Below are 142,262 nucleotides of genomic sequence, written 5' to 3' on the forward strand. Positions count from 1 at the left end.
AAGTAAAAACTACTCCTTTAATCATGTTGCCATAAATTAAAAAGTGGGAAGTGCCAGACGTGAGAACTGTAACGCAAGTGAATGAACACAGAAGATTCAGAAGAAGGAATAATGTTGCCTTGCTCCTTGACTTCCTTCTTGGTGACCAAGCTGTTATTTGTATGCAAGTATTTTCGTTTAGTGGTCATTGCTCCCTAAGGAGCAGAGCCAACGGCAGTGCAGTCTGTCGAGTGTTTTTTAAAGTTAATTTTTGGAAGGCTAAGAAGATACAGCATTAATATTCTGGTATTAAACGTAAATGTGATTTTGTGGTCTAAAAGGAAGAATTTATGGGAGCTGTAATTTTTTTTTTGAAGGTATGCTGGATTGCATGCGGAACACTAACAGAATTATGGCAGCTGCTGTACCAGAGAGGGCAATAATGATGAAATGACAGTCTATCTGTTCCATCCAGAGACTATTCAAGTCTTTATAGAGAGCACTGGGTAGAAATAACTGCAGCATACCGGGGTCATACCTACATACAGACACAGGCTCTCCCCCTCCATTTCAAACTCAGTGTTGTAGCCCAATTTCTGACTACCAGGATCATCCTGCTGTCCCACTTGTGCTGTGGGATTTGGGGTGTTGGACACCTGTGGGTCTCGGGGGAGCAAACACAGTGTGCAGACTGTGCTGTGTTTCAGAGGTTGACCTTAGGACACCAGTGTGGCTCAAAGGCCTGAGTGGGGAAAGGAGGCAGCGACTCCTCTCACTTGCAGCAGCCTGGCCTTGCTGTCCAGGTGCGTGGGGTCTGTGATACCCATGAGGCTGAGAAGTGGGGCTGATGTTCATCCTGGCAGCATCTCTTTTCATAAGGATGAGTCCAGCTTTTCTGCTGCATTAAGCACAATGTGCTTTTCTTCGTTGCTGACACTGGCTGCTGTGTATTCCCATGTTCCAGGAATGCACTGGCAGCATTGTAGCCATTGTAAGGAAAATCCATGTACATGCACTCTGCTATGTCCCTGCTGCTGGGTTCCAGGGTGCCTGGTAAAAGCTGCCAACATTTGTGTTATTTCATACCAGAGCAAAACTGTGATCGTGGTATTTAGCAACATACAGCAAAATTCTCAGTGCTTTGGCACTCAGCTGGCTTTCTGAATCTTGGCACACTGAAAGGTAAAGAACGTGCCTCAGGAACTGTTTTATTTGCATGGACCCGTTAAGCATTTTAACATATGGATCATCTCCTGTAAAATACACGAGGAAAATGCACAAGATAAACAGACCAGAGCTTTGCACTGCCACAGGGAGACCCACCTGCCTTTGTGCTTCCGTGGTGCGTTGCCTCTGCCTGGGCTGTGTGATGCTTCCCTTCCTTCAGAGGGGTTTGGCTCTGCTCTGCCCCATGGCTGGAAGGTCCTTGGGTGCACCCTAAACCTGCTGGGCAGGGGAGCAGCCCTTGGATAGCTGGGGCTTTCAGTGGAAAAGGGATGAACCGTTACAGCCTGGAGATGGAGGAGGGAAAGGAACACTGGTGTGTTTTATTTGATACAGGGGGAAAGCCAAGCCGTGGCTTAATTTCCATTTGTTAGGTAACAGTATAGCTTGAAATGAGCGGATTTCTAGGTTACTGGAAAGTAAACAGACCGCTTGATGTAGCCATATGAATTCCAGATAATGGCAAGTGCATATGCTTGTGCTGGAAAGCAGGGCTAACAAACAGTATGAGAACACAAACAAGCCTCAGTGCAGCCGCTTGAACGGCCAAGTGCTCACAGACAGGCAGTGTCACAGAGCGAGCAGAGATGGGGACAATCTACACTTGCTTTTTGTGGCTGGTGTAGGGTACCAGCTCACCTTGTTCAGGTACACCGAGCTAGAATGTGTTACAGAGAGATGGAAAATAGATTCCTGCATTGAGGACACTGTGCACACTGCTGACAGCCCTCTGGGAGCACAGAGGACGAGAGGTGAGCGATGCCGTGCCTGGACTGAGCTGTGGATGCAGACAGAAAGCAGCCTTCTGCTCGGCTCTTGGAGCCCAGCCCTGTGCTGCAAGGGCTGCCACGGGGATGGATTCAATTATGCTGCAAGCTTGATTGCTAAATGTTCAGCTGGGAAACCATACAAACTATTCAGACTTGATTCCCAAAGTTCTGCAAAAGGAGCTTGCAAGTGTTTAATTGTCATTGTTACTGAATATATACGATCATTAAAGCACGTCGTTTAAGTGGGATGGAGGAGCTTGTAGTAGAATGGCTGTGATTGGAAGGGACCTCAAAGACCGTTCGGTTCCAACTCTGATAACGTTACCAGCCGGTAAATCAACCGCTGGATCGGGCTGCCCAGGGCACCTCCAGGGCCGCGGCTCTCTGGGCTGCAGGAAGGGAGGCGGCAGGCGGCGGTGTGAGCGGGCTCTTCCCCCGGGTGCCGGCAGGAGGCGCTCTCGGCCGCCCGATGGAGCCGCCGGCTCCGTGCACGCGTCCCGAGCGCCCCGCGCAGTGCCCGTGCCCGCGGGGTTCGGGGTGGCGGCGGGGCGGCGCTCCTTTCCGGGCGATCCGCGGGCGACTGCGGGGAAGCGGAGCCCGGGCGCGGGGGTCGGCGGTGCCGTCCCGGGGGCGGCTGCGGGGCAGCGCCGGGGGGCGGCGGGCGCGGAGCTCCGCAGGTGCGGGCCGGGCCCTGCCTCCGCGCCGGCCCCGCTCAGGAAGTGACAAGCGCATTTCCTCCCTCCTCCTCCTCCTCCTCTTCTCCTCCTCCTCCGCCCTCCCCGCCCGCAGCACGGCGGCGGCGGCGGCAGGAGGGAGGGAGGAAGCGCGGCTCGGAGCGGTGCCCACAGCTGGCCCCGGCCGGGCCGCGCCGCCGCTCCGCCACCACGGTAAGAGCCGGGACCGCGCCGGGCGGGGCTGAGCCGCGCTGTCAGCCCGGGGGGGAGCCGCGACGTCGTCCCGGGGGCGGCGGACAAAGGGCGGCGGTGGCGGCGGGGAGCGGCCCCGGGGCGGGGGGTGTGCGGGAGCTCAGCCCGTGGGGAGGGGGGGGGGCGGCTCGTTGTCGCAAGTTTCGCGTCCCCCGAGCCAGCAGCGTTCGCCACCGCCGCGGCTCCCGGACACGTGCTGCGCTCCGTGCGGCCCGGGGCGATGCTCGGCGCGGTGTCAGCGCGGGGGGTGCCGCCCCCCGGTCCCGCCGCCGGGCTGAATGCGGGGTGCCGGGCCTCGGGGTGGGAGCCGTGCGTGCACCGCCGGCGCTTGGCAGCGCGGCCACCCCCGAGGAAATGCGCCGAGTCCAAACTGAGCGTAATTGGTTATGAAACAGGCGGACCGAGCTGCGGTTCGTAACCGCTAGCAGATGAGCCCGCTTTCCTTATCCGTCCCCGAAGCGCCTTCGGACAGGTTGAAACTACCTGCGGGCTGCCCGGGTAACCTCGAGCCGGGAGCGTCCCAACATCCCGACCCCCGGCACCGCCGGCAGCGACGCGCTGAGCCCCGGCACCGCTCCGCCGCACCGAACCCCGTCTGAGTCGGGCTGGGGAAGTCGCGTCCAGGCTGCCTTCCCTCCGCAGTGGATGCAGAGCGGGGAGGGTCGGGTCGGAGCAACGAGCTGCAGCGGGGGCTCAGCCTGCCCCGTCCGAAGCGTTGCTTTGCACGTAAACCTGGGGCGAATCCATGAAGTGCATCTGTGGGTGAGATCGGGGCTGTACGCGGCACTCGTGCAGACTGTGGCACGGATCCAGCCCTGACTGAGGCTGATTTTCAAGTGTGGATACGTGGGCAAGTAACTGTGTGTGTGTAAATGTGCAGATAGGTAATCGTAGTGATGGGATTCATGTTCCTCCTCGTTTTTCTTTCTAGTAGTATTGGGTTTGGCTTTTTTTTTTTTCTTGCTCGTTGATGTGATTTCTTCTTTCCTTGCAAAATCTCAGCTGAAGGAGGGGACGTCCCAGGCTGAGAAGTGCGGGGTTGGTGTGTTCCTTCTCCCCACCCCCCCCCAAATTGCAGGGCTGGCAGGAGCTGGAGGCGCTCCTAATGAGTGCTAATTGGCAGCAGAGCAGGGATGCTTGAAGCCTTGGGAAAGCCCGGCCCACCAGAGGAGGGGATTTTCCACCGCGATGGTCTAGGAGCTCCTTTGGTGGGGTCTGACAGCCCATGGAACCCTCCTCAGCACCCAGCCGTGCAGGCAGGAGGGAATCCCTGCCCAATCTCCCCACATTCAGGTGAATTTCAGCTTAGGCAGTAAGTGGTGATTGCAAACTGTGCTTATTAGCAGGGGTACGAAGTGACCTGTGCATTACAAGTACTGCAGGTGGAGAGATGCTATCAGGTGTTGCAAGGTGACACCTAATTCCCTCCTCTGGTGCCATTTTTCACCCTTTTCTCCATCCCCCGATGCTCTCCGTGTTCCCAAACCCATGGTGTTCTGCTGGTGGTGATGGGGTGCAGCCCTGTGCCTGCACTGCCTTATTGGGGTTTGTGCTGCTTGACCCCAGAGCTCTGGCTCTGTGCTCTGTCTGTGTGCTGTGTTTATGAGAAGGGACTTTGCTTTTCCAAGGTCACTCTCCAAGCCTGCAGTCTGCTGGTGCCTGGCCGTTTGCTCAGCCAGCAGTGCAGAACGTGGCTCTGGGGCAGTGACCAGAGGTCCCCAGGCTGTTTTGTTTCTCCACATCTGATGGGTTGGCTGCCTTTGGAGAGACCCGCTTCCCCAGCCAAGGCTTGTTCTGCTGGTGCAGGCTCTGATAACACAGGCTGGGAACACATAAACCTTCCCTTTTCAACCTGTATTGAAAACTGAAGAGTGGTGGCATGTATTAATTGAATTGGAATTGCTCTTTGCTTTGGGGAGCTGATCCATGACTTGTGGAGCTTCTAATATTTGATAGGCTGGATTCACGTGGTGCCATATAGAATCATTAAGGTTGGAAAAGCCTTCAGAGATCCCCAAGCCCAACCCATGCCACCATGCCCACTGCCCACATCACTCAGTGCCACGTGCCCACAGTTCTGGAGCACCTCCACGAATGGATATGCAAAATGAGTAAGATTTGGTGTGTTGGGAGTTTTCATTGAAACTTGGTGAAGGAAGGCACTGAATGGCACTGAACTTCTATGAGAGCCCCCAGACCTGTGCAGGTCCCTGGGCAACAAGGTGTGCTGGTACCTGTGCCTGTTTGATTCCGTAACTGAATGTTAGTTTAAGAAATGGATGAGTGAGTGCAAAAAATGTGTTCTGGGAGAGGGTTTGGGTTGAGGTTTCCACACCTCCAACTCTGTGAAATACTAAAAGGAATAACCTCATGGGAGACTTGATCGTGGGTTTTGCTTTTGGAGGATTAAATGTAGCAGCATCAGTGCCATTGCTCCTCTGTAGCCTGTGAGGCATTCCCTGGGCTGCATCGTTCCCTGGGCTGCATCATTCCCTGGGCTGCATCATTCCCTGGGCTGCATCATTCCCTGGGCTCATGGGATTTTGTGTTTAGCAGCCAAAGCTCAGGGCTTGGCCATGCAGTAGGAGTGGGACCAGAGGGTTTGGCTCTGTGGCTGTTGCTCCTGCATCCCTCCAGCTTCCAGGGTGTGTAGCATGTGCAAACTGACAAACTGTGCTCCGGCAGCTGGAAAACCTGCTGTGAGCCAGCTCCAGAATGGAGGCAAAAGTCCTAAGTGGGAAGGCGACGTTAGAGGTGGATGTGATGGGGTTGGTGTTTGTCTGCTAACTTTCGTGTCGCTGCAAACAGCCTGGTGGTGTGCTGGGGAATAGTTGTACACGCCATGAGATCACTTCAGGAATGTGTTCCTGATCTTATTATGGCGTGCTTTTCATGTCCCAGCCATTACAAATGAATATCATGTAATATTTTTGAAAGGACGAGATTTAATTCTATTAAATAGATGCTGAAAGCTATTATCATATATGGAATATCCATTACAATTATGAAGATACAGAAAGCATTACAAGTATCCACATTTGGCTTTTTTAGCTTCTCTGCTAGTTCAGAGAAAAGATTATCTCTTTATTGGCCCATCAGTTGTGTTATGATTGAAGTTCAGTGCTGCTGCTGGTGCTTCTCAGGGTGAAAGCATCGTGGTTAATGAAGATTTGCAGCTCCCAATGGCTTCATTTGGGCTCCGAGGCACCCAAGCTTCCACTTCCACGTGGGTTGTGCTGTTGGTAGAAAGCTGCCTTTCTCCTGCAGGTCTTACATGAATCGTTGGCTTTGGGAAGGGGTTGGGAAGGGCCGCTTTGTTCCTCCCCACTGTTCCTCCCCACTGTTGGTATGAGTCAAACACTGCAAGCATTGCTGGAAGTCCCCGGCTCTTTGTGGGGCTGCTGACGCCGTGGGAGCTGTGGTGTGGCCCCATGGAGGCTGGAGGTGTAAATTATTTGGAGCCAGTGTTTAAGAAAGCTCTATATTTAGTGCCTGCTGCTTAACATCAGCCTGGCTTACTGCTGGCAACAGGCGCAGCCATCGCTCTGCTCTCTCCTGCATACAGCACTAAAATATCCATTGATTGTCCCTTTTCTGCATCATTACTGATGTCCCTCCTGCTGTGAGGGAGACATTTTATTATTCCCATTGTCTAAACCTCCTGTCTCTTGTTTTCTACCTCTCTGCTAACCACTGATTTGTTTCTTTGTGCGCTTCTGCTCCCGTTTCTGTTTCTCCAACTGCCGATGCCAGAAGGAGCATCTTCCCAAAAATGGAGAGCAGAGGAAGGGGTGAGGAAGAGGGGTTACCACGGAAAGTTTGAAAGTGTGAAAAAGCATCACCCAAAAGACAGAACTTAATGTTGAATTGCAGTCCCATGCGTTTGAAGGTGGTGTTGTGATGCTGGGGACTGTGCCACGGTTTCCATCTTCCATGTTAGTCCCTTTGCTCAGGAGTGTAGCAGTGTACATTTCTCCATGAGATGCTCCATTTGTACCAGGCTACCATTGCCTGGCCCAGTGCCTTCCCACCAGCCAGGGAGCCAATATGGGATGCTGTCGGTCCCCAGCATGGCATCTGGGGAGGGGGCTGTGCGGTCCCTGCAGCCTCCGGTCCTTGGGGCACAGGGGCATTGCCTTTACCTCTGATTTATGCCTGCAGGATGGGAGGAAAGGGGATGTGTGGAGAGTGTCCAGCTGCTGGAGACTCTGGGAGGAAAAATGAATGTATGTTTTTTCCCTTTGCTGCACATTCACGCTGTCGTCAATGACTTGGCACCTGGTGGGAAGGGAGTTGCACCCGTCCCGTTGGCTGGCGTCGGTGCCAGCTCAAACACCGCCAGTCGTGGCTTTCGTTTCCATTTGCTGCTGGGCCATTTTTCCTATTTGCTCAGAGACAGACAGAGGGATTGGGGTTTCAGTAGTGCCAGCAGTAGTGGGGAGCATCCCACCCCACGCCCCCAGGCTCACAGCATCCCGCCCCATCCAGCAGGACTGTGCAGAGCCGGAGCTGCGCCAGGTTTGGGCTATACGTGTTACTGACACCTTACGGGAACTGAACGTGTGTTGGAGTAACAGATGGGTATTATTCCAGCTTTGTGAATGTCTCCCTGAGACATTAAAAACACCAGCTCTCATGAATGGTTCCCTGGAAGTGCTGTTGGGAGCATTCAGGTGCTGCTTGGCTTTGATGAAACGAGTAAATGCCACGAGCGGCTGTTTGCTTTGCCTCCTTCCTCCTACAGAAAGGCTCCCTTTGAGGGATGGCAAAGCATCCAGCCCCCATTCCCTATCAAAAAATGTCACTGTCCTGCCTTTACATTGGTGCTTCTGGGGCTCTGTGATGAGCACTCAACGTCCCACATTGGATGGGATGTCCCACATCCCACTGATGCTTTGTGCCCATGGGGATGGCTGACCCCAGGGGAGCCCAGTCCTGCCCACAGAGTTTGTGGGTGCCCCATCCCTTTTGAGGCCAGCTTGGATTGGACCCTGGGCAACATGATCTAATACCTGATTTAGTGGTTGGCAGCTGTGCCCACAGTGAGGGGTTGAAGCTGGATGATCTTTGAGGTCCCTTCCAACCCAAGCCATCCTATGATTCTCCCTTCTGGACACAGCATTCAGAGGCTGCCATGGGATGTGCTCCCCAGATCAGCTCCTTGGCAGCCCGCGCACGTAGGAGCCGTCTTCTGCTAACAGATTGTGGTGTATTTAATGAACCTGAGGAAAAACAAGGAATCCGAAGGCTGCGGGGCGATGCAAGTTTGCTGTTCAGTCTGCCAAATTCATGCTAATTCAGACAACTCACAGATGTTTGGCTCCCCGTGTGTTAAGGAGATTTATGTAAGATGCAGGGCTGGGAAATTCATTCCCAGCGTGCCGGAGAGCCGAGCTGGCAGCGGCTGCACACGGGCAAAGGTTTCCTGTCCATTTCCTTTGTCCACTCCTTGCCACCAACTTTTCACTGCAACATGTCCATTGGTTGCTGGGAGGATGGGTAAAGGTTCGTCTTCCAGAGCCAGCGAGCTCTGTGAAGGCTTTTTCCCAGCTGAGGAATGATTCCCCTGAGATAGGGATGTTGATCCAGTGGGGACCACAGTGAGGTGTGACCACAGCAGTGGCATTGCTGGCCCTGTGGTTCTTTCTGCTTTGTGGGTTGGCCACAGGTGATGCACACTGTAGGCATAGACTGCCAGCTGAAAGCATTCCAAACCCCGAGAATATTGTCTGCCTAATTGAATTTTTTGGAATATCCTGAGCGATTGTTTTTCTGCTGGAGGCTCTGCAGTCTTACAGCTTTTACTGGTAAGAACGGAGCGGGAGGAGAAGATCTCACAAAGTCTGGTTGTTCTCCCTCCATCATTGCGTGTACATCCAGTATCCCTGCTTTAAATCCAGACACTTCCGTCACCCTGGTTATTCAGGGACCACCAGCCTCAATCAGATCTCCAGCTCAGCCTTGGAAAAGGGAGAAATCTGCCTTGCTAACGGTACCCAAGTCTGACAATGATGCTGGAGTTCCAAGTTTCCCTGCAAGATGCCCAAGCTGTCGCTGGCACTTGGCCATACTGTGGTTCCCTGGTTGCCACCAACGCATTGCTGTTGATGTTGATGTTGAAACCTGGGGGCTCTGGAGCAAGCAAGGCAGGGCTGGCTGAGAGCATTGGAGGTTTGTCACCTTGGAGCTTTGTCATCTGGCTGTAAGTAGGTGGACGTCGTGCTGCAGAGGTAGGTACTGAGATGGGTTTAAAATGGCCTGAAATCATTGAAAGTGGGTCTGTAAAAATGGCATGGTGAGGCCCTGCTTACCATCTCCGACCCAGAGGTTTCAGGTCGGATATGGGAAAATGGTGTGAGAAAGAAACATGAAGTGGTTTATTTGTTTCTATTTACTAAAGCAGAGTTCTCCAAGCAGTAATTAAAAGTAAACCTAGGCTCTGCTGCCTTGTTCAGCACCCCTGGTTGTTAAGGTTAACAGCTGAGGCAATTCTCAGTTCAGCAATTCCTCGACTTTTGGGAGCGTGGCCAACACTCACAGTATCTCACAGACCATTGCAAATTCTTGTCATAAATCTCACAATTGGAAAAATACAGACATCGAAAGGTGAGCTGGTTCTTCAGACTGGCAGGCTGGGCTGTGGTGCTGCTTCAGCTGCTCTTCTCCAGAGACCATCGTTGCTCCAGCTCCCTGGGCACGCCTGGAAATATGCTCAGAATGAGAAGCAGACCCCTGATAAGCAATTAGGCAATGGTAGGAAGTTTTTCCTCAAAGAGAACGTGCCATTTTTACAGTCCTTTTTTCTGATGAAAATCATCTTAGAATACAGTCAAAGAACCGTAGGATGGCTTGGGTTGGAAGGGCCCTCAGATATCATCCCATTTCAGCCCTCTGCCTTGGGCAGGGTTGCCAGCCCCTAAATCAGACACAGCTCAGGCTGCTCAGAGTCCCATCCAGCCTGGCCTGGGGCACCTCCAGAGTTGGAGCATCCTTTAAGAGGGTATGTCTGAATGGCCCGTGGCACCATGCAGAATTATTGGTGGTATTTCCTGCCAAGGTGGCTGGGACCTGGAGATGGCTCCTCTTGCCATTACTTGCTGTCATGCATGAGATCCACGCAGCAGACTGGTCAGTGCGCAGTCACTGTGTGCATCCAGTTACCCCTCTGTGCCAGCAGTCCCCTGTTTTGCACTTCATGTTTGCTCTTTGCAATGACTAATTTTGCTCTCTTCTCTTCCTTTTCAGTTGCCAGGGAGGAAAAGGCAAAGTCACAGCCAGCGCTGCTTTCTTCAAGCTGAGATGTTGAGACAAAGCACCTCTGACCCTGTCCTGTCCTTTCTCTCCATCCCTTTCCGCCGTTTGTTTGTGAGGGAGTCCTTCCCCTGCCACTCCTATTCCGTAAGAGCAAGGGGGCAATAAAACCAATGTTTCTTTACTGAATTAGATGGTGTGCCATTTTCCTTGATCGCTGATTTTTTGGGGTGAGCAATTGCATTTTGGGCTCTCCCTGACGGATGCGTGGCTTTGGGCTGGAGACACCAGGACTTGGTGTCACCTTATGGCAGGATCCTTCGTGGAGCACTTGGAGGCAAGGGTTGGATGGAAGGAGGCTTTTTTAATATGCTGAGCAATGTGTTTATGGTTTTGGTCAGCACCTTGGTACGTGTGGAGCTCCTGGTTGGGAGGGTTCACCATGGGCCATGCTGATGGACCAAGCTGTGCATGGCCATGGCCAGGAGTTGGACTGGGTGGTCATTATGGGTCACCTCCAGCTTGGGATATCCTACAGTCCTCAGATTTACCATGGTGGCTCACAGTCAGGCTTTGTGTTCCTAATGTGGCTCCTCAAGGTGGGCACTGCCATAGTGAGCCTCCTGGTTGTGACTTTTCTTTCTTTTTGAGGGGTTGCATTGCAGACAGGGGTATTTATTCACGATTTTTGGAAGTTTTAATCTTGTAAATAAAGTCAGTTTTGACTAATGGTATGGAGCAGCGAGCACCGTGCAGCCTGGCTGCGAGAGTCCAGTGAGGAAGTGAGCCCTTGCCTGGCTTTGTACAAATATTAACCTGTAGGGACCTCTTCCAAACTTGTAACACAATAAATCAACAGGTTGAAAACGCAACTCTTGGTATTATTTATAGTGTGGTGAGGCAGATGTGGAGCCCTGACATACCTGAATGGTGTTCTGCGGACAGGCAGCTCCAGCACACACAGACTGGTTGTTCCTTGGATACCATCCGACGACAGGGCAGCTTTTTTGTATGCTGTTTAGTGCTTTCATTTTGCTTTTTAAAAACATTGGTTGTCCCATCGAAACTTTTGGGAAGATTTTTGGTTGTCCCCCCCCCTTTAAGTCATTTGTAGATGTTGGGTGAGCTGTGTTGTGCTGGGCCCAAGTTTTGCTGGGGCTGTGCATGAAGAAATCAGGATCTGGATACCAGGAGGAGAGTGTGCATGGGGATCCTTAGTTTCCCCTTGAACTTGTAATAGGACAAGGGGAAATGGTTTCAAACTAAGGGAGGGGAGGTTCAGATTAGCTATAAGGAAGAAGGATTTTATGATAAGGGTAGTGAAGCTCTGCTCAGGCTGCCCAGAGAGGTGGTGGTGCCCATCCCTGCAGGCACACAAGGTCAAAGGAGAGACTCTGAGCACCTGATGGAGCTGTGGGTGTCCCTGTGCACTGTAGGGGATGGGACCAGATGGCCTTTAAATGTCCTTTCCAACTCAAATGGTTCTATGGTTGTGGCCATAGCACTGGTGTTGGCATTGCTTTTTCAGTCCGTGGATAACAGTTCAATCCTCTGACTGTAGTGTGTTATAATTTGGGCTGAGAAGAGTCTTGCCCTCTTCTTTCTGGCACTGAGGGTGTGGTAATGATAGGAGGCTTTGAGGGTGAGAAACAGAGATTCATGGTTAGAACTCTACAAACAGAAAGGAAGCAAATTACTGTTGCGACTGTAGTCACAATAGTAGAATAGTAATACAGTGAAATGGTAAAAATGTAGGGGTTTCATTCCTTCCAGCTGGTAGCAAATGTAAGGCCCAAATAGTAATAGCAGCTCTCCGTTCACAGAGCAAGTGGGGACATGGCTGGGGGGTTTTGGGTGTGCAATGCAGTGCCCAGAGAAAAGTATAAGTGGGCAATGGAGGAATGATGTGTGCAACAAGAATTGTTTGATGGTAATTTGATGGTAGCAATAGCAATTTAACCTTACTTTGCAGAATAAGCCATAGGAAATTCTCAGTCTGCTTTAACATCTCTTCTGTGGCTGAGCTGCTAGTTGAAATCAGTGACGCCTGTAGAAGCACATATGTGTGCTCGTTGGGCAGAGGTCTTTAGGTGGGGTGGTTGGAGATGCTCTTGCTGCAGTCCTGGCTGCAGAAGGAGATTCCAAGGCAACCTGTAAACCCAAGGGGTTCTTGAAAGATTGAGTTTTCAGCCTTTTGGGGAGTTAAAAAGCTCCTGGATTATCTCACAGCATGGCTGTGGCCCAAGTCTAAACTTAACCTTGACTGAAGGATGAAGATAGTTCCTTTATCTGATTGCAAATGAGGAAATACATTCCTTAAAATAATTAATGGTCCCTGAAGAGCATCTTTTTATTAGCATCTGTATGCGTGGAAAGCTCCGGTCCATAAATACCCAGCAGTTTCCTGCTCATGGCATGGCTTTCATGGGAAGGCCAGTGTGAATGGGTGCTGCCCTACAGCACCAGCGGGGCGTCGTGGGGCAGGGCATTGCAGTGGGAAGTTTTGGCCGTGGCACAGTGATGTGGTCGTCCCCAGGGGGATGCAGTGGTCAGGGCACTGTCACCCAAATGGGGCAGAGAGCTGCTGCCCGGGCTCAACTCCGTGCCTGGCTGCGCGTAGTGCTCTGCTGCAGCAGTATTAATCATTACCTTAGGGAAAGATAATTATTGGTGGAGAAATTGTAGCCTGTTAATGAGAAAACGTGCTTAACTGCTTCCCGACTGCTGGGACTGCTTGTTTGATCTGGATTTCCACTGGTGAGTGGCTGCTCACCAGCAGTGGCCTCGGTGCCCTCGGAAGCACCACAGATGTGGTGTGGGTGAGCATCCCTGCCCCATGTCCCAAGCAGGGAGCAGTGATGGAGGTGGCTAGAAATGGTGCAGAGTTGGTACGGTGTGACCCAGAGGGCTCGTGGCAGGGGGAGAGGGCTCGCTGCTCCCTGCTCTGGGCCCCACGTAGGGCTCATGTAGCAGATGGTGTTTCCTTGAGCAATATCAGCTCTGTTTTGGCAGATGTAGGCTTGGATGTCCTCAAGGGCAGCCCTGCCCCGTCCGTGGCTCAGCCACGGTCGCTGATAGAGCTGAAATTGCAGGAAGAACATTCCTGATGTCTATTCCTGGTGGCATTCCCCAGTGAAGCCAAGGAAGAGGAGCATGCAGGACTTGGGGTGCTGCGTGGTGCCACGTGCGTGTCACTGGGGCACTACAAAGGCTTTGGAGATCCCACTGTGTATCACTGGAGGTTTTGGCAGTGCTTGTGCCATGGGGTGATCGTTGGGCTGCCCGGGGGTTTGTGGTGAAGCTGTAGTAAATTGTACATCATAAGGCATCCAATGGCCCAGAAGAAGCTGGAGTCTGTACCACGTGCCTTTTGGAGCAGTAAATCTTTGAAAAATGTATTGATTCCCGATCCTGGCTTTGCACTCTGGCTGAACTTTGTCCTCACAAGACACAGTAGGTGATTTCTCTACCAGCCAGCTGGCCTCTAAATGAGCTACTCATAACTCCATCCCGACCTCTAATCCAAATAAACATGAAAAAGATTATTTGCAAGCTGGAAAGAGAATCCTTATCAGTTTGTAATGAGGTTTAATACTTAGCAGCGTGTTCTCAAATATTGTCCTTAAGTACTGCAATTTGGTTTTGACTGCGTGTTACAAGATAAGTGTTTCATGCTCTTCGGATCATGCAAATGATGTTTTTGTTTGTTTGGTTAACAGCAAGGCAACAAAATAGTGAAACAGGATTAGAGGGGCGGTTTGGGAAAAACACTGATTTCTATAATCAGATTTGAATTGCAATCTGTCTGCTTTTGCGTGGGGGTGGGTGCATGGGAGGGAATGCCAGGAGGTGAAGTAGGGTTGGGTGAGTGCTTGCAGCCTCTTCGTGCAGCACTAACGCAGCATTTACTGCCTCAAACCCCCAAGGAAATAAGTAGGGATCAAGAGGCATGGAGGGAGGCTTTGGGTTAGTGGGCAGGGAGCCCTCTCCTTGCTTGCAGGAAGTTCTTTGCCTCGTTTCTTGTCCAAAGGGCTCCTTGTGGTTCTTCCAGGAACCAGGGAGTTACCAGGATGGCATGGGGCAGGAATCAGGGAGTTATTGGACTGACATGGGGCATCCAGAGGGTTTCATAGGGGAAATAATGCTGAAATGGCTTTGTCTGCAGGAAATCTGTTCCTGGTTGATCTGCAGGCAAGGGGGTTGCCTCTGGGGCCGTGCTTCCAAGCCTCAGGATCTCCATAAGGAGATGGGCTGATGGGTTCCCTTTTTCACAAAGCAGAATTAGGAGGGCTGTGCGTTTATCTGCCTGCAACACTCCTGTTCCTCCAGCACGCCTCGTGCGCACTGTGTGCTCCCACCAGCTCCTGCAAGTGCTGCTGCACGAAATGCCTCTGAGCTAATCGGTGCCCAGGAACGCCAGCAATGCTTAAGAGCCTAAAATAAATACTCCTTGCCTAGCTCCTAGGGCAACCCTTTCCCCGTGCTGCCCGTTGCACTCCAGCCAGGGATTGCTCCTCAAACCTCACCTGACTCTTCATCCTCTTCCTTGTGCCCACAGGGAGCCGCCGGCCGCAGCCCCCGCTGCTCTCAGCCCTTCTGGGGGAAAATGCACTGAGATGGGAGCTTGGCCAGAGCATGGCTGACAGCGACCTTTGCCTGGACTCCGATGGACTCCAACGCAGGACTGCATTACCATGGTGATGATCTTAACCAAAACTCGGGAAAACAAAGGTGCTGACTCTGTAACATGCAGGACTGAGCTGGTAAGCATCGCGGCGGTGCTCTTCACAACTCTGCTGCTGTTGCCATCGCTTTGCTGTGGCTTTAGGATGCTTTTTCACACTGCAGGGTTGGATCTTGAGGTGGTTTTCTTGCTAGTGCTGCACTGGTTTCTGCTGGGCTTGTTAATATCCAAAATGCGGGCAATGAGTAAATGATTGGAGTGCTGTGGCTGTTGCATATGTGCATTTCGGTGAGCACACAATAGAATAAACTGTGAATAACACGGGTTAGAAGTTGCTTTGCCCAGAGTGAACAGATGCTCATGATTATTAGGAGGATGAGCAAGTGGGGAGCAGGATTAAGTGGGAGATGGAGAGGACTGTTACCTAACAGTCCTGCTGGCAGCACAGAGGGATGCAAACCCAAACGCACCCAATGAGCAGGTAATGGAAAAATTAGGGCAACAAACAGGAAATGATGCTGAAAGAGGCAGAATTATGGTGGGGTAGAGGGTGACACAGAGCTGTCTGGTAACACCCAGGGGGGATGTTGGGGTTTTCACCCCTGTTCTGCAGGATGAATGGTCACAGTCTGGAAAGGAAGGAGGCAGAAAACTGTGCGATGCAGGGCGACACAGATAAGGATGCTCAGGAAGCATCTGGCAGGATCAGCCATACATGGGCATTTGGAGCATAAAAGTGATGGTAATGCCCGAGTTCTCTGAGGATGGAGCACTCTGTGAGCTGGTTTCCTGGGCTGGTAGTGCAGGCTGCTGAGCACCCCAGGGTGTGGGTGGAGGGGTTCAGCTGCAGGAAGGAGAAGAGCAGAAGCTCTCATGTTGTGCGGGATGGGCTGCATAGCCACACCACCAAACTTTGCCCTCCCTTGTTTGCTGAGTGCCTGCCATGGTGCTCGTGCTGTGTCAACAGGGAGTAACTGTTCTGGTTATACAGTTTGCATTGCCAGGTTGTCCGGGCAGTTAAATTGAGGCAGATGTTCAGAAGAAGTCTGATCCAGCAAAGAGAGCAGCAGTTTTTATGTTGGCAGAGAGGGCAGAGAGTAAAACTCAAAGGCAATAAACGTCTGAGCAGCAGGCACCATCACCTGCTGGAGGGTGGTGGGCTTGCTGGCTGGTTTGTATCCCAACATGGTTAGGCTGAGCATTGTAAAATAGCAGTTGCACTCAATATGGGATGTGTGTTATTTGGAGATGTTCCTCTTCCTTCCTCGTTTGCAGGCATTCACTTTGGTCTCTGAACAAAGCCTGCTTTGTGGTAGGAACAGTGATGGGAGGATGGTTAGACTGGATGATCTTTTTGATCCTTTCCAACCTTGTGATTCTATGATTCTATGCTGCTCTGGGGGCTGGCATGCAGATGTGTGCTGCTGTTCCTAGGGTCGTCCCATGTCTGTGTTTGTTCCACTTTGGCCACTCTTCAGAGACAGCTGCATGCCATCCTTGTCTCCTGATTCATTTTGCCTTCATCTTAATAAGATGGGGCCTGGCAGAAAGAGATCTCTTCATTTCACCTAAAAAGGTGGTCCAAAAAATGTAACCTACTGTTATTTCCCATCTCCTCACCTGCACAAATCCCTGCTTTCTGCCTCTGCATCCCTCTACGCTCAGTATTGGCAGCACACAAAGTGATTTCATCGGTTTGTCGGCAGTTGGTACAATCTTGTTTTCATTATTATTATTTGCAATGTATTAAAGAGGAATCAGGAGGGAAGGTGCAAATGCAGTGGCCTAACGGTGGATAAAACACAACTATGGTGGTGCAGATGGATGTGGAGCTCAGATGAAGTAAGGCCTCGTTCAGATGGGATGGAATTGCCAGGACAGACACTTCAGAAGCAGAATGTGGATGTTTTGTGGGATAACAAAAGGACGATCAGTATGAAAGTGTGTTTTTGCAGACATAGCTGAAATGGCATGTGGCTCCAGATGACATATTGATTTATTGTATATAAAACTGTCCATGCCCATTTTTAGAAGTCTGATGATTTGTCGCACACAGTCAAGAGGAAAATTCCTGGGGAAAAAAAAAAAAAAAAAAAGAGCATAAAAAGCCAACTGGGCTTATTTAGTGCCCATATAATGGCATTTTCCCCTATTTTTAGTGCATGTTGGCACCATCCAAGTGCAGAATCCTCAGAAAAAGTGCTGGGGTGCCTTAGAAACACACTGTATGTTTAGGCAAAACACAAAGCAGCCCTGTGTCTAGATGGGAGGCCTGCATGAGCGTGGAAGGGCTTCAGCCTCTGCTGATTCACTACTGCCCAGCTCCCAGTTTGTGTTCTGCAGAGCTTCGGGTCCTGCCAGCAGGGACAGCTGCAGGACTGATCATTTGCAAGTTCAGGCCGTGACAGCAACTCTCCACATCGTGCAGTTAACCTCAGTTTGTCTGAGGGAGGATGGAAGGTGGATGATGTGCAGGCTGGGAGATGAGGCCGCACGCTTGGGGTCTGGCTGTGGATGCCCAAGCTGAGGATGCGGGCTGGGTGTTTTCTCTCACATAGATTGAGCCTGCTGGAAGTGAATAGTTTCTCTGGTTGTTTTCAGCACTCTCCAAAGATGAGTCAAGGACCTACCCTCTTCTCTTGTGGCATTATGGGTAAGTAGCAAAAACTTCTGCCCGTATTTCTTTCATCTGCGCTCCTGGGTCCTTGGCAATGCGTGGGAAGACGTCCTCATCTACTGCACCTCTCCTAAAAGTGCTGCCCTGCAAAGCCTGGGATGCAGCCCACCCATGCCCTGTGCCTTGGGGTTCAGTATTGCCCATCCCACTGCCCCTAGTATGGGAAGCCCCTGCCCAGGGGTGGTTTGCTGCCCCGCAGTGCTGAGCGCATTGCTTGTCTCCTTCCCCACTGCTTTGTGTGCATCTTTGAAGTTATTCATGCAGTTGGGATCATAAGCATTTTGGCTCTTAGACTGTGTGTCTCGTGTGTTCGAGCATCCATCCCTCAACTACAGCTCTTGACTGTTTGCATGATAAGTTTTCCTGGTTGTTTTCAGCACACTCCAAAGTGTGCTGAAATGATAAATACCAGTATTATAACTAAAAATATTCTTCCTTTTGGCACAGTGTGTATGGACAGACCTCAGGCAACAACAAAAGTATCTTTTTTGCCTTTCACAATAACATAAGCTGTTATATATGATGTTTAACACCATTTTTTGGTGTAGCTTGCTACCAACTATCTTGCTGAATGGCTACTGAAATTGATCGGGTTTTGGTGCATCAGCCCAGGATCTTGAAAAACAGTAATGCAGGAGGATGTGTCACTATACAGTGCTCTTTGGGTTTTGAAATGGGGAGCCAGTCCCTAGGCGAAGTCTCAAATGCCAATTAAAATTGTAGGTCAAATTTGAGCCAAGCTACTTGGTATGAAAGCCAATGCTTTGCAGACAAAGCAACTGCCCCTTTTCTTCGTGGACACAACTCTCATTAGCGTTAATGGGAGCTGAGCACATGCATTGAGAGGAGATATTTCCCAAGCTCTCCGATACTTGAGTTGTTTGGAGGAGGGGGGAAAAGATGGAAAATGTTTTGATATTTTTTTTTCAGATGAAAGTCACATGCTTCAAAGTCAAGAGTGGGCAGAAACAGTCCGTCCCCTTTCTCCTGTCTGTCAAAAACGAGTAAGGAACAAAGAAATCCAATCAGATGGTTTTGTTTTGTGCCGTGGCACTGGCAGGCTCTTCCACAAATATGAAGAGTCTAAGCCTAATTGAAAATCAGCTTGGTGTTAATAGCTTTTACAAAGCCGTTTGCGTCTTCCTAGCGCTGCGTTGCTCTTCCTTGGCTGCCAAATTATCCTGTTTCCAAGGGAACCTAATCTCACCTCCTTGACCGACAGCTTACCATGTAATTGTCTTTGTCATGCCCAGTCAAGAGGACTGAGTCTCTGGGGTGCGAGAGAGCCCTGTTTGGTTTGTGCTTAATTTTAGGCATCTTTCCCAAACGCTCTTCTTGATGTCTTCAAACTTGGGCCACGACCACAAACCAACTCCGTGCTGAAACTTGCTGATGCATTTTGAAAGAGTTGCAGGGTTATGATGGCGCTGAATGCGCAGTGGGTGAATATTTCAGGCTGAGAGCAAAAGCGTGGAAATGAATGAATCTGGGAAGGTTGGAGTGGTCCCCAGCCAGCATCAGCTTGGTCACGTAGCATATCCTGAGCAGAGCAAGGCCCGGGCACTGGGGGTTCTCACCACATCTCACCACATGTGGTGAGATATCCAGGGATGCATATCTATGGGAGGGGTAGGAAGAAGCTGGCCAAGGCCCCAGCTGTGCACCCCATAACCAAGAAACCCAGCTAGCCTGGGCTGGCACATGCTTGTGTGCAGCGTAAGGTTGGTTTGAGTGTCACTTGCTACCTCTCCAATGTGACTGCCAGAGCACTGGGGCTGGCAATAGCAGAGGGGATGCCAGGTACGGGGGTTGCCCCCATTGCCCAAGCATGTATTTGTGTCCTCGGGCCAAACATGAAGAAGGCAAAACATGAGCATGGCAAATGCCTCAGTATGGCACGCCAGCAGCAGCACAAGGCACTCTGCTGATACCAGTGCAGGCAAAATATCCTGAGAACCACTTTGAATGGGAAAGGAGTACACTGACACCCACACCTTTTACATGTAAGCCTCTCATAAGGTACTGAAGTCTGAGAAGATCCGAAAATCAATTGTAACTTTTAAAAAACTGAATACATTAGTAAGCTTTATTAAAGACTTGGTGTGTCAGATCCAGTATTTGCAATATTTGCTCCACTTCTCAAGGTGAGCTAAATGTTTAGATTTATGTGTGGGATGATAGCAGTATTACTAAGACCGTTGAATTTGTAGTTTCAGGCATTTCATCGTAATTCTTTTTCCCAGCAAAGGGCTATTTAGAGAAACAAAACCGATTTCCTCTTTCCCTTCTCCTTGATGTGCCCTTAAAACACCTGGGAGTAAAGGAATTGTCCTGTTACCAGATGGAGATCTGTTTCCTTTTCTTGCCGTGCGTTCTCCACTGTGCACCCCTGTGAAGGTATCAGTGGCTGCGCTAGAGAAGGCAGCCAGCATTTTAGGAAGTTTGGGTATTATTTTTGGCTTGCTGCATTGAGAATTTTCTGTCTGTGGGTGGATGGTCGTGGAAGATTTACACTATTTTAACAATGCCCTGGTGATATTGCCTGATTGCTCTCTAAGCAGGTATGTAAGAAGCACTTGGCGTCTCAATCAGTAGCAGCAAGCAGTACTCTTTTGCACCCCTCTGCAAGAAGCTTAGTGGATTTGTAACAATAGCCACAGCCTCACATCCTCTGAGAACAAGAAGTAATTTTTGACCTGGCATCCCAACTGTTTAGTGAGCCAGGTGACTGCTGGTGAGAGAGAGGTGATGAGGGATGTTTTATTTTGACTGAAACTGTGTGGATTTTGCCCTTGTCATATGGCTATTGACACCAAGCACGCGCCACCTGGGCACATTCTCAGGCAGTAAGTATGGGCCTGTTGTTTGCATTTCCCATTGAAGCACAGCTCCACACATCTTTTTTTAATCTTAGTTGTGCCATGGGAAAGCAGGAGGGCTGTCAGGCTCCGTGGCGCTGCCATCAGCTAATTACAGCCATTGAATTTGTTCCACGTTTAGGAATCATTTCTTGAACGTAAACAGGGGGCAGTGGAAAATACAAACTCCCTTTCCATGCTGCACAGAGGGTGGGAGACCAACGTTCGACGCAAAGAACATGTGAAAAAGGGAACTGGATGCACACCCAAAGGAAGAGAAATGTTTGGGTTGGGATCCAAATGGAGTTTATCTGCCAAAAAGGAGGGGGAAGAAAAATTGATTGAAGCCCGTAATCACTTTACAAGTTTGCTGCAATAAATTATGTATGAATGTAAATTATTTCACAGGAGAAGAACGGAGAGGAAACTTGAGCAGAAGGATCATGCATTATGTATAGAAAGCAGCCGTAAAAATATTGCAGCAGCACATTTGTGTCGTGGTAGTTAACGTTGTGTCAGCGTTTTGATTTGATGCCTTTCTCTGTGGTGAGGAGCCCGGGTGGTCAGGTTTTGGTGCCCAGATCTCGCTGTAAGGGCTGTGGTGGTTGCTTCAGGGCTTACTGAAGCTAAAGCATAGAGCGAGGGCATTGTCCAAACACCTCTTGAGCACTCACACACTTGGGAATCGGCAGAGAACAGCCAGCTCTCCTCTCAGCCTCCTCTTCTGCACACTGGACAACCGAAATGCCTTCAGCTTCTCACAGAAGTGCCCTCCAGGTGTTACGTGCCTTTCTGGAGCTCATGGACAAGGGAGCTGGCAAGTTCTTGTGTGGCCAGTGCAAAATGTGGAGCTCAACGCATGGAAATGTGCCTACGGTGACCTGGATGCCTTCATCTGATGAGAGCTGCTTGTGCAGAGATCTTAGGGATGCTTTGAGGATGGTACCAGTCCCCATGGGTGTGGAACAAAGCTTCTGAGAGCCTCGTGACCTGGACCTGTGTGCTTGTTTGATGTGATAGAGGTTACCCAGGGAAAAAGATGGATGTTCGAGGCTGTGTGCCAGACATGTATGCTTGAGAGAGGAAACACCAGGATTTTGCCCCAGAGGAAGTTCAGAAGTAGATGGCAGTGTTTTAAACCTGATGCCTGATAAATTCATCCTTGTTTCATCGATGGGCATGTTCAGCAAGGGCCTGGAAGCATTTAGTTCTGCAGTTTCAAGTTAAAATCCATAAGTAAGAGGCCCAGGCTATTTTGTCTGAGGACACTGACCACCAAGAAGGACCCATTTAAGCAGGGAAGTGCCCCCACATGCTCTATCTACATCATGCCTTGGTTGTGAATGCCTTCCCATCGTTTTCTGGTGGGCAAAGAGTGCTCTCCAGCAAAGCCGTTTATTTCTGAACTGAGGAGTTCTCATGATGGATTTTGCCCTGGAACAAATTGCTGCCTCTGGGTAAACCAAGCTGAGGTTTGTAATTTAAGAAACTTAATACATGCGTAACCGCAGCAGTATTAATGATTCCACTGCAATTATTGTTATCAGTGCTCTCAGGATGTGAATCTTAGTCTTAAAAAGTTGAGCAAAAAGACAGACTTTTTTTCCTCATAAGTGGCTCCCAAGTCTTTTAATTACACCCTCAATGCTTAGATGATCCCTGTTTTCAATTTGTTACTCTGTTAGCGTCACTTTGCTTCGGAAAAAGACCACATTCTAGGTTATTGTGGGGCTTTGCATGGGTGGTTTGTCCTGGGGGGCGACAGGGGAATGGAGCACCCCATGCATGAGCATCTCCTGGATGGCAGCTGCCCTGCCGGAGCCCCAGTTTCCTTCAGCACAAGCTGAGCACAAAGGAGGAAAGCAAACAATAACCCAAAGTTGTCGGTCGGGATAACAGTATGCATGCAATTTTCTTTGTGATTTGTTTTTTGGGTTTTTTTTTTTTTTTGAAGTTTTACAGCTGTTTGTGCAGAAGTAATGTCGAAAGAGGAAGGTATCCTGTATCCTCTTGAACAAGCTTACCAAGGCCCTTTTGTAAAACGTGACGTCTGGGCATGGGGGTCGTGGCAGCTTGCCATAAAAAATTAGCTTCTATTTCTGTTTCTTTTGTCTGGTGACCTGACCCGAGAAATCTCTTTGCTGGCAGCATAATAAGGAGGGAAAATAATAAAGATCTAAACATAGATGTAATTGTTTAGCACGGATTTCTCACTTCTCATCGTGCTTTTTGAAATGAGGACAGCAGCGGTTAAGGCACGGCGCAGTGCAGCGCAGGGCTGCTGGGGGATGGTGGTGTCCAGGCAGCTGCTGGCAAGGGGAAATGGGGAAAGGAGCCAAAAGGGGTTTATGGGGTATCAGCTTGCAGGGCCCCAGGTCTGACCTCCCAACTGGAAGCGGGCCCTGGTAGGAAGCGGTCTGTGCTGTGGCATCTTTCCTGCCATCAGGCTGTACCTGCAGCTGCAGGCTGGGCACAGCTTTGAGTTGATTGATCTAAATGGAAAAAAAAAAAAAACAACAACCCAAAAAAACGCAAAAACAACCCTAAAAAATACTGTACCATTTAGATATGATCACATGAAACTTTGCAGCGACGGTTAGCTAGCACGGTTTGCCTCCCGACAACAATAACAGTTACCAGAGAAGGTCTGTTGGGTGATGACTTTTTTCCATTGCAGCAGCCAGTGGTGCAGCCCTACCATGGTTTTCCTGTTGAGCATCAGCGGCGTGTTTGTACAGAGCCCTGCTGGCCCCAGCAGCCTGCGACAAGGAGCCCGGCCCTGATGGTCCTCCTTTCTTCTTTTATAGTCAGGGAACCATGTGTGTGAATGAGATCATCGTGCTTAATCCTCTTTTCACGTGGTCATCGCTGGGATCTCTGCATGCAGCTGCAGCCTGCTTTGCAGTTTCCCCGTGTCCCCGTGGATATTAGGAAAAATTTCTCAGAAAGAGTGGTTATGCATTGCCACAGGCTGTCCAAGGAGGAGTGGGGTCACTGTCCATGGAGATGTTTCAGCCGTGGGGATGTGGCACTGAAGGATGTGGTCATTGGGCACCATGGGGGTAGGATGGGGTTGGGCTTAGGAATCCTAAAGGTCTTTTCCAACCATCATGATTCTCTGGTTCTATGAAGTGGCTTTTGACCCATTACTGTACACATTTTGAATGCAGTTAGAACCCATTGACTTCGGAGCCACAAGTTTCTCAGAGCTTTGCGCAGATCCCCAAAGCCCATCTCATAAAATGAATGCCTTCAAGCCATCCCCTGAAACCTGCAGGTTTGAACGATCAGTGCAAAATGTGCAAAACTGGTGGGCACAGCAGCACAGGTGACTCGGGAGATTAGCATCTGGGCCAAAGCAGCAGGAAACCCCAGGTTGGGGGGAAGGATGGGAGGTGGGCATCTAACACAGTATCAGCCAGCATAGAGATTGTTACGTGCTCTAATTTCGGTTAGACATGGTGTCTTTGGGTAGCTGTAGGATATCAGGGGGAAGTTCTTTACTATGAGAGTGCTGAGGTGCTGGCACAGGCTGCCCAGAGAGGCTGTGGATGATGCCCCTTCTCTGGAGTTGTTCAAGGCCAGGTTGGATGGGGCCCTGGGCAGCCTGGGCTGGTATTAAATGTGGAGGTTGGTGGCCTTATCTGTGACAGGGAGGTTGGAGCTTCATGATCCTTGAGGTCCCTTCCAACCCAAGCCATTCTATGATTCTATGGCTGTGGGAGAGGTGCTCAGAGCCTTAATGGGGATGAAGTTTTATTGACTTCACTGGAGCAATGCTGTTTCAGCAGTCAGCAAGCAGGACAGCCCAGTGTGCATACGGCTTTGACATCCTGTAGGCTCTGATGTCCTGTCTGCATTTCTGTGCCCACAGTGGTGGCCATAACCTCTGCTGTGGGGAAGCCCCCAGGTCCATCTCAGCCCGGTGTTGCAGCAGCTTTGGGTTTGCAGCCCCGACTTTGGGTTTTTTGTGCACCTCTCAGGCAACCATTGCTTGTGGAGTCTGAGGAAAGCATCCAAGGCATGATCTACCCCAGAGATATGACAACGAAGTGTCATTTCATAATGCTGGATGCCCCTTAGCCAGTGCAGTCTGGATATTCAAAGGCAAATTCCTATCATCTTCTAGCAGTTTTGCTCCTGCTGCAATTATCGCTTTGTCTCTCTCTCTCCATCTATGCCACAGCAACCATTGTGCAGGCGGTTCAGAAAACCATATTCCGAGCGTTAATTAATTTGTACTGCAAAACGTCCCATATGCTACTCTTTGTTTATGCACGTGGAAAGCGAATCGCAGAATTAATTAACGCTAATGCCTGTGGCTGTGTGTGTGTTCTTATCATTTCTGAACCAGAAAATGACAGATGGGGAGACCTCAGCAGGAAATGTCCACTGCAGATCGAGCAGCCGGGCACCAGCATCTGGGACTGCCTGGCTGACAAGGGTGAGGAGGGCGCGCTGTGGCCACGGGAAGCCACCAGCACCTGCTCAGTGACCAACCTCATCAAAGAGCTCAGCCTCAGCGATCCTCACAGCAACCCATCGGCGCCGCCCAGCAAGCGCCAGTGCCGCTCGCTGTCTTTCTCGGATGAAATGTCCAGCTGCAGGACATCGTGGAGACCTTTGGGCTCCAAGGTCTGGACGCCGGTTGAGAAGAGGCGGTGTTACAGCGGGGGGAGCGTCCAACGCTACTCCAACGGCTCGGCCACCATGCAGAGGAGCTCCAGCTTCAGCCTGCCGTCCCGCTCCCATCCTCTGGCTTCGTCCTGCGACCACCGTCCGGGCTGCCTGCCGAGGAGATCGGGGGCTGGAGGTGACGCCTGGAGCCCCGAGGGCGGCCGGGTGGACATGCAGCGCTCCCTGTCCTGCTCTCACGACCGCTTCTCCTCCTCGGAGCCCGGCCCGCCCTCGGCCAGCAGCACGCCGGCCTCCACACCGCAGCTGGGCCGCCGTGCCGGTGGGCTGTGCCGCAGCCGCTCGCAGCCCTGTGTCCTCAATGACAAGAAGGTGGGCGTCAAGCGGCGCCGGCCCCAGGATGCACAGGAGCCGCGGCCCTCGCTGGACCTGGCCAAGATGACCCAGGTAAGGCTGGGAGCTGGGCACGGCCTCCCTCTTCCTGTGCCACGTGCGGTGGCGGGGATCTGGCTCACGCTGCGCCCCAGCAGCAGGCTCAGAGCTTTGTACCTATAGCAGCTGCACTTTTGTTCCAAGCAGTGGTTTGCTCCGTCTGTGCAACACTGGTGTCCCAGTGTTGTTCGTAACACTGCATCAGGTGAGGCTTAGAAACATCCTGGTGTTTTCACTCCTCATCATATAAACGCGTTTGTTCCCCCCTCAGGGATGTGATACTTGATGGCATTTCATGCCTGGCAGCTCAACGGGTGTTCAAATGAGCTCATTTGTGCTGGAGGATGTGATTAGTTTTTCCTCCTCCAGAAGAGCTTAACAGATAAAAGGAGTCAGAGAATGACGTGTTGGGGTGATTGCGGAGGACAATGCATGGCACTGCAATCATCTTTTGATAAACCATGCCAGTAACATTTAATATGCTGAGCTTATTTCATTAGCTAATAAGCTGGACGGGCAGAGAAAACAACTGACACTTGTTACTGCCTTTTACTAGCTACAATTGGCATGACTGAAGGCCCTCTCATTTCCTTGCGTTGGTGGAAACATTTCTAAAACACACCCAGCACAGCGCTGTGGTTGGCAGCAGGCTGGCTCTGAACGCTTTGTTCTATCCATCAAGTTCTCACCGTGGACGAGGAGATGGAATGCAGTTTAGCCATCTACTTTTTGTCGTGCCTCCCCCGCTCTAGTTCTCTCCCAGTGAGCAGCCACTTGTTGCTTCACCTGTAGTGCAGGGCAGAATCTCCTACAGGCCTGGGTGGGAGTTTGTGCAGCGCTGAACATGTTCGAGGTATCTTGCCATTGGAGCTGCTCACCTTCAAGGGGAGCTGACAGCGCTTGTTAGTGGAGGGATGTTCACAAGACCTTTCAGGATTAGACCAAAGTGTTGAATGAGTTGTGCAGGCCAATGAGCTGATGGATTACTGCACGTGTGCCCCATCTGCATTTGCTGGAGTAGTTGGTGGTGAACAAAGGGAAGAGATAAAAGACACTGTACTATTTTTATTCCCAGAGCTATTTTGAGAGCCCACACGGTGGTTACCGTCACAGTGATGCTTGTGCTGCAGTGAGATGAGTGAGAAATCGTTTCGGCAGTGCAAAGGAGAACCAACTGCAGGTTCAGGTATTGGTAGGAGGAATACAGACAAGAAGGGAGCAGAACTCATGGAACGTACCAGTCCTGTTGCAGTTTCCCTGGGGATGAGTGCTTTGGGCTGTTGAAGTCAATGCAGAACAGGCTGTGCTGAATAGTGTGGACCATCCTCTTCAGGTCACAGCCATGGTGGGCTTCAATCTCTCCTTAAAGCAACAAATGAGTTTATTTTCATAGAATACACCACGTTGGCATGAACCCACAAGGACCATCATGTCCAACCCCCAGCTCCACACAGGGCCACCCAAACCCAATGTCTGAGAGCGGTGTCCCATCACTCCCTTTTCCCGATATCCAACCTGAACCTCTCCTGACAGTTGATAAATAACCTGAAACTGAACCTCCCCTGAAATCTTTGAAAATGCCTATGATGCAATTATTATTTTTCCCAAAGGCTCTTGGTGATTTTCTGCTCTTTAATTGCCAACATTTGCAAATAAACGGCTGGGAAAGGGAGAGTGGCAGGTGGAGAGGCACTCCCAAAAACATCCATCCTGCCCTCCTACTGGCAGACCAACCAAGGGCTCAGGGCATCATCTGCAGGTCTTGGTGGTGCCAGCCCTGCCCAGGTTTTAAAAGAAGTCCTAAGGCATCTAACAAATCCCAGCCTGTCAGCTATGCTTGTGAGCCACACCAGGGTAAATGCCCAAATTAGGACCCACAAGAATCTAAGATGCACTCTTGGAGGATGGCAGACCTTGGTGCCTGCTGGCTGCAGTTCTAAGGCTGCATGAAAGATTTGGAGCCCACTGCAACCCTCTCCAGACCACGGGGAGCTGGGCCACCGGCTCCCACAGGCTGTGGTTGCATTTGCTCATCCTGCAAGCGTGGCTGCAAAAGTGAAACAAAAAAAGAGAAATGGGGACTGCATGGACAAAGGGTTGTGGTTATGAAATAATACAGATGCTAAAAGCAGCCATATGTCACCATACTGAATGTGTTTGGTAATGGAATTGCCACAGAAAGGATGCTGATAGTGCCACAGCAGCTGTTTGGTAAGTGAGGGGCTGTGAGAGGAGCAGAGGGGGAGCAGCTGTTCCCTTCCTGCAGGAAAAACCACGGGAAATGCCCCTATGTGGTCCCAACACATAGACCAGTGGGAGCTGGGATGCTTGGAGTGAAGCTGAAGAGCAGTCTGAGCTCTGAGCAGAGGATGTCAGGGGTGTCCCTGGATGCTGAATGGTGCTCGTAGGCCTTTGCCCAAAGGTGTCACATGTGCGTGTCACATTTCCCTTGCACTGGATGTGCCTGAAGTTGCTGGACCCCAAATGCAGAGTTAACTCATCAAATTGTTCTGGGAGGCCTTAGGGCAGAGCGAGCTTCTCTGTTGGCTTAACCAAGGCGGATGTTTGTCAGCTGGGAAGCAAAGCAGTGGAAGTCTTGTGCAGGGAGACTCCGGCTGAGCCTGCGGAGCTTCCCTTTCCCTCTGGACACCAAGCCTGGGTGCACGTATAATTTGTGTAGCCTTGGCTTTGGACTCAAGTAAGGGCCCAAAGAATGACAAAAATCAGATCACTCACATGGCTCAGTGCAGCTCGGTTCCTTGAAAACCTCAACCATAAGGAGTAGCTGTATTTTCTCTGGCTCCTGTACTCTACCTCAAAACATCCTCCAAGCCTGAAAAGCACTGCCTGCATGACCTGCATTACCCGGCTGCCCTCCGGCACCAGAGCAGAGGAGTGCTGCTGCCAGGACGGCTCACGCTGCTCAAGCAGCGATGCCATCAAGGAAGGAAGCCCCTGTGCTGGTGGCACCTCCTCCCCACCCGTCGGTGCCAGCTCTGTGGCCAGGCTGCTGCTGGCTGCCTCCCATGCGTTGCTAGCACAAACAAACAACGTGGCCATCACCACAGAGCCCAAGGAGCTGGCCCTGTGCCTGTCCTCATGGAGCAGGTCTGACCCACGCAGGGCTGGCTGCTGAGTTGGAGGAAGCGGGGCTGCAGCTCTGCATCGGTTGCAAAAGCAGACTTAGGAAAAAGCAGTTCTGGGGGCTGTGCAAAGGATGGGGTTTTCCTCATTGCTTAGTTGGGGTATGGAAAGTTTTTCACCCGAAAGCTGTCTCCACGTGGGAGGACTGGCAGGGAGCAAGATGAGGCAGGTTATGGTGAGCATTCTTGCTTTTGGTGGGGCCGGATTTTGGGGTGTGAGGCACTGTGTTGGAGCCCTCCTCAAGAAGGGAATGTCACAAAAACCAGCTGCTTCCTCTTGGGAGACACTGTGGTCAGTGTGCTTGAGAAAGCCACGCAGATTTGGGTGTTGGGATCAGTGTTCCCTTAGGCAGCTTTTAATGACTGTCAGGCAATGGAAGTGGTTGGGTGATTTGAGATGAAGAGCGGAAAAAATGGCAAGGGTCCACATTGCTGCACGTTTTCTCTTCTCTGGCCTTAGGGGAGGTAGAAATGGCTTATAGGCATTCATTTCACAGCTGGGGAAACTGAGTCCCACCAGCAGAGTCAGGGACCGAGCCCGGCTCCCAAATCAGCATCTGGCTCTGGCAGCACATCAGTTAATTCTTTGCTCATGCTGGTAACCACATGTGTTTACAGGCCATAAACCCGGCACCATAATCAAAATAAGAATAATTTGACCTGAAATAAATGCTTTCTTCATACCAAGAAGGATACCTGGGCCAGGCAGGAGGCTTTGAGGCAGGAGGGTTTGAGGCAGGAGGGGAGTGAGCTGCTCCTGGAAGCAATTACATGGCCACATAGCTGGGCTAATTAAGAAAGGGATCTAAATGTTAAAGTTCTTCTGGGAGGGAAAATACTTGGAAAAAACATTGCCTTTAATTCCTCAAAGCCCTCATTGCCTGTTTTTGTCTATTTTTTCTGCATTTTCCTTAGAGAGGTGGACTCACGCTGCTCATGTACTGGTACAGCACCAAATCAGAAAGGCATCAGCGTTGGGCAGATACCAAACCCTGAAAATCACTGTCCTTGAAATACCCTTTTTGATACAAAATGGTCACAATCATATTTTTCCGTGGGCGGCGTGGTTTCTCCAGCACCTTTTCTCAAAGCCTTGGGTGGGTGCAATAGAAGATGCAGGAGAGGGGTGACGTTGCAGGGTCTTGTGGGCTGGCGGATGGGCAGGATTTGGGGCAGCACTGCAGAGCTTCACTGCAGCGCAGACGTTGATTCATGCTGTGCCATTTGACTCATCCACAGAGCGCCGAGCCAGGGGCCGGCCCTGGTGTTGCCGTATGTGCTGAGCAGATTGCTTCCCTTCACACAGGCTCTGGAGAGCGGCAAGGGAGACGAAACACGTCTGTCGCAGCGATCGCGGCGGCCCTGGATCAGAATCTGAAATCATCCTCAGTCATGGCAGAATGGGTCCTTGCTGTCTCTTGCCCGTTCTGCTTCCTGCTTTGTAAGATGTTGATACGGCTGTTGGTACGAGATGTGAATTTGTGTTAGCACGTTTCCAAACGCAGCTATCCTTTTTAAAACTGTTGGTGGTTGGTTTTTTTTTCCAAGTGGCACGTGTATATATGTATTTGTTTAGCTCTCCCTGCAGCATGCAGCCCTGACCTGAAGGCAGGGATGGCCACGTGTCCAGGGCAATATGCATGGGAAGATGGACATCTTCCTGGTATGTGCCTTGACACCTCTGTGACAACAGCAGTCAGATGCAGTAACAGAGAGCTGTTCTTGGGAACAGGGGAAACCTTATTGCTCTCTACAACTCCCTGAAAGGAGGTTGGGGTGAGGAGGGCGTTGGAAGGACCTTGTTCCCGAAGCTGCTTGCCCTGGAGGGGTGCTGGTGTGCTTGTGCCACGTACAATGGGGCTATTCACAGCGCTTGCTGGCTCTACAGACACATTGTGCCATTCATGGGGTGACTTCACCCTTCTCCAAAGACCACGTGCTCTCGTAGGATGGAGATGTTGGCACCCGTACTCACGAGAGGGTCCTCTTGAAATGTGGTCATGTGGTTCTTAGCAGTTTTCAGTATTAAAATCAGCTTCAGCTGGAAGTTCATGTTGGTGATAGGTGGGAGTCAGGCTGTCCCGTTTCCTCTCCAAATCAAAGAGTAAGAGCACGTATCCATGAGGGTCAATAGATGAAGGAGCTCATGGGCTCCCAAAGATGAAGTTAACAGCTTAGAAATATTTTATGCTGGTCTTTATATTGAACGGGGAAAAGTTTTTAAACTGTAGGATAGAGGAAACTGCTCCATCCTCCCCTCTCCGGCCACCCGCCTCTTTCCTGGAGTGGTAAAACTCTCTATACTACCATGTAAGGCTTTCTGTTTGAGTTGTGGCAGCTTTTTTTTTGGATGGGATGGGCAGCACCTCAGGCCGCCTCAGCACCTACTCTGAGGAGTAGCAAATATTGCCCGAAGGTAGGATGAAGGGTGAAAAACTGGAGGTTTGGGATTCCAGTCGTGTCCCAGGAAATAGTTTGATGTTGATGTAACTTCTTGAGAGAAGTTCCAGCTTCCAAGTCCCAGTGTTTTTTAAGTAAACATGAACGAGAGACTGGAAAGGTCAGTTTGTGGCTTGGTGGAAAAATGCATTGGAACTGAGCTTCGGTTTGGGATCAAATGCAAGTGAGGTGGCTTGGAGGGGCAGAGACTTTGGAGGCCAGCTGGGTTTGGCTTTGGTCAGACTGTTGTACATGCAGCATGGATGTTTTTGAAGTTATGGTGTTGGACTGGACCCCATATGCATCAGTGCTATCCCTGTCTCCTCTGTGAATGCCCTTATAGTTTCATGCCATAAAAACATGGAGATGTGGCACTGAGGGATGTGGTTGGTGGGCATGGTGAGGGAGGGTTGGGGATATCAGAGGTCTTTTCCAATCTTAACCATTCTGTGACATTCCTAACATAAGAAGTAATGGTAGTGACCATTTTGGGCAGTACGCTGGTCTGCTCAGAAGATGCCTATAGGAGGTGGTTTGTTGTGACAGGCTCTGTTTTAGGGGCACAGCAGAGGTTTCAGTAATAGTAATGTGTAATTCCATATGCTGTTTTGATTTTACAGTAGAAATAATCCCATCTGCTTCAATTACGAATTTGTGACTCACCAGACAGAACTGGTGGATAGGAAATCCTGCCATGGGAGCGGGCAGTACTTGGGGACATAGGTGTCCCTGCCATCACATTGGGATTGTAGCACAGGGATCTGAGAGCACGGCCTGGCTCTTTGTGCAGCACTCTGAGCTGAGCAGGGCCCTGGGGTCCCAGCAGTGCAGGGGCTGTGCCCTCTGCTTTATGCAGCCCAGCTCTGTCCCCACTGCCAGCTCTGTCCCTGCAGGGCCAGGCATTGCACCCATTTGCTCTCACATGAGAGGATGGGGCTGGAAACACAAACAGAGCTTTGCAGTGTCTGTCTGGAGCAGACACAAAATCCAATTGTGTCCCAAATGCCCACATCTGATGCGTCACATGCCTGGTTTAACCCCTGCTATCCAGGCTTGTGCTGTGCTCGGTCCTAACAAACAGCTTTCATGCAACACAGTGCCCGATCCCCAGCCCACCCTGGGCCTCTTGAATCTTTCTAGAGACCTCCACGTTCGTGATAGGAACCTCGCAGCACCCACAGAGGCTGGTGCTGACCTCAAGTCCCTTCGCTTTGCTGAGCCCAACCTGGTGTGTAATCCTGTAGCTCTATAATGTGATGGAAAGTGTAGTGATAATAGCAGGTGGTAAAGTCTTTGGCTACAGCAAATGAAGACAAGCCCAAATACAGCAGTTGTGGACACAGAAACAAAGGGGAAAAAAAGCTACTTACTACCTTTGGAAGGCCTCAGGTAGGCAGGGATCTCTTGCAAGAGATGCCCTCCTTTTCACTGCCAACCCTTAAATGAGATCTGGGAAAGGGTGGATCCTGGCTCCAGCCCTTCTGGTCACTCAGCTGTATTGCATGCACCTGAGCTGACCTGGGTTGGCCCTGCCTTCCCACCAGGTGCTCTATGACTGCTTTAGGCTGTGACTTTGCATTTCCACCACAGGTTCTGAGCTCCTATTTGCTGAAGTCTTTGCAGCAGAGAGAGGATTGCAGAAAAAAACAACCACTCTGGCAATGGAATCTGCAAAGGTGCAAAAGCCAAGGAAGGTCCCACAGCTGGAGAGGTCATCATCTCCATGCTTATTTGATGCTGTGTCTGCTCCTTGCTGCCTTGGTACAAGGGCCAGGGCACTGCCTGATGCTCTGACAAGCTCTGTGCTGGTGGCCAAAAGCAGTTGCTTGTGCTGTTTGCAAAGAAAAAAAACAAAAAAACCCGGCTTGCCCATCCTTTCCTCATTTCTGATGAATGATGCGGTGATGGGATTTGCAAACAGCAGCCAGGTTCCTCTCCCGTGTCCCTCTGAGAAGCTTCATTCATCACATCTCGTAGCAGGGGCTGCTGACAGTGCTCAGGGAGGAGGTGGGGCTGGTAGAGCAGGGCAGCACGTGGCAGGGCATGAAAGAGGAGCTGGAGCTGTGGCCAAGCCCAGCACAGCTGTCACAACGGCTCCTCCAGGCATGAGGAAGCGTGGCGGTGGCCTCCTGGGCAACGGGTGTTATTGTAAAAAATATTTATTCACTGCAGAGTTTTAGAAGTGATGGTCAGAACAGTTCTGAGGGAATTTCTTTCCTGCAAAACTCTCCAGAAGCACTGCAGGAAAGAGAGCTGAGTAAAACAGGAGAGCAGCTCGCTTTTCTTTTCAAAGGAAAGATGCTCAGAACTCACCCGAAATAGGGACTGTGTCCACAAAGCAGTGCCTGCTTCATCTGCAGGGCCTCCCATCGTGGTGCTGAGACAGCTGGCACTGACAGTAAGTTACCACCTGCTACTGGTGTGCAGCACATGGCGTGGTGTCAAACCCCTGTGCAGCCAGGTATCATTGTAGGACCTGTCCCAGTGAGGGCATCCCTGGGTCCCAGCTGGGCAGGGAATGGGCCGTGCTTTGTGATGGTCTCGATGGCTCTGGCTCAGGGCCATGTGGGGAACAGAAATGAGCCCATCACCCTCCTCTTCAGTTTTGCTCCACTGCGCTGATTTTTTGGCAGACGCTGCCTCTACAGTACGTGACTGTGCAAAATATAGTATTGGACATAGCCATGTTGACTCACTTGGAAAATGTTCTGCTTTCTCAAGCCATTTTCCACAGCTTCCTTTTATACAAGCAAGGGCCAAGGAAGCTCTTTTTTCTCTGGTGCTCACATTTGCCCTCGTGCAAGCATTGCCCTGCAGCCAAAGGACCCCGTTGGTCCATCTTGACCCTCACCCACTCCGATGCTGAGGCATCAACAAGAGCTGGCAGAGCCAGGAAGGTAATGAGGAAATGGAAGCTGGTTTTAAAGAGGAGGGGAAGCCAGATGATACTTTGATATTAGCAATCACCTGCCTTCCTGTGGCTTTGAGGGTATGGATTGAAGCACAGCACAGCCTCGGGGTTCCTGCCAAGCAGAGGAGAAGCTGGAGGGGCTGCATGGGAAAGCCACCACTTCCAAACTGTGTGTAGCTGTGTACATTTCAGCTCTGCTCTGCCATATGTGGGATGGAGCCATGGGCACGGTGAGCGACTGGGAATAAAGACACACATCTTTATTACCAGCTCATGGCTGGTAGGGTTGCACAATGACCCAAGTGAGTGGATCTCTCCAGCTCATACTGAAGCGTTCAGTGTCTGCTAGGGAAAATATTTGTTCTTGGCAGGAAGTGAAGATTTCCTCCAATTATTGTTATGAATGGATATGAAGCTGGGAGGCTTCGCTGAGGCTGCTGTGCATGAGGTGGGTGATCCCTGGGCAGCAGCACCGCTCCGATCCCAGGCATAGCTGTGCTCATCCCTCCTGGATTTTGGGATTGCACCTCTCTAGCACTTCCTAGGGGCTCTGTAGCAGCAGAGCATTCCCACTGACAGCTCCTACAGCAGCATCTCATAGAGTCAAGGAATCACAGAATGGTTGGATTGGAAGAGATCTTGAAGCCCACCCAGTTCCATGCCATGGGCTCAGGTTGCCATTTGTGAAAACCCATTACAAACCCACACTATGGCTGGGGCAGTTACAGAGCTCCAACGTGAGAGTAAAGCTACCAGTGAAACCACTCTCAAAGGCAGTGTTAATATTCAAGGCTTAATCAAACTCCCCTTTTTTTCTTTATTTTTGGTCTAGTAATGTGGTGTGAAGCAACCTGGTAGGATAATAGATATTTCTCAGCATGCTTGTGAAAGCTGTTTTACACACCAAGCAGAATAAAAGCAAAATTAAATGCTAAAGCTGTGGAATTTCAGTGCAGCATTCGCACAAACACTGAAATGCTGGTGTCTGTCATAAAATGAGAGGTTGGGAAGCAAACTGTGACATCCTGCACTCATCCCTGCCAGGTGTGTTGTCACAGCTGCCTGGATGCTGACAAAATACATGCAGGGTTTTGCAATGGAGGTAAGGGGGCAAGTAGCTGGGTGGAAAACAAAGGCAGACAATCAGCCATCCAGAGCCATCCCTACCAGGAAGAACCTCTCTCAGAGGGCAGTTCCAACATGCATGCAGCATCTGATTGTTTAATATTATCCTGTGTTGTGGAAGTGGGAGCACCCCGAGCCCCCAGAAGCTGCCGTGGGTGGGGGTGGGCTCACAGAGTTTTGGTGCTGCCTGCGGTGCAGCTGGAATTTCAGCACCCTCAAGGACGGCTGTTGGTTCTTCTTGTAGGTTTGTTTTCCAGCATCTCCTTGTCTCCAATCCAGATAAGTATCTGGCCAGAGGGGCTTGAGGGATAAACAAGGTTATAATAGAGCAGCAGAGCTGTGCAGGCTGCCTTTGCATTTTGTACCGGTTTGCTTTGAAGCTGGCATACATGATTGCTTGTGGTTTTGGTAATGAGCACTGAACGCCCTCCTACTGGCTCTCCTGGGCCTGTTTGAGCACACGAAGAGCTGGGTGCCTCCAAACAGACTCATTGCTGGGGAACGAAGCAAATCTCACAGCTCAGCAATGTCTGAGGGATGGCCAGCTCCTTGGAATGGAAACTTGCTTCCGCTTCTTTCCCTTGCCCTGCTGGCCATCCCATGCCTGCAACACGGCACAGCTGGAGCTCTGCCCACCACCATCTCAATGCCTCGATAGATGCATCGCAAAAAAAAAAATAGTGGATGGGTTTGAGCTCCCTGACACACAACTGCCTATAGCCCAGCTCCGGATGTACAGAGCTGTTTGCATTTCATCTACCTATAACTGCCCGCTGTGTTTTTTTTCCTCCGGTATTTTGGCCGTTTCTCCCCTGACACTTCATCCATCACCAGGAGCTCTCTCTGGCACAGGCGGCGCTGGTGATGGCTTAGCAGCCCCAATGGCAGTGTTGGTTTTGAAGGCTGGGCTTGGCATGGCTCAGCCCCTTGGGGAGGCAGGTGGCAGCTCTCCATAAAGTCAGCCCTGGGGAGATCAGCTTAGGGATGGAGTCGGAGAAGAACTGGTCGAGTATTGAATCTGAGTGTTGTGTATATTCCTGATCTGAATCGTGGCAGGAAACCCATTTCTCAGTCTGAAGCAATGGATGTTCTCTTTGGCAGCACAAGCATGGGACGTGCAGGATGCGGGTGCCACGTCGCACTTTGCCATCCTACAAGAGATCGAAGCAGCAGATAGATAGCCACCAAGGCTGTGGGTGAAGGTACCCCACAGCAACAGGCTCAGAGAGTGGCTTAAAACAGAGCAGGGCAGCGAGGTGCCCGTAGCTTTGTTCCACAAAAGCATGGCGGGGCTGAGGAGGCTGGCGCTGGTCCCCTGAGCTCCTCCACTCCCTTCTCAGCCCAGGTTGTCTGCAGCATTCTGAAGAAACTGGAGCTCAGTGTGCTAATGGGAGGTGATGACAGCTCAGTAGGTAGGGCTGGGATCGCTGACAGCTCGTAGCGTTGCACCTTCACTGGGAAAATTGCAGCAATAACCTGGCAGGGTGGAAAAGAAGGTGTTTGTGCAAAAGCCGTCCCAAGCGTTTCGCCACGGGGATCACGGTCGTGCTAATATTTATTCTAGCATATGCACCGGGATCTCCTTATTTGAGGGAGATGTGTTTCGGGGAAAAACTCACAGGCCCTTATTTTATGAGGGGAAGAGTGTTATGAAGAAATGTTCCCGAGGAATTTCTCCAGCTTTCTCGCTGCGGGGGCTGCCAGAATTCAGACTGCATCCCTGGCTGCTAGGCATGCAGGCAGCAGGAGGGGAGAGAGGGAAAACCTATGGAAACTTGCACCAAAACCTATGGAAAAGGTTAAATGTAGGAGGTGAGTCCCTTCCTGCAGCTCCTTTCCCCCCAGGTCCCCTGTAAAACCTGGAAGAGAGAATTCAAGTGACTGCAGGAGCAGGTAGGGCTGTTGCTGGTTGACCTGTTGTCCTTGGTGGCCCTGTGGAGGGCAGTCACTGTGGATGGAATTTGCTTTGGGCTCTTTCTTGGAACCTTTAGCTGTTCATCTGCTCCCTGCCTGATGGGGAGTGCTATGGAGCATCCCTACACAGTCTGAGCCATGCCATAAGGTCTTTGCTCTGGTGATTGGCTGGTGACAGTGGATTCCAGCTTTGCAGCTCATTTTAAGTTGTCAAGAACTCCTTATTTTCGTAAACAACTTTTCAGGTGCTTTCTTTAACATCTCATTTTCTTCCTCTCCCTCAGGGGTTGCTTTGAATGCTCCTCAGACCTCTGGACTGCAGCAGAAGCCTAACTTCCTCTTCTGAGCTGGTGTTAGCAGGCAACTTTGGGAGAGGCTCATAGGAGCCCTGAGGTTAGCAGGGATGGAGGAGAGGCTCTGCATGGTGCTGATGCCAGGAGGGCTTGCACCACCTTGCACTAAGCTTCTCTCTTTGGCCAGTACAGAGGACTTTGATGCTTCATTTTCACTGCATTCATGACTCTTCTCTGAATTGTGTCCAAGCTTGGAAACAAATGGAAATAAATGTTCCTTGAGTGCCAGGGCTTTGTTTGTGGAAGGGATTTGCTCTTCTGAGAGTGCTGTTGACTTTCAGGAGACTTAGGCTTTCAAGTGCCTAAATCACTTTTGGAAACACGCTTGCGAATTTTTCTGAGGTACTTAGAAAATACTTCTCATGTGTCCTCAGGCCTCCCGCAAGTTCTGTGTTAATTACATGTTGTCCATTAACCATAGCTTGCAGATCTCTGCTTGAAACTGTTGTACACTCAGCCCCTGCAAGGCAGAGCACATGGAATGACAAGGTTGTGTTAAAAACAGGGAAGGGATGAGCTCGGGCTGCGTACCTGTGATGTGCCCTGGGATGGGTGAGAGCAACAGATGGCACTGATGAGAGGGAGCAACCCTTATCTTAGAGTCACAGAATCATAGAATTCTTTGAGCTGGGAGAGACTTTCAGGGTCATCTAGTCCATCTAATCTTTGCAATGGCTTCTTGTACGCTGTGCTTCACTAGTGCAGCACCTGCTGATTATGAGGCAAGTAACTGGAGTGCAAAGTAGCTGTGATTTCAGCCTGAGCTTCTCAAGAGATACATCAAGGGATGATTTGGCTTCATTTAGAGTCTGGGGTAAGTTGTTTTGATAGTTACTCCCAGATTACCTGGATATGAAAAGTACATGAGAATTAAAAGCCTCAGGCAAGTGTGCTGCATTTTGCTGGTGTCATGGATCAGGATGTTGGGAGCAAGGCTGATCTTTGGGTAGCGGGATGTCCCCAGCAGGCAGCAGCAGCCCTCTCTGTCCTCCAGCTTTGGGTTGACCCGGGCTCTCAAACGAAAGCCTTGGAAACAGCATAGAGATTTGCCTTCTGGAAGGAGCACAGAACGCCCGAGGAGCTGACCACAGAAAGCCACAAAGTGGTTTTTGTTGATCCTTTACACCCTGCACCCATCTTAGCTCCTCTCTCCCCTTCCTTCCACAGAACCGCCAGACCTTCAACAGCCTTAGCAGCCTTAGCAACGCGGCCGAGGACAACACTCAGCGGCTCCCCACCACCCAACCATGGACCACAGCCCCCCACTCCCCGGAGGTGATGCCAGGCAGGACCCCCGCCTGCACCCCAGTGCCAGAGCCACGCACACGGGGCGAGGAGCGTGGGGCGAGCCGGGACGACCTGTCCTGTGAGGAGTCCGATGAGGGTGGTGGGAAGGAGGAGGATGGGACCCCATGGCAGGGCGGTGGGGCGGGCACCCAGAGCCCCTTCCAGCTGGATGGAGAAATAGACATCGAGCAGATTGAAAACAACTGAGGACGCGGGGCTCAGCGTGCTGGGGTCTGGGGCTCCGGTGGGGAAGGGTCCCCTGGGGGTCAGCGTGGGTTGTGCCGTGCTGCCTGCGTCCCCCTGCCAGCTGGAGGGGATGAAGCAGCTTTGCCAAAATTTCATCAGGTATTTAGAGCAATTTTGTGTGTGCGTGCGTGTGCGTGTGTAAATCTTGAAACTCTTTGTAACTACTGTAGCCAGATATCAGCTAATTTGGGAAAACCGCCTGTCAGAACTTGGAGACCAGAGGGATGGGGATCACCAAACAACGCTCATCCATCAGTGAGAAAACAACTTCTGCAAACGTAGGATCGCAGCTGATGGATCCAGCCATGGCTTCCATTTCACACATGTGCTTGTTTGGAAAGCAAAAGGAAAAATAAACCACCCCCGGGGAGGACTGGAAAATTGGGGGAAGAAAGAGAAGGTCAGCTGAGATTTGCCAACTGTGTGGTGGTGGGGCCGGGCTGGTGGTGGGGCAGCTGCAATGCCCAGAGCCCACGCTGATCCTCCAGCCCCTGGCAGTGCCATCAGATGGAAACCACAATTTTTGCTGCAAGTTATTGATGGTAAGAGCTGGATCATTTTTTTAATACAGATTCTTAATTTTCCTTTTCCTGATGAGGATCCAGCAGCGCTCGGCCCCTCGCCAACCATCGCGTGGCTGCCGCACTCTTTTTGCTCTGACTGTGAAGTGGATCCCTGTCCAGTGCCATAGGATTACTTGACAAAAGTAAGCTGTCAAAATGCTGAAAATTCAGGTAGCAGCACTGAAAGCTTTTCCTCTCGCTGTGCCTTGTTGAAGCACGGATAAAGCAGTGACCATGACATTTGTACGAGATACGCTCCTCCATGAAATAAGCTGTCTGCTTGCTAACTGGTTTAGAAGGACACGTCCTTATTTTTTTGTCCCCTTTTGTTTGAATCTCTTGGAAAGCCGTACGGGCGGCTTCCAGCGTCTTCTGCAGGTTCCTTGGGGTTATTTCCCAAGTTCTGCAAAAGCACAAAGGGAAAATGAAGCGATAGATCCCAATGGATCCCAACCCCTTCAGCAGGGGTCCAACACCCCATTGGGAGTCTGCAAGCCAGAAGAGGCTGAGAGCAGCCGACGCAGGTTTACCGATCCCTGCCGTTACGTTACTGCACTTTTCCTGCGGGGTTTTGGGCGTTCCCCCATCCCATCCACTCATAGCTTTACGTCTGCTCGTGGCCGCGGTCAGCTCAGCTCCCTGCAGAGCGGTGCCGGGGCCTTCTCCTGTTGGGGAATCCTCCATCTCTCTTCAAGTGTCTCTCAATGTGTTGTTGAAAACAACCCACGCTGGCTGCACACCCCTCGTGGGAGGCCCACAGCCCAGCGCCTTTGGGACGTGGCGTCTGCCGGCCCGTATCCCCAGGAGCAACGCAACCATATTTTGGCTTTGAGTCTTCCTGATGTCCCAAACCCCCATAACAGCCCCGGGCTCCCGCAGAGCTCAGGGCACGCTTGCCTATGCACACGTGGGGCTGTAACAAGGGCTCTTTTCTCCCTCCAAGGGCTGCTACCTAGGACATGCTCACCCCATGCAGTAGGACGGTGACCGAGCGGCCGCCGGCTGTACCTGACACAGACGTAGCATACAGTTTACATACAGCACAACCCGTTTGCCTTACTAAAGATGCTTCTCCAATGAGTAATGGCCTTATACCGGGCACATTAGCTTAGACACAGACTGCAGTGACGGTTTGTAGGCCACAGTGGTGTTCTGTTGGGTGTTTCTCTGTTGGTTTCGTATGATTTCATGTACTTGTTTTCAGTTTGAGAAAGCCTTACTTAAAAAAAAAAAAAAAGAAAAGAAAAAAAAATCTCTCTCTCTGTAGAGGTAAAACAGTTGTGGATTTATATATATATAAATATATATATAAATAAAAAAAAAATTAAAAATATTAAATATAATATAGTACGTGCCTCAGATCCAGGGGACATCCTGTTGATTGTAGTTAGATGCGGTGCGAGTTCCGTGAGATCCATTGCAGCCCAGGGGCTCCCAGGGCTCCACTGGTTGTTAGAGGACCTCCCTGGGGACCCCTGCAGCAAAGCCCTGCCAGAACGTGGTACTGCAGTGCAGGTGGAGGCCTTTGCTTGCAGCTCGCAGGCTTGTGGTTGTGAAGATGCCCGTGGCTTGTTGAAGGCTTGACCCAATCCGACAGCTTCAGGATGACAGCAGGCCGTGGCATCAGCAATAAGATTGCAGCATTAAGGAAATGAAGGGTTTGGATAGAGAAACGCTTAGCACCGGTAACACACGCACGTGTTTCGAGCCTGTTCTAAGGAAGATTACATCTTGGACAAAAAGATGGGAAGAAGTGTTTGTAACATAGATTGTAATTTTTTCACGTTATAGCATAGCCTCCTTGGCCAATACAGTTGTGTTTTCAGTGCTTTGTTTCAAAGCTCCTGGCTGAACAGGATAACAGACTGATGTAGGATATTCTAGGATTGTAGCAGTGCTTTACGGAGTTTTATGTTTTCGATGTGGAAGAAATCAAAAGAAGAGGATGGCCAAAAAAAAAAAAAAAAAATCAACAAAAAAAAACACAACAAGAAAGAAATATGGCAACAACAACAAAAAGCCTTCTGAAGCTCTGCCCTGTCGTAGCAACGTCTCTGCACACTGCACAAGCGCAGAGGTTATGTGTGTGCCCAGGCCATTGCAGGTGGCCCCGGGGTGGGCAAGAAGACTGCTGACCTGTCCCCTCTCCATGACTTGATTGCACTAGAGCAGCTCAGTCTCAGGAAATTGCTTGTTACTTTTACTGTGTAAATAAAGCTTCCTGGTTCCATAGCCCTCGGCCCGGCCGGCGTCTCGCCTCTCTGTGCTCCCATGCGCCGCTGTGGGTCGGAGCTCTCGTGGTGGTAGGAGAGCTCATCTGTGGAGCTGGGGGGGAGCTCTGTGCTCTGATGGTGCTCAGAGAGGCGATGGGGAATCACAGAGCTGAGTGACAAGCAGTGTCTTTGCTTTCTTGTTTACGGTCAGAGGTAATCGCAGAATCATAGAATTGCTCAGACCTTCGAGACCATCAAGTCCAACCACAACCTAATCACGCTACCCTAACTTTAACATCTAATGATGTCCTGTCCTTAAAGTATGAAGCTGAGCAAGGCAGGAAGCCCAGGTAAAGGCACACAGGGCCTCTGTTATCTGTGGAAGTCAGACAGTGTCCTACAGCCTGTGCTCTGGTCCTCACCTTCACTTATTTCTTAAACCAGAAAGCAGAACGGCTGCGTTTCCTTAAGTGAGCAAACAATCCAAAAAGTTTGTCTGCCTAACTTCAATCTGACCAACAGGCTTAGCAGAACAGAACAAAAAGGAAGAATTACAGGATAAAAAAAGAAATCATCAGTGACCCACTGCAGCACTAATGCTGGACTGTGGCTTACAGCATCCTCCATGTGTGCGTGGATGCATATGGAGCTGTAGACTTTGGCTGAACCACTACCCTGAGGGTAAAAGATAGAAAAACAGAACAAGAGACACCGCTAAGGTCACTTTCCCAGATGTAGTTTGTTTTATTGCACTTGAACTCCTAGCCCACATTCCCTCTTCTGTCCCCAAGGGGTGCAGCCTTTGCAACGCACCCGGTACAGAAACACAGAGCAGTGCATCGGTGCCTGGGGTCACCTTAGCTCTGTGGGCTGCTGGAAACCGAGCTGGAATTGTCATTTACTGCACTCAGACAGCAGTAGCTGGATGCAGGCAGCACGCTGTACATACACACACGTGCTCTTTGTGTTTAAATAACCTTTCTGTGGTCCCACAGGAGGCCAGAATCCACGTGGTCTCATTCCATTCCACTCTAAGGCACAAAGTCTTGCCTAAAATCCAAGGGGTGCAGAGCTGCTGACCGCACTTGAAAGCTTTTGACTTTAAAAGGTTGCAAACACAATGCAGAGGCAGTGACGGTGGGGAAGCCATCCCAAATCTCTAATTTTCTCTGTTTGGAGTGAGCAGCCCTGCCTGCTCACCAGGCTGCCCTGCAAAGGGAAGGAGGAACCATAGGCCCCTGTTGGAGATGTCTGCTTCAAACCCTTCGGAGGTGCTGATCCAATTGAACACAGCAACAACGGGATTAGATTCACAGGACCATGTTTATTAAGGACACAACGACACAATTATTCCGTGATTTGTCACAGCATTCCTGAATTCCTGCCCTCTGACTCAGGGCAGTGCCAGAGAGGTGCTGGAAACCAGGATGGAAACACAACCACAGCCTTGCCCAGCTGGGTTTTTGGGATGCCCATTGGATCCCATCAATGCACTGTGGATGCACACCAGTACCCAGCCAAACCCCGCAGGATGTGACTGCTCTCCATGCCCCTCAGAGTCATCCTCATCCCTAAAGGGCTGTGCTGGCACTTGGATGGCACTGAGGGGAAGGAAGCTCAAAACGCACACAGAGGGTTTGGTGTTCCCTTTGTGGAGGTGAGTCTTGGTTTAGTCCCTTGGGTGAACAGTTCAGAAGCACGGGTGTTCTGCACACCAGGGAGACAGAGGATGGAGCAGCTGGTGGCCATGCTACATGCAAGGCACCATCCTGGCCCCTTAGCTCTCTGCAGCACCGTTGCTCCTACATCTGGCTGAGGATCGTGTCCACCGCTTCGGCCAGGTTGTTCACATAGGCATCAGGCTTCACCTGGGGGTGGTTTTCATCAGAGGGCCTGCAAAGGAGACAGAGGGGACGATGAGTGAGAGCAGCCTGCTTGCTGGGTCCTTCTGCTGCTGCCCACAGAGCTCGGCGGGGCTCAGGATCCAGATGGAGCCCTTGGCTGAGCCTGGGTCTCACTTGACTGCAAGCCTACAAACCTACAAAGTTATGCAAACAATTCCTCTCCCATGTTTTGTTTTGTTTTGTTTTTCTAGAACTAGGTAAGGAAAGGAAGAATCCACTTCTGACCTAGAAACAAGCAAGGTCTGCACACAGCTTTAGTGAGTGTGGAGGATCTGCTGGGGTTGAATTTTGCAAATCCAGTGGTGGTGGTTTCCATCAAAAAGAGCCAGACTTGTGGTCACCACCATCAGCACCCTGGAGCAGAGCAGCTCAAAGCCATGCTCATCAGGGATTTAACTGAAGATAGTGGCCTGCAGATGCACAATCCCATTTCACTGATTCAGCAGCATTTCTGGGTGGGAGAGGCAGAAAGAGCCTGGGTCAGTTTCCCAAACCTCACAGCCCTGTTATGGCCCTGGGGCTGAGAAACCCAACAGCTGCTGAACAGAAAACATATGTATTTTATACGCTTAATGCCTTTCCTTTGGGAAAGAGTTAGAGCCCTCATGTCCAGCTCCTGTCACTCTTGGCTCCTGTCAAGGCCATTTTCCCAGCAGGGAGCGTGCATTTCCCATTGGATGTGTGGGTGTCAGAGATGATGATGATGAAGATGATGATGATGATTATTATTATTAATGATTTGCAGAAGGTGTTGAACACTCGCCTGTCCAAGTACCAAGCTATTTCTCCAGTTGCAGCAGCGCACTCCCCAGGGCTATTTCCTCTCTGCTCGTTTCTCAGCTGCCCCTCACAACAGCAGAGCCCTTCTGTGGGTTTTGCATGCTAGAAAGCTGCATTGTGCAAGAGGAAAACTGAAAAATGCTCTCCGTGCTCCTGGGGTCACCTACACATGGCTCTGTGAGCAGCCTTTCATATTGCATAGAATCATAGAATCATGGAATGGCCTGATCTGAAAAGGACCGCAATGCTCATCTAGTTTCGACCCCCCTGCTCTGTGCAGGGTCACCAACCCCCAGACCACGCTGCCCAGAGACACATCCAGCTTGGAAATGGTGCTGCCTGGAAATGGTGCTGCCATTAAATCTTTTTATTTAAGAGGTGAAAGGTTATTCCACAGGTCTTTCTTTCATTCTCCAAGTTCTACCTTGTTCCAGGGCTGAGGTGTGATAGGAGCCACAGTGAGGAGCATTTTTAGGTTCTCCTCAACCAAAGAAGAGTTTTGATTGCTGAAGGCAAAGCGAGTTATAAAATACTATGGAGAAAAACCTTAAAATACAAAGAGTAAAAATCCTGTGCACAGGGCCTGTGAGTCTTTTATGACTACAGAAATGCCAGTATGGTAAAATACTTCTCTTTTTTTGGCAATAATCCTTAATCTCAGTGGGGATTCAAAAAAAAAGTAATGAACAAAACTTCTCTCCATCTTACACCTTGAAAAATATTTATTTCCTTTCTTATACACCCATGTGCTGGGAAGGGGTGGGCACAGAGATACGCAGATTTATCAGCTGGAACGGAACGAACAAGGGAACAAGGCTCTGATAATGCAACCCTTCCTGCAGATCAGGGCCAGGCCCTGTGCATGCTGTTGCCTGGCTGCAGAAAGGACTGGACTGCATCACAGGGCAGAGTCCTGGAAGAACACACTCTTCCTTGCTTGTCCCAGGGCTGGGCCCCCATCAGTGCCATTCCTGGAGCTGTTTCATGTGGTCACTGCCTTGGTCTTGCAGGACACAGCTGTGAACACGTGGCCAAGCAGCTCTGGGTTTTTCCCTTGGCTCTTTTATGCATCTGTCAAAGGGAAACTGCGAGCAGTAATTCTCAAACAGCAACGCCAGGAAGCAATGCTCCAAATGCAGACAAACCAGGCTTGTTAGAAATGAGGCAGAGAGGCTGTGCTATGGAACCATGGGGATCTGGTCACTGAGGGGCTGCAGAACGAACAGGGATGGTGGTGAGGGGCACTCCAGCCCCTTCTGGGGCTTCAGGCATTTCTCCAGCTGAAAACACCAAATCAGGAGTTTTGGTGCCTTTACATCTGCTCCAGCACTGATGGCTCTACAAGAACCCCCACCCAGGGCCTCCAGGGGTGGGTGGGAGCTGGAGGTTTGGCAGTACTCCTGTCCATCAGGGCATCCCTGGGGCATGACCAGCCTCTTCCTCCCCCCAGCCTATGGGTCAGTGGTGCAGGAGCCCAGCAGCTCTCTATGGCCCAGGTGCCAGATCCCCCACTGATCCTGGACAGGTTGGTTCAGATCAGTGCTTCAGCTCCAAAGGAACAATAGGAGCAGAGAGTTGGCTCTGCCATATCACCTCTTCACACAGTGTCTTGGAGAGAAGACCTCCTGCATGGGAGCAAGGCTACCAGCAGACAGCTGGCTTCCTCCTGCTGAAGCACAGAGCCAAAGCCCGGATCACAGGCAGAGAAATTCTGCAGGGGGTCTTTCTCTGTCTGGGTCAGACTTCTCCAAGTTTTATAGGCCACTTTCCATAGGTATATTTCTGCAAACAGAAGTGTAAATGGAGGTAGCATTTAGGACTGGGATGGCCATGGGGGTGAAAGCAGCTCCATCACTCAGATCAACCCAAGGCCTGTACAGACTTGACTTTGGAGAGGAGCAGATGGGAACTGATCAACACACAATCGCTATCGTGGATTAAGATCAGCTTTTGTGTAGTCCTTTAAAAATAGGGGTGGGTAGGAAAAACAACAGGCAGGGCCAGAGCAAGGCACAAAAGTTAAGTGGAAAAAGACAAATGATCTTACATTCCAGTGTGCAAGGCTGCAGTCATTTGGTCTGTAGTGCTGCACATCCCACAATCACTGACCTTTCCAGCAAGACAGCAAGGAAGGATCACCCACCAAAGCTCCCTGTGTTTGCACAAGGAAGCTCTTTGTGTCACAACACAGAATTCCTGCTAACTCCCCAATTAAGCAGCATACACTCCTGCTGCATAAAATTAGATAAATAGATTAAAACCATTCCTCCTGACAACGTATTCTTCAGGGGCTCTTAGCACGGCTGTAAAATATGTGAGATGGAGTTTAACAAGATTTTCTTTATGAGGAATGTAAACAGACACTGTTAACCTTTGCTGGTGTCTTTGGACAGATGCAATAATTTCAGTCGGTGCTAGGAGTGAAACTCTCGCTTTCACTGAATGTGCAATTTAATCAGTTCAGCACTGAAAGCCTAAATAAATCACAGTGACTGACAGCACACTGACGTGCAGCTGATGGATGTCTGTGCAGCACATTTCCTGGTGTTACGGTGGGAGCCAAACCAGCACGAGAGGCACCTGGTGAATGCACCGTGAGCTGGAACAGGTCCCAGAGCTTCAGGGGATGGTGTCTCATCCCTCATGTCACAGCTAGATGTCCCTCAGAATGGAAAGAGAGGATTTTCTGGTTCAGACGCCAGTTTTTGGAGAGCTGCTGCAATGGCTTGCATAGAATTATTGAATTACAGAGTCATTCAGATTGGGAAAGACATCCCAGCCCAACCCCACCATGCCCACTGCCCATGACCCTCAGTGCCACATCTCCATGGGTCTGGAACACCCCCAGGAACCGTGACCCCAGTGCAGCTCCTGTGCCACTGCATTACCATGCTTTCTGAGAAAGTTTTTCCTAAAACCTGAGACTCCCCTGGCAGTACTCGAGGCCATCACCTCTCATCCTATTGCTGTTACCTGGGAGCAGAGGCTGACCCACACTTTGCCACGGCCGCCTTTCAGGGAGCTGGGGAGAGCAATGAGGTCTTCCCTGAGCCTTCCTTTCTGCAGACAGAACCACCTGAGCTCCCTCAGCCACTCTGCATAAGACCTGAGTTGCAGATCCTCCACAGTTCTGTTGCCCTTCTCTGCACACGGTGCCTCACCTCAGTGTCTTTCTTGTGCTGAGGGGCCCAAAAAAGAACACAGCACTTGAGGTGCTTGCAGAGGTGGACAAAAAGTCCCAACCACAAGCCAAGGAGCCAAGGATGCCTTCTGCATTGCCACAGCTGCTGTGCCATTCTCCCTGGCCAATCAGCTGCACAAGGAGCACAAGCCCATGCTGGAGACTTGCAGCAACCTCCATCTCTCTTACCTCCCAGAACTGTGCACAAAGCTAATTGTGTTTAATTGCAACTCATTGAAATTCAAGCATCCACCAACAGGTAGAAATTAACAGCCAAATTGTTTGCTAACATCTGAGGGAAGTCTGTGGGCTCGCCTCTTAATTGCTCCCATTTATGTAAAGCTGCTGCAGTTCTATCTGAGCAGAGTAAACCTGCTTAGGTACAGCACTTCTCTGGGCAGCAAAGATGCATTGTGAAGAAGGTATTTGTAACTTCTGTGCAATATGTTGCTAGGCCAACTGATACAGCTAGAGAAAACAGATAGGTCTTCTGCAAATACAACCCCTTTGTCTGGTAGGGTAAATGGGAGCTGAGATTTATTGCTTTAACTCTGCTACCTGCATCAGAGCACCTGTGCAGCTGTACCAAGGGACACCGTCCAGCAGCCAGGCTTGCTAAAAAGCACACAAAGCACTGAGTTCTGCAAATCCTTCTAGAAATATTGCACTGAACAGACCTTAAACCGGGATCTCTTTAGACTCCCGATGAGATGCAAACTGTGACCACCTGCACTAAACCCTGGGCCTGTCAGTAAGCCAGGGTGAGCTGCGGGATTGGCAGCCCTGCCACGTGGATGCACCCAGTGCTGCAGTGCAAGCACGGCACAAATGGTTTCAATAACAGCAAGACTCCCTTTCCTCCTCGAAAGTTAAATGCATGTCTGCTGTTTGCTGAGGAAGTTTGAGTGCTGCCCCTTCTCTGCCAAAGCCTCCAGGCTAACAGGGTGTTTGCAAGCACCGTGAGACCCAGCCTGCCTGGATTAATTATTGGTGACCTGTGTGGTTCTGCCAAGTGACCTCACTCCATTCAGTAGAAAATCAATTTAAATGTCCCCAAGAAAGAATTTGGGCACAAACGTGTTCTTTGTGCATACCTACACACAGATGTGCATTTGATGCTGCTGTTGAAGAAGCTCAGTATTACCTGAAGGTGGCAAAGGCTGATTTCAAGGGCTGAGCTCACAGCTCAACATCTTACTCTGTTCAGTGGTTTTGAAGATCTTCTTCGAAGAGAATATTTAAGAGAATGTTTCATTGTATTCCTTTAATACATTCTTTGCATAACCCATGTTAAATGTGCAAAGTGACAGCAGTGTGTCTCATCTGATGGCGCTCCCTGAATTGAACTGATGTGGGATACTTCTCAGAACCTGCCACTCCTTTGTAAACTTTGCTACAGTTATTCCAATTAAACAGTTAAATCACCATTTCCCACTGATTACTTGGAACTCTGCAACCTTTGCCACTGGCCGTTACAAAGGCAGGGATTGCATCCAAGTGAGGAAAAAGGCTGAGTGAGCACCACCAAGCTGTGATGTGGGCACACAGTTTCCCAAAGATGCAGCCCACAGCGCTGCAGCAGCTGCCCAAAGGGCTGGAGCACATCAGTGGTTCTGCTTTGGGCCTTCCTTAGCACCAAGAGGAACAGTGAGCCTTGTGCTGGGTGCCTGCAGCCTCTGAATCACTGCACAGGGCCCATGTGGGGAGCAAAGTGTACAGAAAACAATGTGATCCTATGTAGGAAGGGGTCCTGGCATTTGCACAGGACGTGCTGGGGAGTGTGGGGCTGAAGGTGTCAAACCACATCTATCTGTGTTTGTGCTTAAGAATGGATTAGGGAAAGCACGCTAAGCCAGCAGTGTTAGTGTAAGGATTAAATCCCCAGCACTGCTGGCTCCCAGCCCTCTGCAGGTTTCCACCTACTTCCTTCCAGCTCCTAGTCCTGCTCCTCCTTCAGGTCAGACCAAACTTGCTTCAGTTCTTAGATATCAAAGCAATAAACGGCCACTTTTAATACAAAGGAAAACACAAGCAAGAGCAGCAGCTTTGAGGCTGCTTCACCTTCTTGGTCTCAAAGATTTTGCATTCATCCACTGAAACTATTTTCTTCCCTGCGCATCACCTTCAGGTGAAGACTAATCCTCTGGAGAACGAAAGAAAGACCCACAGTAGGGGTTTTAGCCATGCAGGAGTTGCTTCTGTAACCTAACCTGCCTTGAAATGAAGTTTATTTACACAGCCAGCTCCATACCTTTGAGAAAAGCTGCTGCTTAAAATACTTCAAAGCGTGGCTTTGTGCTGGAGGTGGAGCAGCCCAGAAGGCTGCACTCTGCACAGACTGCTGAATTCTCACAAGGCATCTGAGGGTGGAGATATTTGTCTATGAAATAGAAAAAAAAATAAAGTAAAACAACCCTCAATCCTTTTCAAACAGCATCCAGGACAGCACAGAGAAATCTGTGCAGGGCGGATCAATCCTTCGTGCTGTTTTTTCCCAGTCAGCATTAAGCAGCAGCTTGAAATGCAGGCTTAGTTTGTGTGGTATGTGGGCATAAATGTGAAATAAAGGTGTTTCTGAAGCAGACCACTCAAGCCCTCATGTGGAAAGGACTTTCTAGATCATAACAAGAGAGTCTTCATCTTCATTAAGTAAAACATTAAAGGAAATGTTTTAACTTAAAGCACTATATATTAATGCTTGGCAGTGTAAGGGGTTTAATTGCCTGTTGCTTTCCCACCATAAATTATGGCCTGCAGCTAATGGGAAACCTTCCCCCAGCTCTGTTGGTGCACCTCGCTCCCATTTCATGCCTTCACTCTGGATGGAAGCAGAAGGGCACCATGGAGTTGTCCAGAGTTCGTAGAAATGGGAAAGTTTGGAGAAGGCAACAAGAATTTAAGCATCTCAGAGTAGCTCATTACACAGGCAGTGCTCTGCACGCTTTGTAGTTGTGTCCATGTGAATGCAGTAACTGGCTGGTATGGGTTAAAGACACCCCATAGTGACCCAGCATTACACATTCAGACAGCAGGTAGCCATTGCCACTCTTTGTTTGCCACTAAACAATCCACATCAAATACACGTGGCTGTATCTATCTATCTATGTAGATATGTCATTTCTCCTTATTATTGCTTGCACTAAGTGACCCCAAACTGCTTGTGCAACTCAGTCTAGCGTCTCCTGTGAGGTCAAGAAAAGCAGCACCAGTATGAAGGAGGTCCTGAATGCCCCTGCAGGGCTGATCCATCCCCATTGGGACCACTTGTCAGAGTACCAGTGCTCACACCAAGGCACCTGGCAGGTGTCACCAAGGCCCTTCCTCTGCTCCTGGTAGCAGCCAGTATGAGGGCACAGAGCCATCACTGCCCCAAGGACATGCTCAGCCTGGACACTGAGCTTCCTCTTGGCTGTGACATCTGGCACCCCAAACAGAAAGAGGTCAGAAGATTTATAGAGTTCTATAACCATTGTCTTGTAGGATGGCTTGGGTTGGAAGGGACCTCAAAGATCATCCTGTTCCAACCCCCTGCTGTGGGCACAGCTGCCGACCACTAAATCAGGCACCAGCTCAGGCTGCCCCATCCAGCCTGGCCTTTGGCACCTCCAGGGATGGGGCAACCACAACTTCTCTGGGCTTCCACTCACACTAATTAATTGGTACCTTTGCAGATGTCTTCTAGGGCCAGAAGGGAGACACAAATCACCCAGCCTGACCTCCTACCTGCTGCATGCCATGAACATCACCTGGTAACCCCTCTGTGGAGTCCCACAATACGTGCTTGGCCAGCAGTCCTCTTTCCACAAAGAAAGAACCTATCAGCAGTTGGAGATTTTACCATTGCCCTTGGCAGTGTGTGCTGATGCTAAAGCCCTGCCAACATTTGTACCTCATTTCTAAGTTCTTTCGCTACCACCTCCAGTTGCTGGCTATGCTTTGCCTTTCTCCAGTGGATTAAGGATCCCTCCCATTCCCTGCTTCTTCTCCCCATGACAGTGCTTAGCCACTGTAATCAAATCCCCATCTTCTTTATAACAAACTAAACAGATTGAGAGTCTCAAAGGGAAGGCATTTCCTCTGACCTTACAGTCACATCTGTGTCTCCCTTCTACGTCCCCTTGTGCTTTCTAATTCCTTTTAAATATCACTGCTGAGAAGAGCATCACGTGCCCCCGCAACACAAACCTGACATCCAAGGAACGTGTTTTCCTTCCCACCCCTCAAATTCCAGCCCTGACTCCTAGCAAATTCCACCAGCCAGCTTCATTGCTCTATAAAATCAGACGTGAAATCCTTTCATGGGCCATAGGAAAGAGAAAATCTCAAAGAAGAGCGCTAATGTGACCCAGGCGAAGCTGCAAAAACCCAGCGGGAAGAAAAAGCGCTGATGGCCCAGGCATAATTCTGCTGCAAAACCTAACAAAATATTGATTCAGCTTCCAAAAAGGAGGCTAAGATCCATGGGCTCTGCAGATCTCTAAACCTGCACGTCTCCCAGCTGCCACCCACAGGACCCTTTGCTTCGACTGTGCTGCAAGGAGTCATTTTCAGACTTACAGAGAGCTGCATCTGAAGTAAAAACAAAGTAAAGGCATCTATATCTTAAAATAACCCTCTGAAGTCACCAGGTGAATGAGCTGAGATTTCCCTGATATTTAGGAGGCCGCTAGGTTGCTGTTGGCTCTTCTACACACAAGCATTTTTCTGTGCTCTGCACCTAACTACAGCACTTTTCCTACCAAACCTCTCTTCTATTCTCCTTTTCGCCCAATTTAACATCTCTAAAATAAACTCTGGGCTGATGTGGACGTCAGGCTTTCATAATTATCCTGCTTTCAGCATAGAGACACTATACGCCATTTCTCCTTTGGTATTGCTTTGCCACAGCCCTGTACTCGGGGCCACACTTTTGATATGGACTCTCATGTGATTTGGTTAGTAGTGACATAGGCTTGATGACTCATTAATATTAGTAATAAATAAAGCCAAGTAAAGGTCTCCCATTGGCACTGCCAGGGGAACTGTTGCTCCTCTGCTGTCCTTCACAGCATGCAGCGCCAGCAAGGTGAAGAAGGATTATTTACAGGAGAAAAAAATTGGTTGGCTGGAGACCAGTTCAACATGAGCCAATTTTAAAATCTTAGAGAACAAGAGGCAAAAAGGCCTGAAGTAAAAACAGGCAGAGAGCAGCTCTCTCTGTAGTGCCACCGGTCTTAACGCCGGTTGTACAACGTGTCTGCAAAATTAAAATTACAAAGTGTAACTATGGATTAATTGCTAGAGGGAATCCATAAACTCTGATTTTGGAAGACATCTGCCTGGATCCTGGCTCTGGGGGCTCTGGAGTTTTCTAACTCTGCTTAGTTGTTTCTCTGGTCTCCATCAAACCCATGTTTTGATGAAGTTCCTACTGCCATGGCAGTAGAGGAAGAACTTTCCATCCAGCCCTTAACTACTTACAGTTCTTAAAGCTGTCTCAGCCTCAGTCACCGGAATCTGATTTTAAATCAGATTTTTTTTCAGGCAGTTGAATGGGCTGCCCAGGGAGGTGGTGGAGTCAGCGACCCTGGAGGTGTTCAGGAACGTCTGGATTTTGTGCTGAGGGTTGTGGTTTAGTGAGAGCTGTTGCTGATAGGTGGATGGTTGGACTGGATGATCTTGTAGGTCTTTTCCAACCTTGTGTTTCTATGATCCTGTGAAATCTGCAGCCTCTGCTTGCATCCTATGGCAGTTTTTACAGGTCAGCACACCAACCCCAGATTAGGACTTGTGGTGCTTTCGCAGCTAACCCAATGAGCAATGCTCAGAGAACATTTGAGATATGGAAATTACAAGAGAACAAATAACATGAAGAAGGACCTGCAAAATGTTTAGTCAACATTTATGCAGAATATCATAGAATGATGAGAGTTGTTTGAGTTGGAAGGGACCCTTAACAGTCATCTGGCCCAAACGACTCCACAATGAAGAGGAACACCCACAGTGTCACAGACAGACAGTCCACCCATCAAATCCATACCTTTTCAGTTTGGAGAGAAGGATGTCACACGAACCACATCAAAGGCTTCCCTGAAGTCCAGACAGATGACATCAGTGGCTCTTCCCTTGCCCACTGATGCAGTTACACCATCATAAAAAGCAACAAGGTTGGTCAGGCAACACCTGCCCTTGGAGTACGCCAGGGTTGTTACGTAATTAGCAGCAGACAGTAATAAATACTATGGTGAAACCGTGCTGATTTCCCCACTCGGCTGAGGACAACGTGCTGATATAGCCAAGCCTTCAATCAATACTAATGCAATCATGGAGTGCTGCTGCAGCACAGGGCAGCAGAGGTGACACCATTCTTAGACAAGTGCAACGCCTCTGCAAAAAGTAGGCCCCAATTACACCATCCCTAATTAGCTTTCCAGTGGTAATTTGATTTTATTTTTTTCATTTCCTGTTGTATCAAACCACTGCTATGTTCCACTCTGAAAATACTCCAGGGATTAGCAGAATGGTTGCAATGCAAACTGAGCCCCAAACCTGTGACAGGTGACAGACTCGTGAGAACGTGCTCTGCTGGGAAAAACCCAGCAGTGGTTTGGAGTGCAGATGGAGCTCCTGGGAAACTCTGATGTCAAAGCAAGGGCAACTGCACCCACACATGGAACGCCAGGGTGGCTCTAGGAGCTGTTTGTAGGAGGCTCCTATGTTCACATTGCTGTTTTTTTAGCTTGTACATGAGAGAAGTAAAGGATTTTTCAATGCACAGGGCTCCTGGTGTGCTGAATTCAGTACCACCTGCACAGACATATTCCCTCTTCATTGACATGATTATGCTGCCTACCCAGTAGGCATTACTACTTATTACTTCCCAGGAGGAATAAGAGGCTGTTTAAGCTGATGATTGCAGAGTGCTGATGCCCAGCAGTGCTGGCAGCAACTTCACTGAATCACAAAGGTTGGATCACCAAGTTCAGCGGGTGACACAACACCACCATACCCACTGTCCCTGTGTGGGACAACAGGGCCTGTTGCTTGAATGGGGAAAAAGTTACCAATGGAAGACAGGCAGGAGAGCAAGGAAACATTTGGACCTCGATTTCCCCAACCTAAGTCTGGGAGATGCTACATAGGTCTAAATCCAAAGGAAGCCTGGAGCCCGAGGCAGCCTCCTCCCAGCCCCCATTCCAAAGCACAGCTTGAAACTAAGTCACAACGACTGTTTGCAGCATTAAAGCTCTGTGGCAAGAAACGATAGCTGCTTCCCACAAATCTGGGCAAGATAAACATCTTTGTTACAAAGCATGAGCCTCTCCAGTTTTATTGACCGAGATAGAAAGCGTCAGATAATGGGAACTGCTGAACCCAGCCTCTGATTAGCAATTAAACACTCAGAGAGGGGCAAGCCTCTGGGCAACAATGCCCTCCCCATTGATTCATATAAAACCTTCTCACATAAATTAGCTATCCCCATGATTTTAATGCTTCACTATGCCCTTGACAAAGGAGTCCTTACAGGGCTGCGCTCAGCAATCGGCTCCAGCCTGGCCCTTTGGAAACCTGGCTGGGATCCAGGGCCGTGGATGCTGCTGTCCCACTGGAAGTGGGATGCAGGAGCAGAAGGGGCTCCTCGCCCCGCCGGCCTCCTGGTGGCTGTGGGATGGGGTTGCTGTGCCTGGACGTAATGTAATGCACAAAGCACAAAGCGGGGAGCCGTCCCATCAGATTGATTTGCACACACAAACAGCAAACACACCCTGGTTTGCAGGAGCAAGGAGCGTGCACAGCCCGTGCATGGCCGCCCCGCAGCTCGCACTGCTTTTGTGCACCTCGGGCCGGGTTCCAGCCTGGCTCGGCCAGCACCGACCTCAGCAATCTATTTTGAGATTTGCACGGGCTGATGGAAGCGAGATGTGAGCGGGGCATTTTCTACGTGAAAGGTATTATATAAAAGCGAACTGCTATTCACGTCAGCAGCCCATCTCCCTAATTAAAAGCTGAAAGGATCCGAGCTCGGCCTGAGGAACGATCAATCCTGCCAGACACAATGTACCCGGGAGACGTTTGCAGAACACAACTGACGCTGCTGAGGGCTTTGTTTCCCTGAACCTACTTCCAACCAGTGTAAAAGCTGCGACTGCAAAGTCCTGGTCCTTGGAGGGAGCGCTGGTTTTTATCAGATGGTAATGATGAGTACATCATGAAATCATTTAATAGTTCTCATTAAATGCATTGCTGGAGAGCAGGCTTGATTTACGGACGGTATGCCAGGGGTATAAATAAGCTGCGCTCCGCTTGTAACACAGCTGGTCAAGAAAATTAATGTTTTGTTTTCCATAACCTTTGTGCTCTCCCTTCCTCTGCTACTATGGCAAAGCTCGAGGCGTGTAACTCGATCGTTCCCTGAAAGACAACACAGGTCCCCAGGCCTCAGCCCAGCAGTGGAAAGGCTCCCACATGGAGCTGCATTCCAGCCCCGAACACGTGGACGCTTCCTCACTGCAAAACAAAACCCCAAACTACTTCCAGGCAGTCTTGCTTCTTTTGCACTTGTGCTGGGAATGCTCCCAGCAAGCCCAGCTCAGATACTGATAACACCCAGCATTGCTGCGCCGAATGCATTTCCACCTTTAAAAATACAGTCTCTCTTTTTCTTTTTTCCTCTTTCTTTTTATTTCTTTCTTTTTGCCCAGGGAATGGGACAAAACCCATTCCAACCAGATGACCATCCATCTTCAGATCAGATGAGAGGAAACATGAGGCAGTTGCGGTGCAGGACGGTGGCCAGAGACACTTTTAATGCTTACACTAACTGTGGCACCTAATCCTAAGCAAACACTTCATCAGTTGCATAATGTTTTTTCAAAAGCCCTTTTACTCCCAGCACAAGGCACCCACTGTGCATGCGACACGGGGCAGGAGAGCTGAGCTCTCGAGGCAGACAGACACGGCTGAGGCTTAGCAGAGAGTCGATTTCAGCAAGGACAGAGGGAAGGGCTTTGCAATCATATGGTTCACATCTGGAATTTACAGGCCTGATAATTTTATAACCCTCTCCTTACGGTTTTCCAGCAGAACAATATCCCCCCTCGCTTCCCAGCCTAAGCCTTGTTTCATTGCACTCTGCAGCAGTTGCTGCATCTCTCCAGCTCAGAACTCCATGGAGGGGTTGGAGAGGACACATCTATGCTGACCTTGGTGGCACAAACCAGGACTTTTCACACCCAATGTTGCTCTGCCAGCAACTGGGGAAGGCCAGCAGGACAGCTTGCTGCTTGCTCACAGCAAATGGGGCCAGATGATCTTTAAAGGTCCCTTCCAACTCAAACGTTTGCATGATTCTATGATAAGTCCTTTTAAATCTCACCCAGAGTCCTTTCTGGTTGCTTTTGTGGCACATATGAACTATTCTTCATAAAAGCCACTTTCTAAAGACAATTTTAGTATTTCTTTTCTGGTTGAAACCAAGAAACCTCTTACTCAACCAACCATTTCTCAGAAGCACTGAATAACTTAGGCAGTAATGTCACCACATGAAGGCATTCAGAAACAAGGAGTCAAAACACCGAGGTGGCAGAGAACACAACAACATGAAAACCACCTCTAACCATGACAGGAAACATGGGAAAGATCAGTCTCATTTAAGACAGGGATCTGTGTGCTTGTGCACATTTATTAGCAAATAATCTGTTGCTATGATTGCTAAGATTTGTTAATGATGGCTTCAGTGTTGCCAGCCTCTCCCACCCAATGTGAAGGTGCTTGGTGAAGGATGTCCTTCATGGTGACACAGAGGTCACTGCTGTGAGCATATTCCAGGCTCTACCTTTGTGCAGGGGCTCGCAATCTGCCTTGAAGCAATCCTAGCCATAGGGCTTAGTTTAGCCATGAATTTGAAATCTTAAACCCAAAGAAATGCAGAGCGTTTCCTCTGGAGGCCATACAGCTCTCTTGGAAATCACCCTCGAGTTTGAAATGTTTGGAAGTAATCGCTAATGCCCCCAAAAATTGGAACTGAGGAAAAACCTCCCCAGGTTGGAGAGCAGTGTCAGCCATCGCAAAGCAATGAGACTGAAGGGGAGAACAGCTGCTGGAGGGTCAGCCCTGGCCCCTCTGGGGAGGGAGCAGCCACCTGGGGAATGCAGGGTGAGGACACAGCAACTTCAGTAATGGCTTTGCCCATCCTGTATGGGCCAGTTCTGGGCCCTGCTTTCTGTGGAGAACTTCCTTTGACTGCAGTAGGAACTGATCCCAGGAGGCCGACCGCAGCATTTGTTTCCCTGTGTGCAATGCCTTGTGCCTAAACAAAGGAGGGAGGAAAAAACCTCTTCGGCAATCGCCACAGAAATGATCTTGACCTTTTAACACCGAAGCCAAGAATAAAACTGATAAAACCCCTAGAGCTGATCTCTACCTCATTACTGTATTTATGCCAGATTAAGCTTGGAAACTTGGCTTGTTTGCTGATATGCAAGGATGTCCCCTGCACAAAGCTTCCACTGAATGTATGCAAGGAGCCAATGGCAGGGCCTCTGCTGAGCTCCTCCTGGCACAGCAAGCCTTGTGCCTGCAGCTCTACACCCTACACACTAAGTGCTCCTGCTCTGATAGCAGCCACAGCAGTCCCAAGACTGATGCTGCAAGGAAAGCCCAAAGGCTTACCTTTAGCATCCACATTCAGTGATGTCTCTGTCACCTTGCACAAACCAGTTACTCTATATTGCAAGTGCAACATGTATGAACAGAGCCAAACCACCCAGCCTTCAGACACCTGAAGACCTGTGAATGAGAAGCAGTGCACTGAGGAATGCAAGCACTCAGTGTTACCTAATCACACCCCAGGTCCCTTTTTCCCACCTGCACACCATTTGCACGTTCTCTCAAGTCTCCAGAATGCCTTTTTAGGCATTCTGAAGCCTTGGGGTCACAATCACACGGAACACTCTCCTTCCTCCAGGCTCCTGTGCAAACTGCAGGACCTCCAACTAACCGTGACCAAATGCTTGGAAATTCCAAGGGATGTGGTGGCTCTGGCTGACAGCAGATGCCCACCGTGTGCTCAAACAGGCCAGCCTCTGCTTGACCTAACGTGTGAGCCATGAGCATCCGCCCCAGAAAGAGTTAAAACAAAGAGTTCTGCTAATACTTAAGCGTTACAAATCTTCCCTGTTAAAATAAATTATTCAGGAGATGTCATCCTCCCATCAGCACCATCTGAGCTACGTCTTTAATAGTTCTGTGCACTGAACACTTTCTGTCGTACTGTCAGTGATACCACGGCTGTAAGATGAAGAAGGGGGGAATGCGTGCATGCACGCTATCAAACATGAAAGATAAAGCTGCTTCCTCTTAATTGCTATGAAAATCACCCAGCCCAAGGCAGAGGGGAGATTCACATTGTCCACTGCATGTCAGAGGAGTAAAACAAGCAGAAATAACATGCAGACTTCAGGAACAGCAGTAACCTCTGCTTTCTCACCTGATGGATAATTCAGCCACCCCCTACACTGCATTTCCTTCTTTTGCCTCCAGATGTTAAAATAACCACCTATCTGCCCACATTATCACTTACTTGTCCATGTGACGTGCAAAATGCAGGAAGGAAATGTCACCAAACATTCAAAAGCAAATGTGAGCCTAACATAGGAGAACATAGGAGAACTCTTCTCCCAGGTGGTAGGACGAGAGGTAGTGGCCCTAAGTTGCATGTGGGGAGGTTCAGGTTGGGTTTTATGAACAATTTCTTCTCTGAAAAAGTGATGAGGTATTGGCACAGGCTGGGGGAGGTGGTGGGGTCACCATCCCTGGAGGTGTTCCAGAGTTGTGGGGATGTGGCACTGAGAGACGTGGGCAGTGGGCACGGTGGGGGTGGGCTGGGGTTGGGGATCTTAGAGATCTTCTCCAGCTCTCATGGTTCTATCATTACCACAACATTGCCTGATGTCAGTGCCTGCAATGCCCAGAATGCCCAGGCAGCTGCAGGTTATGGAAAGAGCAGACTCTTTCAGTTCAATCCTGGCACCACACTCAGAGGTAAAGAGCAGCAAGAGACATGAATGCTCTTGGCACTGCTTGTCAGCACACCCTTTCAACAGGCACCTCAACGGGACCTGAAAGCATTCTGCTGAGTACAAAAATGCTGTGGTCAGTTACAAGTGCTCAATGACTGAATAGCCAGCAAAGAAAAGCTGTACATGTCCAGGCTGGAATGAAGAAAATTCAATTGCAAATATGCTAAAATATTCCTTGCAGAAGTCGTGTCCCCTGTGGAGTGACAGAACGAGCATTTGCCAACACTGTGCTTTCTGAGACCAAAGCATGCTGCCAAAAGAGAACAGGGTGAAGCCACCAAACAAGGAGAGCAGAAAGGACACCAAAGCCTGAATGTACAAACAGCCTAAAATCTCAGAGATGAGAACAGTCTCTGCTGTGTGAAAAGGAGAACAGCCACACTCCACAGTACAGCCAGAGCTCCATCACTTTGCCAAGGCTTCTGATTTATGCCTGTGTCCCCAGCTGTTAAACAGGTTAACTCCCCTCACCTATGGCAGATAGGTTTCATATGTTGGTGCTCCGTGTCTCATCTGCTGCTAATGCGCTCGTTTCCTAAATTTGGATGCAAGGAGGATGAGTTGGCCCTGTGCTCACACATAAGGGATGGTCAGCATCCTGGAGAGAAGCCATCCAACGGCAATCTATCATCCAGACCAGATGGCAGAGGATACAAGTGTAGGCTTAAAGTCAGCTATTGTGTGATGCACCTACAGGAGAACATTTGGAGAAATAAGGTTGACAAGGAAAACAGGAAGCCTGAGCTTGTTTGCCCAAGGACAGCGATTATAATAGTGCCTATCTTTATAACATACAATGGACATTCAAGCAAGGCTGTCACGTGCCACGAGGAGGAACATCTGGAGAAATATCTCTGTTTGGATACCTGGGAGGGTGAGGAATCCCCATCCCATCCAACGCGAGGTGAACGGTACAGGAGCAGAGCAGGGGTGGATGTGAGCACAGGGAGGGCCAGCTGCTATTTCTGGCTGCGGTGCTGCCGGAGGTACTGGGGAGGTCACTTCCTTCTGTGCCTCTTTCTTGCTCAGTGGAAAAATAGTTTGTCATCTGACATTGGAGAAATAAACACTGATCTTTTCCAGAAGTGCTTCGCAAGTGGATCAGCACTGAGATCCACCGTGAAGAAGGAATTCTAGATCAGACTTGGTATTACTATCACCATGGTTATGGTAACACCAACAACAGTTTTACATGAGGCTTTTCCGAGGATAAAACTAGATATTGTAGGATCATAAAATGCCCCAAGCTGGAAGGGACCCATGACGATCACTGAGCCACCATAGAGCTGATACCTTCATGGAAAGCACATTTCTGACCATACGTGCAAGAAAACTGGGCAGAAGCACAGCCTGGAGGCTGGGGGGGATCAGTGACGTGGGGGATCACTGCTGCTGGGTGTTCTAGCATGGGATCTGTGGCCATGTGTCCACATGGAGAAGCGTTGAAGATGGATGTCACCTTTTGGGCATGTTGGGAGCTGTGTGCCAGTGGCAGCTCAGCTCAGGTGCTCGGGGTCACTTATCCCCAGTTTGGGCTTTGGGTGAAAGGTCAGGTGTACAGGGTCCTGAGTCCAGAGGCAAATTTCCTCCTGTCATCTGCACAATCCTAATACGATAGACACAAGGAGCAGCCACTGGTCCTGCTGTTATTAGTATCAGCGTCTTATAAATTCCCCTTGCCAGCTATTCTATGAGAAGGCCGAAATGTCACAGGATTAAACCTCACAGGAAGCCTAGTAATGTAAAAATAGCACTTTGCAGAAAAACAAATGTGAAATCTGATGCCACCCTGAAGCACAGTTTGGGGAAGAAATGCTTCTCACATCCCTCTGCCCAAAGATCTGGGAAGGGTGGCACAGCACTCGGTGCCAACGGGGGGAGGTTCAGGTTGGGTGATGGCAGCAATTTGTTCTCAGAAAGAGCTGTGATGCACTGGCATTCCTGGAGGTGTTCCAGAGCCACAGAGATGTGGCACTGAGGGATGTGGGCAGTGGGCATAGTGAGGATGGGCTGGGGTTGGTGATTTTAGAGGTCTTTTTCCAAACTTAACGATTCTGGGGTTGTAACTTGGTCATCAGAGGCAAAAATCAAGAAACCCAACCATAGTGCAGCAGCTAAGGCCCAAAAAACACAGCGACCTTATGAATATTTAAGACAAAGCGATTTGTTTTGCTTGGAAACACAGCCTGGCAGTGTCCACAGTGAGAATGCATGACCTCTAATGTGGAACATGTGTTTGGGGAGAATAACAAAGCACCTGAGCTGGAAAGTCAGGCGGGTTGATCCTCCTCTCCTCTCCTGGCACTTTCTGGTTTATGACATTTTGGGGGTCAGAGCACAATCAAACAGGTGGGCTGGGAAGCTGAGTGCATCCTCCTGCAACCCATCTCCAAAAATCCAACGGCAGAAGCAAAAAAAGACGGGTGGGAAAAGAGCCGGCAGCAGTGGAAGCAGCAGCAGAGTTCTTACACAGAGCAAACCTGGGAACGGGTCCAAGATTCACTTACTGCCAGACCAAAGCCACCTGCACGACCATTTCCTAACAGTGCAGCACAGCACGTGGCACGAGGCGTGAGGTGTGCAGATATGCTGGGAATCCTGCTGTCAGTCAAGCTGGCCAGCACACAGGGATGGTTTAAGGCAACTGGAACCCTCCGCTCGTTGACTGTGTGAATTAGAGGTGGATCGTTTGCTGTGAACATGCTGATCAATATCTCCCAGCTGCCAGTTTAATCAGGATTAAGCCAGCAGCTATTAATTTTGCTCTTTTCCGACAACATTTAGCCGCCGTGTGAAAGCGTTTCCTCTATCGCAAACAAATCGACCTTGATAGCATCTATCCAGACATTTTAAAGGGACTGAAAAAAAAAAAAAAGAAGAAAACCCCAAATGCAAACGCTAACAATAGAGGCCAAGACTAATAATCTGGCTTTAATTAGAAGTCATGTTTTCCAGCGAGCTGGGAGGAGGAAGCGCTCCGGCTGCCAGCAGCTCAGCCCCACACCACAGGCGCCCGGCTCTCTCTCTGAGCACACATGTGGGCTTGCTGCAAGCACTGCACCTTGCAAAGCCACCTCTGAGCTCCTGGCATGTGCAGCAATGCAGCCAGCAGCAGAGGTATCAGCATCCCAGGACAGGTGTGGTTCCTCGGGCACTTTCACAGTCCCTGAGCATCCGTCCCTCTTGGCAAAGTGAAGGATATATTTTAACATTCCAGCTTGCCGTGGGTTTTGGCTCACCTGGAGGCTATGAAGATGTATACACACATAAACTGCTTTGCTTCTGACATGCATCCATTCGGGAGCAGTGGCAGTCCTACCCCGTGCAGGTATGCATACCAATGCCCCGAAATAATGCAGCGGAACTCAGGGATGAAAGCACACAAAACATGCCTGCAGACCTATGAACAAAACAAACGATGACAGGGAGCAGAATAACAGCTCTGAGAGGCAGCTGTTCCGTCCCCTTTGTCCTCAAGAGTCTTAATCTCAATTATGGAGTGACTCATGGAGGAAGAGGGCACATCCTAGGACAGGGGGACCTGGCTCCCAGCTCCACGAAAGCCCTTTCTCTCAGCTATTCTGCCCATGGCACGGGCACCAGACATTCTCTGAAGAAGGGATAACAGAGGGGCCGGGCTTTCCTTCCAAGCTTCCTCTGAAATCACACTTGGCAGAGAGGCCCCAGCCTGCTGAAAGAGCATGGGAATGTGCATGGCAAGAGTCGTGTCCAGGTTGGACCTTGCTGGGGTTTTCTAAGCCATCTGGGCTCCAATTTAGCTTTCCAGATAAGCTGCAAGTGAAAAGCCAGCTCCTAACTGAAGGGCTCAGTTTGGAGTTGTTGGCAGGGGAACGGCTGCAGGACGTGCTCACTGAGCTCTACCCTTGCCAGATGGGGTTAAGGGCAGCAGAGAAAGGCTTTTGCCACCACTGCTGTGTGAGAAGGACAGCTCTCTCACTCCTTTCCTATTCCCCAGATCCACAATTCCACTGCCTCTTCCAGCTGGAAAACTTCTGCTCCTATTTCCCATCTGCTGGAAAAGGAGTGAGAGACCTTGTGCAGGCAGAGCTCAAGCAGCTAATGCATTTCCCAGTGCTGGGTTACACAACCCTCCCCCTAGCAAGCACAACAGGATGATGCTTGAAAGGAGGTTGCCCTCCATCAGTCCCCAAACACCCAATCCCAGCTGGAATACATTCCCCACCATCATGCCTTGCAAACATCATCTGCTGAGAATCCCTCATCGTTTACAGGGCTCCAAAGTTTGGACACCTCTCTTCCCCTTCTCCACGTGGACCTGGAGAGGCCCTTGGAGAAGGGATAAATGCTGACCACCGTTTGCCAGCTGGTGTGGATTCTGCCCTCTGGATGACATCAGCTGAGGCAGCTGTTCTTCCCCAGGAAGACATGACTGTGGGGGGCATGTCTCTGCGAGAAGTCTTTTAAGAGGAAACAAACAGGGAAACCTCAAAAGTGTTTGAGCACAGAGTTCTGCTTCCTTCCACTCCAGTCTGTACAAACCATCTATTAATTGCAAAGCGACATCCGGCTCTGACTGATGGATTGGGTGACACTCAAGCCTCCACCCTCCCAGCTTAAGGCAGGAACTGCGTTGATATAAATTAAACTGAAGAGCCATTGTTCAAATCAGAGCAAATTAAGCTGTATTTGGGCCAGAAAGGGGCGATTTGAGGGAGGCTGACATGTAGCAGGGTTGGTTCAGATAGCACCGAAGGGCAAACAAACACGGAGAGAAAAGCCATCAGTGCCAGGTGGGACTGCAGCTCCCATTACTCTCCCAGGACTGGATGTAATCCAGGTGACAGCAGTTACCCAGCAGTGCCCCTGGGAATCAGCAGAGGAATGTTAAAATAATACTTTGCTTTCCTTCTTTAAAGATCTTACAGGGCTTTGCAAACATCAGGGAACAAAACCTCTTGGCGCTCCCGTGCTGCAGTCTAAACTGGGTGGGAGAAGCTCTCAGGCAGGTTAGAAGTCCCAACCACTCTTCCATTTGTTTTTCTGATGGGAAACTGAGGCCCCGAGGGAGGCAAGCCAGTGTTTCATGATTTGAATGCCTGATGTTGGGCAACTCATCCGCGCGAAGAAGCCGTTCACAATGTTCAATATACACTTTTAAATCAGATTAAAGCACCACAAGTTTGATCCCCTCCCAGACAGCTCGGTTGGCCGTGTTATGTTTCAACACTTGGATTTTGCCCACAAAAAAACAAGGCCGGTATATATTGCAGAAATGAGACCACGTGCCCACGAGTGCTCACACACGCATGGCTTTGAAAATGGCAACACCAAATAAGTACTTCCCACAAAAACAAAAATTCCCTTTGAATCATTAAAGCTGCTACACAAAATACATACTTACTACTGCATAATTAAAAAAGCCTCTGCAACTTTAATGCATGTTGCCCTTGATCATGGGGAAAGCAAGAAAGAACAAAATCATTAGGAGCTAAATTATTCCAGTAGCCTATTATCATAGTGTAATCTTATTAAAGAAAATTCATGCTGGTATAGCCTCTTATCTTCTCCACTTACAGAAGAGCCATGTGGTGTATTTCTGAGTGCACAGAGATAATAAAATTATGGTGAATTATGCAGTCTGCATAAGGAAGAAGCATAATTCTGTCCCTTCGAGGAGGGATGCTAATTTTTCTCAGGGAGGCCAAAGCAGCACTACCCAGTCACTAAGTATGAAGGGACTATTTGTTATTATCTGTGGAGAAGCAATTCTGGAAGAGATCTAGGGGCTTCCCCCTGTGAAAGGGATCATCTTGCTGTCACAGCTCAGCCAAAAGCCACAGCTGTTCTGTGACCCCTACCAGGCCACTCGGTGTGGGTGTCAGTGCCCACCCAGCAGAGCACAGGGGCTGCTGTGTCACCACACCGCAGCACTGCTGCTGTTCTCTCCCAGGTGAGCTCACGTCATGCAGCCTACCCCAAGTATGGCCACTAAAGCCCTTCTGTGTTGTGGTGCAGCACTGGGAGAGCTCTTTCTTTGTGAGCATCCCTGGAGCAGACAGATCCCGCTTGGCTGATGACACTAATTGAATTCAGAGTGCTAATTAGAAGGGAGGATGATGGCTGCTGCTCCAGCTGTCCCGTGGTTCACTGACTAGCTGAGGCTGTCCCATGAGCTTCTGCTGTGCTATGCCAGGATGCCACAGCAGAGCAGGATGTGAAATCATAGAACCACAGAATCCTTCAGATTGGAAAACACCTCTCAGATGCCCAGCCACCCCCACCATGCCCACTGCCCACATCCCTCAGTGCCACATCCCTATGGGTCTGGAACACCACCAGGGACAGTGATCCCAATACTCCCTGGGCAGCTGTGCCAGGGCCTCACTGCTCTTTCAGAGAATAAATTGTTCCTAATACCCAACCTGAACCTTCCCTCATGAGGCTGTGACTTCTCATTCTATCTCTGTGAAGCAAAAGCTCACCCGCACTCACTCAACCTCCCTTCAGGTAGTTGTAGGAAGCCGTAAGGTCTCCCCCGAGCATCCTCCAGCTCCACTTGCCATTGAGAAACCACTGCACCCATCTGGCTGGAGTTTGCCATCGTGGTCTCCACGAGAGCAGCAGGATGCTCATCCAGCCCATCCAGCTCCGCCAGCTGCCCTGAGGGAGGATGGGCAATATCAGGAAGCTCTCTGTGCTTTGGTGCCTTTGGTGCAGCTGCTGTCTTTTCCAGCTAGCTCTTGTAAACAGAGTTTAACTGGTCACAAGCCAAGGACACACAGTACATTCCCTGCAAATGGATTCCACTACACCAGCAGTGGAAGGGAAGAAAGCCCCACTTCCCACATTACCTGCTGTGAAGGACAGATACGCAATTAAAAGTTTTCTGTAAATGTTAATTACAGTAGACTTACTTAGCTAATGACCAATTGATCTCCTGATTGTATTAGGCTTATAAGTGTAATGAACTCAACTGAAGTATGGATTACAATCTTGTTCTAATTAAAACAAAAATGTGTAACATTCATCAGCCATCAAAAAGAGATTTAATGGTTGTTTGGGGTCCAATAGTTGAAAATATGTATGTGTTGTCTAAGCCCACAGCACTTAATTTGCTTCTTCATCCAAGTGGATTTGTGTTACCATGATGCATCCAGATAAGATTTTCTTGTGCACTCAAAACCAGGCAGAATATAGATCCATATTGTGATTTCCATGCTCCATCACTCGCTCCCCTGCTTTTGGATTCAAAGTGTGGAGAGGAAAAGTCATCGTTACCTTGCAACAAAGTGAGCAAACACCACACACAGCTACCAGCAGCCACGGGGAAAAGCTGCTGAGTGCTTGTGCTTCAGTGGGAGACAGGTAAAGCTGGTCAGGGAACAAGGCAGAGCTCCAGAGACCACAGGGCTGGAATGCTGCAGTCCTGCAGGTCCTGCGCCGGTGCTCGCATTGCTGAAAGGAGGAACTGACCTACTTTAATCAAAGTTTTTAAAGCCAAGTGAAGAGGGGATTGGAAACAGGACATTATCCCTGGAAAGATCTGGAGTTAATTTCTTCCACTCTTTTGGCAGCACCTGTTTCTGTGCTTCTCTAAGTCAAAGTACACTGTTTTTTCCCTTTCCCTGGATGCTGCTCCAGGCAGGGAAATGCTATTTGTTATAGGTGATGTCTCCACTCAGTTCCTACTAGAAGTGACACGTTTACAAAGTCAAAAAGCCTGAGGCTTCTCCAGCTATCAAATGACTCTTTTAATGATTGTGATCCCTTTTCTCCCAGGGATGCTCAGAAGGGTACTTACAGGGGGAAATACAAACTTATCTCTAACAGGAATCCCAAAGCCACAGGGCAGACTTGGACAGCTCAAGCACTTGGGCAGCCTGACACAGACAGGCTGGTGCCCCATTTATTTAACTTGGTGTCAGGGTTTGCTATTAGAGAAACAGCCCAACTGATTTCGTTGTTCCCCAAGCCCTCAAAAGAAACCCCATGAGGCACAGGGCTGGATGGAGATCTCCAGGCTGCCTTTCCCATAGCTGCAAGGAGAATCTAGCAATATGCAGCTCCTGTCTGGTCTTCTGCAAAGCAGCTCTGAAGAGTGGTGGAGGTGCTCTGTAAGAGCAGCAGTTGCTCAAAGGCATGGTTGAGGAGGAGAATGTGTGAGTTCAGGAAGAGCTTGTGGTTATGATTCAGGGTGCTGTGAACTAGCATACGGGATGATACTTAGACCAGTTTGAACTGAAGGCTTCCTGTCATCAAAATACCTCATTTGGGTCCTGCTTGAAACAAGCCAAGCTCTCAACACGTGCACTTAGTGCCATGGCTGGCTCTTGGATACATCACCAGGATGGTGCTGTTAAAAATTTGCCCACCCAAGGCATCCCAGTCTGTGTCACTCAAACCCACCTGCCTGCATTTTGTCCCTGCCTATTCCTCTAGATCCTGACACAGCAGCTTGTTAACATTTGTTCTTTGGAAAAAACACTGAACAGCTCTCTCAACCCAAGCTACCACCTGGGAATGGAGTTAGGGGCCAGCAGAGCCTTTCTCAACCTGCCACCACCTTCCTGCTGCTGAGCCCCGCCACCACCGTAGCCCCATCATCAGAGATTTCAGTTCCAGACTAATCTCACTCCTGATTGCTTAACAGGCTGCTCTTGGCAAAACCAACCTCATTACAGAGCTTTCCTTGAGCACTGGCTGTGTTTACCAGGTTAGAAACTCGTATTTATCTGGTATATCGAGTCCTCCATTATGCATACATCAGTGTGCCCTATATTAATAGAAGGAGGAAAGCTTATGTTAGAATATAGAAGTTGATTTAAAAATCCTTCTTGCTTGACTTGCAAGTCCATGGCAGGACTGTACAAGACAGAGTTGGAGCCTACTGGGAGCTGCACTTGTCACCTCTGGGAGGTGTAATACCCAATGAGTAGGTAGCACCGAGGGGAATATGCAGGGAGTAAACCTAATTACGGTCCTATTAAGCTGGCAAGAGCTGGAGGGATAGAAAACAATGTAGGGTGAACACACGAGTGTAAGATAACATCGCTCACATTGGCAGCCCCAGAAAGGAGAGAGCCTGCAGCCAGAAGTGGCCATGTCCAAGCAACCCAACACTCTGAACACTCATTGTAAACAATGTGCAGACTAAGGAGATGACCTGGTCAAATTCAAGGCCAGAGAACCATGTCTGAAATGACAGGACTTCAGGGCAACAATAACCAGAAATGGAAGGGTCCAAAAAACAAACAAAAAAAGCCAGTGGTTCCATCAGATGGACACAGGTCTGCAATGTCCCCACGCAGAGCTCTTTGATTTTGGAATGCAATTGTCCAGGGCAGAGTAATAGGCACCAGTGGGAAGTACTTGTCAACAGTGGATACATTTACTTATGGCTAGGGTGCATTTATGGGCACAGAAATATCACTGAATGACTCTGGTGAGAACTAGGAAGGTTCACAGTTGCACAACCTTAGGTGCACATCGCAGCAAAACAACCTGAATAGGAATGATACGATTCACTGAGAAAACAGAGCTATAAGTCCCTCTAAAATCTGCAGGTTTTGCTCCTGAGGTTTCTGTGCATTAAATCGCATTAGCAACAGGATTTACATGTTGAGAGGAGGTAAAGCAGGGTTAAGAAAAAGATAACACAGATGCTGCTTCCCCAGCCCCAGCTAATTTTCATGCAGTTCTGGTTTTAGATAAAGAGCCTTCCATCCGGGTTCGTATGAGAGCAGCAATGTGGGGTATTCATAAGGGCCGTAATGCGCTGCTCGGGCAGCTAAAGCCTCTGCTTCTGAGCAGGCATCCTCACTGAGCACAGCGGGGTGCCAGGACGTGTTGTTCAACAGCTCTGCTGCCGGACAATCTCCTCCCTGAGACCTTTCCCAGCTCAAGCTTTGGGGCAGAGGATGGGACAAAATGATCCAGTGAAGCCCCGATTCGCTAATTGCATTTTGTACTAATGGTGGATTACACAGAGAGCTAACCAGAAGCAAATGAGTTTATTCTGTAGGATGGCTATCTCAAGGAGTTGGGCTGAACACTGAACCACGCATCTCGGCACATCTCTCCTTTTTCAGCAAGATCCTTGAGCTTGTCCTTCTGTTAGGGGATGAGATTTCAGCTTTGTTAAAGATGAGTGCATGCTTACTCATAGAATCATAGAATCACAGAATCGTAGAATGGCTTGGGTTGGAAGGGACCTCAGGGATCATGAAGCTCCAACCCCCTGCTGCATGCAAGGCCACCAACCTCCATGTCTAATACCAGACCAGGTTGCCCAGGGCCCCATCCAACCTGGCCTTGAACACCTCCAGGGATGGACGGGGCATCCATCCTCTCTGCCTCTCTGGGCAGCCTGTTCTTAGGTGATTCACTGAAAACAGATGAGCTGAAAACTATCTTCAAGTGTTGAACAGAAGTCACCATGGGTGGCTGCTCTCACAGCCCCAGAAATGAGATGCTAAAAATGACAAAAAAGAAACAAAGCAAAGGAACTTCACTTTGGCTGAGATAACTCAACCCAGGCACATGCACGCACCAAATAAAGCAAGTACAGCTCTCTGAAAAGCTAAAACAAGCTCCTCTTTCCCAAGAGTGTCAAGTATGACCATCTGCAAAACAGCAATGTGAACGGATGTTTCTTTTACTATTTCATCATTTTAAAGTGGCTTTTTTTTTTCTTTTTTTCAATGAAACACGCAGGTGAATCTTGCTCAAAAGCCAGACCTACCTAATAGATGCAGTGAGCCCAATCAACCCATGGGACCACAGTTCAACCCTTTTGTGAGCCAAACAGAGGACTCGTGCTGCCCTCACACAAGCCCTTTTGGCCTTTCTGTTCATATATTTCTGAGCAATGTGGAAACCAGACAAGGATAACTCGAAAGGGAGCTGCTGTTGGATGGCTTCCCTGTGGCTTTCACAGAGATTGGGCTCCTTTTAGCTTTTCCCACCAGGCAGATGTTGCCCTGTGCCCAGACAAAGCTCCCACCCCAGTGATGGAGAGGCTCCCCTGCCTGGAGCCATCCCCAGGCTCTCTGAAAACCAGAATGCAGGATTTTGTTGCATGACTATAAATGGCGAATTGCAAAGGCCAAGAAAGATTATTTATTTATTCTTTCATTCCTTAGTGCATGCAAAGCCAAATTCTCCCTGTCTTATGGGACTGCATGTGAGAGCTGATGCACATGGACTGGCTGCTGGGGCAGGGTCCTCAGGTGCTGCAAAGTGGATGTTGGTTTCCTGTGCAAAGAAACCTTCCCAAAGCTGCACATGATGTGCAAATATCTTCGGGACAGAAGGTTCCCCACGGTACAGCAGCACTCTGAAAACATGCTCATAGGATCACAGGATTATAGAATTGCTCAGGTTGGAAAAGACTTAAAGATCATCAAATCCAACCACAAGGAGGTCATCTGACCCCTGTGAACAAAAAACCCACTAATGCTGACACTTCGAGTACCTGACAAATCTTATTCTATCATGCTATAAAATGTCATATGGGAATATCCTTTTTATCTCCCATTGAAGCTCTTTCCTCAGTTTTCCAGCTCTTATAACACTTGAATGGTCCTGGGCTCTCTGATCTGTTCTTGGGAACCATCATGTTGTGTTTTTTCCTCCAACTTACTTCATTTGGCCATCCCTGTTTCTTCCCATGCCTCTTCCCACTGCCTCTTCCTCGAGTTCTGCTCAAGGAAATAGGATACATGGCAAACTTTAATAAAGTGAGTGGCACCTCTTGCCATTTTTCCCCATGAAGAAAATGCTCCTGCCTGATCCTGCAGCCCTGGGTGACTCTGGGCAGCACGTTGGTACCCTTTGTCATCTCAAAATCCTCAGGAGACTTTAATCCTGTTTTCAGATCTAATCCACTAAACATATGTATCATCCCTACCCAGATGTTTTGTTTTGTTTTTCTCCAGTAAAGCTCTGTGTCAATTCTCTCTCTGTTAGACAAGACTTTTTTTCATCAGCTTTGCTCAGATCCTATCAAAACTGCCCAAGACAGACAAACCCTCTGTGCTCCAGCATGACTGCATGTAGGCTTGACAAATCACCCCTGGAAACACACCAAAAAAATGACAGTTTGTTTTCTTCTGAGCCACATGACAGTGCTCTTCAAGCTCTGAGTGGTGCAGAGGACACCATGAGTGGGTGGTGGAAGCCCAGCACATCAGCTGCACGGACACTGCACTCTCTCAAAGATATGCAGCAGTGCCATTCGATGTGCTGATAACCTTTGCTACCTCCCCAGGGTGAGAAACTCCACCAGCACTTGTGGCTAAGGAAGGTCATAGAATCACAGAATCACAGAATGGCCTGGGTTGCAAAAGACCACAGTGCTCATCCAGTTCCAACCCCCTGCTGTGTGCAGGGTCACCAACCAGCAGCCCAGGCTGCCCAGAGCCACATCCAGCCTGGCCTTGAATGCCTGCAGGGATGGGGCATCCACAGCCTCCTTGGGCTATAACCTACTCACTGACTCATAAAAAGAGAAGACCGTGGAAAGCCTTTTTTCCTTTTCCTGAAGGTGGAGTTTCCAAGACCCCTGCACCTAAGGAGTCACTCTAGTCCCTTCTCTTCTTTGTTCCCAGCTCAGGCTCAGCTCCTGGCTGGAAATGCCCCAGGTAGGTCAGAAACAAGTAAGAGTTCATCCAGGGCTGCACTCCCATCAACACAGGTCCTGCTGTGGGAGGTGCTGGCCCCACTGGGCTGCAGAGGCACTGGGGCTGTGCCAGGGGTGTGGGAAGAGGTACCAAGTACCCCCAAGTCTCGGTCATTGCTTTCCAGAATGAGTTGATGTGAAACAACCTACTCTTCTCACACCACTGCTCTGTTCTCCTGTTCCAGCAGCCTGTCAGGAGACCCCTTCACAAGGATTTCTAATAAGCTGAGGAAAGCAAATTAGCTGAGATGGAGTGATTCTGTACTCAGCAGGATAACAGTCCAATGTTTCTTCAATAAAAGTCCTCAGGTTAGAAAACCATCATGCAATGTCACAGACTTTTACAGCAAAACCTTCAGGCGTATAGCAGTCCCAAATTTCACCCACTGCCCAGACTTACACATTGACAAAGCCCTTTCTTTTGCTCTGTGCTGTTCATTGGAACGGTACTTCAAAGACCGCAGGTCTACAGAGAAGAAAAGGACACTTTCTTTTGACTGTCTATGAACACAAATGAAAGTCCTTTGAAAAGATTTGAGCTCTAGAAAGCTGCTGTACGCTTTTCACAAACTGTCTGCAGTGAAAAAGAAACCAGGCAGAGCCATCCTGTCACCTCCCAGCTTCCTTAGTGCTGATTTAGACAACGTGACTTTGGAAGCACTCAGAAAGAGACCAGAAATAATTGTGTGTTAGCCACTATATTTTTGCAAGGTATGTGTCAGCTCGGGCTCTTAGGGGTCTCCTGATGGGCTGAACCTGCTGGTCTCTCAAATCCCTAAATGTGGGGGTTGAGAAGAGGGATTTCCTCCAGTAGACAGCTGACCTGTGCTGACTATTAGATATACATGTGGCTTATAAAGAAAGAAATTGATGACATACCTTTAATCATCCAATGCAGGACACTGCATACGCAGTAAGTATATATATGTATTAAAAGTGAACTAAATTTAGACACTAAAAACTGCACGTGAAGGCCTGTGATGAGCAGACAAATGCATTTGTTCTGCTGAGATTACCAACAAATGGCTGAACAATAAAGGCAGGGAGCCCTGATGCAGCACTCACCCAGTTCCAACACCAGGAGGGAAACTGGGCCCCACATTGGGATTAGACATAGGGCACATCACTGAAAGCTGAGGCAAAAGGAAAGCACTGCACAGCTTCCTTATTTTAAGGACCTGTTGTAGAATGAAAGAAAATACAATTTATACCTTCCTTAATACCTGTGACAGGAATGAGAGGCATTTGCTGTCAATCTCCACCTCCAAGCATTTGCAGAACAGCTCATTTGCAGCCAGCGCAAGCAGAATGGTGACAGGGAACTTGCTGTCTTTGATGCCATCTACTGGGAAGGTGGCTCCAATGGCCAGGACACAGCCTGGGATGTGCTGCTCCACTGCAGAACAGGAACCATTGCTGAGATGCAGAGTCAGAGGCATCAGCAGAAACGACAGGGACACACTGCCATCTGCTTACCTGGACTAATGCAGGACCAGGGAGCATGGCAATCTCCCAAGCCTGCAGATGCCCATGAAAAGAGGCAGGAGGCAAGAGTGCAAGAAATAAGCAGTGCTGTGGGAAAGGGGGATGTGCAAGAGAGAGGCCCTGAGTGTAATGTTCAAGCTACAAGTGATGATGGTTCTACTAAGAAAAGAGAGGGGGGACAGAGGAGTCTTTTAAGGGAGGCAGTGCCTCCTCACTTCCAGCTACAGCCCAGTACAGGCAAGTCTCTGAAATGAGACAAAGCTGAGCTGCTGCTTCATGAACAACAAGAATCGTAGAATCATAGAATGGCCTGAGTTGAAAACACACAATGATGACCACAGTGCTCATCTAGTTTCAACTCCACTGTCATGCACAGGGTCGCCAACCACCAGACCAGGCTGCCCAGAGCCACATTCAGCCTGGCCTTGAGTGCCTCCAGGAAGGGGGCATCCACAGCCTCCTTGCCATATCTAATCCCTGGGGAGGATGGTGGGCGTATTTGTTTTTTTGTGCCATTTTATGAAGAATCCCAGCAGATAAGACCACGACTGACCTCGTTTGTTTTTTTTTTTTCCCCCATCCCAGTAAGAATGATTTACAGATGGGAAATCCCTGCCAAGCATCCCAGCTTCAGAGCACATTCTGGCTCAGGCTGTGGATTCAGCACTGACTTGGAAAGCTGGCACAGCAATCTTGGTAGAAAGGATGCTTATCCCACACTCTCCTCGGAAACTAGCCCGGCAGATATCAGCAACCACGCGGCTTTCTGCAGAGAGCAGCCTGTTTTCTCCCTAAGAGAATGGCCATGTACAGAGCACACCCTGCCCCTGGGTGTCACACCTGCCCTGAGTCCTCCGCAGCCACATAGTGCTGTGCTTGTGCAAAGCTGCTCTCCCTGATGCTGTACAAAATGATATGGGAAGTAAAGAGAGAAAAAGAACTACCCAGAAGAAGCAGTAGTGTTGGTGGCCAACAAAATGCAGCTGGTGTGCAATGAAACACCAGAACTCAGCACAGATGAACAACTTTTCCTAGATATCCTATAAATATACGAAGCTTCCACACTATTTTTAAGGGCAGCAATGAATGAGACAGAGGACATGTCTCAGTTACCAACAGATCTTCATGTTTCTCTTCTGCCTGTATCTCTGATCACACACACACAGTCACACTTGTTGGCCCATGCATTACCCTACCAATAGCTTGTTCCTTATCACTATTCATTGCCTGCACACAGCTTGCACGGACAGCAGAATCAACAGTCTCCAAAGGGAATAATAAACGTGCCTGAGAAAGCCACTTATTTGGAGATAAAACCCCCTTAAAACAACAGTAATCGCTGGGAACTCATCTGGGAGTCCACAAGGGACACCCACAGCTGAATTCTGGGGGCTTTCTGCCACGTGCCACCAAAGGGACATTGCTGGCACTTGGTCCTGGGGCAGCAGCGTGGGCTCAGGGCACTGTCATGTTCTTGTGCAGTCTTAGGCTTTGGCGTGGGTCCCATGGATAAAGAACCAAACAAATAAAGCCAGGAATCTGGGTCAAAGAGAGAGGATGGGATAATAAAGTGAGGAAAGTGAAAGGATGAGCAAAGACTGCATGCATCTCAGATAAAGTAAGGGGAGGGGTCCGTTGAGATAAAAAAAAAGCAGGTTTGGTGTTTTCTGTTCACAGAGCCACACGTACCTTTGTGTAACAGCTTATGCTGCCTTTAGTGTTACCCCGGTGTTTACAACAGGGATCTGGGCCGATTCTTCTTGTGAACAAATGGGATTGATTAAATTCTATCGTGCTCTTACGGATTTCAGCAGGCGTGTCCTATATGTTTGCTACGCAGAGACCTGGCCAAATTCCCTGCAGAGTAATAGCTATGGAAAACTGTTGGTTTACTGCCTATTCAATCCTCTAGAAGTTTCCAATAAAGACAAGCAGCTCCTGGATTTGCTTGGCAATCAGCCATATCTTCACAGTTGTTGAACCCCTCCAGAGACAGTGGCTGCCCCACCTCACCGGGCAGCCTTTTTCAATGCCTCACCACTCTTTCTGAGAGGAACTTTTGCATAACATCCTGACCCAGCACCAGCTGGGGCTGCCAGCACTCTGCTGGGCTGGGGGAACCCATCTCAATTCGGACCTCTGAGCAATTGAAGCCCATTGAAGCTCATCACTGCTCCAGCGCCCAGCTGCAGAGTTGCCCGTGCAGTGACGTGCAGCCAGGCAGGGATGGGGCAAACACAGCAGCAGGGAGCCCAGCCACAGGAACTGGCCACAGCAAAGCCATTTCTGCATTTCCACCAGATCCAGTCTCTCTTTTTGATCCAGGAAGCATCTGTCTGGATGGAACTGCGCTCTGCGTTATGATTCAGTGTGGGTAAGTAAGTTTTATATGGCAAACTCTGTGGCTTCCTCTTAATTGTCCTCTTCTTTTGGCAGGGACAAAGCCCTTGAGAATGGCCATATTAGTACACGAGTGTGTGGGAGGAGGGTGCCAGAAGAAGCAATTTTGTGCAAAATACTGTATGCTGCAGCTGGAACAAGGATCCCAGTCACTGACAGAGGGCAAGAAGGTTCCTCCAACCCCCGCCTGGCGCCTGACCACACCATTTAGCATCTTCTGTCATGTGCTTCCCAAACTTTTCAACAGACTCTTAGAGAGACTTCTGAGAAACCCCATTCTGAGCTGTGGCACTGCCAATGTCACCACAGCCTTTTTTTTTTTTGCTTTTTTTTTTTCAGCTGAAAGAGATCCCAGGTCTCAAGAACAGCCCTGCTTCTTCTGCGCTTCGGCAGTAACCACAGAACAGGAAGGAAGTGACAGACGTGGGATCTGTGAGACCTTGCCCAGCTCTTTGGGACCTGTGGATAAGGCTCCCAGCTGCCTTCAGCCAGAGCAAACAGCATCCAACATCCACAGCCAAATATCTTTGAGGGGAGAGCAGGATGGGCAGCACAGGAGCTGAGCAGAGGACCGTGGAGATGCTGCTGCAGCAAACGGGGCGCTGAGGCTTTCTGACACACAGGGCTCAAACCCTCCTTGCTCTCCTGTCACCTCAATCCATCCCATTTACAGCTCCTTTCTGGAGCCTGTGGCCTTAAGGGTGACCACTGCAGTGGAGTGGCAGTGACAGTACACCCCTTCTGTGTGCTCCTATAGGAATGCACAGCTCAGGAAAACCACTGCGCCTGCTCAGGCAGCCTAAGCTCATTCCTGGCTCTGCTTTCAACAGTGGCCAGCTTCTGACAGCGGTTGAGAAGCAAAATGTGGGAGATTTTATATTAGAATTTGTGCCCTGAAGGAAAATTTCCTTTTGAATTTTATGAGTGAGAATTTGGCTTGTGTCTGGAAGCACAAAGGCTTACATTGCTACCAAACCCTTTGGACTGAAATCCTGACTCCAAAGGATTCAAAGGAAATTCTCCTTCTGTCTTCTTTAGAGCACTGTTTTCTTTCAGGTTTGTCGTTTGTATGAGTGTCCTTATAACAACCCTAAAACCCCCAAATGCTTTAGAGATGAGTAGGACATCAAGGCTATGCATTTACACTCCTGCAAGACATGCTGGGCTGGAAAAGATTGTTACTCTCATGGTAATAAAAGTGTAAACACTCAGCCAAAAGGCACAAAGCTCATAAACCCACAAAAGCAGGCAGGCCCAGCAATTAGGAACTTACTACAAAAGAGACCTGCAATAATTATTAAACCCCAATCCAGGCATTTTCCTCTAATATAAAACAATGGCAGCAAAAGGGCTTCCAGGCCCACAGCTCTGCTCCTTTGTCCATCTTCATTTTCACGCCTGCTGGATAACCTCTTTTTTTATTATTTAACAAAACCTACACGGTTCCAAAGCGATTTTCCTTCTTGTGCTGCTACTCCAGCTTCCAGCAGAGGTTTCCAGTTGCAATGGAGGATACCCACAGCTTGCATAACGAAGCTGCAGTCAGCCCTCCCATTCAGAAATGCATTTGCTACTGCGACGCTTCCTTGCATGGCATATTTCTGAGCATAGAATGCCTCTCCTTACACAGACATGAAGAAGAAAACACAGTGATAAACTGGAAAGAGAGAAAACAGCAAAGTCACGAAGATGGGACAGAAGGAGCTTTGCTCCCTTCCCACCAGCACCAAAGCTGCCTTGAAAGGCAGGTACTGCTTGCCTGCAGAACAAGTGGCAGAAGAGCGTTCTGAGCTCCTTAGCCTGATTTTGGCTGGTGCCTCACGAGGCCTCTGCAGTGCTCCCGTTTGCATTCCCTGTTCCCACGGCCCCGAGCAGTGACAATGAGAGAAACCAGAGCAGCCCCACGGGTTGTGCGGATGATCTCTGAAGTATTTACATTACTAAGCTGCACCTCCGTAAATCTGGACGGTTCTCTGACATAGGAAAGGGCCCAGGGTGTGAAATAAATAGGCAGTAAATTTCAGAGGATTTGGTAAAATGAGAGTTGTCGTTACTTTCCCATTCCAAGAAGACTGATCTCGGTTATAATGATCCCAGCCACATCCACTCTTTCCAATGGCCCACACGCTGATAAATGAAGCATTCGCTCCCACAGATGCCTCTCCTTCCCCTGATGTATACAATGTGTTCTAGATGGATGGAACAAGCTTTTTTTTTTCTTTCTCCTACACTTGCTAAGCTATTTTTAAGCACCCAGAGCACCAGCAGGTGTAAATCAGCAGTGCTCTGCCCAATTCTGACACCCCAGCTCCTCACCTGCTGTAAAGAGCAGTCTCCTGCTCCTAAACTTAAAACGTACAGCACATAGGTGTCATCACAAGCAATATCCCGTGGATGACTGCTATAGAAAAAAAAACAGCATCAGATAAACAGAAAGGTGGTAATTGCACGAATCACTTTGGGCAGGCAATGCTGCTGCTGCCTGCCAGCTTAGTGCTGCTCCTGGAAATAGCCACTTTAATTAGGCTGATTTAAATGCAGATAAGTTTTTCTTTCAGCCGAGGTCTTTGTACCCACTTTGTGAGTGCAGGACTTGGCTTCAGCCAAAAAGTGTCCTTTTGCTCCTCTAATGGGTGCCAAGTGCTTGCCACTCACTTCAGCAGGGAGCAGCGGAGCCCATTGATGCCGACCATTGTACTTAGCTCCGCAGAGAACACAGCCCTCTGAATTTAGTCCAGTAGCTCCTTTGAGCAGGGGCTTCACCACCAGGTTAAGAACAATCAGAGAACAACGTGACAGGACCCAGCACAGGGTGTGGGAACCCGGCTGCTCAGTGGAGGAGAGTGGTACCTCTGAGGCTGGTGAGCAGCAGGAGACAGGGCATCAGAAACATGAGCACACACTGTTTGCAGCACTCAAATACTCCTCAGAACGCACTGATCTCCTGAGTGCCTGCCTGGGGGGAGCCAGGACCTCATCCACAGGAGTGCTGAGCCCAAACATCTGTCCCTGCAAGCTGCCTTTGGAACATATGTTTCCATATAATGCTCGAGTACTTGCAAGCTAAGCACATGTGCAATTGACCCTCTGGACAGTGTTAGTTCTAACCTCTGTGCCTCTCTTCCTTGCATGCAAAGCAATCACAGTGTCTGCATATTGCTTGGCAATTTGTACTGCCTCTGGTTTGGGGCAGGGAAAGTGCAGGCTGGCTGTGCAGGGATGTGTGTTCAAGAGACACAGCTCTAAATGATTTTGTGCATACAAGTGCGGCTTTGTACGTAGCTTTGTACATGGTGGAACTCAAGACTGCTGAGAGCAGGGGTGGTTAGTCATGGCAAATGTTCAGGAATGGGCTTTTCAAAGCAAAAGTCCATTTGCTCTGGTGAAAGTGGACTCCCCGCATCTCTATGGATTTTTAAGATAAGAAGTGTCATCTTTAAAGATGAATGTTAGCAAGAATGTCTCAACTGGCAAGGAAAAACAAAGAGCTCTGCCTGCAAGAAGAAAAGCCAGCTCTTCTGTTGTGTGCACATTTATGTCAGCTCCATTAATGCCCCATGAAGCCACGGGTCTGTAATCGAGCAGCTGACCTACAGCAACACTGGCATTCGCTGCTGTCTTACACCAGATTTACTCCAGCTGTTAAGGTTTAAGGCCTTGCCTTTCACACGGTTCCTCTTAATAAAATGTACCAGACATCAGCAGCTAAAAGCTCTACAATCGAGTTGCAAATCGAGACTGGTCTCTCAGATGAAGAGGATTCAAATTGTAATACAGAAAGCAGGTAAAACACAGAAGCTCTGCCCAAGCCCTCACCTGGAGGGGCAGCACAAAGTGACCTTTGCATTAAGGTCAATTCCTGTCCCTGCCTGGGCCACCATCTGCCTCCGGCAGGTTCAGGCCATGCCAACAAAACACCTTTGCAGCTGCAGGCTGGTCTCTTCCCAGCAGGCAGCACAAAATATTCTAATGCTTAGTCAGACAAATCCCAACCAGAGGCTGATGGAGTGAAGAGCAGCTTGTTTGCATGCACTGCTATGGCAGATGTCCACAAACCAGCAGAGGGTTTGCCCATCTCCAATGGAGTTTCACTGCTGTGATGCTCTAAGAGTGAACATCCAGAGAAGGGCATGCATGCCTGAATGCTTCTCTCAGTCTCTAGCCAAATACATTGGTTTATTACTAGAACTATAGGTTTGTATGGTATTTTTTTTCCCCCCTCTTTATCACTGTTGGTTAGAAGTGCCAAGCAGTAGTCAGGAAACCAGCTTTTGATACAGTGTTTACAAAGCAACAGCAGTTCTTTCAGCATCATTTGGGACTCTGAGACCAAACACCGCCCATGGTGGTGCTCCAGGCATCTCTGCCATAACAGCATTATAAATATGTAATGAGAATTTAAAAGGCAGAAGGCAAACAGATAATGGAGACACCCAACATAAACATCACATTTAACTCTCACCATGTGAAAAAAGCTACAAATTCCAATTCAAATGTGGACTGATCAACACCTGGCAGCATCCAGACTGAAAAGGATGGGGATTTTCAGAGGAAAGCTGCCTACTGCATCTTTTATGCATTATCATTTTTAAAGAAGACCTAGAAACTTAGCACATAAATCTGAGGAGCTGGCTTCAAGCAATTAGGATTTAGAACTCCAACAGTGAGGCCGTTGATGCTGCTGCACCACAGATTTTGCTAAAATCCCAAGAAGTTAGCCTGGATGAAGCTGCTTGTGAATATCACAGTTCTGACACCAGGGGAGGTCACTCAGTGCCTGGCTACCTCAGACATCCCTGTGCTAAGAGAGTGCTTCCACAGGCAGTGGGAATCACTGTGGATAGGGATGGACCTCTTTTACTTGGAATGGTCCTCAGACTGCTACATGAGCAGGGTTGGACCAGATGGACCCAGAGGTCCCTGACAACCTCAGCCATGCTGGGATTCTGTTAATGGTCCAGAGAACAACCTTGTTTGTACTCCTCTCACTCTCCCTTGAGATACCCACAGATGAAGCTCCCCAAACACTTCTCTGACATGCAGTCTCCATCCTCTCCCTCTGTCTTCATCCCTTTCCTTCCCATTGCCTCCTTCCTTTGAGTCACAGTCACATCAAATTTGCTGCCTGATTATCAGTTGCATCAACATTTAGAGTTCCCTCGTGGAAAGCAGCACTTTGAAAGCTTTTCCAGCTTCTCCTCCAGATGATGTCACCCTGGGTGGGTGCCAGGCTGGGTTCAGAGTGAAAATTATTCACTTCAGGGTCAGACATTCCCCTATTTTTAGGCCTGATTTCAGTGCCAGGCAGCCAATAGTGTAGCTGAATGGTTCGTGTTATTCAACTGCAAATGCTTGTCGGAGTTCAAACAAAGCTCCATTTGTAGCAGGTTAAGGGGCTCTGCAGCCCAGGAACCCCTTCTGAAGTGTGGCTGCAGCTGCTCTGCTCCACAGTGCTCAGCCAGTCTGGACAGAGGTGCAGAATACTTCCAGCTCCCACCCTTGATAAACTGCAATTGTAAAAGCAGAACAAAGGGTTGAATTCTATCTGGGTCTTTGTAATCTTCTGGCTGCATTTCCTCTGGAAATGCACACTGGGAAAAACACAGCTCCTCAGATGTGAGCTGGAAGCTGGCAGCATCCTGGGATGGTGGGGATGGGGAAGGGGACAAAGAAGAACGGCCCTGTAGCATACAGGGCTGAGCCACAGCAGCCACAACCTACTCAGAATCACAGAATATCTTTGTCTGGAAGGGACATTTAGATCTTCTAGTTCCAATTCCTCTGCCATGGACAGGATTGCCACCCACCATATCAGGCTGCTCAGGGCACCATCCAATCTGGACCTGAATGCCTCCAAGGATGGATTATCCACAACCAGCTTCTAAGCCATCATGCTTTTGTCATAGAAGCATGGTACCAGTGATGTGTTGCTGCAGGTAGAGGCTCACCTCCTCCATGATAGGCATCTGTATTAACATAAACTATCTTTACAAAGCAGAGCAATGATGCTTGTGGTGTGTGATCTACCTGACCAGGATGAGTGATGCTGAAAGTGCCCAGATCCCACTGCAAAGGCAATGAGGGTGATCAGCTCATACAAGGTGTTTGCTCTGTTGAAGCAGGACAGATTGCAGCATCCCTTCATTCTGCAGGAACATAACCATCTGCAACACCACAGCAGCACACATTGTGCAGCCAAGTTTCCCATGTGAGAGCAGGCTGCATAGCTGTGTGAATGTTTCAGGTGTATGCTAGCAGCTGCTGAAACAGGTTGGGAGGGAGAGGAAACTGAAAGGGCAAAACTGACACATACTCCTCTTCAGCTTCCTCGGGTGGCACTCAGAATGCAACTGGGAATGGAAACAATAACTGTAGCTGTGAAATGAAAGCCTACCCTGACACAAGAGTGGCAAGGCACCGCACAGGTTGCTCAGAGAGGTGGTGATGCCCCATCCCTGCAGACACCCAAGGTCAGGGGATGGGCTCTGAGCACTGATGGAGCTGTGGGTGTCCCTGTGCACTGCAACAGGATTGCACCAAATGGTGTTTAAAGGTCCCTTCCAACTCAATTCTATGGATTTAAAAGGAAAATGAGTAAGTTTTTCAGCCAGGAGGTGCAGCAGCCAGGCCAAGCAAGCTCTTCACAAAGCAAAGCAGGACCTCATTTTTCAGGAGGGAGGATGGCTCTGGTTTAAAGCTGGCTGCTGCTGCACAGGACACAAAGCCCATTCAAAGCAGCAGCCCAGCGAGCTGCGTTAGCTCATCTTTTGGCAACCTATAAGTGAGCAGAGCTGAGGTGTAACCATATACACTGTTGACAATGACTGAAAACCACAAAGAAGTAAGAATGGTAATAGTTACAGGGCAATGTGTGAGCATGAGTCACGTCCAAGCGTCAGCTGCAAGCTATCTTCATCTCCACCAGAGCCCTCCTTGGTGCTGGATGGGCAGAGGGGAGTGCAGCTCCTCAGCCTCCCCCCTCCTTGTCTCACATTACTCTGTTTCTTCTTGACATGGGACATGGAATGAGCAGCCATGTATGGAGCCATTGTAATTGTGCAGAAGACCTGGCAGTGCTGGTGCTTTATTTTTAACTCCAGGCAAGTCACATCATGTCTTCCAAAGGGCATGAAAAACAACCACCAGCCCAAGCACAACAGAGGCAGCCCAAAGGGGAGCAGCCCCCACCTCTTGTCTTTTGCAGTCCCAAAGCCTCATGTCTGCAGACCCCACATTCTGCCTCTGATCACCTACAGCTACATAGCCACGTACTGGAGCAGACAGCCCTGCAAACATCTCAAGAGCACAAAACGTGCTGGGTTCAAGCCAGTCACCCTGGGTTTGTTGGCTAAATTCACTCTTATCTACCTAGAATCAGAGGAGAAAACCAATGTCACCAGGTAAGCCCCCAGGAAACCCCCAAGCAGGGCTGGCAGCACTGAAGCATGAATTCTGGGTTGCTGTGTGCAGGCACAAGGTACTGCCCAGCACGGCCGCTCCTCAGCATGTTTACTGGGTGAGCAGGAGCCCCAGCCAGAAGGAAGATTGAATTTCAGATACTGAATCATTTGCTTCGAGCGAGTTACATCAGCAGCTAATTTGGCTTGCTTCTCACTTGTTTGTTTGCTCCTTCCTTTGAATTGAATGCTGGGCTTTGGTTGTATCAGAGCAGTCCCCTCTCGCCATGCTCTCCGTTTGAGAGCCAGTGCAGAACTCCACCAACCCAAGAGCTGGGATGGCATTTAACTACAACAGAAAACCACAGCGAGAAGAGGAACCTGCGTTTTAAAAAAAGGAAATCTCAAATGAAACCACAATTGTGCAGCTGTCCCAGCTCTGCCATTGCTGCAGCACATTTCAACACGCTTATTAGCATTTTTACAGAAATAAAGTAGTTAGCTATTGGTATGGTATTCATCATTGCTGTCAAATGTTGAACAAGCTAATGCAGCTTGGCATTCTGCAAGCGACAAGTGTTGAGAAACACTGCTGTGCTCGACCAGCTCCCATGACTGTTCTGCTGAGGAATTTTTCTACTGCAACATTACATTGGCACTGAGAAAAGGCCCTAAAGATAAAAATAAATGAGAGCCTGTTTCCTGTCCCATCTCGCAGACTGTGGTTTTGGGGCTGATACCAGAAAGGGAAGCTGGGTGTCCAACAGGAGCTAGGGGTGGCCCTGCCCTCTGGGATGCTGCAGATCCCCTTGGACAGGCAGTTCCCAGACAGACCTCAGGTGCATGCAGTAGAAGTAGGTGCAGAGCAGGAGAGCAGCCCTGGAAAGCCCCTGAGCTGCCTCCTTTCACTCGTTCCAGCCACCAGGGCTGTTTTTCTGGGCTTGTGAGTTACGTATCTGTGGGAGGAGAGAAACAGAATCTTTTTGGGCAAGCAGCTTGCCAGTCTGAAGTTGCCACAGGCTCTGGTGGTACCCACGCAGATGCTGGTAGCTGCTGCAGTAGTGTCTTGTCCTCTCAGCGTCCTTTATTTCATTTCAGTGTAGGAGGAATGGAAACCTTTACAGCGTGAATACATTGTGGGAAACAGGGAAAGCAAAAGTGCAGTACAAGCTGATATGCTCACTACCAGCTTGATTTGCTACATGCAAATTGCTTCCGTTCATCAGTGTTTCAGATGTAGCAGCTCATTAGAGTTGGACTACTATAAAAATATGGCTAGATACAGGTAGAGAAACAGAATAACTGAAGTCACACCAAGGAAGACTCTTTGGAGTCAAATGCTAAAATCTTCTACCTCCAAATTCACCATTTGCAGTTCAGTGGTAAAGTATTTCCAGTGCATTGCTTTATTTTGCACTGCAGTTAGTTATATTTTTACACAGAGGGTGATGACACACTGGACAGGTTGCCCAAGGAGGCTGTGGATGCCCCATCCCTGCAGGCATTCAAGGCCAGGCTCTGGGCAGCCTGGGCTGCTGGTTGGCAACCCTGCACACAGCAGGGGGTTGAAAGCAGATGGCATCAGGCCATTCTGTGATTCTATGATTCTATGATATCCTATGATGACGAGCAGCTGGTTGGACTGTAACACCCTGTTACAACATCAAGAAATTAGACCTGTTCATAGGCCCTTCACTCCTACAGCACCTGAGGCTTAAACTCTAATTTGTGTGCCTAGACTTTCTGAACACATGGGGAAATGTAAGGCTGTCATCAGACGTGTTCATATGCTAAGGTTCTGCAGTATTAACTCTGAGCTTCCCTCACAAAACTGAACCAGAGATGACAGTAAGCAAAGTGTGGTCAAGAAACTGATAAACACATGCAAAACTCCTCATGTGGAGGGAACAAACTCTGATTTGGATGTGTAATGAATGGTGACTAAGACAACGCCTTCTGATGCTGTGAACAGAACGAAAGCTGACTTGCTGACACTGGATCTTAATGAACATTGCTTCAGACACTGACATAAATTATAATACATCTTTTATAGCGCAAATATGGGTTGGAAGTCTTTCCATCTAATATGTGAAGCGGGCGTCATCACCAGGATTGTGAGGCCATCAAAATGCCTCTGGTTCTGTTTCAGCATTAAGGGAGTGCCGCTGCGTGTTCCTTTCAGTACCCACTTCTGGTATGCTCCATCAGGCCCCATGAAACATGAACAAGCTAATAAAATCGTTCGTCTTGGCTGTGGTTAGTAATTCAGTGAACAAGAAAGCAAGGGTGGGAGTGATGCTGCTTCTATTTCAAGCAGCAACACTGCATAGCATTAGGATGTGACTGCTGCTTTACAAAACAAGCCATGATCTTTCATTGACTGTTAAAGGCTGTGAGAGCTGTTCATCTATCTGCGGGTGAAAATCTGCTTTTTAGAATCATTTAATACTTTTATTTAGAGAGTTATGATGAAGACCCACCCCATTTATCAGAATCCTTAATCAATTGATGATGTCAGCCTGAAAGGTCTTTGTCACAACATCTGTCTCACTCACATCAAGCGAGCTGATTTCCTATAAATCTCTACAGATGCAGTATGTTTTCTTCAATCAGATAAGAGGAACAGATCACAAACCACTTTCTTAATAAACTCGGGATAATTATTCTCAAAGGATAATTATAAAGTGGGGAAACTGAAGACGGGCAACATGAAGTAACTTGACCCAGTTCTTCCACAGAGCAGAGGCAGAGCCAGCAAGAGACAGCAGCTTTCCTGGTCCCCTTTTCTCCTTTCATCCCCACTCTCTTTCATGTGCAGTGTTCCAAGAGAGCTCAGGGCTGTTGCACTATCAGCTGTGGTGGTGAAATAAATACCCAGCTGTGAGTCCACAGCAAAGGCCTGTTCTGCACACCGCAGCAGGAAGGGGTAACTGAGAGTGGTGACACCACCAGCAGACCAGCTCACACTTCTCTTTTGGGGTTTACACCTAAAAAGGCCATACTTGGTCAACCAAACTACTCACCCTGTGTCAGAGAATCAAATTAACCAAGATCGACTCCAAACACCACTTTACCCCTACAGCTTTCCATTATTGCCCTTGCTTTTGTCAAAAGAAACTTTATTCTGTGATTTATTACACTTTATGGACTTATATCCTCCACACATGGTTTGGCTGCTGAAGAAGAGTGCAACTCCAATGTACTGTTGGAGGATTAAGTGCCTTTGAGAAGGTAAGCATAGATACAGATATGCTTTCCTTATACCCCTTCTGCTCCTCCCTGGATCTCAAATCACCTGCACAGCCGAACACCTCAGCCTGTAACACAGAATTTGCTTTGCATTCTGTAATCTGCACACAGTCACTGGAGTCCCTTTGAAATACCATAAATTGTACTGTAAGCCTTAGCTCGCATGCTGTCTTTTGTGCTGCAGTGTGAAACCCCTGATTGGCAGCAGGTCCATGGGTTGTTGGTATAAGTTGCAGCAGCTCCTGAATGAAGGAATGCTGCCCGATATGCACAGCAGATAACAAGGTGTTAGGGTCAGCATCTCAGTAAGAGTGGAAGAGAACAAGAGAATCCCTTGGACCTGGAGAACAATGTGCAAAATGCCTTGACTGGGATAACCTCTGCAAGACCTGTAATTTCCCCATATCCAGCAGTGTGATGTGAAATGCTCCTGCAACATTTCTTCTACTTTATTATTGTCTATTGTACTTTGGAATCAGCTTTGCATCCTTTTTGTTCAAGACTCCACCATTGTGGTGGAGATGGAAAAAATCACTCAGCACAGAAGCAACCCAGCTGGGTGATGCCCCATATTCTGGACTGCAAGGCTCTCACAACCAAAATGTCTGGAAATCCCACCATGCCAACACTCAGCATCTCCAGTAAAACCCTGAAGCCGATTTGCTTTTACCTTCATTTGCACAAACAGCCTTGGCTTTCAGGGTTGCTCCCGAAGTGGTAACTAATTGTGATGTAGATGTACTAATGGTGCCATCCAGAGGTACTTGGGTGCAGCACACTGCTCTGTGTCAGCAGACTCGCTCAGTAGCCAGGGTCTAATTTCTCTCTGTTGACACACAGACCTCCTTCACTGATACGGGTATCTGTGTGACATTAAGATGTGGATTCACAAAATGCTTCCTGGTGATCAATATCAGAGAAATACCAACTGTTCAATCCTAATTCTCCTGTAGGGAGTTAATAGGATTACACAGATCACAGATAAATAACCATGATATTACAAGTGACGTACTTTCTTCCTCAGAAATCATCACTTACTAGTCCATCAGAATGATTTCATTTACCTATGTAAACCCAAATTAAGAGAGAGAAAAAACACTTGAAAACTAACTAACATTGCAGATAGTCAGTGGCAAGCACCGATCCTACAGCCCACCTTACATCAAATTACAGATACTGTTACCAAACCATGCCTACTGCAAGGTGGTATGGCTAAAAGGAGTCCAAACATTAAATGTAGGGACTGATGTCTGCACTGCATTTAGAGAGTCACCCTGAGTTGGCTTCAACCTTGCTTGGGCAGTGCATAGTGGCTTCATTTTCCACTGGGCACCCCTGGACTATGCCATATTTATAACTGCACTCAAGTCTTCTACCAGGAGCTGCCAGGAGCAGGTATCAATAGCTCCTCTGTCAGTGAACACACATGATGATGGAGACATCTGCATGGAGAAGGGTCTGAAGGGCCATTAGAAAGAGGTGAGCAAGTCTGCAGAAGCTCACTCTGATTTAGACATGAAGTGGAAAGACAGCTCTCACATTCCAGACTTCTCTGTGCTGAAAATATGTCTGGAGAAAAGAGGAGACATACAGAGTCCTTCACAGGGCTATGAGAGGTAACCCACAGGGACCACCTAGTTGGTAGTTTAATTAAACATCTTGATGCTGCTAGAAGTTTCAGACGTGTCTCGTATCAAGCGGAGAACACTCACAATAGTATAAAAATAAATAAGCAAAACCCAAGAAACAAACCAGTTCTGTGCACTAAATGTGATGCAAAATTATAGCTGTAATTTTAGATGAAGTATTACAGCAGTAGTTTAACAGAAAATATCTCTTGAAAATCATAAAATCATAGAATGGCCTGGGTTGAAAATGACAACGATCATGTAATTTCAACCCCCTTGGCCAAGGTCAGGGTTGCCAACCACCAGCTCAGGCTGCCCAGAGCCACATCCAGCCAGGATAAAAGAAAACATGCCTCCCCTTTCTGCTGCTTTCACACAGTCTTTACTCAAGATGCATTTTGCAAAGGAAAGCACCATCATGCAGCCAAGCCTTAAGGCTGCACAAAGAGGAGTTTGTTCAGGCAACAAATGGACATGGGTGGCAAATGGGTGCCATCAACAGGTAAAACTCCATAAAAAGGCACAGAAAAGGAACAACCAGACAGGTCTCATGCATTCAATCTGAAGCACTATTCAGAAGGCGTACCAAGTTTGAAACTGTAACTCTTCTTCTAGAAATCAACGCGTGGCGTGAGAATTAAGAGTATGGCGTGGATTGGCCAAAAGGCAAGTGCAAAAAAGCATTGAGTGCAGCCATTTCCCCTCTTTCCACGACGACCCAGGTGGAGCAAAGGCTGTGGGGAGCACACTGACCTGTACTTCCCCGTCCGCACCTGCACTGCCCTCATCCCGCACTGCTGGGCGCCGCCGACATCGCTCACGATATCATCTCCAATCATGATGGCCTGTCACAGCAGTGAAATACGGAAAAATCGGTGTCAAGAGAATTTTATTTCTGCCATCCCTCACGCTCCTTTGACATAATAAACAGCTTGATTTGATGTTTAATACTGCCATCAGGCAAATTAAACAAGATAAGATTGTCATCGTATTGATTAAATGTCACTCTACCTTGAATATAATTCAGGCGATAGCTCCTTGAGCAATATACTGGTGCAGTATACATCTGTACAATTTGTAATCCATCACGAAAATCAAAGTGATGTGGCACGCAGTTCAAAGAAAATGTTGAATTTTATGAAGTTAGTCCTGGTCCGTTCCTAACCATGCATTTATGTTATGCTCCAAGTAGTTTAAATTAAGCTCTTCTTTTCAAACATTTCCTTAAAATTGATATTCTAAGAGCTAGGCAAGACCTTAAGCTTGTGATCACTGAAATGTGTAATTTACAGAGTTTGATTCCAAGCCATTTTCAGGTTCATATAAAAATTTGGGAAGTCTTCCATGAGTGCAAAATCTAATTTATCAATTTGTGCACAACGTGACAAATGAACTCAACTGAGCACACTATCAAAAAAAAGGTAAAGAGTAAGGAAAAGTAAGGAAAGCATTGCTTTTCATACTGAAGAAACTGCTTTTACATTTTGAAAGCAGAAGTCTTTCTAGCAGGCATAATTTCAGTTATCACTTCAGCTAATCATCAAGCTTGGAAAGTGATGGTTTGGTATCTTGTGCGTTCTCTCCACGAAATGAATTTCCAGAGTGTATAAATACAGTCAGTGTCTTAAGCTGAAACACATTTGCTCCAATTTTCTTCATCCCTCTCAGCACATTTGCAGTTCTTCCCTATACCTTTTCAGCTGACCCATATCCAAATGGGAACACCAGAATGTGAACAGAATTTCCACGACAATCCAACTAGCAACCTACACAAAGACCTAAACTCCTCCTGGCTGCTCTCCTGATCACACATCCATTTACCCAAACTTTCCAAGCCCTTCTTGCCACGGAATCACAATAATAAGAATTCATGCAGCAATTGCTTTTTTCTGCATTCATACTTTCCACAGTAAAGTCTCCTGCTCCATGGCTGTGAACTTTGCAATATGCTTTTGGGTAGACACTTGCTTTGTGCTACTTCATGACATGAACATACCCAACTAGGCAAGCAACCACCCTGTTTGTCCTGCTCTGTCCTGCTCTTACCTCTCTCTGCTCCAACCCATCCCATCATCACAGTACTAATACCAAACCCCAGTGGGATCCAAGGCAGCACCTTACATAGGCACTCTTTTCCCCTGCATGCATGTATACCCTCTTCCTCCTTCTGTGTCCCCAGAGACATAAGGGAAACTCTTTAGAGTTCTCTTTAATGCTGTCAGGCAGGGAGCTGCTCTGGAACTGAGCTATGGGTGCCATGCATGAGCCAGGGCCATGGCTATGCAGCTGGAAAGATGGGATCAGTTTCCTTCTGTCATCTCTATTTCAACAAAAAGTGCAGTTCCCACTCTGTAAGCTGTCTACTGGGCAGGATTAAGTTAAATATATAGAAGACTAAAAGTACTAAGGGTGCAGAGCTATTTTTAATTGTCATCTGATTACAATCTGTCATCTGATTAGAACCTTCTCCTACTTACTAAATAGCACATAAAGGAAACCTCAGGATACACCTACAGCCCATCTAAACAGATTATTTTGTGAGAGCCTTCATGTACCTACTGAGATAGGTACATGCACATCTGGAACAGCTTCAGCTGATAAAACACAAATCCTCTTTTGAGTAATGCATCAGGAACAGCATGCAAGATTACATAAAGTAGCTACCAGCCCAGTTCATCTTTCATGTTGCTTTTAAATACCATTCATGTGAAGGATTATCATCATCCCTCAGGTGATGGGATGTAATAGGCCATCCCTGCAAGTCAAGGCTCATTTGTCTGGTTCCATGCTGAAGCAGTTTGTTTTGAAGCAGTTTATATATGCACACCCTTGCTTCATTCTGCCTAAGAGCAAAACCTCTGTGATCACCCTTTGCGAGCCTCTGTAAGGAGCAAGGAGACAAAGACTCATGGGATCACAGAGCTGGGGAAACATGGCCATAGGGGAAGAGCAGAAGGAGGCTTTGGGACAGATAGCATTGCCTACAAACTGCTTCAAAGCCACCACACGTTAGAGGGCTCAATCCTTTTTCATCCTTTCATTACTGGATGATTTTCCTTATCTGCTCTGCTTATGGAAACACACGTGCTCCCAGAAAGATGAATGGTTCCCTGCAGATAGCTCACCTTTCCCTACCACTGCACCAAACATGAAATGAGGAAGGGTTGATTTCAAGTAATGAGTAAATAAAGCATGAATACATAGGTGAAGAGAACAGAATGATGGGAGTGATTACATTTCTCAAAGCAGCTTGGGGGAAAATCGGTAACAGTAGCTGGCAGAGAACAATTTTGCCAGATTCTGGTTTTTTTTCCCTTATTTTTGTGTATACCCTTTGTTTTCACTCCTGGATCCTCAAAACACTGGAAATGAATGTGTTCAGAACACAGGAAAGGGCAGAGCAGGGTGGCTCTGAGCCCTGGGGAGAAGCGCGCTCACCAGGGCTGTATTTCACTCCATCCAGGCAAGTTTTCCTGCAAGACTCACAGCAGCTCTGCAAGTGCAGCTGCACATGAGCAGCGATGCCTGTCCAGGCCAGCTTGTGGCATACGCATACCAAAATGTACTCCAGCCCTGGGGGATTTCACAGATTTACTATCGGTGAAGGGCAATAATCACTAAAGGAGGAGCAATTATTCCCAAATCATTTAGGATTTAAAAAATCATTGGCAAGAAGATAGAGGTCAAAAGGTGCGCTGTCAAGGGAAATAAAAAAAACTCTACCTGTCAAACCTGGGTTTAACTTCCTCTCTGACTGCAATATGGTAAGAAGAGAAAGAAATATAAAACTGGAAGGTCATATACCCACAGAAAGAAGGAATCAAAAGATCCCCATTTGTGTTCAAATTTTACACGGGAACCACACCATTCATCCATTCAATCGTCTGGGGAAGGTACTGTTCTACACCAAGTAAAAAATCATTAGAAAGGACAAGAATGCAGTGAGACGTCTCTCTGGCTGTTAGAAAATCATTACAGAATTAAGATGGGTATAATTCATATTTCCCTAAACCCTACAGCTGATGAGAGATGGTGTGTGGCTGTACCATGATAAATAAAGCAGACATGTGCCAAAGCTGAGCAAAGCCATTGCCACTGCATCGTTCCAGTCAAACTAGCCCTTATTCCCCACTACCTAGTTCTGCCTGTTTGAATGCCCTGCTTGCTGGGAGGAGCTCACACACAATATGTTAGAGGCTGAAGGTGCAAACATGAAGATTCAAAGAGGGACGCATGCTTCAGCAGAGTATTTAATACAGTGAATGATTCTAGAGCCAAAAGTATTTAAGCCAAAGCAGATTTTTGCTATAGGCTTAATAACCCAAGCTAAGTGTGCCAACAATGTAGAAATAAAATGAAATAAAATAAAGCTGCTGCACAAAATCTTGATGTGTTAAGAGCCTTTGCCCAAGAAATATGATGCATTTACCTTTCTCCCTATTCCCCATGGCCCAGCTGGTAATCTCCTAGGCTTCAAGATCCCATAATTCTGTTAATTACATTTCTATCCAGGCTGTGCAAACATCAGACATGCACAGGGCATCACCTGTGGCCTCTGACCCCATAGAGTTTGTACAACAAGGCAGGTGAAACAGAAAAAGAAATACATGACACCTCCAGGGCAGATTTCCAAAGGTGCCAACGTCTGCCAGGCCAGCGAATCATAGAATCACAGAATCACAGAATGGCTTGGGTTAGAAGGGACATCAAGGATCACAAATCTCCAACCCTCTGCCACATGTAGGGCCATCAACCTCCATATCCAATACCAGCCCAGGCTTCCCAGGGCCCCATCCAACCTGGCCTTGAACACCTCCAGGGATGGAGCATCCACAGCCTCTCTGGGCAGCTGTTCCAGCACCTCACCGCTCTCGTAGTGAAGAACTTCCCCCTGAGTATTTGAAACTTCACGTGGCTGCTTAACTCTTCTTCCTGAGATGGAGAACCTTCCCGTTATCCTGGTGATTGGGGAAGGGATGGCTGCACAGCAGCAGATCTGGGGGTGACCCCGCTGTGCTCTCATGCACTGCTGACCCCCACCTGAGTTGTGCAGGTGGCAGCAATGGAACTGGTTAACTGCCAGGGCTTTATGCACTCCGGTATGACCCACCATAACTCCGGGCAAAGCAGGACAATTTGCTACAGATAGAACTTCTTTATGATTATATAAAACTAGGGGAACCTTAACATTATTTAGGTTTTATTGTAAAGCTGTAAAAATCACCCACTGTTACAGCTGCCTTAAAACATACGAATTAGGTATCTCGGTAACCTTTAAGATGTGTTATTCTTTGTCATACTACTGAATCATAAGACAAATCTGGTTACCTCTAAGAGGTTTAAATTTCCAATCTATTAAAGTAATACTGGCAATCTGTTATTTCTAGGCCATTGAGGAAAGGTTAAAATGAAAATTGGACTTCAGGGAGTTCCTCCCATTCTAAGTGCAGGCTGAAAACATCTTGGCAGCAGAAGGTAAAGTCGGGGTCTCAGTAAGAAGCAGTTACCAAGGGAAATGACTGGTGATAACTCTATTGATTAAAGTGGCTTGAGAAATTTCAGGTTTGCCACTGTCTAGCATTACTGTGGTGAGACAGCTTTATTAAAAAGATACTTCTCATTAAACATCAGGTAAAAGAAAACTGTAATATGTTTTCAAACGCACAGCTCATCTAGAATACTTTAATGGATTAAATGCATTCCACAGGTGGAATAAATTACAGGCAAACATTTTATAAAAGTAAAGGCTAGGAAAGCCAGTCCTCATCTTGCCATTACAAAGACATAAAGCTCAGTCAGGAGACAGATTAAAATGTAACACAATGTGCTACTGATTAAGGACCTTACTGAACAACATACTCTGAGTTTTTATTATTTTGTATGACTAATACAACCCAAAAAAAATCTTCCTCAAAAGAGCATTAAAGTTGCAAAGTTAAGCACTCAGAAGTTAGGAAAATCCACATGCTCTTCTGTAGTTTGTTGTAGGTTGCCCAAGGATGCTGACAGGATGCCCCATCCCTGCAGGCATTCAAGGCCAGGCTGGATGTGGCTCTGGGCAGCCTGGTCTGCTGGTTGGCGACCCTGCACACAGCAGGGGGTTGAAACTAGATGAGCATTGTGGTCCTTTTCAACCCAGATCATTCTATGATTAAATCATCTGTTCAAATCTCGTTCCCCAGGGCAACAAGAAACAAGAAACTCGCTGAGAAACGAGTTGTGGTGTTGCAGTCTTGTGTTGAAACATATCCCTGTAATGATGTTCCCCACAGTGGTAGGGGCTGACACGTTGGCAAAGTGGGTAAAACAAAGTTTGAGGACCACCACATTGTCTACCTGTGGAAAAGGGCAAGCAATGGCTTTATACAGAGCCTTGGAAAAGCCCAGAGCAGCATGCCATTCACATCTCATACAAGCAGAATGAAAACATATCTTCATGCCTCTAATTGAGAGGCATAGAATCGAAGGGCTGAGTTATGTATGTGGGCTTTTTTTTTTTTCTTTCTTTTGTTCTTTCTTTTTTTCCAGCTACTTTTTCTTCAGATGCCATTCTGTTTCTGAAATTGATTTTTTGGCTTGTTGGTTGGATGAATGGATCGAGTAATTGCTCAATATCTAGGATATTTTGTTCAGGCTGAGCTATCATGTTATTGGGAAGATATTGACAAACTGAAGGCAGTAGAGAAAAGAACCCCATGCTGGCTTAGGGGGCAGAGGGACTGAACTGCAAGGAAAGTTGCTGAGAGCTAAACACACAATTTTGGTAAGAGAAAGCCACTGTAATGATAAGGAGCCTAGAGATAATTGGAAAAAGAAAACATCCAGGAAGGAAACCAGTTATTTTTTGGTTGTTACCTAGAGTAAAATGAAAAGAAGGATATATTGTTTAAATGGAGATCATTTCATTGAATGTCAGAAAAAGCTGCCTGCCCATGAGATCTACTAAGCTCTGAATACTGTCCCTAGGGAGCTTTAAAAAGGCTGCTGTTTGCTCACTTAAAAACTCTCTGGACAAAACATGGATAAACATGGAGCAGGGAACATTCCTGCATGGGGAAAGAGATGGATGAGATGGCCTACTAGGTCTTTTCCATCTTCTCATTCTATAATAAAGTACAACTCAAGCACACAGTGAATTACAGGGCCATAATTTCATCTCCAGGCTCCAGGGACCTACAAGCCACCCAAACTTCACTCCAATTGTTTATGATGTCACCAGAAGCCTGTGATGGAGTTATTACCTTGTAATTCACTGCCGTCTGTTAGTCATTTCGTACTCATCCTTATGTCCTGTGTGATATAACAACAGATCAATAAAGAGGGCACAAATAGAGAGGGAAAAAATGGGCTGTACTAAGCAAGCAGGGAGCAGCCCACACACTCAGTGTGTTTCTGGAAAGCCTGATGAAAGCAGCAACATGAGAGGGGATTTGGGCCAGTCGGTGCTTCCTGTCTTTCCCTTTAGGAACTGTACTAAAAAAAACAGCGAATGTGATAGCAAAGGAAATAACATTTTAGCTGCAAATCCCCCTCCTGCAGCCCTCAGAGCAGCTGTTATCTTGTGAAGCACAACATCTTCCATCATTCAGAACCATTACCTGCTCTGGAGGAACTCCCATTTCTGCTAGGGCTGACTCAAAGAACGCTTTTGCTGGTTTTCCCACTACTTCAGCTTGAACATCACAGGCATACTGGAAAAAAAAAGAGAGAGGAAGACACAGATAACACTATTAAGATCAGAAAAGGATTTGTTCAACTTCGTAGCTTCAGTCAATTGTATAAAAAGTATGTAATTATTGATTTTCAGCTTTAAATAACACGATGGGTTAGCAGTTGAAGATTACTATCTGGTAGCTTGGATAACAGGAGTGTTCAGTGCTCTCTGTCAAAAGAGAAAGTCCTCTTGAAGCATCTTGAGCTACAAACCTGCTTGATTCTCTGTCGTGACAGCAGCCTACCAAGTGAGTTCCAGTATCCTTCCAGTTTGTGAGAGCCCCACTCTGACAGAAATAACAAAAACCTTCACATTAAAAGATGTGGAGAGTTCATTCAACCTCCCAGCATACTTTTAATGGCTAAAGTAACCAGTCGGAGTTGAAAAGCTTTGTTCTCCAGCAACGTGCTGAAAACCTGAAAACATAAAGCATTTCTAGCTTGTTCCATGATGATGAAAAGTGCAAACTTTTTGGGAAGGCAGAAAATCTTTCCAAAACTCATACTTATCCAAATGAATGTGCTTCAAGCATACGTTACATCCACTATCTTCTGTGCTTGTGTATTTTGTTTTATTATTCACATTCACTCAGTATGAATTTTTTTAGAATCTCTCTGCAAGCCTCTTTAAAGGAGTGTAATGATTGTTCCCTTCTCTCACCCTTAGGTCAGTTTATCTACTGGGTTCTGCACAGACTTTGGCTTAAAAACAGACTGCACATAAGTTATCTTGCTGAATAAGGACTTCATGTTGTAAATTGCTAAGGGCAAGGGGCTGTGTTAACAATGCTATGCCAAACATTAATGGACCCTCAGTTTTTTCTTGGATATCTTGCAGAAAATATGGTGTGTTTTTGCTTTCCAGTTTCTTCCTTCAAGAGCCTCGCTTCCAATAAAGATACCATGATGGTAGAAGCTTAAATACAGAAAAAAATGAACAATATAAATCCAGTCATCTTCAGAATGCAGCAAATGGGTTTCAATCTGTGAAAACTTCCTCCACCAAGGAGAGTAATTACAGATGATGACCCATATTCATGCCAGTGACTCTTTAACAAGGTGCACAGAGCGAGTAAGCATAATGCAAGCTATAAAATACCTCTAATGCCTTCATATATGCTCCAACATCAAGTTTCAGACCATCAGTTTCTTTATAGTAGCGTCTGGAAATGAAAGTGATAAAGTTCCAATGAAATGAAAATGTTGGCAGTTAAATCCAAAGAAACTACATTTTATTATTTCTCTGCCTACACAGATGTCCATATGGCTGCAACAAAAAGTCAAGTCATCAGAAACTCTGAAGCCTTAAATTAGCACCAGGAATTAAGTAAAGAGCAGGCTCAGCACTGTGCAAAGATTTCAGACCAGGTGCCCATCTGGCAGCTGGGACACGACTCTACTCATTGAAAGGGATTTCCTCAAGTTTATTTTAGGGATGAAGTTGACCCGTTTCCTACTTCACAAGGTACCAGTTTCTCACAAAGGACAGCAGGCGCGTTGCTCTTGTTTTGATCAGAGGCAGAGGTAGATGCAAGACCTCCTTCAGTAAATCTGGAAGGAGGCCCCAGACAGGCGACCACCATTGCTTGTCATCAGCCTTCACTTGCCTTTATTTTTATCAGGACTGAGAATGTCCTCAAAACTAGATTTTACTCTTTTCAAAAACGTTGCTATTGCTATGAAGTTCACAAAATTAATTACAGTCTGCATGGACTTTTTCTGAATAACCACTCATGTCAACCCAGGTCTTCTGAGCTCTTCTGATCAGAGCAAAAATGGGTTTCTGTATGACAGAAAAAAAAAAAGTAGGATGAGCAGTCAGTGAAGATTTTATGCCTTATCCTTCTGCCATTTTCGATTATTCAGCACAGCCTCCTTTTAAAATGACCACTTGACCTTTGCTAGAACAGCCATTAACCTTCTATAGTCTAGCGTAAACAGCTTAATTTTCTGACAGTGGCATGACAGAAGAAATTACAAAGCCAATTCCCACTCTCAGCCCAAAACAGATGCTAAATGTAAATCACTCCATTTTCAGGAGGAGGGCATTCTGCTTCACTGACTCTGATGCTTTCCTTTTCCACGGAATGAACTAAAACTTAACAGAAATCAACCTGCTTGCTCCAGGTAGAGGAGTTGTTAAGGTCCTCGCACACTGATTCTGCACATGAGCAAGAAAGCTGACCTGTGGTTTGTTGTCTTTTTCACATGACTCTTGGCATTGATGATGCATCTTAGCTATAAACTGTGAAGCAATTCATCCAGTTTATAATCTCCATTCATCAGGTCTGAGAACTTACCTACCAGAGTAACTTATTCAGCCATTTCTGCAGGACTCTTATTTACAGTACCTAGAAGTTCGATTGTAGAAGAGCAAAAACTGAGCTCAGGAAATCCAAACATGGGTTATTCTTCATTAAAAAATAAAAAATAAAAATAAATGATAAAACCCACACCCCACCAAATGAACAAACTGTGGGCCTGCTCTGGAGCTGTCTACATCCATGAAGGACTAAACAAATAAATACTTTTATATGCAGAAGGCACAAAGGCATTCTGGCATTGCTCATGTTGCAATCTTGAAAGTAGGTTCTGTATTTCATTTTGAAAGATGGAATGATGCACACAACGCTTGGTTATTTCACATACGTTAGCCGCTGTGCTGTTGGCTTATAATGGCTTTTCCTTATCCTTCCAACACAAAAAATTGCATGGACTTTTTTCCCTGGTTTATAGGATCAGAGCATGTGAGTGAAAGGATTGTCAACACAATGGATTTAACTGCTCCTCGCTGATAAGATCTACCTTCTGGATCAATAACCCACAAACTCAGAAGGGCTTTCACGCTCATTATGGTCTATTGAACCACTGAAAAAAAGTCTCTATGGTTTCCACAAACTAAACATGCATATTCTTTTTTAAGTCCATACACAGGGCAACAGATAAGAATAACTCCTCAAAGGCCACTGGGATTTGTTGTTTTTCAGCATTGTCATTAATAACCACCTGTTCACAACCTCAGAACACATCTAAATGAACGTTTTAACTAAAACATTCAAAATTCCTGAACTGGACTTTTTCTGCCTATGCAAGTAAGTAGTCAAAATTTCACTTTAATGTTCAGAGTATAATTAAAAATATCTTTTGACACCTATACTAACAAAGCAACCAATTTGTCAGTTCAAAAGCAGAGGGGCTTTTACAGGTCATACATTTCTCAGTATATCATTGGGCTCTCCCCTCAGGTCTCCTCAGCCACCACACTTTGCTTGCAGACAGATATCCCCACCTGCACTACAGCTTCGGTGGAGTTTGGGCATTGACAAAAGATGACCATCAAGAACTGAAATTCAAGAGATGCCCTACCCAGTGCACCACAGAGACCTCCTGATGAGCATTTGCCAAGTTAGCTGGAGGATTTGGCATTGCATGCTGAGTGATTGCCAGTGCTCTCTGCAAATGTGCACAGTGATGAATTGAGTCTCATCCCAGTGAGTGCTGCATCCATACCACCCTTTACCTTCTCACTTCAGTTTCTCCTTGTATCTCTAGAAAGACTACAAAAAAAGTGACAAGACAGGAGGCCAAGTGTGGATCCTCACAGATCCACTGAGGATCTTTCATCGACAGATAACTCAACAGATCAACCTCTCCATTTAGACACATCAGTGAACCACTTAGAAGTTGGCAGCGTGAAAGCCAGTATCTGGCTTCCACTAAGTACAAAGGCATTGGGTGAAATTAAAAAATAGAAAGACAAGAGGGAGAAACAAGCAGTGCTCAACTCACCCTTTTCCAAGGGAGATCAAAACAGGCTTCTCCAATCCAATCAGAACTCTGAAAGCTTCATTAAGGTTTGCATAGGAGAAATTTTCTGCTGCATCTCCGATAACCACACAGTTTGGGTTCGTTTTATCAATGTCAGCAAATTCAGGGACAAGATCTAAAGAAAAAGAAATCCATACATTCCTTACCATTTTGTATCCTACCTGAACTGATGGTTTTCTTGTAGATTTGAGTTTCTTTTCCTTCTTTACTCAACACATAAAAAAAAAAAATAAATACGTCTGAATCAAATAAATAAATGCAAGTCTGTTCTTCAGCTTCCTTCTATTCCTGGTTAGATCCTGCTGTTCATCACGAGGAGGAGAAAAATAAACCATTTCCCACTGTTGCCTGAGCTCCTGCCACCCACTTCTAAGTGGCTCAATACACACAGGCACCTAGACCTGGGGATAACCTGTTTGCAGATAACTCTGCTCTTTACTTCCCACACTATTATTTACTGCTCCAAAAAAGATATCCCTGCAAAAGGAGGCTTCCTTGGCTGTCGTTTTGCCAAGTCACTGCATCAGCCTACCTTCACTGCACTACTGATGGAGATCACACTCAAGCCATTCTGTTACAGCTCTTCTAGAGTCTCATGACTGAAGAAAGAACAGGAACAGAACAGCTACGAGCTCTTCCACCACCAAGCTATGGGACTTCACTGTTTGCTCACAGACGCCTACATCCCTCTGGGTTGTCCCCACCCAAGTCCCAGCGGTGTCCCACCATCGTGCACGAGCAGATGTGGCCTCAGCCCACGCTCCTTCAGAAGGCGGCAGGCTGCTGGTGCTGGGGCGGTGACTTCAGCCACAGAGATGTCAAAGCCCAGGCCCTGCAGCTTCTTCACGAATTTCTCTCGGGTCGCTTGTGTTTCGTTAGTGCAGAACCGCAGCTTTAGGCCGGACGCCTTGATTCTGTCGAGTAAAAGCAGCAGAATTTAATTGGGTCAATTGGACGTGGAAAAGGAGCTGGGAGTATCAGCTTTGCTAAACCACATAAAAAGTGGATAATTACAATAAAAATGCAACGATGACAACAGGAGCAGGATCCTTTATCATGACCATGTAGGCATCCCTACAATACACGGAATTAGCATCATAGAATCATAGAATAGCTCGGGTTGGAAGGAGCCTCAAGGATCGTGAATCTCCAACCCCCCTGCTGCCACATTCAGGGCCACCAACCTCCATATCTAACACCAGACCAGGCTGCCCAGAGCCCCATCCAACCTGGCCTTGAACACCTCCAGGGACGGGGCATCCACAGCCTCTCTGGGCAGCCTTTGCCAGCACCTCACCACTCTCTTGGTAAAGAACTTCCCCCTGACATCCAACCTAAATCTTTCCTCCTTCAACCTAAAATCATTTCCCCTCATCCTGCAGTTATCTACCCTTTCAAAGAGTTGACTCCTCTCCTGTTTATAGGCTCCCTTTAGGTACTGAAAGGCTGCAGTGAGTCACCCAGCAGTTTAAGGGCACTACACGTGCAGAGCCCCTGCATAGCATGGAACTGGCATCTGGAGCAGAGCTAACATCACCACGGGGGCAGCACTGATGATGGACATGATACGCAGGATACCTCAGCCTGCCATGCTCACATTCTCTCCATGTATCAAAAACCTCCAAATCCTGTTGAAATTTTGCTTTCCCACCTGTATCATTAAAGCACTCCCAGGATGTACACACAAACTGCACAGCCATGAGCACAGGAGCTGGTGCAATAGCACTATTAGCACTTTAGCTTGGATTTACCTTTCCACTCATTGGTCATCTGCTACAGTGATCAGCACTTACACTGGAGGTAACAGCACAGCTTTGCACTTCTGCAGACTTCAGGCACGAGGCCTGCCAGTTACACTGTGCTGCAAGAATGATGCTTTTATCAATGCAGGGATGGCTTCCGTCACATTTACCATGCAATCTCTCATAAAACACCTGTGCTGCTATTTGTTGGGTAATCCTGAAAAATAGAGCAGTTTCATTGATTTATTAATAAATGTTTACAGAAAAAAAAAGTTCTTGACTTCTCAAGGGAAGAAAGAAAATATGGCCTCAAGCGCCCAGAGCCAAGGACACCATTCCTGGGGATCACTGCTCTGCATTCTCATGCCAGTCCTCTGCCTCACAGCAATTTTTGCTTCCCCACCTGCAAACAAAGGTGCCAACAGTACACACTGCACAGTGCTTCAGCGTTTGCAGAAATGTCATTATCTCATCTAGCTTTCATTGTCACATGAAAATAATATGTTCTAACCATTCTTCGTTGCACTGCACCAGAAGCATTTCACCTTTCCAAGCTGGGATTCACCAGGTTGTGGTGACCCATAGGAGATATCATGAAAAGATCTGTTCTCCAAGGATCAGCTGTCTGCCTTTTGGAAAATCAACATATTTCAATGTGGTCATTGCAAAAGAGAGGCCTTTAAAATCTATCTCAATCTTTTTTTCTTAATTTCTGCCAAAGGGACCCTCATTCAGCTCCTCAAATGTACTAAAATGTCTAAATTTTGTTAGTTTTAGCAAGACTATGTATACAACCATCTCTGAGGACCTGGACCTGGCCTAATACAGGTTCAGATACGTAGGTAAAAGTTTGAGATTAGGTTTCAATTGTTACTGAACTAATATTGTTTTTCTTTTGTGTGTGTGTGTGTGTGTGTTAGGAAGAATGATGGCTTTTTTATTAGGAAATCACCTGCACTGATTCTTAGCAAGAAGTGTGGGTCCTTTTTTCTAGGAAAGAAGATCCCAACAGGTTGGTGCAAACACCAAATCCCAGACACAACACATCCGACGAAGAATTTTCCATCCAAGAATTCTTAGAAATCCAGTCCTGATCCAGAGAGCCCCTTCTGCTCATTAAAGCTGCATGCCAGCGTCTTCCTCAATAACACAGGTGATTCATTTCTTTCTTATTATTTGTCTTTCCTAATCATAGGTATGTGAATTATCAATTACACTTAGTGTTTAATTGCCCTTCATAAAGATAGCTTTTCTATTTTAAATTAGGCAGTTAATATATTGTAACTAATAGCATCCACTTGTACGTTATAAATATATCTTCATTGATTGGAGCAGTGAATGTGAGATTCGCTCGCAAGTTAATGAAGCAATTGAGTGAAGAAGTGCAGGGCGTCCACAGGGAATAATTATTGTTAATGAATTATGATGTGACCTTCTCAGAACAATGAACAATTGGTGTGACAGCGAGATGACAGTGTTCCACATCTGTTATTCGAAACACGGTTTCAGCTATAGTTAAAAAGCAAAGCAATGTAATTTGGATGCATAAACTTTTAACAGCGTGCTGTTGTTCAAAAAATATATATATTCTGAAGGTAAAAAATGTTGTGATTCATGATTGTCTGGAAACAGACATTTGTTGAATAAGAATATATCCTCTCTTCTCAAAGGTCAATGAAATGAATTCAGGAACATCGCTAACCGTTGAGTTGTGCAGACAAATAAATGTGCCCAAACTGGTCTGAAAGCTGGCTGAAAGCAAAGACCAGCTTTTCCTGTATTACAAATTCAGCTTCTTCTCAGAATTTTAGATGAAAACCACAGTTGCACTTCTAAAATGCGTGACAGAATTAGACATATCCTGGGCAGCTCCTGGCCTTGTGGCAACCAGAAATCATCATCGCAACAAACAGAGTTCTTGGTAAGAAGCAAGGCCTGGAAAGAATACAGTCAAGTTGGTCAGAAAATAGGAGTTCTTTGGCTGAAGCACAAAGATAGCTCTCAAAAGCATCCTGGAATGCTAAGCAAAGGAAAATCAACAAAAACACTTGAATCTACAATGAAGAGTTATAGCTACATAAAAACTTTTTCAGTGAAAGCTCACCTGTTCTTTCCAAGTTGGTGCCCCTAAAAAATCCCCCTGTGAGCTCTCTGCCAAATCCCTGTGTGATACAATCACACCTACTGCTAACTGTGATTATATGCACATCAGGACCAGTCCTTCAGTGCTCAGCACGCAGCACGTGATGGTACTGTAGGCTCTCAGAGGAAACCTTGTGTTTCTGAGCTGATGCAGCAGCTAATGCTCACACCTATGGACCAGGAGCAGAGCGTGTTACTGCACCTTCTAGCACTGCTGACTGAGAGGATGCTGGGAGAAGAGAAAGAACAAAATTTGTGATGTAAGATAAAGAGCAATGGACTAGGTGCTTGCAAGTAGAGAAAAATGGGCTCCAGACCCAGAGCAGGAACAGGGAACCTTCAGTTTTGCCTGCGTGCTCAAAGAGCTGGCTTCTCTGGGTGTCCCAGGTGGCAAACTGCTAAAACCCTTTCTGCTGCAAAAAACACTTGTCAGAGCTGTACTTGGAGGAGGACAGCTAGGTGCAGAGGGCTGCAGAGAGCAGATGAGCAGTCTGACAGTCCTGTTGCTGCATGAGCTCACCTGCAACCCTGTTAAGCTCAAAGCAACAAAGCTAACAAAACTTCCAAGCTGCAAATCATACTTAAAATCAAAGAATACTTGGACAGATGAGTACAGAACTAAAATACCAACAGGTGGGTAAAAGCACCTCTTCCTATGCTTCACCACTTGGTCGCAAAACAACTATTCTGTCACCCAAGCAATCCCTAAATCTAGAACTCAGTACCAAGCACATCGTGAGGATGAGTACACAGGAGATAGGAAGACGAGGTTTGAATTCCAGCCCGGCACTGTCCCTCCTGCTGTACCAGCTCTTTGAACTGACCTTTACCTCATCCTGCCAGAGCAGGACGGGACGCTGAGTGACAATGTCCCACAGTGCAATTACTGTGCGTCAGATGAGCCAGTCCCTTACAAATCACCTCGAACTTTACACATCTGCTGGCTGTCAGCATCTGCCAGGTTCACTCACCCGAAAATAATGAAAAAACTCTCATTATTGTTCCATAACAGGTAAAGTGTTAGGACAATTATTAGACATCCTGACTGACCTTGTGCAGACTTAACCAGCTGCCCTTGCCAACCTTTATGGGCAGCCCTTGGGCATATAAAACACAAAAGCTGTTCTTTTAGACAATGAAGAGACTGTGACACCAACAGGAAGAGAAATGGCCCAAGGATCTGGACTGAAAGCCATCACTCCTGCAATTTGTGCTGTCCTGCACACAGCAAAAGAAACTGAGGGCACGGTGAAGGCTAAACTTTGGCCTCCCCATCTCTGACCACCCTCTGGCTCAGTGAAAGGTTTTGCTAACGGAAGAGTTGAAATCATTCAAAAGGAAACCCCTGAAGGGCCATATTATTCCATGTTGCTCACTGCATGGCTCATGCACTGCCTTTTGAAGCAATGAAGAGTGGCCACCATCACAGGCAAGTGCCCCATTCCCCTTAATTCACCTAGCAAATCACACACTGCTATACAAAGAAGGCAAATATTCTTTTCTAGCCACAATAATTAGTCAGTTACATCATGAAGAGCCAGCTCAGGTCACAGTAATTAATGCCTGGTCTTGTTAGGTGGACAGTGGTGAAATTCAAAATGGTCCCATTATAGAACTGAGGACTCTGGAAACACCACTTAGAAACACTTTGACAGCAAGAGCTTAAATTGTTTAGTTGATGTTCATTGTAAACTTGAAATCCTACCAACACTTTAGTTAGTATCTAAATCACCCTTAGTATTTTTAAAGAAGTACAGATACTGGGTTCCCATACAGAACACAAGACCTGTCTAGTCCTGCATTTCTCACACCAGCTGCCTTCCCCTGATGCACCAATTAGATACTGGAATTACTGAACTCATTACTTGGTAATGTAAATCACATTTCACCTGCTTGAGCATAAGGGCAGATTACATCACAGACTCACACAGCACCGAATGCTGATCAAACCTACAGGTGCATTCTGGAGCAAAATAAATTCTGGTAGACCTTAAACACTTGGCAGTTCTCCACTCTGGAGCTGTCAATAACAAAAATCAGAGCTTTGGGGTATTCAGTTAGCAGAAACAGACCTGGAATATATTTATTTTCATTAGGCAAAACATTTTTATGGACAATATAATTAATTGTACTCCAATAGTTTTAGTTCTTTCCTGAAGCAGTTGCTTTGTCTCTGAAGCCACTAATTATTCCATTAAAAGTTCAATCAAAACCAAACTATCTTTGTCACTGTCACATTCTCAGTTTGTATACAAACAGCATCTGTTAGTAAATAATGGATTCTGTTTTAAGCAAGTCAATTGCCAAAAGGCTTCATTTAGCCTATTTTATCAATAAATAATTCGCTCTGATGCGCCTTGCACTCTACAAGGTGCCACATGATTTCACAGCAAAGCAAGCTGCATTTCAGCAAACCTAATGTGACTTCAATCTGGAAGTGATGAACTGCTAAGGATCCAAATGCAGATACAAGCTCCCTCAAAGCAAGCAAAACTCAGCTGAGCGTCCTTCGGTACCTGCAGAACCTCTCAGCTGACTTCTGCATCTCTCACTGTACTCTGAAGAAGCAGCACAGCTAAGAACTACTGCCAGGGCATCGCTTGCAAGGACTATGTGCAATTTTAATGAAGGCCCCTAAACCTAATGGTGGTAATAAATGATGGTGCTATTGCTGAGGATATGCAAAGGATCTGGTTTGGTTCTTAAGATTCCAGACCAAGTTCACCCAACATGAAAGATGGGAAAAAAAGTTACCTAACAGCATTAAGTTGAGACAAGTCTCAAGTTCTAAGGCTCTGAATGAGGCAGAGAGCTGCTAATCCATTTCAGAATTAATCAGAATTTAGATGGTAGAAGAACAAGCACTGTTAGTGGGTATCGTGGTAATACATTTTATTATTCTTTGTTGGTAAATATTAGTATGTGCCATAATTGTGCTGATGGGTGGTAAATAGCTCAAGATCCTAAAGGTTAATGATATTTAAATTCCAGAAGTGTAAGCACTTATTCATGCAATTTACACAGACAGCATTTGCTCGGAGTACCTATACCTTTGAGCAGGCAGCTCTTTTTAAAACAATAACAAACATTGCTGATTAGTGAAGAAAACCTACTTTAGGAAGGTCCACCACTTCAAGAAGCCTGAGTACATGGCTAGTGCTGCAGAAACATGGGACCACAGGCTGCTGAGGAGCTATGGCCACTTCACAGCCAGTGAGGGTCAGTTCCTGGATCTGCTCCTGGCTCAGCCAGTGAATACCTCTGTGCCTACAAGGGACTGCTCCATCTCTTTGTGTCTCTCAGGCTGCCTCCAGAGCAGGCAGATGGTCACACCCAGCCTTCTTTGGGATCTGCAGATAGAAACTGCCAACAGAATTAAGTGTAAAGACAAACAAATGGATGTTAACCCAAGAGTTTGTATAGTTCGTTTTGAAAGCCTTTCTAGGACTCTTCTGCTATCCCATGCCCTCAAGATGTAGCAAACCAGGAAACTTTGCTTTGGTTACCATCCGTTGCAACAAAGATTTCTTGCTCCCTGCCCTACCCACGCTTTCAGCTGGCTCTTTGTAAACCCACCACCATCCCGCCCGAATCCCCACATGCCGAATTGCTTTACAGTTCCCGTTCCACTTGTTCTGCTCACAATCCTCTCCTTGTCCGGCTCCCCAGGTAGCTGACTTTAACATGACTGCCCAGCTGCTCTGCAGCCTCCCCGCGCCCCAGATTTCCGCTGCTCTTTTCAGGGCCCCTGTAGAAGGCCCGGCTCACAGATGCACTATACAGGCCAAACAACAGGATGTTGTAAAGGTCCAACCACTGTGTGCTTTTCATATGGATATGCTAATGGCCATACTATCAGCACAGGGCTGTAAATGCAAATAGCAGAGCTCAGCTTGGGCATCTTTTATGGGTGTTTAACCACCTTCTGTCTTATAAGGGACCAACTCCCTGTTATTTGGAAGATAAAAAGCGAATAGCTCACCTCATGCCAATGCTGTATAAATCAATTAAGACAATAAGAGCACAGTATAGAGGTGCTGTTAAGGCTGGCTCCAACAGAAGGCTTTAAGTCACTGATGGCTTTCTCATCTGCCCCAAATGGCAGCCAGTATCTGCCAGCTATCTGCAGAGAGGTGTGTTTCATTCAACTCCATTACAACTCATTTACAACAAATGCATGCCACAGCAAACTAAGCAGCCAGGAAATGCGGTGGGTTAAAAGTTTCAAAGGGCCAAATGATCCTAACAACACATTTTTGGATTGTCTGGTCACGTACCTCTCCAATACCCTCACCTGCAATGAACTAGAGCAGTCCCTGCTGGGTTTCTGTGTGTTTTGGCACCCTGGGTTCTGGGTTAAAACAGTGGTGCCAATGCCCTTTGCCACAGAGATACCTGTCTGCCATGGTTTGGCCAAGCATCTGAAGGATCCAGATCCACCTTAGTGCTACTTGAGAACAGAAGGACGTGCGCTCTGTACAACAAATACTTCCATGGTTCATTCCTTTGCTCCCTATTCACCCATTTCCATCCAGTGCATACTGAATTATTTCATTGGTAAAAATTGCATGTGCGTTAGGAATAAAACACTCTCCGTTGTCATCACAAGTAACACCAGCTTAGACAGTGAGCCATTCCTTGGGTGAATCTCTAAAGTACAGACAATTGTGTTACTGAATGTCATCCTGGTCAGGGCATTTCAGAGCCCATCAGCTTCTTTGGTGTTTTTTTCACTCCATCTGACTGTACTGAAAGCTAAAACCAAAAATAAATGAGAAACCCGACTCCCTGCAGCCATCATAAACATAAGGCAGACTGAATTCTGCTGGCAAAAATTACACTGCTACTCTCTGAAATGCTAACTGAAATAACTGCACAGCAGAATTTTGCTGAAAACAAGAAAAATCACGCAGCAAATACAGGTTTAGAGGAGCTGAAATGACTTCAGTCCTATGAAAACAACAGCAAATGAAAATATTTACTTACATTTTTTATTGTTGTGTAGTATACATCGTTACATGAAGTTAATTGCTGTAATGGTGTGGGAGATGATGCAGGAAGACAACAGGTCAGCCACCACTTTGGGAGAGTTCATATCCACGGTATGAATCAACGTCAGAATGGTGTTTGAGAATCATAGTGGACTTGTGAAATATATAAATGTGCTGAGAAATTTTAGATACATCTCTTTGCAAAAGATTGTATCAAAGAGAACTAGTTATAAAGTTCCTAGCTGTCTGCACTTACGACTTCTTAATCGATAAAAAAAAGGAATTAATTAGAAAAGAGCCACTTTTTGCTTTAATCCATCTGCATGGAACCACCGAGCCCTATTGTGACACGGACACTGATATTAATGATCAACTCGTAATAGGATAATGAGTGAATAAGGATTTTATGTGGTGTGAGCTACAACAATTACCAACCTGATAGGGAGATAAATAAGGCTACTTGACTTTACCCACAGAAGATGATCATTCTTACCCACTTGCACTGAATGACCTGAACAAAACATGCTTTTTCTTTTTGCTTCCTGATGCCTTTCAGTGGTCATTTGTGCTGTCTCCAATTGCCACAGATAGAACCTCTTGTTGACACGTCTAGCAGACCAGGTATACCAACACTTGCCTCCCTGTTCCTAGCACACTCCTTAAGAAGTAAGTGTGGTGCTTGGATCTGGGTGTCTCCACACAGGGCAGTGGGCAAAGTGCTGCACACAGGGGCACCACACTGTCCCCAACCTGAACCCCAACCCTTCTCAACACATCCCGCCCAATTCAGCATCTCCAAACCCTCCTCAAAGATGCCCTGAAGCCCCCTCTGCATCAGGTCAAATTAGCTGCTGAGATGCAGAAATGCCTAACGAGAAACAGGGGCCCAGATACTTCCAGCATTTCAAGAGAAAGACAGTAATATCTTGTATTTAGCCCAAGGCCAGACCTTTCGTGTTGTTTCAGCAGCGCATTTCTGGCATTGCCGTAAGTTAAATTGCAGTGTATGTTGCCTCCATATGGGAGGTTTCAGCAAATGCAGTGACACAGTTATTAAATAACAGTCCGCAACCTGATGGAAAATAAAGTTTAAAAACCTAGGAGAAACAAACAATATGTCAAAAACATCTGGGGAACTGTGATGCAGATATTATTAATATGTCCTGGTTTATAAGGAAATGATCTGCTTGCAGACAGTAATTATATGGTTGTTGCTATTTATGTTTACTATGGCCATGCCTGAATGCCTCAGCTACGATCAGGGCTACCCTGCACAAACTCAGCATAAGAGAGAAGCCCCTGAAGCACTTAAAGTCTAAAGAAACAAAGGAATAAATCCCCCCATTTACCAAAGGGGCAACAAGCCACAGGAGAACAAAATCATTTTGTCACAGCCATGCAAAAAAAATTCTGGCAGAAGGAATCAAGCAGTTTCTCCTCAAGATAAAGGAGCCTACAGATGATACAGAAAATAAAGCAAAATTAGTCTGTGGCTCTGATGGCAGGCATGTGCGTCCTTCCTCTTTCTGAGCAGAACACCTGGCTTTTTTGACCATCTCCTGCAGCCACCAGAGAGGTAATGGAGTCAAGCTGCCCCCAGGGAGGTTCAGCTTGGTTGTTAGGAACCATTTATTCTCTGAAAGAGCAGTGATGCAGTGGCACAGCTGCCCAGGGAGTATTGGGGTCACTGTCCCTGGAGATGTTCCAGAGTCATGGGGATGTGGCACTGAGGAACATGGGCAGTGATCATGGTGGGGTGGGCTGGGGTTGGGGATTTTAGTGGTTTTATCCAACTTTAATGATTCTATGATTCTTCCTCCTGGGGAATTGACAGAGAAGCCGGGAGCCCAGGCAAAGTAATCAGAAAATGCCAGTCAAGGAGATGTGACAGAGTGCTGTCGCAGGAAGGTGATAGGGTGTCTTATCCTGGAAGATGGAGAGCAGGAGCTGCTCCTTCATGGGCAAACTGACTGTCAGCCACAGCTTCAGCAGGGAAATAATGTCATCAGGAGGATTTGGGTGAGATGAGAAGGGAAGCCAGGGAAGTTTAATTCTGGCAGAGGTCGCACCCAGCAGCACACGCCTCTGCCCTCAGCAAACAGGCTGCTCTACACCTGAGGAGAAATAGAAGCTTTTATTTTACTGTAATCTTTTCCTCCTAGGGTCTACTCTGAATCCCAGATCTGCATCCCAACAACAGAAAAGCAAGGGAACACACTGCAACCTCGTGTACAGCAAACGCAGAGACAATATTTACCTTGAAATAAATAGAGCCCAGTGCCACACCTGCCCCCACGACACACCGACCAGCTCACCAAGTTAATTAGCTGAACGAGGCCACTACCTGCCCAGCAGCCCTTTGCACGACCTTCACCCAGCTGAACGCAAAGTGCACGCAGCCCCCCCCCCCCCCCGGCACCCCCAGCATTCACCTCATTGCGACCCCCACCCCACACTGCACAGAGTCGGGCTGGCAGGGTCTCACGTACCTCCGCACGGCCTCGGCCGAGCCGGCGATGGGCACCCCGCCGCCCTCCCCGCCGCTGTCGTACAGCACCCCGCTGATATCCAGCAACAGCCCCCGCACCGCCCGTGCCCAGGCCGCCATGTCGGTACCGCCTCGCTGCCCCGGGGGCTGTCGGGAAATGGAGTCTGAGCGCGGCGAGGCGGCCTGAAGGGAGCGGGGGATGGATGTTACAAACAGCAGGGAAGAGTGTCGTTTTCTCTGAGTTGCGCTGCTTCTGTCAGCTCTGAGTGTCTCACGCTGTCAGGAGAGCGGCCTGGGCTCTGCTATGGGTCTGCCTGCTGACCCGCTCTGCTTACCCCCCTCATGCAGTTCCTCCTCACACGTGAGCACAGAGGCACAGAACCCGATAGGTTGGGTGCAATACAGAAAGTTCGCTCTGCTGGCCATGGGCTCCCCAGACGTCTCGGAACATCCATGCAAATAGGAGCGTGGACCTGGATCGCAGGGACCCTCTGTGATGGGGATGGCTGTGCTGGCCCAAGGGACCCTCTCCAGCCCAGTGATGGATGCGTGGCCTTGCCTGTCCCAAACATCGCCTCTGTGGCACCTCCTCACATGTGCTCCAAGAGAAATAACTGCCTCGTCATGTAAAAAAACTGAACAGGTCCCCTCTTTTTTACAGTCAGACAAGATTTTATCAGCAGTGTTGCAGATAGCTCTGTTTCTCCCTCGATGTTGTCGAAATGCTGCCTTATTGCTAATATTATCGATAGCAGACTGTGGCTCACAGAACGCATCACAAGCTGCGCTGGAACCACAGTCCACTTTGTTTTAAGGAAAGCAGAGGAGCCTTAGCAGCATTGATTTGCATCGCCGCGTCTGGAACAGCCTTTGGCTTCTCCTTAAAGATATTATCTAAACTGTGAAATTCACTAAATAGACCCAGAAATGGATCAGGTTATTTAAAACAACATCACTAATGGCGCAATATCTCAGCTGTCTACGCTGATAGCGAACATTGTCTCGGATAGTGTTATCAGCCCAGGACACCCGCTATGAATATTGATCCGCAGCTTGTTACAGCCATCACTGCCGACAGGACAGGTCAGGGTTGAAACCCACCCAGCATCAAAGCAATTTAAAGACAGCACTCAGGCTGAATTTTAATGCTTGGGCTGGAAAGCAAACCAACTTCAAACAGACTGCTAAAACCAATCCATGAATGCGTGCTTTTTGTGTGTGCCTTCCATGGGCATGTCTATTTGTAGGTCAGCCTCCATGCACGTGCTAACCTGATCATATTTGAAGATGTCTGCTTGCCCACAAATTAATCCCAGCACTACAATTTACCTTTTAAGCTTCTGCAGTTGCAATAACTCAGAAATATTTATATTCTCACCATAAATCTGGTCAATTTTTTTTCCTTCCAAAAATGAAACATCTCCAGTGCTGCAAAGGGTGACAGGATGCCCCATCCCTGCAGGCATTCAAGGCCAGGCTGGATGTGGCTCCGGGCAGCCTGGTCTGGTGGTTGGTGACCCTGCACATAGCAGGGGGTTGGAACTGGATGAGCATTGTGGTCCTTTTCAACCCAGGCCATTTTGTGATTCTATGATCCTTAAAATACAGTGAGCAATACATCTATCTACCAGATCATCATACCTGTGGTTTTTCTGGGGTACTTTGATACTGGTGACAAACAAAAAGAATCTTGTTCAAAACCATACTTAGAGGATATGCAAGAATATTTCATATTCAGTTCCATTATTTGACCTCACCCTGGACCTACACTACCCAGAAATGGGGAACTTTTCCCTTTCCTTTTGCACCTCAGGCAACTTTATCACTTCGACACATGAGAAGCACTGAGCAGCACCCAGGAGAATGCTTTCCACCTCAACCCTAGGGTCATTTTTATGCAGGATGCATCCATGAAACTAAGCTTCTTTGGTCTGCAGCTTCAGTGCATGAACTGTCCAGGACAGAGGTAACTTCTCTTCTGAGTGTGTATGGTATCCCATACCAGAGCCCAGTGTCAAACACTCTCTCAGGTACTGCCACCACATAATTGACTAAAGAAATTACTTGTAATCATGTCTCCCTGCACATCTTTATCTCATCTTCCAGCTCCTTATTATCTCAAGACCCATGCCTTTGCAACAACAAAAAGAAATCCCAACTCTATCATCTTTATTCCTATTCTGCAGCACCTGTTACCATCGAGCAGCGCGTTATTTTTGCCTAGTCAGATTCCCACAGACAGGCAGAGAGTGGGAGCACTCCCTTTCCTGCTGCATAAAGTCTTTGTCTACACCTCACCCTGATGTGCAGCACCAACAAAACGCAGAACTACTAAGGGGAGGGGACAGCATCCTCCTCAAAATCTGCAGGACAGCAGTACGTTGCTAGGAAGTTTTAAATAAAGGTCATAAGAGTGGGGCAGGGTGGAGAGACTTGACTTGCTGTTGCTCATCTTACCTCTGCTATAAGGATAAGAGGTGATGGGGCACTTCCATGCCAGGTGACAGTTCTCAGTCAAGGGCTGCTCAGGGGGGCAGGCGTCCAGCATGGCTGTACCTCAATTTCAATCAATCACCCCTACCTGTGAAATGGGGCCGATGCACACGCCAAGGCTGAACTCCAGGAGTCAGGGCCAGCCCTTGAACTACCCAGACCTTGAGCTGACCTCAAACCAACCGAAAACGAGAAGATGCTAATTTGCGAAGATGCTCATTAAGGACCAAAGCTCAATTTTACACCCAAAACAAAGGCCGCTGGGCAGAGGCAGCGCACCGAGCCCCTGCTCTCCTCATCACAGGGTTCACCCGGGAGCAACCACGCGTGGATCCCCCCGGGCCGCACCGCGGGGAGGCGATGATGGTGGGGGGCGGCGCCGGCTGCGCCCCCGCGGAGCGGAGCGCGGGGAGGGCGCGGGGCCGCGTGCCAATGGCTGCTCTGCCCCCTCCTCTACCCCCACCCCGCCGCCCGCTCTCCTCCTCCCCGCCGCTCACTCCGCGTCTCCAGCGCCCAGGCGGAGGTTCCGCGAGGAGGCGGCGGCGGCGGAGGCTCCGCGGCAGCGCTGCCCTCCGCCCGGCCCTGGCCCCGCGCTGGCACCCGCGGCTCTCCGGCAGCGCGGAGCGGGGGATGCTGGAATGCCCGGACGGTGGGGCCAAGGCGGCCCCCGTCCAGCAGCATAAGATCTCCTTCTCCATCCTAGACATCCTGGATCCTCAGAAATTCACCCGGAGAAGCGAAACGGCCGCGGGGAGCGGGGGCAGCGCCTGCCGCTCGGGAGAGCAGGAAAAAAGTTTGGCGAGAGTTGAAGTAGGAAAAGGCGCTGCTCAGCACGAGAGCGAGAGGAATAAACTAGAGGCGGATGGTAGGAACGCGTTCGAGTTTCTCTGTTCGGCGCTGGCGGGGCGAGCAGGTGCCGGCAGCCGGGGAGCATCCCCCGAGTCCGGACAGCTGCGGGGGGGTCGGGCTGCGGACCGCCGTCCGTCGGGAGGGAGGCGAGGCGGGGGGAGAGGGGGATGCAGCCCCTTTCGAGTCTCGAAGATAGAAAAGTCCCCCCCCCGGGCAATCCTCCGGCTGCGCCCCGCGCGCACCACGACGTCGCCAGGCCCCAAATGGAAGCGTCCCTGGGCCACCCTTCCCCGGGCAGGGAGGGGGTCCCGGTCCCGATGCCGATCTACTCTCGCTGTCCGCCGACTGCCCCCCCCCCGCACCCGGGACAGCCGGCTGGGTAATTGCTCAGCCCGTCCCCACTGGAGGATGCCTTAGCTCCCATTGATCGATATCCTATTACTGACTCCCGCCTATCTCCTGCCCACAGCTTGCAGGTACCCACTTCAAACCTCCTTCCCCCGGCCTGATCCTAATATTGTTCGATTAAAACTTACCTTTAATAGATGACATCTATCGATCCGGCCCTCGCAAATCTGAAACTCCATTAGCACGGAGATGGGGAGGTGGGGGGAGGGGATTTATTTCGCTTCAGAAGGGGACTTTAATAACTTCTTTTTTAATTGGTAAGAAATCCATATCCACACCTCCCTGTAAATGAGCCGCCGTGGCTGGGGTTGCCGGCCGGATTTTTTTCTCCTTTTATTTAACGACCGTTAAATCTCGGCCCGGGGAGGGACGCGGAGGGAACGGCTCCTAGCAGCGTGGGGCCGAGGGGGGGGGCTCGGAGCGGCTCCGCAGTGCCCCCCTGACCCTGCCGCCCTCTCCCATAGATGCGCGCACCCCGGCGGAGAGCGGCGCGGAGGCAGCGGTCGAGGAGGGGCAGCCAGCGGCCGGCGCCGGCTCCTCTTCGTGCTCCGCAGCCACGGGGCCGGAGGAGCCGGGCTCGCCGCGAGGCGGCCGACGGCGTCGGGCCGAGGCGAGCTGCGCCAAACCGCGGCGAGCGCGGACGGCTTTCACCTACGAGCAGCTGGTGGCTTTGGAGAACAAATTCCGCGCCACCCGCTACCTGTCTGTGTGCGAACGCCTCAACCTGGCGCTCTCCCTCAGCCTCACCGAGACGCAGGTGAAAATCTGGTTCCAGAACCGTCGCACCAAGTGGAAGAAGCAGCATCCCGGAGCCGACGGAGCGGCCGCCTCCGCTCCCCCCGCCGCCGCCCGCTGCTCCCCCAGCCCGCCGCGCCCCGCAGCGCTGCCCGGCCAGACTTTCCCCTCGTACGCTGCCGCCAGCGCTCTCTTCCCGGCCGCCTCTCCCTTCCCCCTGGGCGGCCCCGGCGGCGGACCCTTCGCTCCCTTCTTGGGGCCCGCGTACCTCGGGCCCTTCTACGCCCCGCACCTCTGAGAGCCCACCCCGGGTCTGTCCCAGCGCTCCCGAGGGTGAGGAATCGGGTTTTTCTCCTCCGGCTCGCTTCGACAAAGAGACAAAATACCCACATGCTGTAACCACAGGATTTTATTAGCACGTTTGATACGTAATTATAGGCTTTGGAGATGGAGAGAGTAACCCTCTGTACACACGCCTGACTCTTAATTCTTCTCCAAGTTTCTCTTTCCAACGTTCCTCGTTGCCACCTGGCTTGCCAGCACACGCCTCAGCCCCGGGGAGCTCGGAGCTGCCACACTTTGTTCCCACTGCTGCTGTCCTGGTGCTGCTGACCACACTCAGCTGGTCCGATTTCCAGGGATGCTCACACACAGAGACGTCCACGACTTTTGCTGCTCCGGGGACTGGTGCATGACTCATTTATATCAGATTTCAGATCCCAAACCTGCAAGCTTGGTTACCTGCTAAGAGTTCTCTCTTCTGTGCCATCAGGCGATGTGCAGAGTCTGCTCGGGCAGTGGGAAAGTATTTGATTGCTGCTAATATGCATCGCCCCTCTGTCTTGCATTTCACTCCATCCCCATTGACTTCAAAGGTTTGAGATGAGTTGTCCAAAGATCATTCCTTTTGCAGAGAACGGTTGTTCTTGGAACAACAGTGCCAAATGAGGCACAGTTGAAAATGTAAATCAGAGGAAATGATTGCAGTATTCATTTCTTTAAAAATGGGGCATTTGTGGTAGAAAATAAGGCAAACACAGAATTTCCTGCATGCAGAGACCTATTTTCTGTACCAGAGAAAAAAATGCGTTTTGGTGCTCTTTTGGTTTTTTTTTGTTTTTGCCTTCTGAAGCATTTCTTAGAAGGGAAAATCGTATTTCATCTTCATTGTTATGAGCATCGGAATGAAAAGGGACTTTAGCTGGGGGCTGCTCCCTCCTTGAATGCTGGGAAGTCATTGGTTTAAAATAAATCCGCCTCGTGCGGCTTCACAAATCATTACAACCCATGTGCATCCCCTCGGTCACATCACGATGCTTTCAAGTACGCGTTGGCTCTCCAACCAAAAAGCTCATTAATCCTATCTATCTCTTGTGTTTGTCTAAATAAAAAGGTTGTGCTGTTTTTCTTTCTTTTATTATTATTATTATTTTTTCTGTTTTTGAAGTTACCCTGTGTTTAATTGTTTGTAATTGTGCTCGGACAGAGTGGTGTTTGCATTCCTCTGTGGGATTTTTACGTTTCTTGAGCCAAGGTGCCCTGCAAGGCTCAGTGCAGGAGAGCTGAGGTCCTGCTGTTACCTTCCCATGCCCAGAAGGAGGCAATCTGTGTCTTCCCAATTATTGGAATGCTGTTAACAAAGCACAGGGTTTGCCGCAGGTTATGACTTTGGAAGTCACAACTCTGCTTTATGAGTATGTTTACTCATTGCTTAATTGCAGTAACATTTTCACTCTGATTGGGTATGAATTACAGTTACAGCAGCTCATCCCTGAGCTCCATCCGTGCTCCTGACTGGGAGAAACCAGACCGAGATCCTCTTGGCCTCCTGGCAGCCTGCTCCTAGGGGCTCACATTGCTGTGTGTGCAGACACCTCTCTGGGTTTCCTTTGTCACTGAGATGTTCCCAGAGCACAGGCCCGCTGCTCACCTGCACTGCTCTGAGATCTTGGGGAGAAGTTCTTCTGCCCTTGCCCTTGTGATATGGTCAGCTCTCCTCCTTAATGAGTGTAAATTGTAGAAAAACCAGAGAAAATTACAAATTAAAAAATGCAGCAGTATAACTTGGTGTGCAATCTTGATGTTTGCAAGCATTTTAAAGGCTTTTGCCTTTAGCTTTATGAGAAATCTGAACTTGATTGCTGTGCAAGAAAAGCCAGCCTTTCCCCCGACCCCATTCAGTCATATCTACTGCTCTGGGTTGATGAAAAAGTTTTACATTTAGTTTCAGAGAACACATCACAATTCCTATGGTGTATCACTTGCACCTTCTCCTTGTGCATGGCAGTGGCACTGCAGACCTCACAGCACTGGCCCCAGGCCACCAAAACTCCTGGCTCAGCTCTGGCCAAGCACTCACGCTGATGTGTCCCTCCTCTTATCCCATGTCCCTTGGCTGGTGACCCCTTTGGCTTCTCTTTGTGACTGGCCACTACTGTGTCTGTGATTCAAACCTCAGCCCTGGAAACAGCAATTGCTGCTGAGCTCTGAACTGCCCAGATTGTGCTATTCGCACCAGTAACACTTTTAGAAGTGCCCCACTGAGTATCCATTATCTCTAGCAGTTCTGAATACGGAGTTGTGCAATATTATCAGCCGTAGACAAAAATTGACTTTGCTCACAGCTGAATATAGATGTTAAAGAGAATCACAAGTAAGACCCATGTGTAAACTGCAAAAATCGCATCTATGTGTTAATTTAGAAGTTTTGAATTAAAATGCTCCAGAGAAAACAGGAAAGTTAGTGGCTAATCTCATTCCCCTTGTATCGACTGTAACAACAGCATGGGCAGTGAGCAAGGCCAGCTGCTGGGCATATTTGGGTCATGCATCCCCATGTAAGGCTTTGCTCACTATCTTGATTTCTATTCCAGAACACAGCATAGCAGCTAGGGCACCAGCCTGAAATCCTTCTCCTGCTGTGGCAAACGTGTGGTGCTTCATAGGGAAACAAGAGAGCATCTGCTGTGCTTCAGCAGTACAAGTTGGTGTGTGGATAAAGGAAAACTTTTGACTCACACAGTGTTCATCTTTGGACCAAAAAAAAAGTAAGTCTTGTTTTTTTTACTTTCTCTGCAAAGGGAACAAAAATATCAGTGGTCCAAGCACAGAAGCATTCTGGTAATCAACTTCATTTAACTCGTTAATGAACAAAGTACCTGGGGGACAACCATGACCAAAGCTAGGGAAATGTTGGAAACGTTTGTTTAACTGGACTTCTAGGAAACAAACAAACAAACCGTTTCATAAAGTTGGGTTGAAGCAGTGGTGGAGCACCTGGTGGAAGGCAGGGCCAACCCAGGGCAGCTCAGGTGCATGCAATGCAGTGCAATGACCAGAAGGGCTGGAGCCAGGATTCACCCCTTCCCAGACCTCATTTAAGGGTTGGTGGTGGAGCTGAATGTTTCTCTTGCTGGAGATTCCTGCTTATGTGGGGCTTTCTGAAGGTAAGCAGCTTTTTTTTCCCTTTGTTTTTGCATCTGTAGCCGTAGTATTTGGGCTTGTCTTCATTTGCTGTAGCTGAAGACTTTGCCACCCTGTTATTATTGCAGTACTTTCTGTCCCATTACATCATTTCACTAGTTAAACCTACTGAAAACAGGAAGATGAAATACACCTATTGAAATGTCAGTGTCCAAGCATTTTTAGTGAAGAAAATCAGTATTTATTGTGCAACACAAAGCTTTAGGAAACGTAGCTGAAGTATAGTTGCTGCCTAGCAGCCTCTTCCTTCTTTCTCTTTCATTTTATCCTGCTCTATCTTTTCCTTGTTTGCTTTCTCTTAAGTTATTACATACTGGAACGTGTGTAGTGAGTACTTAGCTCTCTACATGCAGGTCTTGGAGCTGAGGATGGATTTCAAACCCCTGCTCTACACATGTGGACTTTTCCTCCCCAGCTCAAGCAGACCAATGGATCCCGGCAGGCCCCACAGGACCCCTCTGTTCAGTGTGGGGCAGATGATGCATAGGGAGGTGGCTCTGGTTGTTCCTTTAATCAGCTGCTAGATGTGTTGCTATCAGTCTCCTTAGGCTGAACTCCTGCCAGGAGTTTTTCTGCCTGTTTTGCATGAAGAAGTCCGAGCCTCCTTCACAGATGTGGGGAATCTCATTCTACGCTATTCTCCAGGATGTATGTATGGTTCAGCAACATGGTATGTGCAAACTCAGCCTTGGTCCTCCTGATCCATCAGCTAAACTCTTTTTGTTACTTACCTCATTTCATAAACCACTGTTTTGTTGAGCTGTTCTATATGTAAAACTATGGGTACCATAACTGGCAACCTGCCTGTCCCACTGCGTATTCAGGAAAGCAGTGAAAGTTGAGGTGCCCTGTGTTTATTGCAGACCTCACAAAACCCATAGTTGGTCTATCATCAACCTGCAACGTGTCCAGGTGGGTCAGGCAAGGCACACATACTATCAAGAGCAAGATAACTACAAGCCCCAAAAGCAAACCCTTCAATAAATGCACACCCCATTCCCTTATGCCTCCGAACACACTTCTCAGCCAGTCCCCGATGGGGTCGTCCTCCACTCGGATCTTCCCGTATGGTCTCGCAGGGCTTTCAGCGCTTTATGGATGGATACACTGTGGTCGCTAAGATTGAAGCAACACATTCCCTCTAGGTCTTCACATCCATGCCCCTGTGCCAAGAGCAAGAAGTCGATGGCTGCTCTGTTTTGCAGCACCGCATGTCGAATGCTGTTTGTGTCCTCTAGCATCGCATTCAATATTAATGTTGTTAAATTTGCCTGCTTAACTGACCAACATGCTAGGCGTTCTATCTGAGCCAAGCTCTGTGCTGCAGCAACCCCAGGGGCGAAAAATGATGCGAATATCCGTGCTGTGGCACTCCATAACTCTATCTCGTCGTTACAATTCTCCGGGAGAGGGCTCGAACGCTTTCGGCAACGATAGTGACCCGTGATGTTCGGGCCATACTGCATCCATGTCGTGAAATTCGGAGACAGTAACGTCAGTTCCCCTAGGTAACAGGGTCCTCCTAAGGCATTGTGCGGGATGCCCTGCCAGGCTCTATCCCCACAGATCAAGAAGATTCCAGGGGGTAATGCCTTAGCCGTTTTGTTATTCCATAGCGCCTCATTGGCCCCCTTTTTGAAAGTGAACCCATACCCATAAAAGTCCCAAACTGCCGTACAATTAAATAGGGATTCATTGCCAGAAAGGACATTGCCAGAAAGGACCCCACCCTTTGACAAACAGGTCGTATTGTACTTTGTGAAGACCCGTGTTTCATTTTTGGTATACCCGCAATAACCCGAAGTAATGGAAAAAGCCTTCGTGTTCATAGGACTGACCACAGTCCAAGAGGTTTCGTTGTATGGCTCCAGTCGTGGATCTGTGCCTACCCACTGGGCAATTAAGGCCTGCAGTTGTCCTTTCAATCCCTCAGAGCCGTTGAATACCCCGTCAAACAAGTCGCAGGTCAAAAAGTCACCTTCCTTCCAGCACGCTGACCCAAAGGTAATACAGGTACGTGTGCCATTATGCGACCCATTCCGTACCTTCTGTGACCCCAAGATATCTAATTCTTGTGGATCCCATGGGAGAGACACATTCAGAGATTTTATCAAACATGCCGTTTGGTTTGCTAGATCGATGTCGTTACGGCAAGCGGAATGGTTTGTGGTGTACCTCGCAAAGGCTTCTAACGTGTATTGAGGGATACCTACCAGGCAGGTGCGAAAAGGCGATGTTGCCGATTGTAAACTAAGGCAAAAGTCATTTTGGCCCGTCTTATTTGCCCAAGTAACCCACAAATTCCCTGGCTGTGGCATGAAGTGTGTGTCAGCGCCCGTCCCCGTGACCCCACATAGGATTAATAAACAGACAAACACTGTAATTCCATTAATTCTCGTCGGCAGCAAGGGTGTCTTCTCCGGATCTTTCTTGCTTGTCTCCGACGGCCTCTTCTTCAGGTCTTTCTTGCTCGTTTCCCCAGGGTATCCAGTTAGAAATGCCTGCAAAGGGAGAGCTCGCCTCATCTTTTCCAGTCACATTACTTTCGCGACTTAGGTCCGGTTTGACCTTTCTGGAGGGAATCCAGATAATTTTATCCGTCTCACCATTCTTAGCCGCTGCGTAACCCCGGCCCCAGACCAAAACGTTCCATCCCTTTTCCCACTCACCCGCTTCTGTACGTATTTTGACCGGTGGCCCTTCTGTAAGGATGGTTGGCTTCCAGTGTTTCTGCATCGGGGTTCTGGCATTCTCACCTCGCTCAAAGTGATTTAACGCATACAATGCTTTTGCTAGTATTTCTCCCTGCTTATTCGTTGGAATCCTTCTCATAAAGCCATCCCCTTCCGCAAGCACACGGATTTTGTCCTTCAAGAGTCGGTTAGCTCGCTCCACCATGGCCTGACCCTGGGAGTTCCCAGGTATCCCTGTCGTATGCGTTATTCCCCACCTCGTAAGCCATTCCCGCGTAGACTTGGAGGTGAAGCACGACCCATTATCTGTTTTGATTGCTTTGGGCTTTCCTAACGCGGCAATGGCCGTGGCCCAATGATGCTGCGCCGCTGCTGACGTGACACGACCGTGTTGGGTCGCTACCACTACTGACGAAGCAGTGTCCACGGTAACAGCTAGCCAAGAGCGCGCTGCCATTCTAGGCTCGAGCGTAAAGTCTGTCTGCCATATCTGTAAGGGCCCCAGACCTCTAGGGTTTACCCCGGCCTCCAGCGCAGGGGCCGAATTGCAATAAGGGCAAGCCTGAATAACTTCCCGAGCCTGTTGCATAGATATGTTACATGCCTTAGACAACGCACGAGGCCCGATGTGGAAGGCCGTATGGAGGTCTTTGGCTTCCCTTAGTGGGTATGCCCGGAGGATGGCCTGAGTGTCCGCCACGGTATTTCCCTCTGTAAAAAACCCCGGTACATCAGAGTGACTGCGCACATGGAGGACTGCGACCATAGCTGTCCTTTGGCTCAGCGCATCCTCTAGGATAAAGGCAGCCGTCGTAGACGGAACCCCCTCTTGCCCCATCTTGAGTAACATTTTCGCAACAAACGCGGAGTCAGTTACTACATTGGTGGGCGTCGTCGGCCACAACAGAAGCGCCATGGCTACGGCACGGGCCTCTAACTGTTGTACACTTGCCTCCGGATCAACAGTCTCTTTTACTTGCCACTCAGGGCCTTCCCTCCAGACCATCACCCCTTTATGGGTACTTGAGGAGGCGTCGGTAAAAACCGTGGGCCCTATCACAGGGCAATCAGTAACTCTCACCTTCAGGGAGACGCACAACGGTCGCGCGATATCAAAAATAGGTGGCGAATCGCCACTCCTTATTTTACCCGCAAATCCCCTAAGGGCCAACAAGATCCCCTCTGGGAACGGAAGATCTTCTCGGAAACACGCGGGCAACAGAAGGGTCTCAACATCCTTACCGAAGGTTCTCACAGCCGAGGCGCGAAGCTTGGCGATCAAGAGAGCAAGCACCTCCAGCCAAGCGGTGAACGCTCTAGTGGGTTGGGTGGAGAACACCCACAAGCATGGTTTTGGGTGCGTCGACAACCCCTGCCCTAGGACCCCTACCGCCCCTTGTTCACATCGAGAAACTGCTCCCTCTAGAGGCAGGGTAGGGTCCCAGCGCTCCAAGGCAGCAGTAGTGCCGAGTTGTACAATCTCACTCCATGCTAATCTCATGTCCAGGTTCCACTCTCTCTCCTCATTCGGATCGGACCCTTTCAACTGTTCGTAAAAGGGGCTCATCAGTCGTGGTGGGATCCCTAACGCTGGTCGGATCCACTGGAGGGATCCCACCAGTTTCTGAACATCCCACAAGGTGGAGATCTTCGGTTCTGCTAGTAGGCCCGCTGGAGTTACATAGGTACTTCCTAACCGATAGCCAAGGTACTCCACGCCAGGTTCTCTCTGGATCTTATCTGGCGAGATGGTAAACCCCGCCCCTTCTAGCACGCTTATAATCTCCTTTCCGGCCATTTCCAACTTCTCGCGATCGGAAGCAGCTAGCAGGAGGTCATCCATATAGTGCAGCATGCACAAGGATGGGTGCCTACGCCGAAGGGGTTCCAGTACCCGCCCCACAACCAACTGACAAATGGTGGGAGAACATGCCATCCCTTGAGGCAAGACCTTCCATTGGAATCTACGCGCAGGAGCCTGGTTATTGACAGAGGGAAGGGTGAACGCAAAGGCCTCACGGTCCTGCTCCGCGAGGGGAATAGAGAAGAAACAATCTTTGAGGTCTAGGACCATCAGAGGCCAGCCACGCGGGAGCGCCGAAAGAACTGGCGCCCCCTGCTGGACTGCCCCGAAAGGGATGAGTTTAGCGTTAACAGCGCGCAAGTCATGCAACAAACGATAGGATCCAGAGGCCTTCCGGATCACAAAGACAGGTGTATTCCAGCAGCTAAGCGAAGGTTCTATATGTCCTAATTGTAATTCCCTTTCAACCAAATGTATCAGCGCTACAAGTTTAACTTCGGGGAGGGGCCACTGATCAATCCACACAGGAGTGTGGTCTGGCTTCCATTTCAATGGAATAGCCAGATGTAGCGCTACAGTGAGAACAGTGGCCCCTTTTATAAATTTGTCAAGCGGAGCCCTAGGCCCTGCAAACAATCTCTCCCTAGGATGCTCCCTTTGACCAGAGCTACCGCCGGGAAGAGAAGCAAAGGCCGCTCCAAAGAACCATCTCGATTTATGACCCCTACTTCAATCATTTCTCGGGATTTCCGCATAGGGATTCCCCCTCCTATCCCATAAACTTGTGTACTCGCAACTTCCATCAATGGCCAGTCAGTGGGCCAATCCTCTTCTGAGATGATGGTAACATCAGCCCCAGAATCCAGCAACGCAGTGATATAAACCGTGCGTTGCTTCACTGGGTGACTGCCCGTGTTAGTCATTATAACCCTGACCAGGGGGCGATCCTTGTGCTCCATGGTCATTGCCAATGACACTGTGGGCTGAGCAGATAAAGGCCATGATCCTGAAAGGGATCTCTCTCCCGACCGACGGCCCTGAGTTAAGCCTTCATCCCGTGAGGGAGGCTGAACTCTTCGACATTGTTTGGCGGTGTGCCCTGACCCGCCGCATAGCTGGCATCAATCATGGTTACCCCCTGATCTCCTTCTTTTAGGACATTGCGCCTGGTAGTGCCCCGGGGATCCGCAGGAATAGCAAAGCCCCCGGGCGCGACCACCCGATCCACTCTGCCCACCCTCTCCTTGTTTGTTAATTACCGCCATGACTAAGGGTTGGATGGCCGACGACATGGCCGCCGCTATTCCCTGGTCCGTGAGGGGGGTAACCTTCTGTCTGTCTAAAACATATTTAATTATCTCTCCTGGTGTCGTTAATGTGGAGGGCGCTGCTCGTATAAGCTGTTGGACATCTGGGTGTGACTTCTGTCTAAAGCAGTCAATAATCACGGGGGCTCGTGCCGAAGATGGAAGATCCGACCCCTCAACCGCCTTTATAAGGCGATTGGCAAAATCCACAAAGGACTCCGATGGCCCCTGTGTGATGTCTGCCCAAGGGTCTGTAGGCTCCGCTAACCGGGCGACTTCTCTGAGCGCCTGGAGAGCCGACGCCGTGATAGCAACCAACTCCCCCGGTCTCAAAAGCGCAGCCTGGCCCTCAGGATTCCCGGCCATTCCCTCCGCTAGGCCCTTTAAGCGATCCAAGTTAGTTCGTTCCCCCCGCCCCTGACCATTCGCTGGATGTCGAGGGTCTCGGGTAGCCGCCGCTATAACCGTCTGTAGCTGGACGTCCCAAGCGTCCGACCACAGGGCATATTGGGCGGGGGCTAGTATGACCCTCATAAGATTCGTGACGTCATGCGGCAGCAGCGGGGAAGACATAAGAGCTTCCACTTCTGCCATAGTGATTGGAGATCGTAAGCCTTTGGTCCTGACCGTGTCGGCCAATCGCGTAATCAATTTTGGCTCCAGAGGAGTCCAAGCCGGTCCCTCTGTTTTTATCACCACGGGCATGGCCACCACGGGCGGGCCCGCCATTGTAAGCTCCTCCCTAATCCTTGCCCAATCAGTCAAGGCTGGCCCAGGGGCCGAGTCAGGGCACCCTGGCTCCGCCCTTCGTTCCACCCCTCGGGGCGGACCGTCCCGCCCCACCGGTGACGTGGCTACACTCTCCCCCTCCGGCCCTCCCAACCCCTCCAGAGAAGGATACAGGCCACTCCCCACATAAGGAGGAGGGGCTGAGGGGGCAGCAGTGGCGCAACTGCAGCCAGCATCTGTTCTGCAACGACAACAGGATGTGCCAACGGTTTTAGGCGCGGTCGCCTCAACGGTTTTTGCCGCGGTCGCCTCTCCCGGCACCATCTTCGTTTCTTGCTGCGCAGCCATTTTCTCTTTCTCCTCATCGACCTGAGGCTCAGTAGTTGGCTTTCCTGTGGGACATGTGGGAGAGACCTTCCCTCCCCCCAAGCCCAACCAAAACTTCGCTTGTTCAGATGTAACCTGTTCCTCTCGTGCTGCCTTCAGCGCCCCCAAGACCAGTCCCCAGGTTTTCAACTCTCCTGACTTCCCGAGTACCATCGCCCGCTGGGAAAGCGCTGCGGTGATGGGATCCCAGGACCCCGGGGAATACAAATCTGAGGGAGATGTAAGCAGTCCCTCCTTTTGTAAAAGGGACAACATTGCCCCTATTTCCTTCTTAGAAGGAGAAGTTTTCCCGCAATAGGTCTTACACGCGGACGAAATCACCTTTATGACGGCATCCATGTTCACTCCGCCGGGCATTCTCTCTCCCGCGGATCAAGCAGCCACCGGGCTTCTCTTCCGATGGTTTCCTGGGTCCTCGGCAGGTTAAGCAGGCTCCCGGCCGTAGAGCCCCCTCCGACGCTACCCAGCTTCCACTCTCCTAAGCCGCAGCCCCCTCTTCTAGGGTCATCGCCTCCTTCCCCACGGGAGACGGATGAGAGCAGGATCGCCACGCCGCCTGTGGCCGACCACTATTCCCTAACGATCACGTCGGGGTCACCAAATGAAGCCTTCCGCCTGCGAAAGACCTCATACAGGTGTTCGCAATCGTTAGGGACTCAACGGTCTGTCCATCTACCTCGGTGCACACCAATGTGGTGGGTGGTAAAATGGCGTTTATTTGATCGCGACAGGAACTTATATAGCCTTGTACATCTTCGTCTACGCCCCTCTAACTTTGCGTAAGCACTTGTGTTACAACTTCCTTATCTGGTTACTACTAGCAACTACTCGAGGGTGGATTGCCTTAGGGCTACTACCTGACCAATGAACATGTGGAATGCCTTGTTTCTTCCTTATTTGGTCTATCTTGTTCTTCTCCCTTATCTTCAGGCCATTTGTTGCCATGGTTTCCCAGGGGCCGAGGGGCCCCTGTCGACCCTGTTCGACTACAAGGTCAAGCAGCATTGCTTTGGCCTCATATGCTGGACAGGAATGTGATTAAAGTCTGATTCCAGAAGCTTTACAGCTCGCAGGCAAATCAGACGTCTAGCAAAATATTTGGTGGGTGAAATCCTTCTGAAGAACAATTGATAACAGGCCTCTTGCATTAGTAGACCTGAACACATGTTCGTTTTCTCTAATGATCCCATATCAGCTAAAGTCACCTTGAGCAGACTTTTATGGCAGTTTCCTGGCATGCAGAGCTCATGGTGTGGGACTGATATCTGGTGGTGTGTTCAGTAAAAGTTTCTGCGAGATAATGTGCGTGTCCCAAATTTACAAGCTGTGTGTCACAGATTTCCTTTTGCCTCCCATGTATCATCTTGCACCTTTGCTCTCATATGGACTTTTCCTCCCTATAGAGCAGCTCTGTGTTCTGCAGCCCTATGGCTCTGTGGTTCCTGCAGCTCATGGCTCCACAGTCTCTGCTATTTGCTTACTACTGTACCACAGATATTAACCTTAATTTCTCCTGTATTTTCCTCCTTAAACACTGAGGAGCTCCAAAGGCAGCTTCTTTCCCAAGTTAATCATCATATTTTCTTCTCCTTAGAATACCACATGATGAATTGTAATTAAAAAAACATGGTATTTCATGTGGCTTAGGCATGTCATAACACTACAGTAGGATTCAGTGGCATTCAGGCTTTTTCACCTCTCTGATACACTGAAACACTTTCAAAGACATCGTATCTGTGTACAAATCCAATACAAATAAAATATTTTACTCCTTTGAAAGTCACACTACTGATCTATCGTGGTAGCTTTCATCAGAGAACTTGCTCTGGTGCTATTTAAAGAAGCAGTGATTTTCTTTCTTTCTTCAAAATGAGAGTATATACAAAGATGCATGGGCTTTGCAAGGTGGGAGCCTCACAAGACATTGGGTTCTGCATCTGTGGCTCCTCAAGCACCTGGCCCAGCACTCTGTGAGTCACACAAGGTGAACTCTTGTCCTCTCAGGTAAGGTCACCCTTGTGCCCCCAGCACCATGCTGACACCTCTTGGTGCGTGTTTGTGCGCAGCCACTGGCTGATAGCTCTTGTCTGTCCCACTCAAATACACTGAAAAGCACAATTGTTCATCAGCTTGAGAGGTGCTGCATTTCACTGAAACTGGTAAGGAAGAGCATTGGAAACAAATGAGCTGCAGAGAGCAAAGAATGGGCTAAATGCTCTGCTTTCTGAGTTGCTTTGCCCCTTCTTTGTATCAAGAAAACCTCTAGTTTTTCTGAATTATTTGTACTCCAGAAGGTTTCGGGCTGGTTTAAGGTCCTGAAAGGAGGAGCTTGGGAGCAAGCGAGCCAGAGGTTGGGACAAGTGGCAGTGATGCAGCGTGATACCTCACTAATCTCTCCCTGCAAGGCAAGTAGACTGAGTTAAAGTCTGCTGGCATGAGGCATTATGTGCACTGCCCACTCCCAGCATGCAGCAATGCTGAGCAGCTCGTGGCTTGGAGAGACTGGCAGTCACAGCTGTAGCAATGTCAGGCACATGAGCAGCAGGGCCCTGTGGGGTTGTGCTGGGGTAGAATCTTGAGGAGAGCTTCCAAACTCCTGAGACAAAGTGCAACCAGATGTTCAGGGCTCAGTTCTGAGATCAGCCTAATTGACAAGATGTTCATTCTTTTTACCCAGCTGTGTGGATGTGTGTTCATCTTCTGCGTGTTCCTATGACAGTTTCAGTTGCCAGCTTGGTTAGATTTTGAATGTCTTAAGAGCAGGGTAAGCAATTTCCAGAATATCTTTTCCAGAAGTCACTGTCGAGATCTAATCCAAGAGTGAAGTTGGTGGAAGTTCAGAAGGTTTGTGGGATCAGGATCAAAATACTTTGGTACAAGGAGGAAGCAAGCTCATGTGAGGCACTTGGAAGCCTGAAATTCAAAGTAGCTTACTCTTGCTTTGATATTCTTTGGATTTTGTTTTATTTTTTCTCCTTTTTGTGCTAGGAAATGCCATTTGTCAGGGTCTTGTGGGCTCTCAGATTCCTGCCCTCTTGCTGTACTTGCAGATTTGGGTCATGTATTATCTATAAATTCCAGAAATAGCCGATTCTAGAAATTCACCCTTAAGCTTAAGTTTCACACACAAATAACATCACATCTCATTTGTGGAAGGCTCTGGACATAAGCATCAGGAAGTTGCAAAGGAAAATAACTGAATATAAATTCAAGCATATGAAAAAATGCCCAATAGAAGACAATGACTATTGTGATTCTATAATTCAGTAATCCATGTTGTCATCTAAGAAATCATCATTGGAATCTTTGTAAAATACAAGTAAAGTGGGAAAGCTCTGTATTGACTGTAGCTCACAGTTCATCTTGCAGTGGGGCTATCATCTCCAAAGTTCACTCATGGTGCTTTAAGCTGAGTTAGGGGACATCCACCTGATGAAACAGCACTGATTTTGAGGGGGTAGTGCTATGTTTTTCTAAATTATCTTGGAAGACATGAACTAAAAAGGAAACCTCTAACTGAACTTGAAAGGCAAATGTATTTCTGCATGAGTTGCAGTCTGTTGTTTCTGCGTTCTGACATGCTACAACATATAATCTATTAGTTGTGCTGTAGGAAAGATTGAACTTTCTGGTCCTGCAAGAAATGTTAGTGTAGAATCCTGCTGTCAGTAAACAACCAGAACAACACAACCATGGGCTGTAGGAAGCAATTCTGTACACCAGGTTCTCTCAAAGCAATGTGAATTTCAAATCTTACTGATGAAAGTGAAAGATTTAAGTGTACATGGAGAAAAATTCTTGAAATCACTCGTATTTATCGCTAACTTACAGTAAATGAATAAAGGAGGTGTGAAGCCTACCCTTGTGAGAGTAAAGAAGATGGGTGGGACTGTGCCTGTTAGCACTGTAGACATTTATTAGTTTTAGCTAATAATGAACTTACTCCTTGAGCCTCATGATTTGATAGGACTCCAAGCCCAGCCTGCTGACTGGTCTGGGTTGTGCTCTATGGTTACACTTCCTCTGAGCCAAGTGGTGCCACCACCAAGGAATGGAGTGGAAAGCTATCATTCCACTAGTGCTTCCCATGGGCAGCACCTTCCACCTGGAGAGCTTGTGCAGCCTCACCCATGTGGGAGGCCAGAAGTAGTTCAAGGGTACAAGAATATTGGCCCGACCTCAGTGGAAGAAAATAATGGTAATAAATGGGATGCAATTCCTCGGTCTCTTCACATGCCTAATTCCCAATGACTTCAATGAGCAATTCTGCCAGAGAGAGAGCTGCAGAATTACTCCTAATGACTGGCATGACTTAACTTGTTCCTTCATATAACTTTGTGTTTTACATATATGTCAAACAGTATTTTCTGGATAAGCAGAATGAATATAATAACCTCCTTCCTCAAGTAGGTCAAGATTTTCATCTTTTCTGTAGGGCAAATTATTGAAAAATGTGAAAATTTCATGTCTTCTATTTTTTTGAGGGTTTTGGTTACATCATGTGGAGCCTTTTAGGTACCTGAAGGTAACTAAATAATACTCAGTACGCTTCTGCTGCTTTTTTATTATTTATTTTTAATTACATGAAATACTACATCTAGCTGACAGCAACTGTTTCAAGACCTATGGGAACAGCTGCTGCTGTGAAAAATATCAACACGATAAAATTTACAGAAGAAAAATGGGTATTTTTTCAGTGTCTCCTTTATGAGTGCCTAAAATAAAGGAGGAAAGAGAGATTCACAGCAGAACTGCAGTGCTCCAACACAAACCGCCATCAAGCTTATGCATTGTAGGGGTTTGAAGTCACCCTCCCAGGTGTTAAACACCTATGATCCTGTTGAGGGTTACTTTATACTTGGTTTATGGTGTTTATCTCAAGAACAACCCGTGCCAGCTTCAAAAAACCAAGGAGATTAGCATTTAGCAAGGAAGCATTCTGTGTTATATCTGTATTTATGTGCACAAGCCTTTCTTTTTTTTCCCTTCTATCTGGCTTTGTAAAAACCATATGGAAGCGAGGCCTTTCTTGCTTTAGGGTTGTTTGTGAGTCTCTGCTTTTCAGACAGGAATGTGTAGTGTTTGATGAATGTGATCATAGCTATCTGGGGAACAAGGCTGCATTCATGCATTTTTTTTTTCTTTACACCAGAGATGAGCTGCAGCAAAATAATTGCTGCATTGCTTTTCCTTTCAACCTCAAAGCTGTAGGTGTTTTACATGAAAATCATATGTTGTGTTAGAATAGTTTCAATTGCTCCTAGCTAGACTGTTTCCAGGCTTAAGGAGCAGCTGGGCATGGTGTAGTGATGTGTTCATTCAGCAGCTGTAATTGTGAAATGCATTTTGCAATCTAGCACCGACGGCACAACCTTTTTGCATCCAGTGATTTATGTGTTCAGCTTTGGCAGCAGACAGAGGCATTCTTTCCTCATAGCACTAAGTTCACAAGAGGTGGAACTGAGCCTGGCTGTAGCTGTAGGTGCTTAAGGGGAGCACAGGATCGCCTGCCTTGCTCTGGAACGTTTCCTCCAAGGGCATTGCTCTATATCTGTGTAAGCAATGCTGCTCCTGCCTGCTTGGTTAGATGTGACAAGACTCCACAGTATTGGGCTGTTTGTGTGTAGGGACGATATGCAAATTCTGTGTACTGTCAATCCCACTATATCATAATTTCTCTATGGAAAAATAAGCTCCTTCCCAGCACCAACAGGCTATCTGGACAATGCATGCGTATTAAGCGTATCTCCGGGTCATTGCAAAAGCCCAGACGTTCTGGCTGCGCTCTGCGGTGACGCGGGGCGGGAGGGCAAGCGGTGCGGGCAGGATCAGCGGATTCCCGCATCGCCCCGGGCCGGGACAACAGGACGGAGCTCCGGGCGGAGCGACGCCGCCCCGAGAGGAGCTGGCAGTGGGCGGGGCTTGTTGCGGGGTTATGCCGGCGTCGCGCTCCGATTGGTTGAGCGAAGGGAGTTCTCGCCGCTCGACCAGTAGGAGGCGAGAGAGTAGGGTGCGGCGGCGAGCGAGAGCCAATCAGCGGCGGGCGGGTAGGGTGTGACGCTGGGCGGCGTGGCGCGGTGACAGCTGCCGCGGGCAGCCTCCGCCTCTTCGCCGCGGGCTCTGGGCCGAGCAGCAGCAGCAGCAGCAGCAGCAGCAGCAGCAGCAGGTACCGAGCAGCTCGTCGTCATGTATCACCTCGCGCGGGGCACCGGTGGGGCGGCGAGGGGCTGTTGGGTGAGGCGGGGAGCGGGGCCGCGGCTTCGGCCTGCCCGGCGTGCTGAGGGCCGCCCTCGGTGCCCGCTATGGCGGTGCCTTCCTTCATCCTGGCTGCCCGCCGTTCCTTTTCCGTGTGTACGCGGCTGTGAGCAGCCGTTGTTCTGATGCAACGCCTTTTTCCCCTCGGAGCAGCGTGCGATGCGGGGCGTGCTGGTGTCTCAGTCGAACGCGGCCGTACCCTGCCTTTCCTGACGTGTCCTTCAATCTTACTTTGCTGATCAGCACTAACGGCTTTTTTTATTATTATTATTTTTGGCTCCAGCTGCAAGCGATGTCCTCGGTTTTGCCCTGGCCATATGCTCCGGCTCACAAACAGGAGCGGAATCAACTCTTTGAAAGGGCAGATAACTGAAGGACGAGGGGAGTTGGTTTGAAGTTGAGGGAGGGCAGATTGAGGTTGGATATCAGGGGGAAGTTCTTTACTGTGAGAGTGGGGAGGTGCTGGAACAGCTGCCCAGAGAGGCTGTGGATGCCCCGTCCATCCCTGGAGGTGTTCAAGGCCAGGTTGGATGGGGCTCTGGGCAGGGTGGGCTGGTACTGGATATGATGGTTGGTGGCCCTGCCTGCAGCAGGGGGTTGGAGGTTTATGATCCTTGAGGTCCCTTCCAACCCTTGCTATTCTGTCATTCTGTGAAATGGTTTGTGCCATATTTTGAAGGGTGCTTCTCCAAACAGCTCTGTGAGAGATCTCTGATGAAGGTTTTCTGCTCGGAAAGAAGTAGAAGAACCTCAAACTGGCAGTCTGCATGCAAGCAAGGCAAATCTCTGTTACAACACAGATGAGAGCTTCGTTTCCTTACAGCTTTCATTTTAGCTGTATCTGGAAAACGTCCCAAACTAGAGCAGCTTATCAGGGAATTAACTGCTGTGCCATGGAGGTGTGTCAGGGGCAGGATGGTGCAGACCAATGACCTTGAGGGAGCTCAGCTGGTTGTAGTTCTGAGTGGTGCTGCTGAGCTAAGCTTTTGACCAAAATCTTGGATGCAGATTGATTTTTTTTCCCCCAGTTTGTAATTATGGTCTTGAGAAGTATTAACACCAATAGCTAATACTTAACAGGACTGGGGATAGCTGGTAAAATGCCCTTGGCTGAGGAGCAGCTGATCCCTGCTGGAACAGAGACTGCTGACTCTTCCCAGAGACTCAAATGGTCCAGTAAAACTGGAAAGTGTTTTGGTTTTGCTGGGAAGTGAGAAGCAGCAGTGTAATATGAGAGGATACTGCTGAAAAAACAGTGCCTGTTTAAAAGTTGACGCATCCAGGGTGAATTCTTTTACCAAAACAAACTTTGAATAAATCTGACTTAATATTTCTGCCTCTGCAGGCAACCTGAAAGAACAGTTGTCTTGTGTGAACTATCTCCATGTTCTCCTTTTTAATATTCAATATATCTCTTTTGGTTAGGTTTTGCTGTGTGCTTTCATTGTTAGGGAGTGCACCAGTGTGGATGTTACTTAGAAAGCTCGTTAGTTTGCTATGGAGGCTGTTACAAAGGAGGATAATCAGGGTGCTTGTTGTTACGATCTTCCCTGTGGGCTATACTACCCCTGCCAGTTTGGAAGTGTGATGTGCACAGCTGCCATCCTCAGCTCTCACAGCTCGTGGTCTTGCTGAAGCAATCACCTTTGCTTTGATGGTTGTCCGCTGCCACTCTTCAACTGCTTCTGCTTCCCTTCTCTGAGCCCGTTACATATCTTTGCATTGACTGGGGTGAAGCCATGGAGGAAACACAAGTGCTCCCTTAATGGTTTTGGTGTTTTCAACCAAATATGATACAGGAATTTCTGCTGAGATCTCAACTGAAAATTTGGTATCTTGTAGGCTGTGATTAGTCATGTGAACCCTCTCTCTTATGCAAGAACAGGACATACGTGGGATAATCCTTTGCTCCTTCTACCCCTCACAGACATCTTGGGTCTTTTATGTGTTCAAGCTGCTCCTTGAATGAAATGATGCAGAACCTTCCTGCAAAGTCTTCTTTTTGTGCTGTCTCAGTGTTAGGTGCTTGCTAGCACTTCAGCACAATTTGGAAGTGCTGTCGTAGAATTCTGGAAACAACTTACATTTCATTGGAAAACATGAATCTGAGAAGGTTAATTGGCTATTGCATAAGACTCCTGCCCTCAGTTTAGGTACAACTGCTGTGTTTGTTTCCAAAGATACATCAGTCATATCAATCTAAGTTTCTGGTCATTTCCTTGCTCTACAAATTGTAGCTTATACTAATAAACTTAGTCACAAGTTAAGACACAAAAGAAAAGAATGCTGCTATAGGTGAAATTGTACAGCTCTGTACTTCCAGAGTTGAACAGTTTTCTTATTGTTACTATGAGTGTACATTAAAATAGGGAAAAAAAAACCATAACCCAAACCTGAGCTGAAGTCAGTGCTGCTATAGGAGGTTTCTTAGCTGAAATGCAGAAGAGTTGAGAAACTTGTATTCCTGGCAGCAAAACCACTTTAATCACGTCATATGTTTATTCTGAAGTACTGACAGTGCTAATTATTAACTTCATTTTTTTTCCCCTCCAGATCAATTACGACATACCTGCAGTCAACAATGTTTTCCAAGCTAATCCGCTCCCAGAGCCTTGCTGCTCTCTGCAGAGGTGTTCATACTTCACTGAACTCTGCTACCTCAGTTGCTACAAAAAAAACTATTCAAGGACCTCCATCTTCTGATTACATCTTTGAGCGTGAGGCGAAATACGGTGCCCACAATTATCACCCACTGCCTGTCGCTCTGGAGAGGGGAAAAGGTATTCTAATCTGATTTCCTTTGGCAGTGTAGATGGGGTGTGTGTGTGTGTGTGTGTGTGTGTGTGTGTGTGTGTGCAATGACTTTGGGTTAAGCAGTTTCAGAGCTTTCAGTCTGGTTTTTGATTGTTGCTTGGTTTTTTGGCTGAGTGGGAGAGGGGTGCGTTGAGTAATTGAGGTAAAAAAGACAGCTGATTTCTAATCATAGTGCTTGATGAGGCCTTATGATGACTCTTGATATCATGGTAAAATGATACCTAAAATGATTTGTTGAAATAGAGGTCTAATCATTTTCTCATCTCAACATAATTCAGCAAGAAAGTTTTGAGCATCTTTGTTTCTTCTGTTGCCTTGCATGAAGGTTGTCAGTGTGAACAGGGAAAGATGCTTTGGATCTCAATTAAGTCCCTGCTTACTGCTCCAGCATTACTGCTTCATTTAAATGTACTCTGACTTTTCACTTTATTTAAGGGGCTGATCTTCCTCTCTGGGTTAAATTCTGAATCACTATGGACTCGGAGGGGAGGCACGCTATTTAATAACTTAGTGGAATAGTAGCTTTAATGGGAAACTTTTTTTCTTGATTCCTCGTTGGCTCTTTATTCTGTACCACCTTTCTGCTCTTTATTCTGTTACCACCTTTTTCTTCGATTTTTTTGTTTTCCAGTTAGAGTGCCTCTTGTGGTCATACCTGAGTTGTCCAGGGAATAGCAAGATGACCATTTGTACCTGACCAGGTTGCATTGCAACTCCTAGCTTGCTTCATTTATAATCTCTTATTTATTTACAATACCTTTGTTTTTTTTTTTTTTTAGGTGTTTATGTGTGGGATGTCGAAGGCAGAAAGTATTTTGACTTTCTAAGTGCTTACAGTGCTGTCAATCAAGGCCACTGTCACCCAAAGATTGTGAACGCTCTGAAAGCTCAATCCGAAAAGCTGACCCTTACCTCTAGAGCATTCTATAATGATGTGCTTGGTGAATATGAGGAGTTTGTCACCAAAATGTTCAACTATAACAAAGTTCTTCCAATGAACACAGGTATAAAAAAAAAAAAAAAGGATATTTCTACTTTATTTCTTGCCCATGAGTTTGGGCCTGCACTGATGCACTTGGTGCTGCATCAATGACCTGTCTCATGTACAAGTATGACACTGGTCCCACTTTATGTTTTAGGAGTGGAAGCTGGAGAAACTGCCTGTAAGTTGGCTCGCAAGTGGGCATACACTGTGAAAGGAATTCCAAAATACAAAGCAAAGATTATTTTTGCAGGTATGTTAAATGCATGGTCTGAGTTGAGGTATTGATTCAGGAAGCAGACAGTTCTAGACACTGGCTGTAACACTCTCTCCTATAACTACAGTTATACTGCATGATTACAGCATGGTATTCTTAGTGTTCCTTTCTTTTTCCTCTCAGTTAGCTGATCTTGAAGGTCTGTAAAATCTGACCTTTGATGTTTTCCCAGAGTAAGCTAAGACCTCAACAGGTTACATTGCCCTCATGGATCTGCAGCTGATGATTTTGATTAAAAACTACTGTTGTGGCCACACTAGTGTTTGCAGAACATTTAGATTCTCCAACTGCCTCCTTCTGAGTTGTGAAGTTCAGCCTTAAATATGTTCTGTTAGCACAATATTCTGTTTTCCTTTTCCTGTTTTTTTGGTTTCAGACTTAAATAGTTACAGTGAATTATAAGCTGTTTCTTAAGTCTCCTTTAAGAGACACATGATCTGAAGAGGAATGATTGTAGAAGCAGGAGATATAAATATAATTCCTGGGATAAATTGATTTCAGATCTTCTCCCTTGAGGTGGACATAGCAGGAAGCAATGAAGGCAGATGTGCTCTGCCAGGAGCTGCTGGTAGTGTCAGCCCTTGCAAGGAGGATGCAACGCTGAACTTAAGCCCAGGAAGGAGACCACGGTTAATGAAGTGGTTTATAACACTTTATGAACAGCAGTTGAATGTATAAAGCAGAGATTATTTGTGCTACTCAGCCTCTTCAGTTGTCAGAAATTGCCTAATGGCAGCCTGAAGCCAAATGGAAGCTGCATTCATCCTTTGTGCTCTTTTAACTGCTCTTTGGTTGTTAAGATGCGGAGTTTCATTGGTTTTGTTTTTTGACTGTTTCTGTTTAATCCAAAGAGCTCACATTTGCTGTTTGTTGGTTGTAGATGAGGTGTCTGTCAGCTGTCTTAGGTGAAAGTGCATTGTAATTTTGTCAACTAAATGTATATGTGTATTTTTCTTCTCTTCTTATTTAGCTGGCAACTTCTGGGGCAGAACAATGTCTGCTATCTCAAGCTCTACAGACCCCTCCAGTTATGATGGGTTTGGACCCTTTATGCCAGGTTTTGAATTGATCCCTTACAATGACCTCCCAGCTCTCGAGGTACGTGAAAACATTTTCAAGTGTCTCTTAAGTAAGCAGCAAGGTAGGAAAAATAGGCTTGCAGTTTGAAATGCATGCATTAAGAAGTATATATTTAGACACATGTAAGAAACAGAAATGCTACAATTACCTGTAGGAAATGTGTATGAATTCTACTTTGGTTTTGATTTTCAGTGTTGATTTAAGAGTAAACAGGAAACCACAAGGTCTGTTTTGTTTCCCTTCTTGCTTAGATGTTGAAGGCATGAACAAAGAACAGCAAATAAACTGTAAGAGAATTGATGTTAGACATTCACGAGGCAAAATATATTCCAAAGTTGGACTTGGATTCAGAAATTGTTATCTTGAATTACTTTTCTCAAAAATGGTATCGATTCTTCAATGACTGGAGGACTAGAATTCACTGCAGTAGTTTGGGAGTCTTGCCAGTTTTACTTCAGCATCCTTAAAGCCATACTAGGCTGGTGATTCACTCAAATTACTGGAAGTTCTAAACCTTGTCGAGCTTGATGGTGCAAGAATGTAGCTGTGGACTTTGCTTTAAGATGACAGATTTGCTCTCGAGAGGCTCTGTTCATTTTTGCTTGAGGTGAACTGGGAAAGCATTGAGTAATTGTTTGTCTTGCATGGGCTAATGCAAAACTGAATGTGTTTCTGATGTAATTCATGAACTGATCCTATAATCTGCTTGTCTGGCTTTGCAAGTTGAGGTTTCTAATTCCCTGAGCAAACACAGCAGCTGATGTTTTGAGTCAAATAGTGACACAGGCTTCTGCTTTGGAACTTGGGTGACAGCCTGACATGATTGCTGTTATCACCATTTAGGATTAAATCCCAGAGTTTCAGCTAGGTTTTCCTACACGCGTTTATCTCCACATCTGTGAGTTTGACCTCTTTCCTATGCACCCCATTTTCACAGCGGGCTCTTCAGGATCCCAACGTGGCAGCTTTCATGGTGGAACCAATTCAAGGGGAAGCAGGTGTGATCGTTCCTGACAAAGGTTACCTGATGGGAGTACGGGACCTCTGCACAAAGCACAACGTAAGGAATTCGTTATAACAGCAGTCTTTGTGAGAGAAGTGAATGAATTCTTCCTGTGGAAGAGGATTTCTATGCTAAAGTTATCAGTGTGAAATAGGACAGTGTGTTCACTTGGGAGTTGTGTGACGCCTCACAGACCACGCGCCTCTCCTCGAGGCTCACGTTGTAACACAGCTGGGAAGTCTTTCACTGGCTCTGTGCAGCTTTGCTAGATTGTTTCAAGTAAGAATGGGTGTGAAAAGTCATTTTCTGTTACTGTGGATTTTTTTTTTCCTTTTTATCTCTGTGAAGGTTCTGTTCATTGCTGATGAAATACAGACTGGATTAGCCAGAACAGGGAAAATGCTAGCTGTTGACCACGAGAATGTGAGACCTGATATAATTCTTCTTGGAAAGGCACTTTCTGGTGGCTTATATCCTGTGAGTAACAAAAAATAGCCGTTCCTTGAATAAGCCTTTATAACTTCCCTCCTGTTTATATGCTCCCTTCAAGTATTGCCTATGAGATCTCCCTGGAGCCTTCTCTTCTCCAAGCTAAACAAACCCAGTTCAACCTTTCCTCACAGGAGAGGTGCTCCAGCCCTCCGAGCATCTTAGTGGCCCTTCTCTGAACCCTCTCCAAGAGCTCTGCATCTTTCTTGTACTGGGGGCCCCAGGCCTGGATGCAGTACTCCAGATGGAGCCTCACAAGAGCTGGGTAGAGGAGGACAATCAGCTCCCTCTCCCTGCTGGCCACTCCTCTTTTAATGCAGCCCAGACATCTTTGTAGGTATTTTGGTCCTTGCTGATTAACTGAATCAATTTAGTCTAGATCTGTTTCTTTCAGTTGGATAAAATAAGGAAAATTAAGTGTCCAGTAGTCAGCCTTTCATTCTGGAATTACCAGTTAGTCTTCTGGAGAGCAGTTGATCTCAGTCTTGCTGTAATGATTTTCTTAAGTCATTTCCTAAAAGAGGAGAAAAAAAAATACTAATGTGTACTAAAACATCTATAAAAAAAACGTTTTGCTGAACAAGTGGCATGGTTCACTTGTCTGCCACGCACGCATGACCGAGTTTGTCCTCCTGGAGTGACTTCATTTCTTGCTGATTAGGCTGGAAGCTTCAACCTGCCTTGAGTTGTTTTGCTGATTTCTGAACTGTTAAACAGTGTTTTGAAACTTAAACTCTAGAAATAATATTCGTTTTGGAGAAATGCCTCTCAGCTGTAGTTAGGTATTACCAGTACAACGAAGCACATTTAAAGGGATGAAGCTGTTATGTGATAACCAGATATACCCTCCTTTGCACAGAGCTAGGAGTGGGAATGGAATATACTGCTATAGGATGAAAATGATCCTTTCCTGAGCCCTGAGGAAAAGTTTGCTTCAGAGAGGTTGAAGTTTACTGTTCTAAATATACATACATAAATGAATTAGCTGACCTTTCTATTCTAGGTCTCGGCAGTGTTATGTGATGATGAAGTTATGCTGACTATTAAGCCTGGTGAACATGGATCTACGTATGGAGGAAATCCCCTGGCCTGTCGTGTTGCACTGGCAGCACTGGAGGTTTGTGTGTTTCAGTAAAGACTGGGATTCCAAAGGGTGTCATGCTGATACAATTTTCACTTAAATAACATTATTGGCTGTGCTGCAAGTAGAAATCTATCTTTAAGTAGAGGTGAACGATTGGCAGTGATTAACTGCCTTGTATCACAAAACAAAATCTAAAGTCTTAGCTGTAAATGTACTCTAATTTCTGTGTATTTTGTTGGCTTAATGATTTAAGTGACAAAATAAAATTGATCTAGGGCAAGTTTCTAGGTGCTTACATACATTCATAAATGGTATCACCAATTTCACTGAGATATGAGCTCACTGGAGTTCATTGGAGCTTGAACAGAAGCTGATAAGATATCTTGTTCACATTGCACTCTTAAACACTTGCTGACTGCATGATGAACATAATTAATGCAAGTCATTCAAAAAGCCTCATCACTGTCCAGACCTGGGCAAACTCACAAGTTGACTCTGTAGAGGTTTCCCTTTTTTTTTTTTCTTCTTTTTCCTCAAAAAAAATTGGAAAATTATGAGGCTGTTTCTTGTAAACAGGAAAGAATGAAGACTTAATGTTAATTGGCTTGGATGTGCTGCCTTTGCATTGACATTCTGGATTAATCAGCTTTTGTATCTCAGCAATTGTAACATCCTTAGAATAGACAAGTAAAACAAATGCAATGCCTTTCAGTTGAGTGTAGATCTGACTTTCCCTTAGGTAATTGAAGAGGAAGGCCTGGTTAAAAATGCAGAAATAATGGGTAACATACTAAGAAATGAGCTCATGAAGACACCATCTGACATTGTAACCTGTGTCAGAGGAAGAGGACTCTTAAATGCAATTGTGATTCGGGAAACCAAAGGTAAGGAAATAGAATTCAATGACTTGAATAATGCTCAGGCCTGATGGTGAACCTAACACCCCACAAAGACCCTGCTGACCCTTCCCCTGAAGAAAATTGGCCTTATCTGGAAAGCTTTCTGTCAGAAAATGGAAGACTAGCTCAGGTTTGTTTGTTCCAGGATGGGTAGATGATTACAATGAATACAGGAGGGCATAAGAAAGGAAAAAGAGCCGGTGGTTGAGAGCAAGTTTCTAGAGATAAACACCTTGGAATATATCAGAAAATGGTTTAAAAGCCAGAGGTGACAATTACTGTTTTTGGTCATCAATACAAGTGACAGAATACAAGCTGCAGAGAAGGAACACATGCTATTTCATCTCCTCACTGCTAGGTGGCAAACAATTCACAGCCTGTACCACAAGCTGCGGTTGTGCCCCTTTTCCTGCCTCAGTGTAAGCGCCTTTCCTTTCACTGCAGACTACGATGCCTGGAAGGTGTGCCTGCGGCTGCGCGATCACGGGCTCCTCGCCAAACCCACCCACGGCGATATCATCCGGCTGGCCCCGCCGCTGGTCATTAAGGAGGACGAAATCAGAGAGTGCATCGAAATCATCCATAAGACCATCCTGTCCTTCTGAACACGTGGCTTTTAAAGTGTGCTTGTCGGCTGACCCGAGGTGATCAGTTGAAATGTGTGTGACGGAGGACTGCTCGTCAAGCAGACGCCTTTGATTCATCTCATCTAAAGAGGATTTGGCTTTTTAAAATGAACAATAATAAGGGTGGGGGAAAAAAATATCCGTGTCTTTAAATAAAAATGGCCCTGAAGAACACAAGTAACTATTTCAAAGAGCTTCCAATCTTGGACTACTTGGAAATGAAATTGCGAGGTTCTGTTTGTCTAGTTGGTGCTTACTGAACTGCTTAATCAGAATATTTGGGGGGAGATGTTCATAGAAATCTGTTTAATTCTTGAAAATCTTGGCTGAAGTTCAACATATAAATTGATATATATTTGAATAAGGGTGGTCTTGAGCTCTCGTAGAACTGACCAGTCTGATGTAGTCTCTCTCTCTCACATCTGGCATTTTTCTTTCCTGGTGTAATGTCTGATGTGTGGAAGCGCTTGCAATTATGGCTGAATTTCTGTTTCTCATTTGTAGCTTAAAAAAAAAATAATTCTGTGGGTTTGACAGACCAGTTGTTATACTGGTGTACAATCATCAGGCTGTATTCTGTGTGTAAA

The 142,262-nt window shown here is 47.9% G+C and overlaps 4 protein-coding genes across 7 annotated transcripts in view; 2 read left to right on the forward strand and 2 right to left on the reverse strand.

Moving 5' to 3' along the window:
* Window positions 1-2,786: 2,786 nt before the first annotated feature.
* Window positions 2,787-40,687, forward strand: FAM53B (family with sequence similarity 53 member B). 2 transcript variants are annotated; one of them, XM_042817882.1, is made up of 6 exons: window positions 2,787-2,860; window positions 10,145-10,297; window positions 14,709-14,913; window positions 17,436-17,487; window positions 24,724-25,451; window positions 38,489-40,687. In XM_042817882.1, exons 3-6 carry the CDS (start codon window positions 14,845-14,847, stop codon window positions 38,813-38,815), a joined length of 1,176 nt encoding a protein of 391 aa, XP_042673816.1. In that variant the 5' UTR covers window positions 2,787-2,860; window positions 10,145-10,297; window positions 14,709-14,844; the 3' UTR covers window positions 38,816-40,687. The 2 variants fall into 2 exon arrangements, with proteins under 2 accessions (XP_042673816.1, XP_042673815.1); XM_042817881.1 differs by lacking the exon at window positions 2,787-2,860 and adding an exon at window positions 3,202-9,129.
* Window positions 40,688-42,934: 2,247 nt separating this feature from the next.
* LOC122159856 (phospholysine phosphohistidine inorganic pyrophosphate phosphatase) lies at window positions 42,935-111,398 on the reverse strand. 3 transcript variants are annotated; one of them, XM_042817789.1, is made up of 8 exons: window positions 108,786-110,440; window positions 106,913-107,162; window positions 100,642-100,829; window positions 99,877-100,030; window positions 97,187-97,250; window positions 95,973-96,065; window positions 89,128-89,219; window positions 42,935-43,523 (listed from the first exon to the last, which is right to left on the reverse strand). In XM_042817789.1, the coding sequence occupies exons 2-8, from the start codon at window positions 106,948-106,950 to the stop codon at window positions 43,433-43,435; spliced, it is 720 nt and encodes a 239-aa protein (XP_042673723.1). In that variant the 5' UTR covers window positions 106,951-107,162; window positions 108,786-110,440; the 3' UTR covers window positions 42,935-43,432. The 3 variants fall into 3 exon arrangements, with proteins under 3 accessions (XP_042673723.1, XP_042673722.1, XP_042673726.1); XM_042817788.1 differs by lacking the exons at window positions 106,913-107,162; window positions 108,786-110,440 and adding an exon at window positions 111,280-111,398; XM_042817792.1 differs by lacking the exons at window positions 42,935-43,523; window positions 108,786-110,440 and adding an exon at window positions 83,204-84,594 and having other exon boundaries at window positions 106,913-107,257.
* An 8,006-nt stretch (window positions 111,399-119,404) lies between these two features.
* On the reverse strand, window positions 119,405-126,889 carry LOC122160219. The gene is given in 4 exon segments (XM_042818572.1): window positions 119,405-120,310; window positions 120,313-121,377; window positions 123,846-123,848; window positions 124,378-126,889. Coding segments are annotated over 4 exon segments (2,757 nt in total). The 5' UTR covers window positions 125,780-126,889; the 3' UTR covers window positions 119,405-120,023.
* A 5,362-nt stretch (window positions 126,890-132,251) lies between these two features.
* The window catches only part of OAT (ornithine aminotransferase), a 10,219-nt gene continuing 208 nt past the window's right edge, over window positions 132,252-142,262 (forward strand). Inside the window, exons 1-10 of the mRNA XM_042818792.1 lie at window positions 132,252-132,332; window positions 134,975-135,201; window positions 136,015-136,239; window positions 136,375-136,470; window positions 137,465-137,592; window positions 138,512-138,634; window positions 138,926-139,054; window positions 140,070-140,183; window positions 140,890-141,034; window positions 141,494-142,262. The exon at window positions 141,494-142,262 is cut by the window's right edge and continues 208 nt beyond it. Of these exons, the coding sequence (XP_042674726.1) occupies window positions 135,003-135,201; window positions 136,015-136,239; window positions 136,375-136,470; window positions 137,465-137,592; window positions 138,512-138,634; window positions 138,926-139,054; window positions 140,070-140,183; window positions 140,890-141,034; window positions 141,494-141,654 (1,320 nt within the window). The 5' untranslated portion in view covers window positions 132,252-132,332; window positions 134,975-135,002 and the 3' untranslated portion in view covers window positions 141,655-142,262. The remainder of the gene's footprint in view (window positions 132,333-134,974; window positions 135,202-136,014; window positions 136,240-136,374; window positions 136,471-137,464; window positions 137,593-138,511; window positions 138,635-138,925; window positions 139,055-140,069; window positions 140,184-140,889; window positions 141,035-141,493) is intronic.

This window comes from Centrocercus urophasianus, unplaced genomic scaffold, assembly GCF_019232065.1.
Source record: "Centrocercus urophasianus isolate 14NV4802_14NV808 unplaced genomic scaffold, USGS_Curo_1.0 seq_17, whole genome shotgun sequence".
Taxonomy (NCBI): Eukaryota; Metazoa; Chordata; class Aves; order Galliformes; family Phasianidae; genus Centrocercus; species Centrocercus urophasianus.

Bases quoted from the DNA above. Each gene is read 5' to 3' on its own strand.
- FAM53B (XM_042817882.1), top strand. From the start codon at position 14,845: ATGGTGATGATCTTAACCAAAACTCGGGAAAACAAAGGTGCTGACTCT. The intron at 14,914-17,435 runs GTAAGCATCGCG...GGTTGTTTTCAG, and splicing joins TAACATGCAGGACTGAGCTG to CACTCTCCAAAGATGAGTCA. The intron at 25,452-38,488 runs GTAAGGCTGGGA...TTCCTTCCACAG, and splicing joins ACCTGGCCAAGATGACCCAG to AACCGCCAGACCTTCAACAG.
- LOC122159856 (XM_042817788.1), bottom strand. From the start codon at position 111,398: ATGGCGGCCTGGGCACGGGCGGTGCGGGGGCTGTTGCTGGATATCAGC. The intron at 100,830-111,279 runs GTACGTGAGACC...TTTACTCGACAG, and splicing joins TCGGCCGAGGCCGTGCGGAG to AATCAAGGCGTCCGGCCTAA. The intron at 89,220-95,972 runs GTAATGGTTCTG...CTGCTGTGACAG, and splicing joins TGGGAGTTCCTCCAGAGCAG to GCCATCATGATTGGAGATGA.